At 37.0% G+C, this 125,977-nt stretch overlaps 5 protein-coding genes across 10 annotated transcripts; 4 read left to right on the forward strand and 1 right to left on the reverse strand.

The window, feature by feature from the left end:
• The first annotated feature begins 6,986 nt into the window (after positions 1-6,986).
• Positions 6,987-34,878, forward strand: LOC106092285 (glycerol-3-phosphate dehydrogenase, mitochondrial). Of its 3 annotated transcripts, none has more exons than XM_013259097.2 (10): positions 6,987-7,291; positions 26,549-26,658; positions 26,750-27,016; positions 27,160-27,272; positions 27,373-27,536; positions 28,545-29,240; positions 29,301-29,713; positions 29,797-29,985; positions 34,188-34,289; positions 34,362-34,878. In XM_013259097.2, the coding sequence occupies exons 2-10, from the start codon at positions 26,557-26,559 to the stop codon at positions 34,494-34,496; spliced, it is 2,181 nt and encodes a 726-aa protein (XP_013114551.1). In that variant the 5' UTR covers positions 6,987-7,291; positions 26,549-26,556; the 3' UTR covers positions 34,497-34,878. The 3 variants fall into 3 exon arrangements, with proteins under 3 accessions (XP_013114551.1, XP_013114553.1, XP_013114552.1); XM_013259099.2 differs by having other exon boundaries at positions 7,026-7,047; XM_013259098.2 differs by lacking the exon at positions 6,987-7,291 and adding an exon at positions 17,797-17,934.
• Positions 34,879-53,617: 18,739 nt separating this feature from the next.
• On the forward strand, positions 53,618-76,372 carry LOC106092288 (cyclic GMP-AMP synthase-like receptor). 2 transcript variants are annotated; one of them, XM_059369226.1, is made up of 4 exons: positions 53,618-53,861; positions 65,914-66,611; positions 75,313-75,511; positions 76,136-76,372. In XM_059369226.1, the coding sequence occupies exons 1-4, from the start codon at positions 53,681-53,683 to the stop codon at positions 76,228-76,230; spliced, it is 1,173 nt and encodes a 390-aa protein (XP_059225209.1). In that variant the 5' UTR covers positions 53,618-53,680; the 3' UTR covers positions 76,231-76,372. The 2 variants fall into 2 exon arrangements, with proteins under 2 accessions (XP_059225209.1, XP_059225210.1); XM_059369227.1 differs by having other exon boundaries at positions 75,566-76,205.
• An 8,496-nt stretch (positions 76,373-84,868) lies between these two features.
• LOC106094830 (cyclic GMP-AMP synthase-like receptor) lies at positions 84,869-93,490 on the forward strand. 3 transcript variants are annotated; one of them, XM_059369357.1, is made up of 5 exons: positions 84,869-86,222; positions 89,713-89,922; positions 89,983-90,431; positions 93,095-93,297; positions 93,374-93,490. In XM_059369357.1, the coding sequence occupies exons 1-5, from the start codon at positions 86,039-86,041 to the stop codon at positions 93,417-93,419; spliced, it is 1,092 nt and encodes a 363-aa protein (XP_059225340.1). In that variant the 5' UTR covers positions 84,869-86,038; the 3' UTR covers positions 93,420-93,490. The 3 variants fall into 3 exon arrangements, with proteins under 3 accessions (XP_059225340.1, XP_059225339.1, XP_059225341.1); XM_059369356.1 differs by having other exon boundaries at positions 89,713-90,431; XM_059369358.1 differs by lacking the exon at positions 93,374-93,490 and adding an exon at positions 90,545-90,590 and having other exon boundaries at positions 89,713-90,431; positions 93,095-93,165.
• Positions 93,491-99,640: 6,150 nt separating this feature from the next.
• LOC106094833 (large ribosomal subunit protein eL19) lies at positions 99,641-101,607 on the forward strand. Its single transcript, XM_013262067.2, has 3 exons — positions 99,641-99,713; positions 99,854-99,960; positions 100,999-101,607. The coding sequence occupies exons 1-3, from the start codon at positions 99,709-99,711 to the stop codon at positions 101,505-101,507; spliced, it is 621 nt and encodes a 206-aa protein (XP_013117521.1). The 5' UTR covers positions 99,641-99,708; the 3' UTR covers positions 101,508-101,607.
• A 56-nt stretch (positions 101,608-101,663) lies between these two features.
• LOC106094831 (m-AAA protease-interacting protein 1, mitochondrial) lies at positions 101,664-107,166 on the reverse strand. The gene is made up of 2 exons (XM_013262066.2): positions 106,612-107,166; positions 101,664-102,221 (listed from the first exon to the last, which is right to left on the reverse strand). Exons 1-2 carry the CDS (start codon positions 107,077-107,079, stop codon positions 101,778-101,780), a joined length of 912 nt encoding a protein of 303 aa, XP_013117520.1. The 5' UTR covers positions 107,080-107,166; the 3' UTR covers positions 101,664-101,777.
• Positions 107,167-125,977: the final 18,811 nt, after the last annotated feature.

The raw sequence follows: 125,977 nt of genomic DNA on the forward strand, positions 1-125,977 counted from the left end.
ATCCAAAAATGTACAAATTACCAAATCGAATCTTCAATAAATATGGTTAAGCACAGAAAATAAAGTATACTTTTAGGCGTTTTAATAAAATAAAAGGCTTATTAATATTACAAATCTACGCATGATTTTCTCTACGCTACTTACCATTACCATTTTTTCCTAAGACTATTTTTTTTTAAAAATTAATAATGCAAATATATCAAAAAGAAAATTCTGTTTTATTTATATTTGTTCTTATTCAAACCAGACAATTATACTTGCGGCAAAGTCTAGTCTGCAGCAGACATTGTGTTGATAATTGATTGGGCTGGAACTTTGGTCTCCGATTTGTATGGTGTTTATCGGTATCACGAGAAACTTAGCTGTGAGCTAGCGGGCGCGTCCACGGATTGCAGACAGTGGAATGTTCCATACGCAGTAGTTGTAAAAGCAGTCACGGACAATCAGCAAAATAGAGTGGAGAGTCTCAGAGAGAGGCCGGGCGCCAACGGTTCTTGCTTTATTGATGCCTTGTTATAACCAATGGCCATAACGATTCCGCGGCGATAGGTCCTGTCGACCGGAACCAGCTTGATTACCTACAGGAACTTTACGAGAATCGCTACATCCACAGGCAAATGTGGCTACAACAACAACAACCTTTTGCCTTGATTATTGCACAGAGTCGATCAAATAACAATCATTAACACCGGTATTCACAAAACTTAATGTGGCTTTGAAATAGGTTTATTTGACAGGTTTCCTTTAAAGAACTGAATACGGCTGTAAGACTTTTCAGAAGACAAAGCATTAAAAAATATTTATTAAAACTAATAAGTTGAGTAACCATTGGTTTGGTAGTTATCCTTGAGCTAACTGCCGACCAAAAACAAATGATCTCGAACGCACATAGGCCAGGAGCTGTTTATTTAAATATATTTGCCCAAAACTTCTTAGTTCTGTTTATGCAAGGAATTTTTTGTAATGTAATATTTCAATTCCCATCTGGTGTTAAAAATTTTAATTCAAGTTCACAAAATGTAGTAAATTGAAACATTTAAATAGCAATTAGAAAAACCGATATAATGTAAATTAGTGTTAATTACTTTAGAATACCTGGAATCAATATTACAAGTGTTTTTTTTTGTTTAACGTATTGTCTTTTGAACAATAAACCAAACAAAACAGAACAGAATAAATAAAATTAACAGCTTTTATTACATCATGGCGATGACTTAAGTCATTTTTGAGTGGGGTAGCGAAGACGAAGAACAACTAAGATACGAGTTGTCATCGGAAAGGGAGAATACCTCACCTCATATCATTAAGATTAACACTATAAAATAAATATTAAAATAACAATTTGAAGAGCAAAGATAATTTCCCGGCTAGTAATGAGTCTAGAGAATAGTTTTACGTTCGTCTGTTAACTAACACCTAGACGATGTTGACGAAGAAAGTGTGAGAACTATTTTATTTTGTTTACACCCGGAAAAACCCCCTCACTGAAAAATAATAAAAACCACAATAGGATTGGGGCATACTTATCTAGTCATTCCGTTTGTGTTACAAATATTAAATATTAATCTGGGACCCCATAAGGAACATACATTTTTGATCCTCTCGACAGTCTGAGTCGATCTAGTAATTACGATAGCGCTCCAACGAATGAAAATATCGTCTTGAAATTTTGCCCATATTCTTCTTATTGTTGTAAGTTATTGCGGATTGCAAATGGGTGACATCTCGCCCAAAAAATGGCATTGAATCGTGAACATTTTCGTGCGATTATTATACCCTCCACCATAGGATGGGGGGTATACTAATTTCGTCATTCTGTTTGTAACTACTCGAAATATTCGTCTGAGACCCCATAAAGTATATATATTCTTGATCGTCGCAACATTTTATGTCGATCTAGCCATGTCCGTCCGTCCGTCTGTCTGTCGAAAGCATGCTAACTTCCGAAGGAGAAAAGCTAGCCGCTTGAAATTTTGCACAAATACTTCTTATTAGTGTAGGTCGGTTGGTATTGTAAATGGGCCATATCGGTCCATGTTTTGATATAGCTGCCATATAAACCGATCTTGGGTCTTGACTTCTTGAGCCTCTAGAGTGCGCAATTCTTATCCGATTGGGATGAAATTTTGCACTACGTGTTTTGTTATGATATCCAATAACTGTGCTAAGTATGGTTCTAATCGGTCCATAACCTGATATAGCTGTCATATAAACCGATCTTGGGTCTTGACTTATTGAGCCTCTAGAGTGCGCAATTCTTATCCGATTGGAATGAAATTTGGCACGACGTGTTTTGTTATGATATCCAATAACTGTGCCAAGTGTGGTTCAAATCGGTCTATAACCTGATATAGCTGCCATATAAACCGATCTTGGGTCTTGACTTCTTGAGCCTCTAGAGGGCGCAATTCTTATCCGATTGGAATGAAATTTTGCACGACGTGTTTTCTTAGGATATCCAACAACTGTGCCAAGTATGGTTCAAATCGGTCCATAACCTGATGTAGCTGCCATATAAACCGATCTTGGGTCTTGACTTCTTGGGCCTCTAGAAAGCGCAATTCTTATCCGATTTGCCTAAAATTTTGTACGACGGATCCTCTCATGACCATCAACATACGTGTTTATTATGGTCTGAATCGGTCTATAGGCCGATACAGCTCCCATATAAATCGATCTCTCTAGTTTAGTTTTGAGCCCCCAAAGGGCGCAATTCTTATTCGAATTGGCTGACATTTTACACAGGTCGCCAACATATAATTTAATTGTGGTCTAAACCGGATCATATCTTGATATCGCTCTAATAGCAGAGCAAATCTTTTCTTATATCATTTTTTGTCTAAGAAGAGATGCCGGGAAAAGAACTCGACAAATGCGCTCCATGGTGGAGGGTATATAAGATTCGGCCCGGCCGAACTTAGCACGCTTTTTTTTACAACTTTCGACGTGGATTAACTCAACAACTGCATCGATGAACTTAATTCAATTTTTGGCGGTGAAGCTCCATCAAGGACCAGTGTTTATCGATGTTATGGTGAATTCAACCGAGGTCGTAGTTCGCTCTAAGACGAATTTCGTGAAGGTCGTCCAAAATCAGTTGTTGTACCAAAAACCTTTGATGCTGTGCGCCAACTAATATTTCAACATCGCCATGTGAGCTATCGTGAGATTGAGACAACCTTAGGCATTAGTGGGACCAGCAGACATTCAAAATTGCATGAACATTTGACCGTAAAAAAATATTGTTCGCGTTGGATCCCACACAATTTGTCAATCACTCAAAAAAAGGCTTGTGTCAAAAGATATGCTTCAAGAACTCAAAACATTTATTTGATGAGTGATCCGTCGTATAGTCCTGACTTGGCACCGAATGACTTCTTTTTATTCCCGTACGTAAAAAATAAAATGAGAGGTCAACGTTTTTCGACACTTGAAGAAGCGGTTGATGCGTTCAGAATGCATGTTTTGCAGATACCTCAGATCAGAGTGGCAAAAGTGCTTCGGCAATTGGTTCTTGATGGGGAATATTTTGAAAAACAAAAAACCTACTTTCGATGATTAATATTTGTTTTTATGTTTTCTAATCCCGAAATATAAAATGCAACCCTCGTAAGTTTTCAAATAAATCCACATGCAGTTTTTGGTTAACACAATGTTTCAGTAGATATTGAATTTTATAAATCTACTAGCTGGACCGGGCCCGCTCCCGCTGCACCTTCTTTTACTTTAAATGGAACAAAATTTTCCTTGAAATATTTATTTTCGACAATTAAAGCGCTTTTGGTGAAATACCATGCTATGAAAATAGTATATATTGGATGTAAGGTGTACTCCATTCTTAAAATACTTTATTTCAGCCCGATATTCTCATGATGTCTGATTTCGGTGTGTTTTGGGGGGTGAGGTGGTCCCCCAGACACTTGACCCTGAAAAAATATCAGCATCGTGCTCTTCTCTCAAATGCCATTTATTTAAACCCCATATTGTCATTGGTTTTGAGGGGAGTTTACAGGATGAGGCGTCCCCCAAAGAAATGGTCCCAAAATAGGTTATCGAATTCGTTTTCTATATACCTTTCATTTGAGCCACATATTGGCATGGTCGCAAAATGTTTACCCTTTGGGTGGTGTTGGTGAAGGGTGATGCCTTAAATACATGGTCATACATTTGGATATCAAATTCGTATTCTACTTCCAAATACCTTTATTTGAGCTCCATATTGCGATGTTCAGTAAAAAATTGCTCTTTGTGGGATATTTTGGGAAAGGGGTACCCTCAGAAAATTGGTCTCGAAAGTGGGTATCAATTCTTGCTCTACCCCCAATTCCTTTCATTTAAGCCCCACCTAGACATGGTGCGGTGTTTTAGGGAGTTGGGTGGTCCCCCAATCGCTAAGCCCTGAAAATATATCAGCAACGTGCTCTATTCTCATATACTTCAACCCCATATTGCTATTGGCCTCAAAATTGGATATAAAATTCGTTTTCAAATCTCAAATACCATTCAGTTTAATCTCTTATTGAAAAGGCAAGCAAATATGTCCGGTTTGGGGTATGGGCCCTAAAAACTATGAACGTCGAGCTTCACTGTCTTGAAGACCCAAATTGTCTTGGTGAGCAAAAACGTCCTACTTGGGGGTTGTTATGGTGGTGGGACGTCCCCTAGACAGTTGGTCCGGAATGTTGATGTCAGATTCATGTTCTACTCCCAAATACCCCTCATTTGAGCTCCATTTTTCCATAGTCGGTCAACATGACCAGTTTGCGGGGTGTTTTGTGGGATGGAGTGGCCAGTCAGTGACTTGACCTTGAAAATATATATCAGATTCGTGTTCTACTCTAAAATACCTCTTATTTAAGCCTCATATTGCAATAGTCAGCAAGTACTTCCTATTTGGGTGGTGTTATGGGGGTCGGGTGGCCCCATAGACAATTTTCCCGAAGATTGATATCAGATTTGTGCTTTGCTTCCAAAGACTTTCATTTGAGCCCCATATTGCTATGGTCGTAAATTTGTCTTCTTTGGGGGATGGGCGGCCCCCCCAACACTTGGTCCCACATCTGGATATCAGGGGTTCAGCGTCATAGACGGACATGCTAACCTCTGCACTACGGTGGTCTCTAAGGTAGCGCTATTATCTAAAGCAAAAGAGATGATAAGACAATGTGAAATTTTGCAAGAGTAGATGACGAAAACATTGGAGTAGTCGCACACACTCTCGCATTGCCACTTGAAGGACTCCTTCAAAGCGGAAAGGCGCTCAGCTCGACGGAGTACCAGAAGAGGTCATAAAAGTAATCGTCGAAAGACGACAAGATTTGTGACAGCTATTATCGAAGAGGTACTCAGTTCAAAGAAAAAGAGACCTTGACAAGACATTATAAGATAAGGGGCCTTCTTTTTATAGCCGAGTCCGAACGGCGTGCCGCAGTGCGACACTTCTTTGGAGAGAAGTTTTACATGGCATAGTATATCACAAATGTTGCCCGCATTCGGGGAAAAACCACCGCTGAAATTTTTTTTCTGATGGTCTCGCCAGGATTCGAAACCAGGCGTTCAACGTCATAGGCGGACATGCTAACCTCTGCGCTACGGTGGCCTTTATTCGGCAACACTGGTTTAAACAGCTCACGCACGTTTGATGTTTTGTTTCACTGTCAAACATTTTCAGTTTGGTCCACAATTTAACCGTGAATCGTCTTACAAACTAACAACTCTTGCAAATTATTGTATTTTATTATCAAAATATGTTCTCTGTTAAGAAAGTTCATCGCGCGCTTCTTCAATTTTATGGACGAAGCTCATTTTTTGCCCAATGGGTACGTTAATAAACAGAATTGTCAATTTTGGAGTGAAGATCAGCCAGAAGCATTGCAAAAACTACCAATGCATCCAGAAAAGGTCACAGTTTTGTGCGGTTTATGGCCAGGTGGCATCATTTGATCGTACTTCTTTAAATATGATGCGATTCGTAACGTAACTGTGAATGGTGGGCACTACCGTGAGATGATATCCAACTTTTTTTTGCCCAAAATGCAAGAGCTTGACTTGCATGACATGTGGTTTCAACAAGACGGTGCCACATGCCACACAGCACGCGTAACAATGGACTTATTGAGAGGCGAGTTCGGTGAACATTTTATTTCACGTTCGGAACCGGTCAATTGGCCGCATAGATCGTGCGATTTAACGCCTTTAGACTTTTTTTATGGGGCTATGTTAAAGCTCATGTTTATACCCAGATATATTCATTTACAGGCAGTGGCAGTTGCCCCACAACAAAATATTGAGTGCACTATCTGTCAAAATCAGTGATTAGTGCAAGTCTGACTTTGATATATAGATAGATTCAAATAAAGATTTCATGAATTTTTCTGAATTTTATGTGCTTTTTTTGGAAAAACTTTCCTATAAACATTAAAAAAATCATCCTTTATAAACTCAAATATAAACCATTTTTTATATAAAACGTTAATGGCAAAAACGGCCCCTCACACCTACAATTTACACCCATTTATTATTAAGAGTTTTTTACGTTGCCCAAAAAGTAATTGCGGATTTTTCATATAGTCGGCGTTGACAAATTTTTTCACAGCTTGTGACTCTGTAATTGCATTCTTTCTTTGATTAAAGTTCATTCTAAGTTTTATTAAAAATGCATTTACTTTCTTTTGAAAAATCTGCAATTACTTTTTGGGCAACCCAATATTTTTGTTAGATTTTTTGGAGTGTAGAAAAATGGAGAAAACTTTATTTCGTTAGTTCTACGACTGAGATAAATATTTTCGTTGTTAACGAATTTTTTTTATTCTATTTTGCCAATTTCCATTTGTTGCTGCTCTTGCCTCAGAAAACTCAATGTAATCGTTTACACATGTAGAACAACGACCGGTGAGAGAGAACCATCACCATTGCTTTCATGTATGTTTGTCTGTCTGTCAGCCAAATAGCACTACGGCCGGTTGTGGCAAAAATTCATGACTGCAGTTGCACAATAAATACACACCAGTTCGGTATGGTAGTGAACATCTAGTAATTAACGAAGAGGTGATTTGTATTTTTTTTCGAAAAAAATCTCAAAAACAGATTGAACACATCAACCCATGTGCAAAATCAATCTCAATTAATCGGCCACCTCAAGCAAGAGCGATTAAAGTAAGGCGGAAATAAAATCACTAAGATCTTCTCTGCTTAGTGAAAGTGTGTCGGTTGTCGTCTCCGGTGCCGGTGGAAGAAACAAATTATTAATAAAAAATACATATATATTTTATTTATTTATAAATTATAACGGGTAAGCATAGTGACAACCGGAAAACGTTGGATAAACTAAAAAATTTCATATAAAAAAATAAAAATCAAAGAAATGAAAAAATTCTAAATTTTTTAAAAAAAAAGTGTTGTGCAATCACGTTACATGATGGGAATGTTCTTTTTTGATAAACGTTTGAAACAAAGTGCATTCGCTTCTTTTTTGATTAAGACAAACCACAGGATTTCCCAACAACTATTTATAACAATAAAATTTAGAAAAATTAGTCCAGTGTCTGGCAGGTCAGGGTCTGTCTTTATGGTGTTGCTTTGCTTGCTGTGACAAAAGGTGTTGAATTTTGGAATGTGTATGTGAAGTACATGTGCATTTGAGTGTGTGTGTGTGTTAGTTTGAATGTGCATTACATATCCCATAATATGGCACACAACGGCGGCGGGGGTTCATGAGAGTGTAAAACAACGACATCTAAAAACGGAGACACTATCAAAAAGTCATTGCTGGGGCATAGTAAGTTGTTGGTGCTTTTCTGCAGTCCGTTAGCTTTCGAAAATTAAATAATTAACAGACGGATTCTATTTTTATGTCATTTTATGTGTTTTTTTAAAAGATCACTGACTGAGCGTACTAATTTACATATGTACATTTTTTTTTGAAAAGAATATAAAAGTGGTGCATACATACAAACACTGAAAAGCTAATTAAACGGTATTTGTGGTTTTTGAGGTGTCAATGATTTGTAGTTTTTGTTTTCAAGATGATTGGTTGTCAATGTTTTACTTATTGATATTACACTAACTATGTATGTGTTGAAAATTAATATTTGAATTAAAGCAAATAAAGATTTATAAAAAATAGTTTTTAATAAATTTAAAAATTTAAGTGGATAATTGGGTGTCACACTTTTTGATGTATTTTTTAGCATTAAATTAACGTATATATTTACACTCAAAGAAAAATTTAGTAGGAACTGCAACTGAAACTGCACTTTAAGTCAAATTCGGCTGAAACAAATCTTATGTATAAAAATCAATTTGTGTTTGTTCCGTATAGAACCAAAAACGGCTGAACCGATTACCATCAAAGTTTTACAGATTGTGTAGGTTGGTCTGGAAAGAAACATAGGCTATAAAGGGTGTTTTTTTTTGCTATTACCTTTTTGGCAACATTGGCTCACGCACGTTTCGTGTTTTGTTTCATTGTCAAACATCTTCAGTTTGGTCTGAAATTTAGCCATGAATCGTCTTACAAACGCACAATGCTTGCAAATCATTGAATTTTATTATCATCGCGCGCTTCTTCCATTTTATGGTCAGTTTAATCGACCCACTGAAGCGGCTATTCGAGCTATTGTGACTAAATTTCACACCAAATTTACATTGTTGGACATTAAACCACCAACACGCTAACGTAGAGTGCGAACTTAAGAAAATATCGCAGCTGTATCGGCCAGTGTTAATGATGACCACCAATTATCGATATGTCGCCGTTCGCAGCAATTGGGTCTCTTGTTACTCAACAACGTGAAAAGATTTGTGAAAAGCTTGTGCAAAATACAAAATGCAGCTGGTGCAAGAACTGAAGTCGAACGACCTACCGCAAGGCAGAATTTTTAGTGAATAGGCTCTTGGAAAGTTGACCGAAGATCTACTTTTTTTATCGAAAAATTGTTTTCAGCGACAAAGCTCATTTTTGGAGTGAAGATCAGCCAGCATACGCATACAGAAAAAGTCACAGTTTAGTGCGGTTTTTGGGCGCCCCGGTAGCCGAGTTGGTAGCGTGCTTGGATTACCAGTGCAGGGGTAGTGGGTTCGTGTGGTATCACAATGGACTTAAAATTGTCTAAGTGAGTCTGTAAAGGATCGCCACTCTTACCTAACCTTTGGTGCGGTTTATCGGCTGGTGGCATCATTGGACCGTACTTTTTCAAAGATGATGCGAATCGAAAAGTAACTGTGTATGGTGAGCGCTATCGTGAGATGATATCCAACTTTTTTTGCCCAAAATGCAAGAGCTTGACTTGCTATGTTAAAGCTCATCTCTATACAGATAAGCCCGCTTAAATGGACGCATTGGGAGACAACATTGAAGCATTCTTTCGTGAGATACCGGCCGAAATGTTGGAAAGAGTATGCCAAAATTGGACTAAGCGGATGGACCACTTGAGGCACAGTCACGGTCAACATTTGCATGAAATAATTTTCAAACATTAAATTATATGGACCGTACTATCGATTTAAATAAAGATTTCATGCATTTTTCTGAATTTTAGGAGTTTTTTTTAAGACTTTCCTATAGCTTTTTAAGAATCACCCTTTATAATTTTTCGATATCGGAAGGGAGCAGACCGTCGCCCTTATCCCAAAACACCACCCAAAATCAAAAGTGGACTGATCGGAATTATATGGGTATCAAATGAAAGGTATTGAAGAGAAGAATACGATGGTACTAAAAATTGGGTTCAAGTGCCTAGGAAGTCGTCGCAACCCCAAAAGTCCTCCAAGCAGACAAATTTAATGTTCATATCAATATGGGGCTCAAATGAAAGGTATTCGGGAGTAGATTACGAATCTGGCATACAAAATCAGGTCGTAGTACTGGGGGTCACACCTCTGACCATATTAGCCAGTCATGACCATATGGGACTCGGTTTGTTTGTTTGTTCGTTATAGAGTCAAAAACGGCAATCCGATTTTCTCAAAATGTTCACAGATTGAGTAAGTTGCTTTGGAAAGAAAATAGGTTATCATTTTTCGATATCGGAAGGGGCGTGTAGGTTAGCGTAAGCAAAAAAGTGTTGAAATAACATTTTGGCTTGGTTTTTGATTGGCTCAACATCAAATTTGTTAATGCATACAACAAACGCCAAATATTTGTGAAAATAAAAAAAAACAATACAAATACAAATACAAAAAAAAAGAGAACGTTTATTTGTATTTATTTAGTTTAAGTTTAACAACTTTTGATTTCTGGCGCTTCAAAGGCAAAAGGGCGTAACTAATAGAATTAACTAGTCTTAAAAATACATAGCGTTTTCAATTATCGGAGATTTTCTTTGCAAATTGAAAAGGAAAGCCAGAGATCGCAATACACACCAACCATTATGGGACGCGTTTCGTCATTTGATATGTTGAACTTATACCGAATTTATTGCGAAAACACCTGATATAAATACTATTGTACATTAACCACGCTCGACAACCCTATCTTTTAGCTGTACTTTTCCCAATGCATGTGTTTTTTTTTGTGTAATGGCAGAATTTTGTCTACGCAATTACACTACTCCCATGGCATACACCTGATTCTGTGCATCTGTTGAAATTGTATTGATGGCTTCGAACGCAGGACAACGGCAAAGGCCTGTGCTGTTTCCTTTTGTCATTAATGTAACTGACATCCTTTTGTACAATATATTACTTGCACATTTACAGTTGACGTTCAAAAAGACTTAAAGTTAGTAATTTTGATTACACTACACTACATTATTTTTCTTAATGACTTGGCTTAACACTAGAAAGACCAAGATTTCTATATACCTAAGTAAGGTCAAACCGGTCAAAATGGCCGGGTTTATTTTTAGCTGGAAAATTTTAAGATTGAAACAATTTCTTTTTAAAAATTATGCTCCTTTATCAAACTAAATATATTTCGGTTTAAAAAAAATATTGATATATATATTCACAGAAAAATATATAGATCATCTATCTATATATATAAAAATGAATTTGTGTTTGTGGGTTTGTAAATTTGTTTGTTCCGTATAGGCTAAAAAACGGCTGAACCGATTTATTTCAAATTTTCATAGATCGTGGGGAGTGGTCCGGATGGAGCAATAGGCTATATAATTTTTTGATATCTCAAGGGGGACGGACCTTCCCCCTTACCCCAAAAGTACCAGCCAAACATAAAAGTGGACCGATCGAATGAAAGGAATTCGGGAGTAGAATACAAATTTAGTATCAAAATCTGGATCCAATAGGGCTGCCCTAACCCCAAAACCCATTCAAATAGGCATATTGGACGATAATGACATTATGGGACTCGAATGAATATTCGGGAGTAGATTACGAATATGGTCAGGAAGGAGGAATAGGCTATATTATTTGTTGATATTAGAAGGGGGCGGACCCTCCCCCGTTACCCAAAAAATGCGCTGTATCTCTTTTTAGGCAAACAAAGAATAATGAATAAGAACTGTTATGCTATTGGAGCTATATCAAGTTATAGTCCGATTCGGACCATAAATGAATTAAGTGCTGATCATTGTAGAAGTCATTGTGTAATATTTCAGTCCATTCGGATAAGAATTGCGCCTTGTAGGGGCTCAAGAAGTAAAATCGGGAGATCGGTTTATATGGGAGTTGTATGAAGCTATAGATCGATTCAGACCATATTAGAAGTTCGGGAAGAAGACAATAAACAAAATTTCTGCCAAATCGGATGGGAATTCCGCCCTCTAGAGGCTCAAGAAGTCAAGATCCAAGATCGGTTTATATGGCAGCTATATCAGGTTATGAACCGATTTGAACCATACTTAGTACAATTGTTGGAAGTGATACCAAAATACCACGTGCAAAATTTCAGACGGACGGATATGGCTAGATCGACTTAAAATATCATGACGATCAAGAATATATATAATTTATGGGGTCTTAGATGCATATTTCGAGATTCTACAAACAGAATAACGAAATTAGTATACCCCCAACCTATGGTGGAGGGTATAAAAATTAAATATATCAAAAGAAAAGTTTAGAGTTTTTTTATTCGAAGAAATAATCTAGGTATGCCACCAGGATTCACTAATAGAAGGTTAGGTCACATGTAAAAACATAAAGTGGATAGGCCCCATAAACATCATTAAGGATGTCAAATCTGACGATTGAAAATGTCATCATATAGGAGAAAACGTAAACAAAGAATGAATGTAAAAAGAGAACAAGTTGACATTCTCAATGCCAAGTACTGTCAAATATTAAAAAAAAGTATATCGGCTGATCGCTTGGCTTAACCTTATTCAGTGAATCCTGGTATGCCACATAGTTATCTCTGAAAAAAAAGTAAATAAAAGAATACGTTAAACGTAAAGATTACACAAAAAAAATTTTTTGTCGATGAATATTTCGAATGAATTTTAAAAATCGTCTAAAATGACCAGTTGGTCTTTCTAGTGTTAATAGGTTAATTTAGAAAATTAAATGATATTTAGACATCACTTGAATTAAACCGCTTTAGTTTATTTACAAGTAAAAACGAAAAGTTCAGCCGGTCGAACTTTGAATAACTTCACCAAGGAATTATTATATATCTATATTTCATCAAAATCCGATAAAAAATTTAAATTCTTTATATCGACCTGTATACGGCTGTATCACATTGTGGTCCTATCTTGACCATATCGGGTGCGGATTATACAACTCACTGTGCCAAATTGCAGCGAAATTCACCGATAATAGAATACACTGTTAGTTGACTATTATTAGTTAATTTTGCCACAATTACAGCAGTAGTTCTGCTGTTATAGCTAAATTTTGGCAATTTCAGCAGGCTGACTGTTGTAAAGTCTGTAGTTTGCTGAAAATTGTGGTCCTATGTTGACCATATCGGGCACGGATTATACAACTCACTGTGCCAAATTGCAGCGAAATTCACCGATAATAGAATACACTGTTTGTTGACTATTATTAGTTAATTTTGCCACAATTACAGCAGTAGTTCTGCTGTTATAGCTAAATGTTGACAATTTCAGCAGGCTGACTGCTGTAAAGTCTGTTGTTTGCTGAAAATTACTGCTGCTAAAATTATGATGGGGTTGTTAGAAGGAAAGTAAACTAAAATTATATACAATGAAAGAGAAGATTTAATTTTTTTCGCAAGAAATAAGAAGAAGAAATTGCCTGGTCGCAGCCAGAAAAAATACCTAAAATAATCAAAACACATGACCGGCAATAACAGGCGAACATAAATAATAGAATAGCATTCCACACATCTGGCGTGGTTTACGACGCAAAACAACATCATGTGAAGCTGTTGTTGTTTTTCAAATAAAAATAGAAACAAACAAGTAAAGGCGAGGTAAGTTCGCCGGGCCGAATCTAATACCCTCCACCATGGACAGCATTTGTCATGGTCTTTGCCCGGCATCTCTTTATAGGCAAACAATGAATAATGGATAAAAATGGTTTTGGAGCTGTATTAGGTTATGTAGCGATTCGGGCCATAATTGGTTTTGATGATGGAGAGCATAGTAGAAGTCAATGGGCAAAATTTCAGAGATCTTTTTAGGGGCTTAAGAAGTAAAATCGCGAGATCGGTTTATATGGGAGCTGTATCAGGTTTTAGACCGATTCAGGCCACACTTGGCACGCATGTAGGAGGTCATAGAAGAAGTCAATATGAAAAATGTTAGCTAAATCGTATAAGATTTGATTCCTATAACTGGGAAATGGGTTTCCATGCAAGCCTTATAGATTTTGAACAGATAGAAAAAAATTCAGTCATTAACAATTGCGGCCTCTACAGGCTCAAAAAGTCTAGTCGGTCATAGAAGAAGTCATTGTCATCGGATAATAATTACGCCCTCTAGAGGCTCAAGAAGTCAAAATCAAAGATCGGTTTATATGGCAGCTATATCTAAACATGAACCGATTTGCCCCATTTACAATCCCAACCGACCTGCACTAATAAAAAGAATTTGTGCAAAATCCCAGGCACCTAGCTTCGAAAGATGAAGCCACCGTTGCGCCGAGGTTAGTATGTCCGCCTATTACGGTGAACGCCTAGGTTCAAATCCTATCGAAAACATCCCCTCCTAATGCTGGTGACATTTGTGAGGTACTATACTATGTAAAAACTTCTCCCCAAAAAAGTGTCGCACTGCGGCACGGCAAATCTTCATAGAATTATTGTTTTCATTGAGATTTTTGTAGTGTTTCAAAAAAGGAACCGTGAAAAATGTGTGTTTTCAACTGCGGAAAACGAATATATTGTAGTACCAGCCTTTAAGCAGAGTATTCTGTTCAGCTTTTCGAGCGGAATGCTGTTAAACTCCATATCAAAAAGAAAACGTCGGCGGAAAAGTTGTACTCTGCTAATAGTGAGGAAAATGGCAAAAAAAATTTAGTGGCAACGCTAGAAACCATTGCCGGCATAATTTTTCTTTGTTTTACTGATTTCAATGGTTCGTTTTTCTTTATTTATTTGCGGAGCAATAAATTTAATAACGAAACAATAAGTGTAGAAAAAAACGTGTTTTGGTACGGAAACAATTAAAAATGTGCGTAACTATTCCAAAAGCATAATATAATACCAAGCCTAATGCCCAAAGTTTTGATATGGTGCTGTTATATCATCGTGATAAGTAGTGTTTTCTTGAAGCAATTGAGTCAATCGAGTGGAGTATGCTGTAGCCATCTGTTGTAGCTTTTCGAAGTCTAGCTTCCGCGCAGTGCCAGCGAACGTTTCTTGCTAATCTTATTCTATTTTTTAAAGTGTCACTATATTTTAATTACATACAGAAAACTAACGGCCTTATTCACAAAACTTAATGAAGCCCTAAAATAAGTTTATTTGACAGTTATATAAGCGAAATATGTCAAATAAACCTATTTCAAATTAAGTTTTGTGAATACCGGTTTAAATAAATAAGTTTGCATTTAAAAAAATGTTTAAAATTGTAAAATTGAGTAAAATTTTTCTTTTACATTCTTTGGATTTTTTCAACTATAGTTTCGGTTCTTTGCAGTTTATTTACAATGTAGAGACCATCTCTCACTTGAATAGTTTCAAGAGAAACGAAATACACCATACATTTTCTCTTAGTGTCATTAATGAAATGAACTTAACTAAAATCACATATATTGACTGTGGTGAAATAAGTAGCTTGGCGGTGGTGGTTTGATGACTACGCATCAGCTGGTTGCGCTGCGCTGATGTGTAGTCAATTTTGTGTGGGGCGAAAACAAAAGTTGGTACAGTGTTGACATTTAATAGGGCTTGGCGTATAGAGGCCTTTAAGAAGTCGAACTGGTAGCCATTATATACTTGTTGTAACTCATCTTCCTTAAGAAATCAATGGCATTGTTCACAAAAAATACTCTCTCAAATAAAAGGTCAGAACTATTACAATGTTTCGTCATGTTTGCTTTACATGTGTAAACTTTACTGATTAAGAATGACGGGGGGAGGAAGAGAAAAAAGTATAAGCTCTGCTATTACATTCCATGTTAAGACAGTACGCACCTCTAGCGAAATGTTCGGTTGCAGCCAAGACATTTATGTGGACTACCAGATGGCGACAAATATCGATTTATTAGTTTGTCCGATTTTTAATCATTTTTGGCTAATAATTTACATATGTATGCACTGAAATTAATCGTTTTTATTTGCAAATAACTTTATTTCATGTTCCATGGAAACATATATTTTCATTTGTAGTTTGCAAGAAAAAATTCTGCAATGGCAATTATGTCACCATGTTACGCAAAGAGAATTCCATTTGAGCCGTGTGTTTTTTTTTTTTAATTTGATAGAAAAGTTTGTATTTTAAATCTATTCATAATCACCGCTCTACTTCCCGAGCGGTTTGACCACGTTAAGAAATCACAAATGCCGCCAGTATGTTTTAGTGGGGGAGAATACGAGTAATAAAGGTTGTTCATGTTCTCGCCAGGATTGGAAGTCAGAAGTTTTCTGTTAAAGGAGCACGTTCTAACCTATGCACCAGTGTTGCCATATTCATAAATTCACAAATGTTGAAACTATTTGTACGGTTTCTTACAAGGCGTATTAAATGATGTGCCCGCATCGGCGAATTATTACAACAAATCATCTTTTTTGGGAACTTGTTATGTCAAAATTATTAAACAGGACGATGAAAACTCGATTCGCCCTAACATTTAAAATTTTCAGCAAATTTGTTTCGACCAATCAGAGCAAGAAGATAGAAGTTTATTAATTTTTGAGTGGCAAGAAAACACATAATGAAAAATGTTCAAAAAAACCAATTAGCTCCAGAGGATTTATCCACAAAACTGGCTGGAACATTGAGGTTTGATCTATGCGGTGTTCATTGCTGTCACGATAAGCTTAGCTGCGAGCTAGCGGGCGCGTCCACAGGTTGCGGATAGTGGAATCCTCCATACGGAGTAGCTGCAACGGCAGTCGCGGACAATCAGCGGTATCAAGCGGAGAGTCTCAGTGAGAGCCCGGGCGGCACCGACTCTTGCTCGATATGACAAGGCGAGTTATTAACGCCTTTAATTAACCAATGGCCGCCCTATTCCCGCGGCGATCGATACTTTGGACCTTCACATGAAAATGTGACTACAAGAACCCACAAAACCACCAAGATGGCAGGTTTAGCTTACCAAGTGAATGCTAACAAATGGCTCAAATAGAAAGATTGTGAATAGCGATTAATCACCACAAGAAGGGGTTGTGTACCCTTTTTTGGCTCTTGGATATGTGTCAAATTTTCAGGTCATTTGAAAAGGACAATTAGAGTTTGTTGGCTGCGAGGACGACGTTGCCATCATGGTGTGTGACCGTTCAGAGTATGCTGCCAAAATATTAGGTAACTTGGTATGTTCAGGGGACCTCTCCCAGATGTGATGGATCTGCTATTCTCACTACTGAATGTCCTAAAAAGCCATTGCAATGCCAAGACTATGATCTTGTGCTGGTCACATGGCGGACTTAAGCTTGATTTGTGGGAATGAGGAGGAGTCATAGACGGTTGATCACCTATTGTGAGACTGCCCTGAAATTGCTAGAGTAGGTGCAGGTTTAAGGCTACACAAAATCTATTTTCCTGTTAAAATTATTCTTGACTAATATAGCTTCAAACTACATATTGGAGGGAGCTTCTCCAGACCTCCTGGCCGTTTTGTCATGCCTGTTGGCTCCCAATCTTCTTCCTTTATTGTCTGGCATTGTACTGACGTAAATTTCATCAGTGTTCTTCTACGCTTTTTGAATCTTTTGGGGGCGACACAATAGACCTAAGTTTCCTGAGTGAAACTGATAGTGAATGAGGTTGCTAGACGCGTGCCATTATATACCCTAAGTTTAAAAACAATAACAGCAGCGAACACAATTTTGAAGTTTATATTTTTGTGCGGTGAATTCAAAAATGAGTTGACATATCAAATTCCTTCAGCTGGGTTGATGCGGCCACCTGATAAATACGCGTTGCTTTCCTAATTATTTTTCAAATCTGTTAAAAACTAGTTTTTTTTTACTAGGTTTATGACATTTCTGACGTATGTATTATACGTCGGAAATGTTTATCATATACGTCGTTGTTTCCCACAGACTATCACTGGTAACGGTATTGAAACTGAACATTCCGTTTAGGTTTCAAAACATTTAATTGACCTATTGACGCCCAAAATAAGGCCTTTTAGAAGTTTTACTTACTACTGCAATTCGCCGCTGTACATGTTTGTGTATGGCGTATACAAAAGTTCAGTCGAAGTTGGATGACGGCAGTTCTAGAAGAGGATGCGTAAAATATTTCTTTAGTATCGAAAAAGGCATTCCAATGGAATGTGGATACTTTTATTAAAACGCGACACTCATGTAAAAAAATAAAGAGTGAAGTGTTACGAAGAAAATACAGTGCTTCAACTAGAAGATAGAAGTTTAGTACAATTGTCAATACAAATGTATGTATAGAAAAATGGATAAAAAAATCCAAAAATTAAGCTCTGCGTGCTTGAAATACTTAAGTTCAATATTGTCAAGTGAAAAATAAAAAAATTAAGTTAAAAATATGAATAAACCTAACAACAATTTGCCATGATTCTATACAGTTCAGTGGCTATTTTAGTTTTTTTATGTGTATGTGTGGATTTTTATACTAATTATAAACAAATTAATCATTTCAACATTAATCCATGTTTCAAACATTTGTATTTGAAATTGAAACTAAAATAAGTATCTGAACGGAGTGATGACTCAATTCGAATTGCGATGTTGTTGTTTTTTCTCCACTTTGTGTATTTTGTTCTCGTACCTACCTGCATAAATGTTGTTGTGTGTAATATATTTATACATATAGTGGGGAAGAGTTGAAGTGAATCGGTTAAAAATTAGTTTATAAATAATTTTTTTCATTGTGTCATGAACCTCACGCATTTTTACATATGGAACAAAAACAAAATAATTCTACTTTAACAATTGTCATCCGCCTTTCATCAATAATTGAGATTTTTTAAGTGGCACTGAACTAAACAGCTTTCAGTTCAAGGGCGCCGTCTTCGTTTACATCATTGTGTTAACAGCTAAATTACATAGAAATTGCGTTTACCGCAAGAGGGGTTGTAAGTGATGTTAATTACAGATACACACACATTCACACATCAAATGGGATACAGCATCTGTGTACAAAATGCATTGACCATATGGATACCATATGTAGTTCATAAAAAATTGTTTATGAGGGTTAAATTTGCAATTTTTATGAAAATCGATGGATAAAAAATAGAAAAATACCTTTATTAAGACTACAAACATATACTAAAAGCTAATATCAAAAATAATATATGTATGTATCTATATTAAAATTTATTTTTAAAAAATTAGAAATTATTTTAAATGCCTACAACAAAAATTAAATAAAACAAACAAGTAAAAGCGTGCTAAGTTCGGCCGGGCCGAATCTTATAAACCCTCCACCATGGATCGCATTTGTCGAGTTCTTTTCCCGGTATCTCTATTTAGGCAAACAAAGGATAAAAGAAAAGAATTGCTATGCTATTGGAGTTATATCATGTTAAATTAAATTGTATGTTTGAGATCATAGTATAAGTTATTGCGCCCTTTAGGGGCTCAAGAAGTAAAATAGCGAGATCGGTTTATATGGGAGCTGTATCAGGCTATAAACCGATTCAGACCATATTTGCACGTATGTTGAAGGTCATGGGAGAAGCCGTGGTACAAAATTTCAGCCAAATCGGATAATAATTGCTTCCTCTGGAGGCTCAAGAAGTCAAGATCCCAAATCGGTTTATATGGCAGCTATATCAGGTGATGGACTGATCTAAACCATATTTTAAACAGTTGTTGGAAGTCATAACAAAACACGTCATGCAAAATTTTAGCTAAATCGGATCATAATTGCGTCTTCTAGTGGTTCAAGAAGTCAAGATCGGTTTATATGGCAGCTATATTAGGTTATGTACCGATCTAAACCATACTTAGCACAGTTATTGGAAGTCGTAACGAAACACGTCGTGCAAAATTTCAAATCGGATAAAAATTGCGCCCTCTAGTGGCTCTAGAAGTGAAGATCCCAGATTGGTTTGTATGGCAGCTACATATGTCAAAACATGAACCGATATGGTCCATTTACAATCCCAACCGACCTACACTAATAAGAAGTATTCGTGCAAAATTTTAAGCTATATCTCCTTCGAAAGTTAGCCTGCACTCGACAGACGGACATAGCTAGATCGGCTTAAAATGTCATGACGATCAAGAATATATAAACCTTATGGGGTCTTAGAAGAATATTTCTAAGAATGACGAAATCAGTACACCCAATTCCTATGGTGGAGGGTATAAAAACGGTTATTAGTAGTTGAAGTATATTTCGCTCATTTTATGGACGAAGCTAATTTTTGGCTTGGTACGTTAATAAGCAGAATTGTCGATTTTGGTGTGAAGATCAGCCAGAAGCATTACAAGAGCTACCAATGCATCCAGAAAAAGTCACAGTTTGGTGCGGTTTATGGGCTGGGAGCATCATTGGACCGTACTTCTTCAAAAATGATGCGAATCGTAACGTAACTGTAAATGGTGAGCGCGATCGTGAGATGATATCCAACTTTTTTTTTGCCCAAAATGGAAGAGCTTGACTTGCATGACATATGGTCTTTCCACATGCCACACAGCACGCGTAAAAATGGTTTTATTGAGAGACGCGTTCGATGAACATATTATTTTACGTTCGGGACCAGTCAATTGGCCGCCTAAATTGTGCGATTTAGCGCCTTTACACTATGGGGGCTATGTTAAAGCCCACGTCTGTACAGACAAGTCCGCTTCAATTGACGCATAAGAAGGCAACATTGAAGCATTTATTCGTGAGATATCGGCAAAAATGTTGGTAAGAGTATGCCAAATTGGGACTAAGCGTATGGACCATTTGAGGGGCAGTAAAGGTCAACATTTGCATGAAATATTCTTCAAACATTAAACTATATAAACCGTACTATCGGTCCAAATATAGATTTCATGCATTTTTCCAAATTTTATGTTTTTTTTAGCTTTCCTATAGCTCTTAAAAAAATCACCCTTTATTTGAAGTACCATGCCCCCGGTCAGATTTGCTACCTCCCTCAAAGAACCCATTTAATTGATGGCGAGATGTGTTCATCAGTGCGTGTCTTATGGGTTCATTTCTTTTCTAAGATCAAGAATTTCGATCTGGAGGTCTTGTATATTTGTCATGGATACTAATCACAACATTCCAGTCGGCATAAGGACAATATTTCCATCAAGATATGCCGAACTCAATGACCATTTCAGTCAGCATGCCAGCCGGCTTAAGCATAATGGTCCCAACAAGATATACCAAACTCAATGTCAATTTTAGTTAAAAGCCTCCCAGTTGGCACCATCTAGATGATGAATAGTTCAGTAGCTATCTTTTAAAGCCAATTTTGTTTCTGCAGTTCCATTTCACACGAAATTCTAAGAAATTAAGTTATTTATGCATTTAGCTCTCAAATACTATTTACCGAATTAGTAACATGTACTGCTGACAGGTCGGTTTAAAACAATTATGGTGCTTCTTGCGTGCGAGAAAGAATTGGCACCACCAAAAATTCGCATGCCACTGATATTTTCGCAAACCCAGGTTCGAGTCCCCCAGACGGCAATTTTTTTTTTATTTTTTCGGCATAAGTTTTTTTGTATTTCTCATTAAAAAAATTTTTTAAAAGTGATTTCTAAATTTTTTTAATTTAATTTTATTGGGATAATTGTTACTGTGCAGTAATGCTTATTGTGTTATTCCATCATAAACAAAGTGACGTCGGTAGGCTAGAGGATGCGTGGAAGACACCAAACATAATCTCCTCGTCGGCCTCTGACAAAACTTACAAAATGGTGCAAGTAGAGATAGTGACAGAGAAAAAAACGAGATCAAACTGAAAATTAAGAAGTATTTTTCAAACTTTGACAAATGTCCCAAGAAATCAATTACGGAACTAGTTTGTTGGAATTAGCAGAAGTACTAGTTCCAGGGTGGAGGTCGCCGTAGCGCAGAGGTTAGCATGTCCGCCTATGACGTTGAACGCCTGGATTCGAATCCTGGCGAGACCATTTGAAAAAATTTTCAGCGGTGGTTTTCTTCTCCTAATGCTGGCAACATTTGTGAGGTACAATGATATGTAAAACTTCTCTCCAAAGAGGTGTCGCACTGCGGCACGCCGTTCTGACTCGGCTATAAAAAGGAGGCCCTTTATCATTGAGCTTAAACTTGAATTGGACTGCACTCATTGATATGTGAGAAGTTTGCCCCTGTTCCTTAGTGAAATGTTCATGGCCAAAATTTGCATTTTACTAGTTCCAGGGTCAACTGGTTATTCCAATGACCAACCCATGTTAAATTTAACAGTTGTTTACACTAAAAGTAAACAAAAATGGAGCTAGTCTTGATTACTTTGATACGAGTGAATAAACAGATTTGGAACTAGTGGCCTGGGCTACTGGGCTGTCATTCACTTATCACTACAATCGTATTCATTCACATTTCTTCATATTATTGTGTGTGAATAGTACATACATACATATGTATTTAGTAATTTGCATTATTTATGTACCATTATGTAAATAGTGTTTAGCTACGAATGTAAACAAACGATCAATTTATTTATTTTGATAGTTTATCAGGGAATAGTTTACATTTTATTATTGATACCACAACAAATGGAATGCAAATCGCTTTCGCCGAAGCAAAAAGTTATTAAAAGAATTATGCCTATGTTCTGTTAAAACTTAAAGTAGCGTTGAAGTAGGCTTATTTGACAGATTTCCTTCATAGAAATGTCAAATAAACCTAATATTGGGTTGCCTAAAAAGGACTGCGGATTTTTTAAAAGAAAGTAAATGCATTTTTAATAAAACTTAGAATGAACTTTAATCATATTTATTTATAGCCTCATCATTGCCGAAAGTTTTACCATTTAAGGAGTTCTGCAAAGATCGAAATAAATGGTAGTTTGATGGTGCAAGGTCAGGGCTATATGGTGGATGCATCAAAAGTTCCCAGCCAAGCTCACTCAGTTTTTGGCGAGTGACCAAAGATGTGTGCGGTCTAGCGTTGTCCTGGTGGAATATGACACCTTTACGATTGACCAATTCTGGTCGCTTCTCCTTGATGGCTGTATTCAATTTGTCCAATTGTTGACAGTAAACATCCGAATTAATCGTTTGGTTCCCTGGAAGCAGCTCAAAATATACCACACCCTTCCAATCCCACCAAACAGACAGCATAACCTTCTTTTGGTGGATACCACCTTTGAAGTGGTTTGAGCTGGTTCACGATGCTTGGACCATGATCGTTTTCGACTAACGTTGTTGTAAACAATCCATTTTTCATCTCCAGTTATGATTCGTTTTAAAAACGGATAGAATTCATTGCGTTTAAGGTGCATATCATAAGCGTTGATTCGGTTTGTTAAATGAATTTCTTTCAATACATGTGGTACCCATATTAAAATTGACGCCAAACAAACAAATGTAAACAAAATTTCGCGCACTTTTTTTCTAAAGCAAGCTAAAAGTAACAGCTGATAACTGACAGAAGAAAGAATGCAATTACAGAGTCACAAGCCGTTGAAAAAATTTGTCAACGCCGACTATATTACTACTATATTACCGACAATTACTTTTTGGGCAACCCAATATAAACCTGTTTTAAGTTTTGTGAATACACTGATAAAAAAATGACGGTACTTTGCCAATACCGCCTGGTATTATTTTGTTCGCAGTATTGGCAAAGATTTATAGTGCCACGTGGTATCAATTCAATACGGCAAATGATAGCATGTGTAGGGCATGCGGGGAAGATGATGAGACGTTGGAGCATTTCTTTTGTCATTGCCCGGCTTTCGCGTCTAACAGATACCGGCACTTAGGTGGAGACACAATACTAGACATGAACCAACATAGGGGAGTGGTATTGAAAACAATTAAGGATTTTGTAAGTAGCACGGAATTCCTAACTTAAACTAGAGGTTGCTTTCTTTCTAGAGGTTGCTTTATAGTTTTTAGAGCGCACAACAAGCCGATTACTGGCTTAGGGGTATGTAAATAGTGGCAAGGGGCGGATTAATATCTGCACCGTCTTTTCAACCTAACCTAAACATCAACTAAGTGAAGTGGCTTTATGGAATGACAACAGTCATCGCTATACGATGTTGCTTATACTGCACGTGTGCTTCGATTGTTTTTCCTATGCCCTGCGGGTGCGGATGTGTGGTAGAACCCTTTTGCGGTTTGAACTGTAGTGATGTATCAGTGAGGATTCCAGGCCACCGTGGCGCAGAGGTTAGTATGTACGCCGATGACACTGAACTCTAGGGTTCAAATTCCGGCGTGAACATCAGAAAAGTGTTCAGCGGTGGTTATCCCCTTAATAGTGCTGGATACTTGTTTGAGGTATCCTGCGATGTTAAAATTTCTCTACCAGGTGGTGTTACTATCAGTTCGGACCCATCATAAAAAAGGAGGCCTCTTTTCATTGAGCTTAACCTTTGATGGGACTGCACTCATTGATATGAGAGAAGTAACCCCTGTTCCTTAATGGAATGTTCATGGTACATTTGGTTTTTTCAGTATATGAGTGAGTAGATTTGGCAACTCTTTCATTAACGGCAAAGAATGTACCAACTGTTCTATGTTATTTCCTGTCATTTAAAATTTTTTTGTTTGTTTGTTAGTAATAGACTCGAAAACGACTGAACCAAATATCCTGAAATGATCGCAAATTGGGTAGGATGATGTGGTTAGAACGGAACAATATGGGGCTAAAAGCAAAGGTTTTAAAGAGTAGAATACGAATTTATTAAAAAATTTGGGATCAAGTCCCAAGGAAGCCACCCACTCCAAAACCCACCCCCAAACGAACATGAAGAGCGGTCGGGGTTGTACGAGACTCAAATGTAAAGTAATTTACAATACTAATATGGCACCAAATCTCATTTGGTGCCATATTTAAAACAGGCACCAATTCTCAAAAAGCCGTCCCACCTCAAAAATCACTTATCCTCGAAAACAACCAACTTTAAATGTGGACCGATTGGAGGCAATAAGGGACTTGAATGACAAGTTGTTTTGGAGTATAACAAAAAATATGTATTTCCAAATTTGGGGCCAAGTCCAAGAGGGCCCCCATACCTCCAATTGGACATCGACACCATGTTTGCGAATCTAATGAAAGAAATTTAAGAGAAAAAAACGAATATTATATAAAAATTTGGACCAAAGTTTTAAGTGGGCCACAAACAAATGCGATAAACAAATTAAATACTTAATTAAGTTTCCATACGGACTGATGGCCTGGAAGTCTTCATACTGTGGACACCGGCATCATAACATACATACATATTTATACACCCATAGAAAATTCTGTTGAAAATGGAAAACACTATCCGTTGATTGTTAGTAGTTAATTTTCCTGCTATTACTGCAGCAATTTTCCTATTACAACAGTAGTTCTGCAGAACAGCAAGCTTACTGCTCAAAAGTCTGCAGTTTGCTGAAAATGATTGCTGCTGAATTTATGATGCGTTTGTTAGAAGAAATTAAGTGAAAGAGAAGATTTTTGGAAAAAAAAAATTTGCGGTCGCACAGCCACTTCGCAAATAACCTTTTGTTGTTGTTGTTTATTGCACATTATTTGTACACGCATAAAAAAAGTTTCCAGAAAATAGCTAACATTGTCTGCTGACCATTCGTAGTTAATTTTGCTGCCAGTAGTTCTGCTATTACAGCAGTAGTTCTGCCATTTCAGAGCAGCAGGATGACTGCTGAAAAGTCTGTTGTTTGCTGAAAATAGCTGCTGCTTCATTATGAAGGAGATTTTAGAAGAAACAATTAAAAACGTGCCGGGCCGAATCTTGGGAACCCAACACCATGGATTCTGCTTAAAATTTATACAAAAAAAGTTTTTCTGAAGGGCATAATTTTATTTTACATACCAAACTTCTGTCAAACCAGCAAAAATTAAAGCTTCTAGGAACTGAACATGTATGATAGAGAGTATGGTTAACATGGGAGCAATATCAGGGTTTAGAGGGATTTGGACCGCATTTGGCACAGTTGTTGGAAGTCGTAACCGAACAGTACATGCTCAACTTCAGCAAAATCGGACAAAAATTGCGGGTTCCAGGGCTCAAGAAGTCAAATGGGGAGATCGGTTTATATGGGAGCTACATTAGGTTATAGACTGTACTTGGCACAGTTGTTGAAAGTAATAAAAAAGACTAAATGCTCAATTTCAGCCCAATCGGACAAAAATTACGGCTTGTAAAAGCTCAAGAAGTCAAATCGGGAGATCGGTTTATATGGGAGCTATATCAGGTTAAAGACTGATTAAGACCGTACTTGGCACAGTTGTTGAAAGTCATAACAAAACACTACCTGTGCAATTTCAGCCAAATCAAACAAAAAAAATTGCGGCTTGTAAAAGCTCTAGAAGTCAAATCGCGAGATCGGTTTAGATGGGAGCTATATCAGGTTATAGACCAATTTAGACCGTACTTGGCACAGTTGTTAAAAGTCATAAAAAAAACACTATATGCTCAATTTCAGCCAAATCCGACAAACAATACGACTTGTAAGGGCTCAAGAAATCAAAACGGGAGATCGGTTTATATGGGAGCTATATAAGGTTATAGACCAATTTAGACCGTCGTTGAAAGTCATAACAAAACACTACATGCTCAATTTCAGCCCAATCGCACAAAAATTGCGGCTTGTAAGAGCTCAAGAAGTCAAATCGGGAGATCGGTTTAGATGGGAGCTATATCAGGTTTATATTCAAAACATTTTCGCTGCTTTGAATAACAAATTTGGTTGAGTGTACATATCCAAGTTTTTTGGGGAAAACTGAATTGGAAGTGTCACATTCAGGGGCATACCAAGAAGGCTCACAGATGTGCTGGAATAAGCGATTTCCGAAAAAGCAAAAAAAAATCTTTAACACCTCTTAATCTAAACTATAATTTTGCAATGACACAGAGAGTATCCGTTTTTTTTTCTTTTTAGTTTAAACCATGGCATCGAGGCTATATAAAGTGGGCGTTACCGCCCTAAGTGCAACAATTGGCACAGTTTTGGCTACATGGACTGTAGATCGATGGAATACCCCACATACGGTAGGTAGATCATTAAGGGAATCAAGGCTTACATTATTATTTTATTTTTTAAATATCATTAATACTGAGGTTATGATTTGTCCTCCTATAGGCCGTGGCCGAAATGAAGAGACCACCGAAACGTAAACGTACTCTTGTTTCTCGCGCCGAACAAATGAAATCCCTTATGAGTGGTGAGGAATTCGATGTACTTATTATTGGCGGAGGTGCTACAGGTGCCGGCTGTGCCTTGGATGCTGTTACCAGAGGCCTTAAGACCGCCTTGGTGGAAGCAGATGATTTTGCCAGCGGCACCTCATCAAGGTCCACCAAACTGATTCATGGTGGTGTACGCTATTTGCAGAAAGCTATCCTAGGCGTAAGTTTCTCCTCTCCCCAAAGGCCAAAGAAGCCTTAAAAGCTCTGTGCTGTTTTATTCTTAGAAAACAAAAAAGCTATTGTCTTACTAATTAATGAAAAACCGTGTATTTGTTTTTGTATTTTTTCTGTGGCTTATTGTAGTTAGATTTTGAACAATACCGTATGGTTAAGGAAGCCTTGCAAGAGAGAGCAAACATGCTTGAATCGGCTCCTCATTTAGCTCATCCATTGCCTATTATGCTGCCAGTATATCAGTAATGTCTTGCATAAACTGTATAAAGCTTGAGCTAGTTAAGACTAATTTGCTTACCTTTCTCTCTCTCTCTCTCTCTTAAACATTTTTCCCCTGTATAGATGGTGGCAGGTACCCTACTACTGGGTGGGTATTAAATGTTACGATTTGGTGGCTGGCGATCGCAATGTGAAGAGTTCATATTATCTATCGAAACGAGATGCTTTGGAATTGTTCCCCATGTTGAAGAAAGACAAGCTGTGTGGTGCCATTGTGTACTATGATGGTAAGTGAAGGTTATTACTGAAAATTGCAAAATTTCCCCTGAACATTCCATTAAGAAACAGGGGCAAACTTCATTCGCATACTTAAAGCTAAATAATTTTTACTTATTCTAAGTAACTGTCTTTTTACTTTTTAGTTTTTAAAGCGCACAACAAGCCAATTACAGGCTTAGGTGTATGTCCATAGTGGAATAATATCCCTACCCTCTTTTCACCCTTACCTACTCTAACCTGACTTTTTGCCTTTGGGGTAGACCTGGCAAAATATCGATGGCACTATCGATATTTAATTTTTTGACTAAATAACGATTGATGTTTTTCCGATGGATACTATCGCAAAAGTTTAATTTTTTGCAAAAATAAGCTATTCAGTAGTATTCTCTAAGATACATTGCGCCTATAGAGGGCGCAGCTTTCATCCGATTAGGCTAACATTTTATACAATGACTTCTCTCATGACTTCCAACTGCCTTTATTCACTTGGGTTTTATTTGGTCTGCGCATTGATATTGCTTCTATTTAAATCGGTCTCCTGATTTTTACTTCTCATTTCAATATAGGTGTTGGGTAATTAACGATAGTATCGATATTTATTATTAAAACTATCGAATTTTGCGACTATCGATAGTTTGCCAGCTCTACATCGGAGGCCATCTTGGCGCAGATGTGAGCATAGCCGCCAATGAAGCTAATCGCCTGGTTTTGTATCCTGGCAAGTACATGAGAAATATTGTCAGCGGTGGTTATCCCCTCTTAATGCTGGCGTCATTTGTTGGGAACTGTGCCATGCATAGAAGCTATGTAAAAATTTTCGTACTCGGTTATAAAAAGGAGATTCCTTATCATTGCAATCACTCAAAAATATGGCCATTCAATAAGCCTATCGCGCAAATTGTCTTGATCCCATACCCACCTCTAGTGGTGGGCTCAAAAAATTCGACCTTTGACCCATTAATTATTTCATATATTAATAAGTTTTCGTCTAATATTTGACTTTGTTCTCATTCTAGGTCAACAGGATGATGCCCGCATGTGTTTGGCTGTTGCCCTGACAGCAGCTCGTCATGGCGCCACTGTATGCAATCATGTCGAAGTTCAGCAGCTTTTGAAAAAGGACGATGGTTCAGGCAAGAAGGTGTTGTGCGGTGCCAAAGTCAAGGATCACATGTCTGGCAAAGAGTTCACAGTCAAGGCCAAGTGTGTTATCAATGCCACAGGTCCATTTACCGATTCCATTCGCAAAATGGATGATCCCACCGTCAAGACCATATGCTGTCCCAGCTCTGGTGTTCACATTGTACTGCCCGGCTATTATAGCCCCGATCAAATGGGTCTTTTGGATCCTTCCACCTCGGATGGTCGTGTCATTTTCTTCTTGCCCTGGCAAAGACAGACCATTGCTGGTACCACAGATTTACCCTGTGACATAACACACACCCCCAAGCCCACGGAAGATGAAATTCAATTCATTTTGAATGAAATCAAAAATTATCTCAATGCTGATGTTGAGGTGCGTCGTGGTGATGTGCTTTCGGCCTGGAGTGGTATTCGTCCCCTGGTCTCGGATCCCAATAAGGATGATACCCAATCGTTGGCTCGTAACCACATTGTTCATGTTAGTGGCTCGAATTTGATTACAATTGCCGGCGGCAAATGGACAACATACAGAGCCATGGCTGAGCATACAGTGGATGCTGCAATCAAAGGTAAGTGAGTCATGGAGAAAAGAAATGAATATCCTTATTATCGTTGTGGAACTTTGGTAGCCTGCAACTTGAAACCTGAACGTGCTGAGGCTGTTACCTCCTTGTTGAAAATCGAAGGTGGTCAAGGTTGGACACCCACCATGTACATTCGTTTGGTACAAGATTTCGGTTTGGAATGTGAAGTTGCTCAACATTTGGCCAAATCCTATGGTGATCGTGCCTTTGCCGTAGCCAAAATGGCCTCGCTCACCGGCAAACGTTGGCCCATCATTGGCAATCGCATTCACCCTGACTTCCCCTATATTGATGCTGAAATTCGTTATGGCGTACGCGAATATGCCTGCAATGCTGTCGATATGGTTGCTCGCCGTTTGCGTTTGTCATTCCTTAATGTTCAAGCTGCGCAAGAGGCCTTGCCCGCAATTGTCGATATCATGGGTGAAGAATTGAAATGGTCTAAGGACGAAAAGGAGGTAAGGAGTTTATATCCAAAACATCTGGCAATAGAAATGTTTAATAATTGACTCTTTTCTTTTCCCCTTTAACATTTTCATAGAAACAACTAAAAATGGCTAACGATTTCTTGGACGGCGAAATGGGTCTGATGGTCAATCGTGCCACAAGGGAAAGAATACCCATTAAATTATCCAAGGATGAAATTCAAACTTACATTAAGCGCTTCCAAATTATTGACAAGGACAAGAAGGGTTATGTATCCATCAATGATATTCGCAGAGCTCTTAAGGTAGGCAATATAACAATGATAGGGGATATTTGTTAGGGTGTACCGAAATTATTTTTGACTTAGCCCCCATATTAGGCACCCAGGGAAACGAGCTGCTAGCTGGTAGCTCGGAGTGCCAGTGCGGGTGTTGTGGGTTCGATTGGAAGGGACTTGAAATTGTTGTGAGTCTGTAAAGAACTGTCATTCTTACCTAACCTAACTTGGCCCACATATAAAGTTATTCACAATGCCTCTGATGATGATGATCTAGCCAATTATCGGACAGCCTCTGTTCCCAGACATTTCATTTTCTTTAGCTCAGAAAAATAATCTCTTCTTTTCAATGACATAAACCTCGGGTGAACCGAACTTTGGAAACCCACCAACTCGGATATATATTACATCATAATACGTTGAAAAATTCATCACATATAAACCCATAGAAACTATACCCATATATGGTCCGACCTCCACTATATTCAGGAAGTAAATATAAGGGTCCAACGCAACTAATTGTACCTAATTCATCTGTTAAAAAATTCAGCTTTTATTGGCCTAACTTAAATCGGGAGATTGGTATGTGTATAAGACAGCTATATCCAAATTAAGACCAATCTGAAAAATGTCGAAAAGCCCAACACGGTCCAGTGTGTCAAAATTCAGCGAAAATCGAGTGCTTTTATTGACCCAAGAATTGAAATCGGTATATATGGCAGCTTTATCCAAATAAAGCCCCATCTTGGCCATAACGACGAATATCGAAGGGCCCAACAGAACTCATTGTGGTAAATCTCAACGAAATCGGTTAATAAATTCATTTTTTATGGGTTTAAACCCTTAAATCGGAAGATCAGTATATATGGCAGCTACATCCAAATCTAGACCTATCTGAGCCGTGTTGAACAGGGATGTAGGGGAGCCTAACACAACTAGTTATTTAAAATTTCAGCGAAATCTAACAATGAATACGCCTGTTATGGGCTCAAGACCCTAAATTTGGAGATCGGTCTATATGGAAGTTATATCGAAATATAGATCGATTTTAACCATACTCGGTACGAAGGTCGAGGGGTTAATAAATGCAGGCAGTTTGGAACAAAATTCCTGAGGACATAGTTTCAGAAGTGGTAAAAAGCTACTGAGTGCATGCTGTTTTTGGAGACCAATCGACGACTATAGCATCTCATGAAGTAAGCCTTTTCGACCGTCTTATTTGGAACCATCTGTCATACGCTGTCTTTGGGTCTTATCTCCCGGGAGGTGTACCCACAGATTAGTCTTGCAAGCTCAGCATGTTTCTGTGGCTATGTTAAGCGTTCTAGTTGAGGTATCTGTGACAGTTATTGTTCTTGCTGTTCTTGTAGCAGTGTGTCGGGTCGATCCGGTACATACAATCGGCTGCCATGGGGTTGATCTGTGACAGACAGGGTCGGATATTGCATTCAGAAACATTAAAAATCAATTTTTATTTGTTTGTCTTTTCCGTATAAACTCAAAAACGGCTGAAACGATTTTCTTGAAATTGTCACCGTGGTGAAAATAAAGTACAAAATTTGTTGATATCTGAAGGGGGGCGGACCCTCCCCCTAACCCTAATTTCCAGAAACTCCAGATCTCGGAGATAGGTGGGCGATTTAAGCGTAATTTTGTAGGCCCTCTTATAGTAACCTAAAAACAAATTATGGGTTGGGTGCTTAGAGGGGCGACCCACCCCCAAAACCCACCGAATATATATATAGACCAATCACGATAAATATTGTACTCAAATGAAAGGTATTTAAGGGTAGAAAACTTGACCGATATTCAATTGTGGGACCACCCCTTAATCGGACATAATAATCGACCATGACAGTATGTGGCTCAAAGAAATGGTGTTTGAGAGTAGAAAACGAATGCGATATCCAAATGTAGGACCAAGTGTTTGGGGGCCGCCCCAACACCAAAACACTCCCCAAAGAAAAAAAATTACAGACCATGGAAATGTAGGGCGCAAATAAAAGGTCTTTGGGAGTAGAGCGCGAATCTGATATCAACATTCGGCAAAATGTGCCTATGGGGCCACCCCATCCCCATAACATCACCCAAATAGACAATATGGGGCTCAAATAAAAGGTTTTTTAGAGTAGACACGAATTTGATAAATATTTTCAGGGCCAATTCAGAGATTAGAAAACGTATTTAATATTCAATTTTGGGGCCAAGTGTTTGGGGGACGCCAATCAACCAATGTCATAAATGGTATTTGAGAGTAGAGCAAAAGGCTGATATATTTTCAGGGCAAAGGGTCTGGGGGACCATCCCACTCCCCGAAACACCCCTAAAACGGGCATACATATTGACCATGCCAATATGGGGCTCAAATGAAAGGTATTTGGGAGTAGAGCACGATATTGATACCCACATTATGGACCACGTTTCTGGGGTCCAAACAACCACCTAAACCCACTGGACATCACCCTGGGGCCCTTCTCGCTCCCAAAATCCCCATGAGAATATCGGGCTGTAATAAAGTAGTTTTAACATGGAGTACATCTAACATTCAAATTTAAATGACCCTAAACCCTCCGAGCGAATTCATAGACCAATAAAGATCATATGGGATTCAGATAATGGCATTTATATGGTTATACTGTTAGTCAAGCAATATATATGTCATATATATAGCATTTTGGTAGCATGCTATTGCACTAAAAGTTCTTTAATTGTGGAAAATAAATATTCATAGTCCGGGCCCAGTTCAGCTAGTAGGTCATAACATTACATTATACATCTAATGTATCCATTGTATTTAATTTTAAAATATAAATTTTGGAAGGCTTATAGAAAACTTTAATCGACATCCAATTCACTGGCAAAAATTTAAAAGTCCTTGAAGATAAAGTTAACTTTAAGTAGCAGAGACACAAACCCATTCAACTAGCAGCACCCTGTTACGAGCTTAGCAGAGCTATGCTAAGAATTTATCTAAAAATTAAATCCAAAAAAATGAAATGAATAATGAAAAAATTCAGAAGAAACGACGACAAGAGCACTAAAAGTACCACAAACATTGCGAATTTTGTAAAAAATTATCTAACAAAGTAAAAAATGCATAAGGGACAAATCTACAAATCCAAAAAGTCCAAAGCGAAAAGTGGAAAATTAAGAGGGGTGCTGGGTACCCATTTATAGTGAAGGAAGCTCTTGATGCCTAGGATTTAAAAAGCAAAATATCCAAAAAGTCCACAGTATTTGAGATAATTGGCATTTAAAGTTAAAGTTAGAATTAACAGAATGGCCCACTGTGCAAAAACTAAGAGGGGTGCTGGGTGCTCTTGTTGTCGTTTCTTCTGAATTTTTTCATTATTTTTCTTGATTTTATTTTTACATCTTTTCTGTTAAATTGTTAGCATAGCTCTGCTTAGCTCGTAACAGGGTGCTGCTAATTGAATGGGTTTGTGTCTCTGCTAGTTAAAGTTAACTTTCTCTTCACGGACATAAAATTTAATGGGATTGTTTTTAAATTCATATTTGCACTGCACTGTAAGTGTGGCAGGCGACACTTGAACTTAGGGGGCTTTTTTCTCAATGCTTTTGATAGGATTATACCAAAAATTTTGTAAAAAATTATCTAACAAAGTAAAAAATGCATAAGGGACAAATCTACAAATCCAAAAAGTCCAAAGCGAAAAGTGGAATATTAAGAGGGGTGCTGGGTACCCATTTATAGTGAAGGAAGCTCTTGATGCTTAGGATCTAAAAAGCAAAATATCCAAAAAGTCCGCAGTATTTGAGATAATTGGCATTTAAAGTTAAAGTTAGAATTAACAGAATGGCCCACTGTGCAAAAACTAAGAGGGGTGCTGGGTGCTCTTGTTGTCGTTTCTTCTGAATTGTTTCATTATTTTTCTTGATTTTATTTTTACATCTTTTCTGTTAAATTGTTAGCATAGCTCTGCTAAGCTCGTAACAGGGTGCTGCTAATTGAATGGGTTTGTGTCTCTACTAGTTAAAGTTAACTGTAAGTGTGGCAGGCGACACTTGAACTTAGGAGGCTTTTTTTCTCAATGCTTTTGATAGGATTATACCAAAAACGCAAACTGAAATCAGAAACTTGAACTTTTTGTTTTCACAAGACTCAATACGATATTTTATGTGAGCTTGAAAATAAGCTAGCCTGCGTGCTAAATGAATCAAACTAACAGAATTTTTTATAAATTTCTTTCCCCATTTGTAAATTTTAGAGCTTTGGAGATGCTGATATTTCTGGCGAACAATTGCATGAAATCCTTAAAGAAATCGATACCAACATGAATGGCCAAGTAGAACTTGATGAATATCTTCAGGTATTTAAAATTTAGTTTGTTTTTTTTTTCAATAAATTAATTCAAAACAAAATATATTCAAAAATATTACAGATGATGTCCGCCATTAAGACCGGCGAAGTTGCCTATTCTCGCTTTGCACGCATGGCTGAAATGGAAGAGCAAAAACACGAGGCCCAACAGCTCAAACAAAAGATCAGTGTCGATCGTTCTGGTGGCGGTTTGTAAATTCGATTTGTTACTACAAATTACCGAAGCATTCAAAGTCAGTCAAAGTAGTTTTTGGCGAGCAGAAAAACGACATGGTTATTGCAAAGAATTTCTTTAAAGTTTTTTTTTTATAATAGCAGTTAGTTAATTTATTTTCCAAAAAAAAAAACACCAAATTTTTTTTTGTAGTTAGACAAAAGAAATCCAATACATTTACTTAAATTTGCATTGATCACCTGTTTTACTCTACAAAAACAACAGACTTCCCACCCTGTTTTTCATTATGCTGTTCAAAGTTATATTTAACGACAACACAGACGTATCATTAAGATAATTAAAAAGAACGAATACAGAAACGTACAATTACAAATTTTAATAAAATTTAAATAAGTGGTAAGAATTTTTTTTTGGGTTTTCTTTCTTCAGCTTATTATATGTGACAAATTTCTTTTATCCGTACAAGGACAGTAATCTCTGTCATTCGTACTCATTCGACCATAGGCAGAGTCTTGGAGAGATTGAGAACAAGAGGCGGGTTGTGGACAATACACTCTGCCAGAATTTGCTAGCTATTTCTGAGTGGAGTCGAATGAATCGAATAGACTTTAATGCACGGAAGACTCAGTGCAGTGCTATTTCTGAGTGGAGTCGAATGAATCGAATAGACTTTAATGCACGGAAGACTCAGTGCTGCTTGTTGTCACACAAACGATTCGCTGGCCCCTTACGATCATCTTTGTCTATCAACGGTTTAGTTGTTGAGCAATCAGAAGCTCTTGATGTTCTGGGCATGCAAATACAAATTGATGTCTGTTGGGCTAAATATGTATGTATTTAAAGTGTCGATAGAAGCATTCAAGTGTTTAGGCTTCATTAAACGGTGTAAGAATTACTTCACTCCGTCTGATCTGCTTAACATCTACACCACTGTCATAAGGCCGAAAATGGAGTACAACTCACATGTATGGGCTGGAGCTTCAAAATCATCCCTGTCGCTACTGGACCGTGTACAGAGGAGAGCGATGGCGTTGATTGGGGACAGTGGGTTATTCAACTCTATTGCCTCCCTTGATTTTCGTCGCAATGTGGGTTGTCTGGCGCTGTTCTATCGGTGCTTTAATGGCGTGTGTCCGTCTGATATTCGTCTGGTTATTCCTGATGTAAGGATGTATGTCAGGGATACTAGATATTTCAGGAACTCACACCCGTTTGTAACTCATTTTGGCAGATATATCCAATTATAAACCGATCTGAACCATATTAAGATCGGATATCGTGAGGCTCAGAAAAACTCACTGTTTCAAAATTCAGCGAAATCGGGTAATAAATAAAGCTTTTACGGGCTTCAGACCCCTTATCGGCAAATCGGTCTATATGGCAGCTATATCTAAATATAGTCCGATCAGAACCATGTTTAGGTCGGATGTTGGGAGGTCTTAACCTACTCACTATTTCAAATTTCAGCGAAATCGGGTAATAAATAAAGCTTTTGTTGGCTTCAGACCCTTATCGGCAGATCGGTCCGTATGGCAGCTATATCTAAATATAGTCCAATCTGAACCATATTTAGGTCGGGTATCAGGAGGCTAAAAATAACTCATTGTTCCAAATTTTAGCGAAATTGGTTAACAAATAAAGCTTTTATTGGCTTCAGACCCATTGTCGACAGATCGGTCTATATGGCAGCTATATCTAAATATAGTCCGATTTGTACCATATTTGGGTCGGATGTTGGGAGGTTTAAAACTGCGCACTTTTCCAAATTTCAGTGAAATCAGATAAAAAAAAATAAAGCTTTATCGGGAGATCGGGCTATATAGCAGTTATACCTAAATAAAGTCCGATCTGAACCATATTTAGTAGGTCAGATGTCGGGAGGCTTAAAATAACCCACTGTTTTAAATTTCAGCGAAATCTGGTAATAAATATGGGCTTCAGATCCTTTATCGGGAGATCGATATTGTCTAATGCGTCTTTTATAGGCGTATCACACAGTATCGGAAGATCGGTATATATGGCAGCTATATCCAAATATGGTCCGATCTGTACCACATTTGACGGAAATGGTTAGGGGTCTACCAGAACACACTATGCCAGATTTCATGGAATTCGGGTAATAAAAGAATCTTTTATGGCCTCAATACCTTGTATCGGGAGATCAGTCTAAGGGCAGCTATATCCAAATATAGTCCGATCTGTACCGCATTTCACTGAAATGAATAGGGTCTACCAGAACTCACTGTACCAAATTTCATCGAAATCGGATGAAAAATTAACTATTTATTGCCTCAAGACTTTAAGTTTGGAGATCGGTCTATATATCATAAAATTATATAGCCTTTTCCTCCTTCCTGACCATATTCGTAATCTACTCCCGAATACCTTTCATTCGAGTCCCATATTGTCATTTTCGTCCAATATGCCTATTTGAAGGGGTTTTTGGAGTCTGCCCCGGCCCAAGAACCCCCCTAGGTACTTGGACCCAAATTTTGATATTAAATTTGTCCTCTACTCCTCAATACCTTTCATTTGAGTCCCATATTACTCCGATCGGTCCACTTTTATTTTTGGCTGGTATTTTTGGGGTAAGGGGGAGGGTCCGCCCCCCTTGAGATATCACAATCTGTGAAAATTTTAAAGAAATCTGTTCAGTCGTTTTTGAGTCCCCCTTGAGATATCACAATCTGTGAAAATTTTAAAGAAATCGGTTCAGTCGTTTTTGATAGATATATAGTCAAACGAAAGTATTGACCAAGCGCATAGGTCTAAAGACATCCAATTAATGTCATCCAAGTATTCAGCAAGTGCAAGTAGTTCCAGACGCAACGACCATATCCATGCGGTATCGGAGCAGCCAAAACGTCCGTAGTTACGGACGCACGCTCGTATTCGCACATTTGAGTAGCCAAAGGTCGTTCAACAGACCTCAAAGTTCAAGCTGAACCAACAGCAATGGATTTGGACCTAGTATCGTCGTGTACAGAATAGAAAGCGATGAACGTACCGATTGAAATAGTGATGAACCTGCAGTTACAGGTTCAACTGTCCTACCAATGCGTTCAGTGGACACCCTTGAACCCGTAGTATATTGGCCATATCGGTCAATATTTAGATATTGCTGTCATATAAACCGATCTCCCGATTTGGCTGAAATTTTACACGAGGCATTTTGTTACGACTTTCAACAACTTTGTCAGGTATGGACCAAATTGGTGTATAGCCTCATTTTTCTCCCATATGAGCCGATCTCCCGGTTTGACTTCTTGACCCTCTATAGGGCTTAATTGTTATCCAACTGCGCCAAGCTTGGTCCAAATCGGTCAATTACCGGATATAGCTCCCATATAAGCCGATCTCCCGATGTGACTTCTTGACCCTCTAGAAAGCCGTATCCTTAACGGATTTCACTAAAATTTTGCAAGTGGTGTTTTATTTTGACTTTCAATAAGTGTGCTAAGTATAATTCAAATCGGTTCGTAACCGGATATAGCTGTCATATAAACCCATATCCTGATTTGATTTTGTGAGCCACTAGACGAAACAATTATTATCCGATTTGGCTGAAACTTTGCAGCTAGATTTTTGTTTCGTCTTCCAAGATCCACGCCCGATATAGCTGTCGTATAAACCAATCTTCCGATTTGACTTCTCGAGTATCTAGAGGGCGCAATTGCTATCCGATTTGGCTGGAATTTCGAACGTATTTTTTATATCCACCACCTCATTTAATCATTCCGTTTGAAACGCATCGAAATATCCATTTCAGAACTTACAAAGTACCCGTATTTGTGATCGCCGTAAAATTCTAAGACGATTTAACCATGTTCGTGTTTCATTCCGTCCGTCTGTTTTAATCACGCTACAACACGCTACAATAATTAAGTATAAGGCGTCTAGGCACCTGAATCCAATATCATCAAGATCAGGCCCGATTTGGATATACATATGTATATAACTATGGGTATAGTAGTGGAGTTATAATGAAATACGATGATGAATATATCCATGTGATGGGTATTGGCCGAACTTAATACGTTTTTACTTGTTACCTTTATAGAACCTTGTTTACTTTGCACATGCAAGTGAACTTTTTTTTACCCTTCACCATAGGATGGAGGTATACTTATTTCGTCATTCTCTTTGTAACACCTCGAAATATGCATCTGAGACCCCATAAAGTATATACATATATTCTTGATCGTCAGGTCCATTTAAATCGATCTAGGCATGTCTGTCAGTCAGTCCGTCTGTCTGTCGAAAGCACTCTAACTTTCGAAGGAGTAAAGCTAGCCGCTTGAAATTTTGCACAAATACTTTTTATTAGTGTAGGTCAGTTGGGATTGTAAATGGTTCAAATCGGTCCATGTTTTGATATAGCTGCCATATAAACCGATCTTGGGTTTTGACTTCTTGAGCCTCTAGAGGGCGCAATTCTCGTCCGATTTAAAAGAAATTTTGCACGTAGTGTTTTGGTACCACTTCCATCTGTGCTGAGCATGATTCGAATCGGTTTATAACCTTGGTATAGCTGTCATATAAACCGATCTTGGATCTTGACTTCTTGAGCCAATAGAGCGTGCAATTCTCATCCGATTTGGCTGAATTTTGCATGAGATGTTTTGTTATGACTTCCAATAACTGTGCTAAGTATGGCGTACATAAATCGGTATAGAACCTGATATAGCTGCCACATAAACCGATCTGGGATGTTGACTTCTTGAGCCTCTAGAGGGCGCAATTCTCATCCGATTTGGCTAAAATTTTGCACAACGGCTTCTCTCATGACCTTCAATACGTGTCTAATATGGTCTGAATCGATCAATAGCTTGCTACAGCTCCCATATAAACCGATCTCCCGATTTTCCTTCTTGAGCCCCTACAAGGCGCAATTCTTATCTGAATGAACTGAAATATCGCACAATGACTTCTACAATGTTCAGCATTCATTTATAGTCCGAATCGGACTATAACTTGATATAGCTCCAGTAGCTTAACAGTTCTTATTCAGTATTCTTTATTTGCCTAAAAAGAGATACCGCGCATAGAACTCGACAAATGCGATCCATAGTGGAGGGTATATAAGATTCGGCCCGGCCGAACTTAGCACGCTCTTACTCGTTTCCATTTGCCCTACTGCTTCTATAAATTGACCAACAAATTTGCTTCCCCTATTGAGCAATTGTTGCCTTTAATCAACGATGGCATTGCTTGATTACTCTATGGACTATAAATACTCGGCATATGTTATTGAAAAGGGTTTCCCCGTAATTTTAAGTTTTTAAACGTATTTGATACAGGGTATTCCTAGAATTTAAAATTTTTTAAACATATTGATAAAGGGTATTCCCGGAATTGCAATTTTGTACAATTGAAGAATTTAACAGTTATTTTTGTGTTTCTGCTTGGGTATTGAATGAATTGTGGCATGGTGACGTACATGACGTGACGTACAATTTTATGCGTAATTTTATAATATTCGCTTCCTCCTTTATGGCGCTTTGCTGAATAAAGCTACATAAGTATTCTCTTCAGCTTTCCATAAAAAAAATCGGCGCAACACTGGCAGAAATGTAATACTCAGCTTATAGTGAGGAAAATGGCAAAAACTATTATAGTGGCAACACTTGAAACTATTACCGGCATCATTTTTGTTTGTTTTATTGGTTTCAGTGGTTCGTTTTTCTTTATTTATCTGAGAAATAGTAAATAAAATAAAGAAAACAAAAGAAACGAGTTTTGGCATGGAAACAAAAATATTTGATTGCTGTTAAATTTCGTTCGCGAAACTATTGGGTTGCCCAAAAAGTAATTGCGGATTTTTCATATAGTCGGCGTTGACAAATTTTTTCACAGCTTGTGACTCTGTAATTGCATTCTTTCTTCTGTCAGTTATCAGCTGTTACTTTTAGCTTGCTTAGAAAAAAAGTGTAAAAAAAGTATATTTAATTAAAGTTCATTCTAAGTTTTATTAAAAATGCCGCAATTACTTTTTGGGCAACCCAATATTAGAAATTTCAGCAGCATATTTCAAAAGCACAATAGAATATAAACCCAAAACACATTTGCATTTATTTTTTTTTTTTCTATTTTATATCCTTTTTTTCAACACGTTTCTTTATCGAATCGATACCAAAATCTGTCGATTTTAGCGTTTCAAAATGTTCTAAGTATTTGAGAAAATTACTGCCGTGGGCTCATATCTTTAACACGGCGTGAGATACAGTGTGTCAAAGTTGACCACTTTTGACTTCTCCAACCTTCGTGAGTTTGGTCTATATGGGTTCTATATTAAGATATAGTACGATCTAGATTATAGTTTTTACGATTATTGTGGGTCTCTGCGCAACTCACTGTGCCAAATTTCAGCGAAATCGAGTTAAATTTGCGTCTTAACTAGGGATCGGTCCATATGGGGGCTATATTAAGATATCGACCGGTTTGGACCAAATTCGGCATGGATGTCGGAGATCGTAACACAACTCATTGCACTAAATTTCAGCGGAATCGGGTAATAAATGCAGCTTCTATGGGTCAAGGACCTTAAATCGGGAGATCGGCATATATGGCAGCTATATCCAAATATAGTCCGATCTAGATTATATTCGATACGAATATAGAGGGGCCTAAAGCCTAATGCCTAATGGGTTAAAAATGCAGCTTTTATTAGCCTAGGACCCTAAATCTGGAGATCAGTCTATATCAGGTCTATATCAAAATATAGTCCGATATAGCCCATCTTTGAATTTAACATGCCTGTGGACCAAAAAAAATCTGTGTAAAGTTTCGGCAAATTATCTCTTTTTTTAAAGATTGTAGCGTGATTTCAACAGACAGAAGGTCAGACGGACCGGCATGGCTAGATTGACTTGGATTTTTTTACGAAGACCTGGAATATACTTTGTAAGGTTCGAGAGAAATATTTCGAAGTCTTGCAAACGGAATGACAAAATGAATTTAGTCTCATTCTTCGGTTGTGGGTGTTATAATTAAAAATTCATGAAATATCAGAATTGTTGACCCATTGCGTCCGGCAATTAGCACTAAATTCTCGAGCCTTGCATTCTAGTTCAGTAAGGCCGAAGTACGTAACGGAATACACACATTCATCCACATTAACCCTGAATTTCGAATGCGTTTAAATCCTTCCCAGGATTTCATTTATTTCTAACGTAAGGGCACACACCTCTGCCCGAAAGATAGCGAGCATCTTGGAATATTTCCCCAATGCCTGTTTTCATCTTGGAGTCATCATTGAAGACCGAGATTTCGACTTGCTCATACAGCATACGTAACTTTTGGAAAAGCGATTGCTGAAGGTCTTACATATCGAACCGATGTTTGTGCCAGGTATACTAAGTCCTTCTTCAGTCTACCCTCCACATTGATATTATCCAAAATGGAGCTGTGGCCAGTCCCTTCTACCTTCTACATGCCGAGCTCAATTTAAAAACACCTACAAGTAAAAAGGCTTTAAGTTCGACCGGACTGAACTTTGGATACCCGCCACTCTCGGGTATATATGTAAACCACCTTTCGTTATAATGCGGTGAAAATGCATTATTTATGCCCCCATAACAGCTATTTTGAAATATGGTCCAATTTTGGACTAAATTCGGCACGGACATTGATTAGTATAATTAGTACAAGCCATTGTTCAATTTTGTAGAACAAAATATTGGTATTTTTGGTAGCTATATTCAAATATAGACCGATCTAAACCACATACGACAAGGATGTCAAAAAGTCAAACATAAGTCACTGTGTCGAATTTGGGTGAAATCGGATAATAAATGCGTCTTTTTTGGGCCCAAGACCTTAAATCGAGAGATCGGTCTATATGTATATTCAAATCCGGACCGATCTGGGCCAAAATGAAGAAGGATGTCGAAGACCCTAACACAACTCACTGTCCCAAATTTCGGCGACATCGGACAATTAATGCGCCTTTTATGGGCCCAAAACCTTTCATCGAGAGATCGGTCTATAAGGCAGCTATATCCAAATCACTGCACCGATCTGGGCCAAATTAAAGAAGGATGTCGAGTGACCCAACACAAATACAAATGCAAATTTTGCCAATGAACATTCCACTAAGGAACAGGGGCAAACTTCTCACATATCCATGGGTGCAGTCCGATTCAAGTAAGCTCAATAATAAGGGGCCGCGCCGCAGTGCGACACCAAAAATTAATTGCGGATTTTTGATATAGTCGGCGTTGACAAATTTTTTCACAGCTTGTGACACTGTAATTGCATTCTTTCTATATATATATATATACACATATATATATATATATATATATATATATATATATATATATATATATATATATATATATATATATATATATATATATATATATATATATATATATATATATATATATATATATATATATACTTTTCTGACTTTCAATAAGTGTGCTAAGTATAATTCAAATCGGTTCGTAACCGGATATAGCTGCCATATAAACCCATATCCTGATTTGATTTCGTGAGCCAATAGACGGAACCATTATTATCCGATTTGGCTGAAACTTTGAAGCTAGATTTTTGTTTCGACTTCCAAGATCCACGCCCGATATAGCTGTCGTATAAACCAATCTTCCGATTTGACTTCTCGAGTATCTAGAGGGCGCAATTGCTATCCGATTTGGCTGGAATTTCGAACGTATTTTTTATACCCACCACCTCATTTAATCATTCCGTTTGAAACGCATCGAAATATCCATTTCAGACCTTACAAAGTACACGTATGTATTTGTGATCGTCGTAAAATTCTAAGACGATTTATCCATGTTCGTGTTTCATTCCATCCGTCTGTTTTAATCACGCTACAGCCTACAATAATTAAGTATAAGGCGTCTAGGCACCTGAATCCAATATCATCAAGATCAGGCCCGATTTGGATATACATATATAACTATGGGTATAGTAGTGGAGTTATAATGAAATACGATGATGAATATATCCATGTGATGGGTATTGGCCGAACTTAATACGTTTTTACTTGTTACCTTTATAGAACCTTGTTTACTTTGCACATGCAAGTGAACTTTTTTTTACCCTTCACCATAGGATGGAGGTAAACTTATTTCGTCATTCTCTTTGTAACACCTCGAAATATGCATCTGAGACCCTATAAGGTATATATATTCTTGGTCGTCAGGTCCATTTAAATCGATCTAGGCATGTCTGTCAGTCAGTCCGTCTGTCTGTCGAAAGCACTCTAACTTTCGAAGGAGTAAAGCTAGCCGCTTGAAATTTTGCACAAATACTTTTTATTAGTGTAGGTCAGTTGGGATTGTAAATGGTTCAAATCGGTCCATGTTTTGATATAGCTGCCATATAAACCGATCTTTGGTTTTGACTTCTTGAGCCTCTAGAGGGCGCAATTCTCGTCCGATTTAAAAGAAATTTTGCACGTAGTGTTTTGGTACCACTTCCATCTGTGCTGAGCATGATTCGAATCGGTTTATAACCTTGGTATAGCTGTCATATAAACCGATCTTGGATCTTGACTTCTTGAGCCAATAGAGCGTGCAATTCTCATCCGATTTGGCTGAATTTTGCATGAGATGTTTTGTTATGACTTCCAATAACTGTGCTAAGTATGGCGTAAATCGGTATAGAACCTGATATAGCTGCCACATAAACCGATCTGGGATGTTGACTTCTTGAGCCTCTAGAGGGCGCAATTCTCATCCGATTTGGCTAAAATTTTGCACAACGACTTCTCTCATGACCTTCAATACGTGTCTAATATGGTCTGAATCGATCAATAGCTTGCTACAGCTCCCATATAAACCGATCTCCCGATTTTCCTTCTTGAGCCCCTACAAGGCGCAATTCTTATCTGAATGAACTGAAATATCGCACAATGACTTCTACAATTTTCAGCATTCATTTATAGTCCGAATCGGACTATAACTTGATATAGCTCCAGTAGCTTAACAGTTCTTATTCAGTATTCTTTATTTGCCTAAAAAGAGATACCGCGCATAGAACTCGACAAATGCGATCCATGGTGGAGGGTATATAAGATTCGGCCCGGCCGAACTTAGCACGCTCTTACTCGTTTCCATTTGCCCTACTGCTTCTATAAATTGACCAACAAATTTGCTTCCCCTATTGAGCAATTGTTGCCTTTAATCAACGATGGCATTGCTTGATTACTCTATGGACTATAAATACTCGGCATATGTTATTGAAAAGGGTTTCCCCGTAATTTTAAGTTTTTAAACGTATTTGATACAGGGTATTCCCAGAATTTAAAATTTTCTAAACATATTGATAAAGGGTATTCCCGGAATTGCAATTTTGTACAATTGAAGAATTTAACAGTTATTTTTGTGTTTCTGCTTGGGTATTGAATGAATTGTGGCATGGTGACGTACATGACGTGACGTACAATTTTATGCGTAATTTCATAATATTCGCTTCCTCCTTTATGGCGCTTTGCTGAATAAAGCTAAGTATTCTCTTCAGCTTTCCATAAAAAAAAATCGGCGCAACACTGGCAGAAATGTAATACTCAGCTTATAGTGAGCTTATAGTTATGTATATACAGCGGTCAAAAAAAGTATTCATCATTCAATGTTTTTTTTTTAATAAGTCTACAAAAGACAATTGGAATAAAAACATATTAAACTAATGATGCAGTAGTGCTTGTGTGATATATATGTACACAATTTCATTGTTTTTAAAGAAAAAAATAGTATTTATTGGAACAAAAAGGGCCATTTTACAGCTGAACACAAAAAATTAAACAAAAAAAGTATTCATCATTGCAAAAAAACAAAAAAATAAATAACTTAATTTAAAAAAATTAATACTTTGTTATTCGACCACCGCGTCTTATAACTTCTTTTAAACGGTTTGACATCGATTGGACTAATTTAGCGGTTATATTTTGGTCTATATTAGTCCATTCCTCCATTATCACCTGTTGCATTTGACTCTTGCTCGAAAAATTGCGCCTTCTCAATTTGCGTTCGAGATGTTCCCAAAGATGTTCAATTGGGTTCAAGTCGGGACTTTGAGGAGGAGTTTTAATGAATTTGGGGCAATTATACAGCATCCACATCTTGGTATTTAAAGCAGAACGTTTGGGGTCATTATCTTGATAATATCGAAAGTTATTACCAAGCCCAAGTTTTACAGCACTATCTTTTAAATTCCTCTTTAAAATGTCAATGTAATACTTATGATCCATTACTCCATTAATAATTTCAAGATTTCCCGCTCCTGAAGCCGCCATACACCCCCAAACCATTAAACCACCTCCACCATGTTTTACAGTAGCAACTGTGTTTCGTTCTTCAAGCTCTGTATTTGGTTTTCTGTACACTATGACCTTTCCATCGCACCCAAAAAGATTAAACTTGCTCTCGTCTGCAAAAATGACTGTTTTCCAAAATGATTCGGGCTGTTTTACATACATTTTTGCGAAGTTTAGCCTTTTCACTCGGTTTATTTTATTTATAAAGGGCTTCTTACGTGCAGTTCTTCCTCTGTAACTATGCCTTTTGAGTGTATTTCGAATTGTTTGTGTAGTAACTTCCTTCCCTAAATATTCCATAGTGTTTTTACGAAGAATGGTCGCATTTGTCTTCGGAGTTTTCTGAACTTGCCGCACTAGCCAACGCACATCTCCAACTGAAAGTGCTTTTGGTCGACCAGATCTTGGTTTATTGTCAACAGTTTTCGTTTCTGTCCACTTTCTGATGATGGATTGTATAGTAGATCGTGGTCTATTTAATATTTCACTGATAGTTTTTTGAGTTAAACCATTCCTGTGGTGTTTTATTATCAAAACTTTTACCTCATCAGAAACCTCGTTTTGCTTACGACCCATTTTGACAAAAACTATATTTTCAATGAAATTAAATATTTGCTGTCAAGGGCAAAGCCTCCTTTACTAAATAAAACAGAAAAGGGGGATTCCCAAATAATATTTGAATTTGACTTTGATGATAGCACATCAATGATGAATACTTTTTTTGTTCTGTTTTTGGTGTTATTATATAAAATTGCATTTTTACGCTAATTAAATTTATTTTTTGAATTTATTTTAAAACATATTACGAAAAATAAACTATTGCATAAAACTGCATTATTTGTTTACTTTAAATTTTCTTCAATTACCCAAAATAAGTGAATTTATTATCAATTTTGCTAATGATGAATACTTTTTTTGACCGCTGTATATATATATATATATATATATATATATATATATATATATATATATATATATATATATATATATATATATATATATATATATATATATATATATATATATATATATATATATATATATATATATATATATATATATATATATATACATATATATATATATATATATACATATATATATATATATATATATATATATACATATATATTTTTAAATATATATGATTTATTTTAACCCCGTATTGCCATTGGCCTCAAAATTAGATATCAAATTCGTTTTCTAATCTCATTTAAACTCCTAATTGCAAAAGTCAGCAAATATGACCGGTTTGGGGTATTGTCCCTAAAAACTATAAGTATTTAGTTCCACTCTCTTTAAGGCCCAAATTGTCTTGGTGAGCAAATACGTCCTATTTGGGGGTTGTTATGGTGGTAGGACGTCCCCTAGACAGTTGGTCCCTAATGTTGATATCAGATACGTGGTCTACTCCCAAATACCTTTAATTTGAGCCCCATATTTCCATAGTCGGCAAACATGACAGGCTTGGGGGGTGAGTGAATTGGCCTTAAAAATATATATCGGATTCGTGTTCTACTCTAAAAGCCCTCTTATTTGAGCCTCATATTGCAATAGTCAGCAACTACTTCCTATTTGGGAGGTGTTGTGGGGGTGGGGTGGCTCCATAGACACTTTTCCAGAATATTGTTATCAGATTCTTGCTTTACTCCCAAAGACCTTTTATTGGAGCTCCATATTGCTATGGTCGTAAATTTGTCCCCTTTGGGGGATGTTTTTGGGGAGAATTGAGTAGTTTTTTAACTTATTGAGTAGTTTTTTAACTTATGTTAGAAAAAGTACGTCTTATGCATAGTGTGATTATTTATAGGCCTGATGGCTTCGCATTGCATGAAATGAAATAAATAAATAAAAAAAAATAAATAAGTTTGGGGGTGTTTTGGGGAAGTGGTGGACCCGCAGAAACGTGGTCCCACATTTGGATATTACTACTCTACTCGCAAATAGCTTTCATTTGAGTCCCATATTGACATGGTCGGTAAATATGTCCGATTTAGGGGTGTTTTGGGGGTTGGGGTGGTCCTCCTAACACTTGGTCCGACAATTAGATATAAGATACGTTTTACACCAATTTACGTATTTACCCCAATCAGTCCCATCTTGATGTGATTGGTGTAAATATATGTTTGGTAGGTTTTAGGGTGGGGCGGCCCCCCTAGGTACCCCATCCGAAATTTTGATACCAAATTTTTATTTTTAGGGTATTATATGAGAGCATACAAAATTTCGCTTGAATTGCACCACCCATCTCCGAGATCTGGCGTTTCTGAAAATTTGGGTAAGGGGGAGGGTCCGCCCCCCTTCAGATATCTAAAAATGTAGTACCGTATTTTCACCACGGGATCATTATGCACCAGCTGTGAAAATTTTAAGAAAATCGGTTCAACCGTTTCTGAGTCTGTAAGGAACACACAAACAAACAAACAAACTTACAAACAAACACAAATTGATTTTTATATATTTAAGAAAACTACTATTAAATAATATTTGCTTCAATTGCTATGAACACTTCTGCTATACAGATTAATTAACATCTTAAAATTCAATGTAGGTAGGTTTTTGGGAAAAACTCCAATCAACACGTAACCAGACGTTGACCAGAGTAACTTCGCCCTCTTTCCTGCCCTGATAGTACGTTCCTATATACATATGTATGTTTATGTCAGTAAATAATTCGTGGGTGTTTTCAATTCCTTCAAAAAAACCCCCAAACCTCACTTCGTATTTAAGTGTTAGGGATTTTCCCAATTTAGTTTATTTAAAAGGTAACTACCTTTAATGAACTTTTTTGGAAGATAAGTGAGGGAGATATGAACAATTTTTCATGGTATGGTAATCTTTATTGCAGATATCAAAGCTCTGATAGGTATAGAACAAAGTTTTCTAGAATTTTTTAGAGGGAAAATGCATTATTTGTTTTTTTATTTTTTAAATTCTCTGCAACACACATGAAAAGGCACGTAGTAACTTGGTCTAATGTTATCGCCTGTAACTAATTGGGAATGTACAGCAGCTATTGCTGTACGAGACAACGAATAGTAAGAGAGAAGAAGAAACGTCTTCTCTTTTTTATGATTCATAAACTAGTTAGAGTTGCCATCATTTAACGGAAACAAAAGCGCTTTTTTAAAGGGTTTCTTTATGAAAATCTAATAAGACATACTAATAAAAAATTATATTCCACCAAAATAAAAAAAAAATAGATCGAAATATGACCCATGGAGGGTATATAAAGGGTTGCTGACACGAAATGTTAAATGTTAACGCAACGACATATTAATCTGAGATCCAATAAAGTATATATATTCTTGATCGTGTTGACACCCAAAGTCGATTTAGCCATATCCGTCCGTCTGTCGGAAGAACGCTACTTTCGAGCTAGGCGCTTGGAATTCTGCACAAATATTTCCTATTAATGTAGTCGGTTGGGATGGTAAATGGGCCATATCGGTCTATGTTTTGATATAGCTGCCATATTTAGATCTAAAGTGACATTGAAAAGTCGACTTTTCAACTTTTCGATCTTTTCTGATAATCAAAAGTCGACTTTTCGATTATCAAAAGGTCGACTTTTATCGATTATCAAAAAGTCGATTTTTTACAGAAAAAATATACTTGTTGCAGAAAAAATTGGCTGTGCGACTTTTTCATTATTAATATTAAATTTCTGACGCGCAAAATCGATTAAAGCAACGGATTTGATTAATCGTTTTTGCTTGGCATGCCCATATGATTTTTATACCCACCGCCGTAGTAGGGGGTATATTCATTTAGTCATTCCTTTTGCAACACATCGAAACATCAATTTCCGTTCCGTTTTCGCTGAAATTTTAAACAGTGAGTTGTTTCAAACCTTCCTTCATCCGCCCCAAATATGTCTCAAATCGAACTTTATTTAGATATAGTTGCCATATAGACCGATCTGAAGTTTAATGGTCTGGAACTGATAAAATCATCATTTATTACCCAATTTCGCTGAAATTTTAATCCGACATCTGATTTAAATATGGATTACATCGGACTATATTTAAATATAGCTGCCGATTTCTGTCACTTACCGCCACTGCCACTACCAGTGTCTCGGCTAATGCGCCTGTGATGTGGTGTTGATGTCAAGATGAGCAAAGGAACTATTTGAATAATTGTTTGGGAATTAATTACCAAATAGGTCAGAGTTGACATTATTTGCTAATTTTTGATTTAATGATGGTATTTGTTCAATTAAACGAACACTAATTGCATTGGAATCGAGGATCCCCTTGGGCAAAGAATGTGCCTTGAATGGCGTCAATGTGGTAAAATATAACACAAAGCCTATAAATATAGAATTGATTTCTTCTTCATCCGATACCAAGGCAGGGGGAGCTGTACTTTATTCATACCGTTTGCAACACATCAAATTGTAATGACACTACGAAAATGTCCCTTTTTAGCCGAGTTTGAACGTCGCTCCGCTGAGCGACGATTTATTAACAACAGACGGGCGTATGATACGATGATGATATCGAGCATAAATTTTGCACAGAATAATTTTTTGTGTGGTTAGTTCTCGAACGGGCCCTATCAAAGAGATCTTTTGATTTCGGGTCTTAAGCCTGCAAAAGCCACAGATGATCTAAATCGGACCATATTTAGATATAGCTGCCACTACAACGGGTTAGATTAGTTTGAAAAGATGGCGCAGATTCAAATCCGTCCAATAACATGATGGACATACATACACCTAGCAAGTTATCGGCTTGTGGTGCGCTCTGGCTCCGAAAAGTAACGCCAAAAAGGTCTATGCCAGAAAATCCGTTAATACCTCTATACCCCTAAGCTGGTCAATATGGTATCTCATTCGCACCCATGTGACGAAATCAGTTAGCCACGAAAGCCGATCATTTCATATCACATATCAATTAGCGCCCCTATTCTGAATAAATTCACCCACAGTCCTATTTGCTTGTAATATGCCGATACTGACCACCTTCCCTCTTTCTCTCAGTAGCACCCTCCTTTTCTCAAGGATACCCCCCCATTGAGGTTTCGTCATCATTGCCCATGCCCCTAACTCATTGCAACAAAAAATTACATTACTTGACGTCCATATCTAATTTGATCCACATCGGGGGTAGTTGCCTTAAAGGGGTCCCGATTTTCGGTCTTGAGTCCGTGGAAGACGCCTTTATGAGCGGGTAAACCGCCGTAATTTGGTTTGAGCTCCATATTGTCATGATAAGTTTTCATGCCCGTTTTTAGAATGGGGCTAGTCCGGCTTAGATTAGAGATTCGTACACTGTTCCAAAATTTCATTCATTGGAGCCCCACTTTGTTATGATTAATGTACATTTTGGTGGTAGAACGGCCCTCAAGCATTTGGCCCCGAAATTCGATTTCAGATTCGTTCTTTTCTCCCAAAATATCTTGCAATTTAGTTCAATATTGTCGAGATCGGACAATGGACCAACATTTGGATCTCAGATTCATATTCTAATCCCAATTAAGTTTCCTTTGAAACCCATTTTGTCATGACCTGAATATATCTTACTTTGGGGTGTACACCCTACACCACTAGAGTGGACCTGGGGGTTTACATTGAGAACCCAGGGACTGAGATCTGTTTTAGACTGCCTGACCATAACACGGTCCTGCAGGCGGAGTTCCAGGCGATCACGGAATGCGTGAAGTGGTGTGGTGCTAACGCGAGGGCGTCGAGTGTGAACATCTTTACTGACAGTAAAATTGCCATAAGAGCAATAACAACCAGGACCATACCACGAAGTCTTGCAGTATAAGAAGGAGATTAACTCCTTCACTGAGGATGACAAAATCCGCATCGTTTGGGTGCCGGGCCATAACGGAGAAAGGGGAAATGCATGGGCAGACGATTTGGCGGTGAAGGCCATAGGACTGCCGTCAATAAACTTGGTTAACCCGAAACCTTTCGGGTCGACGACCGATCTGCCGGTAAGGAGATTTGGCCCTATAAAAAGCGCATTTATTATCCGATTTTGTTGAAACTTGACGCAGTGACTTATGTTAGGCTTTTCGACATCCGTGTCCTATATGGTTCAGATCTGTTTAAATTTGGATATAGCTACCAAAAAGGCCAATATTTTGTTCTACAAAATTGAAAAGTGACTTATATTTATTAGACCACTCAATGTCCATGCCGAATTTGGGTGCATAAGATACCCAAGTTTCACCGGATTGTGACGAAAGGGGTCTCAATCCGGTGAAACTTGGAGACGTTCACTTGACGTCCGTGCCGAGTTTGGTCTAAATCGGACAAAATCAGATTATAGCGAAAGATGGTTAACATACATATATACCCGAGTTGCTGGGTTTCCAAAGTTTAGCCCGGCCGAACTTAATGCCTTTTTACTCTAATATCTTACATTTGAGTCTCATATTGTCGTGATTGATCTATATATCAATTTGGCGGTTTTTGGGGGGTGTGAATCCTAGGCACCCCACCGGAACAAATTTGAATACCAAATTTTTGTTTTTAGGTTAAATAAGAGTGCAAAAAAAATGTTGCTTTGCTTGGACCACCTATCTTTGAGATCGGGCGTTTTAAAATTTAGGATAATAAGGAGTTCTTTTTGTATGGGTATCAAATTCGTGCTCTACTTCCAAACACCTTTAATTTGAGCCCCGTATTGGCATTGTCGGTAAATATGTACCGTTTGGGGGTGTTAGGGACCCCCAAAAACTTGGCCACAAAATTGGATACCTGATTGACATGATGGGTCAATTACGGTTTTGATTTTAGGAGGTAAAGCGCCACCTAGATAATTGGATACCAATTTTAATGTCAGATTCGGTACCTATTCCTAACTATCTTTCATTTGAGTCCCATTTAGCCATTATCAACTAATACGCCCATTTCGAGGGATTTTTGAAGTCCAAGTTATGGACTTGATGCTTATGCCATTTTCATAATCTACTCCCTAATACCTTTCATCAGACCACCATATTGGCATGAACTTCAATATGTCTGTTTGAAGGAGTTTTGGGGTTGGAGCGGACCCATGGGTACGGGAACACAATTTTTAATATCATATTCGTATACTAGTCTTCAATACCTTTCATTTGATACCCATATTTCGGGATATTATGATTTTTTACTTTCTTTTTTTAAATGCTCTATTTCGAGTTATTTTTGGTATTTTTTCCCTATAAAGATCACGTTTGTACCAATTGCAACCATAACTAAAAAAAATAGTCGAATCAGTTGACGGCAAAAATCGAATTGAAACTAAATCCATTTCGACTTTTTTGGACTTTTCGACCTTTTTGGCATTTCGACTTTTTTTTAAACAGTAAAAGGCGACTTCAACTTTTTTTTTACACAAAAAATCGATTAATCGATTAGTCGGCTTTTAGATCCCTAGAATGGAATTCTTCAACCTATGGGAGCCGTTATGAAGCACACTTACGACCATACCCATGCAATCAATAAGAATCACTACACACAGGCAGACGTCGCCAGTTTGATTTAGAATGTTAGCGTTATTAAGAATATGTATACCTAAACCTTAGTAGAATTTTAAATACATTTTTCGAAGTGTTGCCAACGAAATGACAAAGTTATGTTAAATTTTTTTGCACATGAAACATAATTTTTTCAAATATCTCAGAAATCTCAGTATATTTTCTTTGCTTTTTATGGTAGTCCACTATTAATGCATGAAATGTGTATTTGAAGTTAAAAATGTGAAAATATAACTTGGTGCCAAATTGTAGATGTTCCCTTTCTAATTCTCTAATTACAGAGTGGCCACAAACCGTTAATTTTATTTATTTGTTTATTTTTCGATTATGGTAACCCTAAAATCCCCACAACTTTGTCGTTCATAAATAGCAGGCCTCCCGCAGCAATCGTCCACAGTTGAGAAAATACAACGCCGCCGTTAAACCACAAAATACCGCAACAATGGTTTTGGAATTACAACCAAATTTAGAGTCAGTTTTAATAAGTGTTAACAAACATATAAATATAGACAATGCTCGACAAAGATATGCTAACCATTTTGAAGTCTTAAAACATATTATTTTTAAAAAACTGCGAGAGTTTCAGCCTTTTGGTTCCCTATTTAATGGCTATCAAATGGGTGGTGAGTAAGAAATACATTTGATAAACTTGTTCGAGACAAAAGTTGCCAGATTTTTGCTCTCTGTTTTGGAGATTCTATAATCGGCCAGAGTTAAAAAAATCAAAATCAGCGAAAAAATTAATAATTGTGTGCTAACGATGAAATAGTGAAATTCGACAAAAGAAATTCAACACATCGATTTGATAGACTACCGATTGTTATAAGTATTTTCAACAGCAACTTTTCGAAAAACCTGTCGTTTCTATTAAAAAAAAAATATAATTGAGCTGCTTAAATCTCAATTTTTGATTAATATCAATATAGTCGTTAGCAGAGTGCTTTATAAAAAAAAGAAAAACATAGGGGTCAGGTACAAGAGCAAGTGTTTTACAATATATAAGCCACAAAAGCCAACATGGTTTAAAAAAAAAATTTTATGTGTAAGAGGAGATGGGCCAGGAATTGGAAGGCATTGGAGGGATTTTTGTTATTACATAGAAAATAAAAACAAAAATTCACAATATAACCAACAACTAAACAAACATCAAAGAAAAATAAAATTGCTGGCCAAAATAAAAATACTCAACTAAAGTCCGAATACTCGAACTCGTGATTTGGAGTTTAAACGTAGCGTTAACGCGTTGGAGAGATTTTCACAAATGAAGTGAATTTTGATTCTGGTCACAGTTGAAAACACATATTTTTCGCGATTGATTTTTTTTAAACCCTACCAAGATCTAAATGATAGCATAATACTTTTATTAAAATTGTCCTGAATGGAATCAGCAAGTTGACTTGCTTGATAATCTATTATCTGGAAAAGTAATCACGAGAAACGAAAAGTGAACATAGTACCAGCCTTAAGCGGAATTTAAGAATTCTAAAATAAACGTCAAGAAACCTGTGACAGAATTTTGTGTCCTTCAACATTTATAATACTCATTAACTCAATGCTCTTAAGTTGTTGGAAGATTGATATAATGCACGGTGGGACCTTCTCTCGCAAAGTCGTGCGTATTACGTGAACTGCAAAAGCAGCGTTTATAACCGATTTCGCCGAAATTTGGCACAATGAGCTGTTTTAGGCTCTTCGAAATCCGTGGTCAATATGGCCGAGATCTGTCTATATTTGACATATCAACCGATCTCCCTATTTAAGGTCTTGGGCCCATAAAAGGCACATTTATTATGGATTGGTGTACATTTGGATATAGCTGCCATATATACCGATCTCCCAAATTAAGTTCTTGGCACTTAAAAAGCGCATTTATTAACCGATTTTGCTAATGAGTTTGAGGGTTTTTTAAACCCTTTCATATCCTTCCCGATATGATGTACTGTATTTAGAAATAGTTGCCCTTTGGACCAATATTATGTTTTACCGTCTTAAACAGTGAATTGTATTAGACCTCTCGATGCCTGCCGAGTTTGGTCCAAATCGGACCATATTTTGATATAGCTGCTATGGGTTCATAAAAATTAAATTTTTCAGCGGATTATGGCGAAAGGTGTTAAATGTATAAAGCCGAGGTTTTGGGTGCCCACTTCATTTAATCACTTTGGCCTTGAACTGGTTAATTTGTTAGCGCCAAAAAAATTTACCCATGAACATTACATTAAGGGACAGCGGTCCTCCTTTTTATTGCCGAGTCCGAACGGCTTGATACGGAGCGACAGCACTTTAGTAGAGAAGTTTACACGGCCGATTACAAAAGGCAGCACTGGGAGGGGATGACCAACGCTGAACATTTTTTTCTGATATTCTCGATGTCAGAAAAATCTGCTTCCATATTTTGCCATTCTTGTCTGTTTATTTTCTTTAGTTGGTCCCAATTGGCAATTTTAAGATTTTTTTCTTTTTCCCAAAGTTAATCGATTAAGTCTGGGAATTGCGTAGGGTGCAACAAAACATGTGGGGCATTATATATAACACGTTTTCATTTTGAAAAATAGAATCCTCATCCCAAATTGAGATTTTTTACAAAATACTAGGTCAGTCCCGGTTAAAAAAATTTTATAAGTCGAATATCTCCATAACAAGTAGAGATATTTGGCACAAAATTTAATGCTTTGTATAGTTTTGAGAAACGCTCCAACAAATAAAATATTTTGGAAATCGGACCAGAAAAGGAACATTTCGCAGTGCAAGCAAAATTTGTAAGTGATGGCCTAAACGGATTGCCAGCAAATAGAGCCCAAGCCTTCTAGGGTCTCTCTTACAAATACCTTCTCTCTAATCATTTAAAATTTCATACATATATCTCCTCTGAATACTTAATTCGTCATGAACGAATGGGAATTATGTATGTATAAAATATCTTATGTTTGGAAAGTTCAGGACGTATATTATAATAAAATGCTCAAGTCGAAAGAAAAATTCTAAATTAGTTTCGGATTATTTGAGCAAAAGTTAAAACGAGCCCAAAATATCCAATTTTGTGGAAAAAAAATGCTAATTGAAATGATTATAAAATTGAAACCCATAAAGATATCGTTTTAATTTTTACATCGTTTTATGGATAAATGTCTCCTCAAAAAAATGAGTATAAATTTTACCCACATTTCTTGACGAAAATACCCAAAATCCCCATTCTGAGGAAAGATAAAGTTGGACGTTTCAGCTTTGCGTTTTGAGAACTCGAAGGCTTTTTTTCAGTTTTTTTATGTAAAAAAAATGCCAATATTGTACTTTACTTATTCTGTTGTTGTTGTTCTGCCATCGGGCAAATCCGGTACGTACAACCGGCTGGCATGGGATTGACTTCACATATCTTCTACTAGAGTCAACACAATTCATAAAAATTACACTTAAAACTCATCTACATTAAGTCTTCTTTACAGTTCAGTAAGCAAAATTGATAGTATTAGGCCAAGTTTTCTGAATAGAGACGAAACAATGAAATTACATTTTTTACGAAAAAATGCCAAAAATTTACTTTTTTCACATTTTTTGTTTTGTAACTCGCATAACTTTGGACTGAAAAATTTAAAAGCAGTTCAGTTCATGTCTTCACAAACAACAAAATGGGGGATCAGCCTCTGCAAAATTTTCAAATAAAAAATTTTAAGTCGAATTTCTTGGACACTATAAAAGATATCCCTCACATTTAAGTATGTTTTTTGTAGAATTCTTTGAGCACTTTCCAGCAAATAATAAATAAATTTAAAAAATCGGAACATAAATGCGCTTTGCCAGCCCTAAAAAATTTTGTAGGACCGATGTAACCAAATTTGAAGGACCACAAATTGGCCCTCGGGCGCTCTAGGGCCAGGTTAACACCACAGCTATAACCATGTAAAATTTCATTAAGATGTCTTTATCCGTTCGAAAATGGCAGACTTATTTCACTTATTTTTCTCATCCCACAGCGCCATGCCACACCAATACTCTTCCTTCTGATAGAAAATATTATACAGCGGTCAAAAAAAGTATTCATCATTCAATGTTTTTTTTTAATAAGTCTACAAAAGACAATTGGAATAAAACCATATTAAACTAATGATGCAGTAGTGCTTGTGTGATTTATATGTACACAATTTCATTGTTTTTAAAGAAAAAAATAGTATTTATTGGAACAAAAAGGGCCATTTTACAGCTGAACACAAAAAATTAAACAAAAAAAGTATTCATCATTGCAAAAAAACAAAAAAATAAATAACATTTAAAAAAATTAATACTTTGTTATTCGACCACCGCGTCTTATAACTTCTTTTAAACGGTTTGACATCGATTGGACTAATTTAGCGGTTATATTTTGGTCTATATTAGTCCATTCCTCCATTATCACCTGTTGCATTTGACTCTTGCTCGAAAAATTGCGCGTTCTCAATTTGCGTTCGAGATGTTCCCAAAGATGTTCAATTGGGTTCAAGTCGGGACTTTGAGGAGGAGTTTTAATGACTTTGGGGCAGTTATACAGCATCCACATCTTGGTATTTAAAGCAGAATGTTTGGGGTCATTATCTTGATAATATTGAAAGTTATTACCAAGCCCAAGTTTTACAGCACTATCTTTTAAATTCCTCTTTAAAATGGCAATGTAATACTTATGATCCATTACTCCATTAATAATTTCAAGATTTCCCGCTCCTGAAGCCGCCATACACCCCCAAACCATTAAACCACCTCCACCATGTTTTACAGTAGCAACTGTGTTTCGTTCTTCAAGCTCTGTATTTGGTTTTCTGTACACTATGACCTTTCCATCGCACCCAAAAAGATTAAACTTGCTCTCGTCTGCAAAAATGACTGTTTTCCAAAATGATTCGGGCTGTTTTACATACATTTTTGCGAAGTTTAGCCTTTTCACAGCTCGTGGTTCCTACATTGCCTATATTCTCCATTAACGCAAACTGGTCCATGTATTACGAAGAATCTTTCTCTCAAATAATCCAAGCACTGCCTCATCTGACGGTGACCCGAATACTTGGTCCCACATTCGGATATCAGATTCGTATTAAATACCTTTATTTGAGCCCCACATTGCGAAGTCAGTAAATAATTCTTGTTTGTGGGGTGTTTTAGGGAAGGGGTAGACCCCCAATACCCCACATTGCTTTCTTCAAGCTCTGTATTTGGTTTTCTGTACACTATGACCTTTCCATCGCACCCAAAAAGATTAAACTTGCTCTCGTTTGCAAAAATGACTGTTTTCCAAAATGATTCGGGCTGTTTTACATACATTTTTGCGAAGTTTAGCCTTTTCACTCGGTTTATTTTATTTATAAAGGGCTTCTTACGTGCAGTTCTTCCTCTGTAACTATGCCTTTTGAGTGTATTTCGAATTGTTTGTGTAGTAACTTCCTTCCCTAAATATTCCATAGTGTTTTTACGAAGAATGGTCGCATTTGTCTTCGGAGTTTTCTGAACTTGCCGCACTAGCCAACGCACATCTCCAACTGAAAGTGCTTTTGGTCGACCAGATCTTGGTTTATTGTCAACAGTTTTCGTTTCTGTCCACTTTCTGATGATGGATTGTATAGTAGATCGTGGTCTATTTAATATTTCACTGATAGTTTTTTGAGTTAAACCATTCCTGTGGTGTTTTATTATCAAAACTTTTACCTCATCAGAAACCTCGTTTTGCTTACGACCCATTTTGACAAAAACTATATTTTCAATGAAATTAAATATTTGCTGTCAAGGGCAAAGCCTCCTTTACTAAATAAAACAGAAAAGGGGGATTCCCAAATAATATTTGAATTTGACTTTGATGATAGCACATCAATGATGAATACTTTTTTTGTTCTGTTTTTGGTGTTATTATATAAAATTGCATTTTTTGCGCTAATTAAATTTATTTTTTGAATTTATTTTAAAACATATTACGAAAAATAAACTATTGCATAAAACTGCATTATTTGTTTACTTTAAATTTTCTTCAATTACCCAAAATAAGTGAATTTATTATCAATTTTGCTAATGATGAATACTTTTTTTGACCGCTGTATTTGCTTTCATCTGAAAACCGTACAGTACTTCAAAAGTCTTCAGTTTTATTTCTGATCTCCAGGATATAATCTAGCCGCTTCTTACAAATCACCTAACATACAGTAGTTTTGAATTACCTGCCTGAACTAATTTTGTAAAGTTTAGGTTAGGTGTGAGTGGCAGTCTGCCATCAGACTCACTTAGACGTTTCGTACATTGTGATACCACACGAACAGAAGAAGGAAGATGCCTTCTAGTTTCTACCGTTGAACCATCGAGATCGCTTTAAAAAGCCCAATAAATTGCGAATGTTTACGTCCGCTAAATCAGACAGGTTCTCAAAGAAATGAGAACCTAAAGTGGAACGCCTTCTAACTGCAAGTGCGGGACACATACACAGAAGGTGTTCTATAGTCTTTTCTTCCTCGATGTACCTACAGCTTCTGCAAAAGTCGTTGCTGGCAACCTTCAGCCTGTCATCATGTTTTCCGATTAGACAGTGACCTGTCATGACGGACACAATGACTGAGACGTCTTTTCTAGCCAATGACATCAAAGCAGTGTATATATATGTTGCCGATTTTGACTCATTTTCCCATAGATGCTCAATAATTATGCGATCTTTGCGAAATCTTGAACATGAAAGTCTCAAATTTAATTAAAAATTTTTATAGGTGGGTATTCCGTAGGTATTTTTAAAAATTATAGGTCTGACTTTTTTTCCGCAGGGGCAACATCGATTAACAGATGACCGAAACCGGCACGAGTATTATCTATTGTTACCATTTACATACATACGGCAAGAGAATGTGGGCGTCAATCTGGCAACATCGTACAAGATGAGAGAATACGAAAAAAAGAGAAAGAGATCAGTATTACCATCGTTTAAAAATAGAGGGTATAAAAGAATTAAAATACAATAAGTTGCGGCATTTGTAAAAGACGATTGGGGATAATTTTGAACGACATCTGGCATCCAAAAGGCGCAATTGAAATACTGTATCTTTACATATTGAATACCTTTGAAGGTATTATTTTAAAATCTTAATAATAAATAATAAAAAAGATAACTATGGAAGATCATACTCTGACTTCTATTTCATTTCCAAAAACTAATTCAAAGCAGGGAAGCAACTCTTTTGTGATAACTTACCCAATTTCAATCGGACTAACAAACGACTATATAATACCCTACACCACCGATGGTGTAGGGCCGACTATATAATACCCTACTCCACGGATGGCATAGCTATTGAAATATTAAATAAAACCTTGTAAGATTTTCTTACGATAGGACTTAAATTGTGTCTACTTCTGCCTTAAAGGGTCATATCGAATAAAAGATATATGTCGGAGTCATATCTAAATCTGGGCCGCTTATGCAAAATTTTGTGAAAATCTGACAACAAATGCGACCTGTACCTTGATTACAAGAATACATGGACAGACAGAAAGACGGATATAGCTAAATCGAATCAGGAAGTGATTCTAAGCCGATCCGTATACTTATCGATGGGTCTAGCTTTTCTCCTTCTTAGCGTTGCAAACAAATGCACAAATCTATCAAATCAAATACCCTGTACAACAGTGGTGGAGTAGGGTATAAAAACAGAATGAAAGAATTTTTATTAAAAAATTGTAAATTAAGTCCTGATTCATACTAAGCAATTTTACTTACCGCTATCCTTATCTTATAGGAGAGCGAGGGAGAAGTAGGGCGTATGGAAAGGCAAACCCATTCTTCAAAATTCTGTATCCCTGAGAATTTCAGCAAATATAATTGAGTGGTAACCCATTCCTTTACATTGAACCGTACATGGCGTCTTTTCTTCAATACACCAATAAAGCAACTTTGTAAAGTAATGAAAACGTCAGCCAATTTTATAATAATCAACAATCTGAAGTAAAAGACTACATGTCTTCATTTATTGAATTCCAAAAATCTGCAATGGTTTTTTTTAGGATTTTGTTTTACAGACTGGTGTGTTTAACGCTTGTGGTTTATAAGAAATAAACAAAATTATAATAAGTTTTTAAGGAAAATTTCATAGAAAATTTATTATTTATTTAAGCTGGATGTTGGCCTACTGTACACCATTAGGTAAAATCAAAGAATATAAAAGCCAAAAATTCATAAAAAAACTCAGTCATGTAAAGCATATCTTCTAAGTGATGCCGAACACTCTTGGGCAAGATATTGGTTTGACCAAAAAGTAATTGCGGATTTTTTACAAGAAAGTATGTAAATGCATTTTTAATAAAACTTAGAATGAACTTTAATCAAATATACTTTTTTTACACTTTTTTCCTAAAGCAAGCTAAAAGTCACAGCTGATAACTGACGGAAGAAAGAATGCAATTACAGAGTCACAAGCTGTGAAAAAATTTGTCAACGCCGACTATATGAAAAATCCGCAATTACTTTTTGGGCAACCCAATAATTTTTACTTTCCAAGCCAAAGGCAATAGACTCTTAAAGATGATCTTCTTCTCTACCAAAAATGGCTTCTAAGTGCAACGATTAGAAATCTTTTGTTTCTTTCGTAAGAGTCACCTCACGACTGAAGAAAAAGCAAATGAGGGAACATAAAAATCTGTAAAAAAAACAATTAAATTAACAACAAGTAAAAAGGCGTTAAGTTCGGCCGGGCCGAACTTTGGTTACCCACCACCTCGGGTATATATGTAAACCACCTTTCGTCAAAATCCGGTGAAAAATGCACTTTACTTTCTTTCTTACTTTAATTGTCTATGACAGAATATTTGTTCCACTAGCCGAACGTAGAATAGCGTTCCAAGCGCCTCGATCTTCTGCGCTCCTTCTTAAATCTCTGACACCAAGTTTCGAGGGGTCTCCCACCACTTGATCTTTCCATCGGGCTTTTGGTCTTCCCGGTTTGCGTGTACCACCGTGTTTGCCTTCAAAAGACTTCTTTGCTGGAGCTTCTTCATCCATTCTGACAACATGGCCTAGCCAACGCAGCCGTTGTATTTTGATGCGTGTAACTATGCTATCGTCGTCACATAGCTCATACAGCTCGTGGTTCCTACGTTGCCTATATTCTCCATTAACGCAAACTGGTCCATGTATTACGAAGAATCTTTCTCTCAAATAATCCAAGCACTGCCTCATCTGGCGGTGACCCAAATACTTGGTCCCACATTCGGATATCAGATTCGTATTAAATACCTTTATTTGAGCCCCACATTGCGAAGTCAGTAAATAATTCTTGTTTGTGGGGTGTTTTAGGGAAGGGGTAGACCCCTATACCCCACATTGCGAGGTCAGTAAATAATTCTTGTTTGTGGGGTGTTTTAGGGAAGGGGTAGACCCCCAATACCTTTCATTTGAGCTCCACATTGACGTGCATGGTAAATATGCCCAAACACTTGGCCCTGAAAATATATTAGCATCGTGGTCTACTCTCAAATATCATTTATTTGAACCCCATATTGCCATTGGCCTCAAAAATGGATAGCAAATTCGTTTTCTAATCTCAAATAACTTTCATTTAAACCCCTTATTGCAAAAGTCAGCAAATATGTCCGGTTTAGGGTATGGACGCTAAAAACTATCAATATCGAGATCCAGGGGACGTCCCCTAGGCAGTTAGTCCCTAATGTTGATACCTTTCATTTGAGCCCCATATTTCCATAGTCGGCCAACATGACCGGTTTCGAGGGTGTTTTGGGGGATGGGGCGGCCGTTCAGTGACTTGAAAATATATATCAGATTCGTGTTGTACTCTAAAATACTTCTTATTATAGCCCCATATTGGAATGGTCACCAAATACGTCCTATATGGGTGGTGTTATGGGGGTGGGGTGGCCCCATGCATACTTTTCCCGAATATTGATATCAGATTCGTGCTTTACTCCAAAGACCTTTCATTTGAGGCCCATATTGCTATTTTAGTAAATTTGTCCTCCTTGGGGGTTGTTTTTGGAAGGGGCGGCCCCCAATAATGTTGCCATGACCAGTAAATAGGTCCTGTTTGGGGGGTGTTTTGCGGAAGGGGTGGACCCCCAGAAACTTGTATGCCCACATTTGGATACGTATTTTCGTATTCTTCTCGCAAATACCTCTCATTTAAGTCCCATATTGCCATGGTCGGTAAATATGTCCGATTTAGGGGTATTTTGGGGGGGGGGGGGGTCCCCCAAACACTTAGTCCGACAATTGGAAAGCAGATACATTTTCTACTCTCAGATATCTTCAAATATTTGAGTCCCATATTGTCATGATTGGTCTATACATATGTATATATTGTATTTGGTAGGTTTTGGGGTGGGGCTGCCCCCCTAGGTACCCCATCCGAAATTTGGATACCAAATTTTTATTTTTAGGTTACTTTAAGAGAGCACACAAAATTTCGCTTAAATAGCACCACCCATCACCGAGATCTGGCGTTTCTGAAAATTATGGTAAGGGTCCGCCCCCCTTCAGATATCAAAATATGTAGTACCCTATTTTCACCACAGGATCATTATGCACCATCTGTGAACATTTCAAGAAAATCCGTTCAGCCGTTTTTGAGTCTATAAGGAACACACAAACAAACAAACAAGGTTAGGTTAGGTTTAAGTGGTAGTCTGCCATCAAACTCACTTAGACTTTTCGTCCATTGTGATACCACACGAACAGAAGAAGGAAGATGTCTTCTAGTTCCCACTGTTGAACCATCCAGATCGCTTTAAAAAGCCCAATAACTTGCGAATGATAACATCGGCTAAATCAGACAGGTTCTCAAAGAAATAAGAACCTAAAGTGGAACTCTTTCAAACTGCTAGTGCGGGACACACACACAGAAGGTGTTTAATAGTCTCTTCTTCTTCGATTTCCCTACAGCTTCTGCAAAAGTCGTTGCTGGCAACCTTCAGTCTGTCAGCATGTTTTCCGATTAGACAGTGACCTGTCATGACGGACACAATGACTGAGACGTCTGTTCTAGCTAATGACAGCAAAGCAGTAGACCTCTTCAAGTCTAGATGAGACCACATAGTTTTGAAATGCCCGTAGCCCCCTCTTTGTGACCATCGATCATTCGTTGCCCTTCGACCCTGGTCCCGAAAACTTAACCTTTTTATACCCTACACCACATTGGATATGCAGGCTGAGACGTCGAATTTAAAATTTGCTTAAATTTGATTTTTTGAGAAGATGGATTGAGCCGATTTCTATTAAACTCAAAAGCAATACCGGGAGTCTTAAGGGAATCCCTGTGCCAATTTTCGTGTGAATCTGTTAACAAATGACCAAACTATTGCAATACTAGTCCAAATCGGACGAACATTTACATGAGAGCTATATCTAAATCTGAACCGATTGCTATGAAATTCACCATTATTGGTCGAGACCTATATCCCTCGTTTGAAATTTCGTGAGAATCGGTTTAAAAATGACGATATAATTGCAATTTTAGTCAAATCGGACGAACATATGTATGAGATCTATATTTAAATCTGAACCGATTTCTATGAATTTCACTAATAATGTCGATATAATTGCAAGGGCATTAAAAGGAGGCCTGGGTTCGAATACTGGAGAGACCATCAGAAAAAATTTTCAGCGGTGGTTTCCCCTCCTAATGCTGGCAACATTTGTGAGGTACTATGCCATGTAAAACTTCTCTCCAAAGTGGTGTCGCAATGCGGCACGCCGTTCGGACTCGAATATAAAAAGGAGGCCCCCTATCATTGAGCTTAAACTTGAATCGGAATGCACTCATTGATATGTCAGAAGTTTGCCCCAGTTCCTTAGTGAAATGTTCATGGACAAAATTTGTATAATTGCAATTGAAGTCCAAATCGGACGAGCATATATATGGGAGCTGTATCTAAGTCTGGGCCGATTTCTATGAAATTCACCCTTTTGCAAAATTTCGTGAGAATTGGTTTACAAATGACGATATAATTGCAATTTTAGTCCAAATCGGAAGAACATACATGTGGGACCAAATCTGAACTGTTTTTTTCCAATTTCAATAAGCTTCGTCTCTAGGCTCTAGAAAATGCCTGTGCCAAATTTGAAGACAATCGGATGAAAATTGCGACCTGTGCTTTGTACAAAAATTGACATGGACAGACAGACGGACATAGCTAAATCGAATCAAAAAGTGGTTCTGAGTCGATCGGTATACTATACTCGGGTCTATTTCTCATCCTTTTGGGTGTTACAAACAAATTCACAAAGTTATAATACCATATACCACAGTAGTGGTGTAGGGTATAAAAAGAGGTACATTTCTATCAAAAGCTGAATTTGAACGTGATAATTTCGCTAAAAGCGGGAGAGTTAGTCACTTTATGTATGAGACAATGAGGTCAATTAGACAACTGAAATCTACTAGCATAGATTAAGGTGCAATGATTGTGTTGTAGTTGTAGTAGGAAGTACTGAAATCCTACATCAAAAGGTGTTCTTCGATTGTTCTTTTTTTTTTGTTTCTCACAGACAGGACATTTACAACATGTTCGAGTTTAAAACAATGGTAAAGTCTCACATAAGAGAAAGAACATATAGTTACAATATTCTATTTAATGAAATCGAAGCAACCCTAATCTCTTATAATGAAATAAACCCTAACGAAAAAACCAAATGTCTATAAAAAATTTACTAAACGTTTCTCTTCTATTTCCCAGGCAGTTACGGAGACAATTTGAAAGTAACCCTACCAGATGAATTCGACTTGGTGTTTCACATTGCCTTCCCGGAATATAAACTTATTAACGTTGTGGAGGATCACCACTTACCCGGTAATGTTCATTTGGACTTTACAAAGGTCCTTAAGAAAATACGCAATGAAAAGCAACATGCTGTCGCTTATAAACGCTTGATAGAATGGTTGAATGATCAAAACTTTTTAATTGTCGAGAAAATGCAAGCATATTTCCAAAGTTGTTTTACCAGAGTAATGATTGAAATGCAATGGTCTCTTGATTCAGTTGCGCTCAGTTATAGAAGGTGTGGCCCAGCTCATACTATCGACGTAAACGAAGAAGGTTTTTATTATTCTGTAGACTTTGTACCAGGCATCCTATTGGAGCAGTCACAAAGCATTGTTCCCCGACACGTGGGCCAATGGGAAGCCATTCCAAAACCTATATGTGGTGCGATTCGGAGTACCTCGTTTAGGTCATCTTTCTACAGACAGGAACAAGCGTTAATCAATGATAAATACAACTTAAAGAATGCCCTACGTATGATGAAAAAATTCCGCGATAAAAACAGCAATTTGAGTAATATGAAAAGTTATTTCATCAAGACCCTTTTTTTGTGGAAAGCAAAAGAAGAACATCAATCGTATTGGAGACAACCATTATCGAAAATCATAGTCGATGTAAGTACAAAAATGGTTTATAAAATAAAAACCAGTAAAGAAATTTATTTCCAAACAATTAAAAACTGTTTTGTGTTTGACCAGCTATGTATTGTAGTTGTTACAGATAAAAAACTAAGATCTTTAAGGACTCAGGTCCATTGAGTTCTGTACACAAATCGACTTTCTGGGAGCTCAAAAAGTTATATGAAGAGATGTGGGTTTATATGATGGCCGTATTAAGTTAAAGAATTTTTTACAAAATCCTTACAGACTGAATTAATTGCTAAATATTTATGTACAACAAAAATATATGTATATATTGGGTTGCCCAAAAAGTAATTGCGGATTTTTCATATAGTCGGCGTTGACAAATTTTTTCACAGTAATTGCATTCTTTCTTCCGTCAGTTATCAGCTGTTACTTTAGAAAAAAAGTGTAAAAAAAGTATATTTGATTAAAGTTGATTCTAAGTTTTATTAAAAATGCATTTACTTTCTTTTAAAAAATCCACAATTACTTTTTGGGCAACCCAATATAATTTTTTTTGAGCTTCTAAGAATATAGAGGTTTAAATACTAAATATGATTCAAGTATTAAAATAACTTCCTTTTTATCGACTCACGACTTTCTGATAGATCAATTAGATTATAAAATTTGTGGTCATTATTTGCATAATAGGTGGTATATTAATTTATTTGAAGTAGTTGGTAACGACGAGTTGGTCTGATTGGAACATTAATATAAAGTCTGTCTAAAATAAAATCTGATAATATTTTACCATGAATAATGTTCATTAGAAATGATACATTCAGCATAACGCGACGACTTTTCAGAGTTGGTAATTTATTTAGATTCAAACCGTAATTATATCTAGGCAAATCCTGCTGGTTCCAGCAACGATTCCTGAGGCAAAATAATACAAATTGTTTCTGAACCGATTCAATTGTATTGGAATGAATAAGGTAAACTGGGTTCCATACTACAGAACCGTACTCCAAGATACTACGCACAAACGAAAAATACAACTGCTTCCTAACTATTGGATCTGAGAATTCTTTACTCCAGCGTTTTATAAAGCCTAGGCTTTTATATGCCTTATTAGTTTATACAGAAATATGCTCACGGAAGTCTGGTCGGTGACCCAATAGGATCCCAAGATCGGTCATAGATGAGACAGATTCAATTAAGCGGCCATCAAAATAATAACTTGATTGTATACTACCTAGTCCAAAAAAGGTCATATGCTTACATTTTTTAATGCTTAGTTCCAGTCGATTATTTTTGCACGTCAATAAAACTGTTAAGATCAGATTGCAGCAAACTTTGCTGATTATACGACAGAAATATTTTGACATCGTCAGCATACATAAGTACTTTAGAGTGGCGTACTACATTCGGCAAGTCATGAATGAACAAAGTACAGGACCAAAATGGCTCTCTTGTGGAACCCGAGAACTCACATCAAGTTTATTAGACACTGCATTACCAAATTTCACCATTTGTGATCTGCCAATAAGGTACGACTTTATCCAATTTATTATTGTTATGCGATATGGAGTAGGAGGCCATCGTAGCGCAGAGGTTAGCATGTCCGTCTATGACACTGAACGACTGGGTTCGAAACCCGATGAGAACATTAGAAAAATGTTTTTTGCAATGGTTTTTCTCTCCTAATTTTGGCGACATTTGTGAGGTACTACGCCAGACACAGAAAGCATGCAAAAATTTCTCCTCAAAAAAGGTGTCACACTGCGACACGCTGTTCGAGCTCGGCTATAAAAAGGAGGACCCTTTTCATTAAACTTAAACATGAATCGGACAGCACTCATTGATAAATGAGAAGTTTGCCACTGTTCCTTAAGGGAAAGTTCATGGGCAAATTTGCGTTTATTCGTGATGGAGTTCAAGCGTTTATATTTGGCTGGAAAATCACAAACGACTATTGTTGGCGTACACCAACTCCTCAAGGTGAACAAAATGCTGCCAAACAACACCTAAAATGGTGAAGGTGCGAATTCAATGAAATCCATGCCGTAATACCAATTCAATGGAGCATATATTGAAAAATTAGATCAAAGTACAGCCTTACAAGTTCCAAAAGCCTCCCTAAGCAAAAAAGTTTGCCTCGAAAGAGTAAAGGAGTTGCTGCGCTTTCACTAAAGTTGTGTATTCCCGAACATCGTGTTCTCTGACGAGAAAAATTTTTCAATTAATCAATTCGTAAACTCTCAAAACGATCGTGTATACTTAAACGAGTTCTTGGACGACAAGTCATTTCGATTTCAAGTGATGGTATGAATTGTCAGCCGATGACATAGAGCCTATTAAAGTGAAAGCGACCTTTTAATGGGGGAAACATTTTGGAAGCTACTTTGGAGCCTTAGACATGCAAAAATTTCGGTGGCAGACCATGGAAGTACCAACAAGAGTTGATAGCGTCACATGAAGCATGTTTAAACCAAGAATGGCTAAAAAATCATGCTTCACACTTCATATCGTCCACACAGTGGCTCTGCAAAAATCTCCATATGCGAATACGACGGGCAAATTTAGAGAACAAGCTAAGGATTAAAAGAAATATGTCAGCAAGCATGCGCAAAAGCCATTGTATGGTACGATTACCATTGTATGGTAATCGGACAAAATACCGGCAGATTATATTCATGCATTTTGCAACTCATTATTCTACTCAGAGCAATAGTCAAGGCATATCAAGCTTACTTCCATACATTTTTGTTACATGAAAAAAAAAATTCACTCGAAAAAAAATCTTTGCTGTACATTATTTTATTGAAATGAAATAAAAACTCGGCTCAAAACAGACAACTTACTATCGTATTCAAGTAAAAGCAGATTAGGAATAAAGAAATTAAAGATTATGTAAGCTTTAGTATTTAATATATGGAATCACTGGATCATATCACCATCCTATGTTCACGGGTCACTATGGGCAAAATTACTAGCGCAGCAACTTATTCAAAATCGGCAAAATTGTACCTCAATCGATCACAAACATTCTGATATTGGAAATCGATTCTACATTGATTGATTTGCTCCAGTAGAAAGCGGTAAGCTGTCAAACTCAACATATGTTTTAGCGGGTGCATACTAAGCATTACGATTTTTTTTTCCATTATCAAACGCTTGTGACAACTAATTAAAAAATTTGTGTTTGCGATTGAGAGAGAAATACATTAACTTGAAAAGTATATTTTTATTGCATGTGCTTAAAAAATTTATGTTAAAGTAGCTTATATCAAAAATGCAAACAAAAACAAATTATGATTTCCATGGAGTGGAAATTGCGGTTTTCAATCAAGTTTCTTTTTTTCCAAACAAATATGTTGTCTTTGGATTATTTTGCGATATGAGTCATCTGCATCCACCTGCAACTTTACGAGATATGCCTTTTTTTTGGGAAAAATGTCTATGCTCAGATGCTGCAAGCCGAATTGAGAGATAAGTTTTTCCGGGAGTTATATCAGGTTATGTACCGATTCATACCATACTTGGCGCAGATATTGGAGGTCGTACGAGAAATCGTTCTGTAATCGGATAAGAATTGTGCTCTCTAGAGTCTCAATCATTACAATTGGGAGATCGGTTTATATGGGAGTTACACTAGGTTATGGACGCATTCAGACCATACTCGGCACAGATATTGGTGGTCGAAGAAGAAATCATTGTGCAAAATTAAAGCCAATAGTAATTGCCCCCTTTAGGAGCAGTTAAATCAATGGATCTGCTATATCACTCAAAAAAGTGAATGAAAGTTGGAACTAAATGAGATTGACCTTGATTCGGCGCTAAAGATTTTTTCGTCCCGTTTGGTATACACAATTCTTTATTTTAGGTACATGGGAGTGTAATAAAATCAAGTTGAAATTTTCTATAAGTTGGGATATCTGAATCAATCAAGAAGTTAAATCGATAGATCGGCTATATCACTCATAAAAATTTTATGAAGATTAAATTAAATGGGAGTGAAATTGACCATGATTTGGCGCTTAAGACTTTTTTCGTCCCGTTTGGTATACACAATTCCTTATTTTACGTACATGGGAATGTAATAATATCAGCATAATTTGAATAAGGAAAATTCTTATCCGTTTTAATACAAATTTCATACAATTTTTGTCGTATGATAACCCTTAATGAATAACATATAAATTTAGAATTATTGATGTATTTCTTAAAAAAGTATTTTATTTTTCCTGTATTATGAAAATTAATTTCAACGTATGAGGTATCACTTTATTGCCGTCAAGTAAAATAAAACATGGATACATTTTTCTTTCGAGATGAGCTTAATAATCGAAAATTGGTATGCAAAGAAAAAAATTAGAACCATGGGAGGTACAGCACATCAGCCTTAATTTGACGCACTTCGACCCCTTGATAGAGGCGATCAGCATCAGAAATTTGTAGGTGTGGAAGACTTTTAAGATCGTTCATTGGTAGGTTGTATTTATCTTGAAGAAATTGCGAAAGTTCTTTGAAATGAAATCAACACTAATCGAGATAGCTTGTTTCACCAGCTGTCTCTTTCCAAAGCATGTTCTTGTTGTAGCGATGTATGCACAAGAAATACATCTAAAATTGCTTCCAGTGTACTCCTGCTCGGAACTCTTGGTGTGTTTTTACGGGCCTGCTCAGCCGAATTTTTATTTTTTTGGCTATCATTTCTCTTTCCAGATGAGCTTTATGATTGAAATTTGCGTTGGCACTTTTGCTTATTTAATAACTTAAAATGCTTATATCTCCTCAGTTAGATATGATGAAAGATCATTGGAAAAATACCCAAGAATAGAGCTGTCTTAGAAAAAATTTAGCATGAATGGAAAGCGGTATCCTAACGAAATTTGGCTTTGCGTACAGTGGAGGAGTGAAACAATTTAAAATATTTCCAAAAATGTAAAAAAACGCACCAAAAATTTTTCATAAATCTTAGGAGTGAGATTTCTAGAAACCGTTTTAGTGTCTTGATGAATTTGGAGGTTTCTACATTAAAAATATTATGGCGATAAGCCTACTACTTTGACAGCTGTGAAATTTTATCTCAAAGTCAATAAAATCAACTTTTCTTCGCTAAATGATAATAAAATATTAAGAAACTGATTTTTTTGTTGTTGTAAAAACACCGTGGCTTAGAAATAAAAAGAACTTTTTTTTAATTTTATGTCAATAGAAATGCTCTGAATAATGAATATACAGCGGTCAAAAAAAGTATTCATCATTAGCAAAATTGATAATAAATTCACTTATTTTGGGTAATTGAAGAAAATTTAAAGTAAACAAATAATGCAGTTTTATGCAATAGTTTATTTTTCGTAATATGTTTTAAAATAAATTCAAAAAATAAATTTAATTAGCGCAAAAAATGCAATTTTATATACAGCGGTCAAAAAAAGTATTCATCATTAGCAAAATTGATAATAAATTCACTTATTTTGGGTAATTGAAGAAAATTTAAAGTAAACAAATAATGCAGTTTTATGCAATAGTTTATTTTTCGTAATATGTTTTAAAATAAATTCAAAAAATAAATTTAATTAGCGCAAAAAATGCAATTTTATATAATAACACCAAAAACAGAACAAAAAAAGTATTCATCATTGATGTGCTATCATCAAAGTCAAATTCAAATATTATTTGGGAATCCCCCTTTTCTGTTTTATTTAGTAAAGGAGGCTTTGCCCTTGACAGCAAATATTTAATTTCATTGAAAATATAGTTTTTGTCAAAATGGGTCGTAAGCAAAACGAGGTTTCTGATGAGGTAAAAGTTTTGATAATAAAACACCACAGGAATGGTTTAACTCAAAAAACTATCAGTGAAATATTAAATAGACCACGATCTACTATACAATCCATCATCAGAAAGTGGACAGAAACGAAAACTGTTGACAATAAACCAAGATCTGGTCGACCAAAAGCACTTTCAGTTGGAGATGGGCGTTGGCTAGTGCGGCAAGTTCAGAAAACTCCGAAGACAAATGCGACCATTCTTCGTAAAAACACTATGGAATATTTAGGGAAGGAAGTTACTACACAAACAATTCGAAATACACTCAAAAGGCATAGTTACAGAGGAAGAACTGCACGTAAGAAGCCCTTTATAAATAAAATAAACCGAGTGAAAAGGCTAAACTTCGCAAAAATGTATGTAAAACAGCCCGAATCATTTTGGAAAACAGTCATTTTTGCAGACGAGAGCAAGTTTAATCTTTTTGGGTGCGATGGAAAGGTCATAGTGTACAGAAAACCAAATACAGAGCTTGAAGAACGAAACACAGTTGCTACTGTAAAACATGGTGGAGGTGGTTTAATGGTTTGGGGGTGTATGGCGGCTTCAGGAGCGGGAAATCTTGAAATTATTAATGGAGTAATGGATCATAAGTATTACATTGACATTTTAAAGAGGAATTTAAAAGATAGTGCTGTAAAACTTGGGCTTGGTAATAACTTTCAATATTATCAAGATAATGACCCCAAACATTCTGCTTTAAATACCAAGATGTGGATGCTGTATAACTGCCCCAAAGTCATTAAAACTCCTCCTCAAAGTCCCGACTTGAACCCAATTGAACATCTTTGGGAACATCTCGAACGCAAATTGAGAACGCGCAATTTTTCGAGCAAGAGTCAAATGCAACAGGTGATAATGGAGGAATGGACTAATATAGACCAAAATATAACCGCTAAATTAGTCCAATCGATGTCAAACCGTTTAAAAGAAGTTATAAGACGCAGTGGTCGAATAACAAAGTATTAATTTTTTTAAATTATGTTATTTATTTTTTTGTTTTTTTGCAATGATGAATACTTTTTTTGTTTAATTTTTTGTGTTCAGCTGTAAAATGGCCCTTTTTGTTCCAATAAATACTATTTTTTTCTTTAAAAACAATGAAATTGTGTACATATATATCACACAAGCACTACTGCATCATTAGTTTAATATGTTTTTATTCCAATTGTCTTTTGTAGACTTATTAAAAAAAAAACATTGAATGATGAATACTTTTTTTGACCGCTGTAATAACACCAAAAACAGAACAAAAAAAGTATTCATCATTGATGTGCTATCATCAAAGTCAAATTCAAATATTATTTGGGAATCCCCCTTTTCTGTTTTATTTAGTAAAGGAGGCTTTGCCCTTGACAGCAAATATTTAATTTCATTGAAAATATAGTTTTTGTCAAAATGGGTCGTAAGCAAAACGAGGTGTCTGATGAGGTAAAAGTTTTGATAATAAAACACCACAGGAATGGTTTAACTCAAAAAACTATCAGTGAAATATTAAATAGACCACGATCTACTATACAATCCATCATCAGAAAGTGGACAGAAACGAAAACTGTTGACAATAAACCAAGATCTGGTCGACCAAAAGCACTTTCAGTTGGAGATGTGCGTTGGCTAGTGCGGCAAGTTCAGAAAACTCCGAAGACAAATGCGACAATTCTTCGTAAAAACACTATGGAATATTTAGGGAAGGAAGTTACTACACAAACAATTCGAAATACACTCAAAAGGCATAGTTACAGAGGAAGAACTGCACGTAAGAAGCCCTTTATAAATAAAATAAACCGAGTGAAAAGGCTAAACTTCGCAAAAATGTATGTAAAACAGCCCGAATCATTTTGGAAAACAGTCATTTTTGCAGACGAGAGCAAGTTTAATCTTTTTGGGTGCGATGGAAAGGTCATAGTGTACAGAAAACCAAATACAGAGCTTGAAGAATGAAACACAGTTGCTACTGTAAAACATGGTGGAGGTGGTTTAATGGTTTGGGGGTGTATGGCGGCTTCAGGAGCGGGAAATCTTGAAATTATTAATGGAGTAATGGATCATAAGTATTACATTGACATTTTAAAGAGGAATTTAAAAGATAGTGCTGTAAAACATGGGCTTGGTAATAACTTTCAATATTATCAAGATAATGACCCCAAACATTCTGCTTTAAATACCAAGATGTGGATGCTGTATAACTGCCCCAAAGTCATTAAAACTCCTCCTCAAAGTCCCGACTTGAACCCAATTGAACATGTTTGGGAACATCTCGAACGCAAATTGAGAAGGCGCAATTTTTCGAGCAAGAGTCAAATGCAACAGGTGATAATGGAGGAATGGACTAATATAGACCAAAATATAACCGCTAAATTAGTCCAATCGATGTCAAACCGTTTAAAAGAAGTTATAAGACGCGGTGGTCGAATAACAAAGTATTAATTTTTTTAAATTATGTTATTTATATTTTTGTTTTTTTGCAATGATGAATACTTTTTTTGTTTAATTTTTTGTGTTCAGCTGTAAAATGACCCTTTTTGTTCCAATAAATACTATTTTTTTCTTTAAAAACAATGAAATTGTGTACATATATATCACACAAGCACTACTGCATCATTAGTTTAATATGTTTTTATTCCAATTGTCTTTTGTAGACTTATTAAAAAAAAAACATTGAATGATGAATACTTTTTTTGACCGCTGTATGAAAATTCATCTAAATCGGACATGGGAATTGAGGATTAGGCATTAATGGGTTTAATGTATTTGAGAAAAGGTCGACTCTTGTCTTATGATGTAATATAAATTGACAGCGGATATTCTAATACAAAGAACAGTAGAACTGGCAAGCTGGCAAAGAAAATTAAAAAGTCATAAGCCAAACAAAAATATTTAATAACCATTATTTATATTTTTCCTCCCTTTTCAGATGTTTAGGAGCTTGGAAACTAGTTTAAAGATGAAAAAATTGCTATTTTTTTGGGACCAACGTTTGAATATGTACGACAGGTACACGCATATACAGCTGAGTGAAATGCTGGGATGTGTAGCAAATTCCAGGAAATTACTTGAACGGGCGGCATTGTCAATGGACATATTCATTCAAAAAAAAGTATATGCCCTATTCTGTAAGTATAGTTTAATTATTCTTTCATGCTATATGTTATGACGCTGTATTTTAGTTACAGTCACCCAAACAATAGTCCATAATAGCTGGAAAGTCACTTTGAGCTATAATTGAAACTTTGAACTGCCTCTATTATTTCGTAGAGAAATAATTTGATCTGCTCGTCAATGCCTTTCGAGGTATCTGTAAACCATTAGTAAACCATAAACGGACATTCCAGTTAGACTCGTTAATCATGTGATATTTAAAACGTGCGATATAATATCCATATCGAATGCTGGAGGTAGCTGTCTTAGTAAAGATCAAGAGAATGTCAGCCTTCCCATATGGGAGTAGGTATTAAAGGAGTTGTTCTGTACAAATCCACTCTTCAATAATAAAGGTTTCAACTGTGCAAACTATGCAAATTGGCTCTTAGGCATGCAAGCACGAAAATGAAGCGTAGAGAAAGAAATTAAGTAATTTTTATTCAAAATCAAAAAAAAATTATATTTTTTACATTTCGTTTTTGTTAGAAAAACTACACCTCTTTTATATATGCCCATTTATCATTTCATTCATTTCATAATACTTCCAATTATTATCAATAATTTATATGTTTTTTTTACCTTGCTTATACTTTTAGTGGACAGGAATGAACGAGGTATTCCAGGAACGGAGCCTGAAACCACTTATTGCATACCGCCCGAAAAGAATGAAGCTCGTTGTACCATCCTTTAATTCTCCAATATTAACATACAAACTCATAAAGCTTTTTGATTGTATATTTCCTCCAATGTTTCTATTTTTTTATTTACAGTAGATTCTATTTTTGGTACAAATTGTTTTTTATTAAATTTAAACCGGACATAAAATAAGAAAAGTTGTTTTTTTTTTTCTAAATACTCTGTGACTCCGACAGTGCGTTGACAAATTTAAATTTGAGTTTGGAATTCAGTAGTTCCTACCGTTGAACCATCCAGATCGCTTTAAAAAAACCCAACTTGCGAATGTTCACAACCGCTAAATCAGACAGGTTCTCAAAGAAATGAGAACCTAAAGTGGAATTACTTCTGACTGCCAGTGCGGGACACGCACAAGAGGTGTTTTATAATCTCTTCTTCTTCGATGTCCTCACACCTTCTGCAAAATTCGTTACTGACAACCTTCAGTCTGTCAGCAAGTGACTTGTCATGACTGAGACGCCAATGACAGAAAAGAGGTAGACCACTTCAAGTGTAGATTTGTGACCATCTATCATTCGTTACCCTTCGGGCCTTATCCTGAAAACTTAGCCTACATGTCGCAAGAGGCATACCCACAGATTTCAGTATCCCTGAAATGTGTAGGGTAGGTCCTAGTCCCGCAAGCTCGTCTGCTTTACAATTCCCTGGGATATCTCTGTGGCCCGGCCCCCAGAACAGGTGAATTTTGAACTGTTCAGCCATCTCGTTGAGAGATATGCGACAGTCGAGGGCGGTTTTTGTATTCAGAAATACGTTCTCCAGGGATTTAATATGGCTGACTAGCTGTCTGAGAATTTCAGCACTTCCCTAATTGCAAGGATCTCCGCTTGATACACACTGCAGTGGTCGGGTAACCTTTTCGATATAACCAGTTCTAGATCTTTAGCGTACACCCCAAATCCCCCCTGGTCGGTTAGTTTGGAACCATCCGTATAGAAGTCTATGTAACTTATGTTACCAGGGATATCGTAGTTCCATCGGTTCTATCAGGAATAGTGGTAAGATATTTTTTAACAAAAAACGGCAAAGGCAGGGTGTAATCCACACTGTGTGGAACATCGGACACTGTATCAAGGATAACACAGTGTCCGTAGCCGCCACATGACTAAAGATTAAGTTCCCTTAGCCTCACTCGCAATTTGTCTAGCCACAATGTTCAGAGGTATTAGATGTAGCATTAAATTCAGTGCATCAGATGGTGTTGTCCTCGGTGCGGCTGTGACAAACAAGTCATCCTTTGTATCCAGTTGACTATTGAACAGTAGGTGGACTTGTGAAGCGCCGTCCACCAGACCACAACACCATATATCATAATGGGTCTGACAACTGCAGTATATAGTCCATTTTTGACATACTTTTTCTAACATTTCGGCCGGCATCTCGCGAATGAATGCGTCAATTGTCTGTATAGACATGAGCTTTAACATAGTCCCACAAAAAATAGTCTAAACGCGTCAAAACGCACGATCTAGGCGACCAATTGACCGGTCCCGAACGTGAAATAATATGTTCACCGAACTCGCCTCTCAATAAGTTCATTGTTACGCGTGCTGTGGGGCCCCGTCTTGCTGAAATTACATGTCATGCAAGTCAAGCTCTTGCATTTTGGGCAAAAAAAAGTTGGATACCATCCCACGATAGCGCTCACCATTCACAGTTACGTTACGAGTCGCATCATCATTGATGATGTACGGTCCAATGATGCCACCAGCCCATAAACCGTACCAAACTGTAACTTTTTCTGGATGCATTGGTAGCTCTTGCAATGCTTCTGGTTGATCTTCACTCCAAAATCGACAATTGTGCTTATTTACGTACCCATTGAGCTAAAAATAAGCTTCGAAATGGAATAAAAAATTAGCGCGATAAACTTTCTTAACAGAGCACACATTTTGATAATAAAATTCAATAATTTGCAAGCGTTTTTCTTTTGTAAAACGATTCATGGTTAAATTTTAGGCCAAACTGAAGCTGTTTGACAGTGAAACAAAACACGAAACATGCGCAAGCTGTTGAAATCAGTGTTGGCGAAATACTGATTTCAATAGTCTATATTCCAAAGTAGAGGAGATAGTACACCACCTTGAGGTATTACTCTGCTGACCCATCGTTTTAGATCCACAGATCCTAAGCCTGCCGAAACGCATCTTTTAGCAAGTTTTTAATAAACTTTCTTATGATTGACGTCGATTTTACATTATTGAAAGTCCCTTCAATGTCAAGAAATGCTACCATTGTATAGTCCTTGACAGCGAGAGAGCCCCTTATGTAACCGACTTGGTCGTGAAGGTCTGTTTCAGTGGACTTGCCTTTAATATACAGGCATGTTGCTGTCGAGACAGGCAATCTCTAGGGATTTTTTCCCTAAAATATGTTTCTGTCAATCTCTCAAGAGTCTTCAGCATAAAAACTGACAGACTAATAGGAAGAAAATTTTTCGCCTTCGTGTGGTAATGTTTTCCTGCTGTCACAATGAAAATTGCCATTGTGTCCCTCCATCCACCAGGTATATATGACATGGTGATACAAGCACAGTATATCTCCCTAAGCCAAGGAACTAGTCCATCAGACACAACTTGTAATTCAACCGGTGATACATCATCAGGGCCTGGCGACTTAAAGGAATCGAAACTTCTTATCGCCTAAAGGAATTTGGTTCAGACACAATTTCTCCAATAACCTCCGACGAATGCATACCAGTGATAATCTCTTCTGGCGCCACGTTGTCAGTTGGAGAATTTTCTCTTATGCCACCGTAATAGGTCTTGGGGACAGAATCTTCCTTAGCCTAGACGTCTCAGATGTATCCTCTACGGAGCTGCAGAATTCCACCCAATCGGAGTCTATCTATTAGAAATTCCATCTAAACTTCGTTAAATTCGGTGCAAATATCTCAATTTGTTAAGTGAACCCTTATATGGGTGCTACTAACAAAAATTTCGTTCGATTCGTCCATGGTTTGATATACTTTACCATGCCGAGAAAACTTTACTTTTGCTAAATTTTAGACAAATTGGAACAAAACGAACGAAAATTATGGGTACATTAGTATGGGACCCATAAGGACCGCATTCGTATTTTATAAGCTTAAGATTTTTAATCTCGGGCATTAAATACTCCTTCTAGGAGCTGAAGATTTCGAATCTGGAGCCGAGTCTTTACGGTTGCAATAGATATAAAGATATAGTCCTATACAGCCTATTCTCAAACATAAGCGCTTAATGGATAAAACACACATTTGTTCCCAAATTACATAAAACTATTAAGCCGAATCTTACACTTAAAGGATGTTATTCCTAAAATTTTGCTTGGATATAAATAAATAATATAAATTTTGCCCACGAACATTCCACTAAGGAACAGGAGCAAACTTCTCACATATCAATGAGAGCAGTCCGATTCAAGTTTTAAGCTCAATGATAAGCGGCGTGCCGCAGTGCGACAACCTCTTTAGAGAGAAGCTTTAGTAGTACCTCTCAAATGTTACCAGCATTAGGAGGGGAAATCACCGCTGACGGGGTGCAAAGCAGCAAAGCAAAACTTGTATCTCTGTACAGCTTTCTTTTCGGCTATTCGACTTCAAAATCGATTTTTCGACTTTTTATTTATTGAAAGTCGAATCAAAACAGAAAAACCCGAAAATGTTGCAACCCTCAATGTGAATCCAATTGGAATACATGGAAAATGTTGTGTCTTTATCGGTATGGGGAAGACAAAGCAGAAACCCTCTCTTCTATTTCTCACCCTCTTTGATTATTATCACAGAGCGTAAGAAAGAAGATGATAATCTCCTACAACAACATTTGCTCTCTCTCTCTCCCTCTCCTTATAATTATTTGGAGCTATATCAAGTTATTGTCGAATTCGAACCATAATTGAATTGAATGTTGGAGACCATAGTAGAAGTCATTGTGTTAAATTTTAGCCAATTCGGATAAGAATTGCGACCTTTAAGGGCTCAAGAAATTCAAATCGGAACATTGGTTTATATGGGAGCTGTATCAGGCTATAGACCGATGCAGACCATATTTGACACGTAAGTTGAAGGTCATAAGAGAAGTCGTTGTACAAAATTTTAGCCAAATCGGATAAGAATTGCGCCCTCTAGAGGCCTAAGAAGTATAATCGAGACATCGGTTTATATGGGAACTTTATCGAGTTATAGACCGATTTGAACCAAATAAGCATATTAGTTGGAAGTCATTACAAAACACCTCATGCTAAATTTCAGCCAAATGGGATAAGAATTGCGCAAGATCCAAAATCAGTTTTTATGGCAGCTATATCAAAACATGGGCCGATATGGCCCATTTACAATCGCAATCGACCTACACTAATAAGAAGTATTTGTGCAAAATTTCAAGCGCCTAGCTTTACTCCTTCGAAAGTTAGCGTACTTTCGGCTTTAATTAGAGTTTGGATTGAATTGAAAAATGTTTGATATTTGGTGACGTCTCCCTTGTATGTAAAGACAGCAAAGCTACGCTTCCCAACTGAATTGACAAGAAATTTGACATCTTTCTTAGGAAAAAGAGCTCCAGATACCCGATATTACATTTGAATGGCTTTTAACTTAGTTTTTTTGTGTTGGATCTCTTGAATACTCTCCTTAGTTAATTTCTGTTCGCAAATTTTCATCATTCACTTTTTGGATTGTCCGCAAACCACATGTGTTTGCTACAAGTGCCCTGTTGTAAGACCCAAACCAGCGGCATTTCACAAGAGGAATATGATAGTACAATTTTCTCAAGAATGATGACATGTTTGGTTGCATCCATGATATATCTCATCCAATATATTGGTCCAAAACCTAGGTACGAAAACTAACCCCATACCATTATATTGAAACCTCCAGTTTTTATACCCACCACCGTAGGATAGGGGATAGATTCATTTAGTCATTCCGTTTGCAACACATCGAAATATCAATTTTCGACCCTACAAAGTATATATATACCGGATTGTAGTAAAATTCTAAGACGATTTAACGATGTCCGTGTGTGTGTCCGTCTATCCGTCTGTTGTAATCACTCTACAGCCTTCAAAAATTTAGATATTGAGCTGAAATTTGGTACAGATGCGTCTTTTTTTGATGCACGCTGGTTAAGCTCTTGAACGGGCCAAATCGGACCATACTTGGATATAGCTGCTATATAGACCGATTTTTCGATAAAGAGTCTAATGCCCATAAATGCTTTATTTTTTATCCGATTTCGTGGGTAGTTTAAGGCCTCCCGATATCTGACCCAAATATGGTTCAGATCGGACTATATTTAGATATATCTGCCGATAAAGGTTATATTTATTACTCGATTTCGCTGAAATTTCAAAGTGTTTTTTTTAAGCCTCCCGACATCTGACATAAATATGGTTCAGATCGGATTGTATTTAGATATAGCTGCCATATAGGCCGATCTCCCGATAAAGAGTCTAATGCCCATAAATGCTTTATTTTTTTATCCGATTTCGCTAAAATTTAAAACAGTGAGTTATCTGAAGCCTCCTGATACCTGACCAAAATATGGTTCAGATCTGACTATATTTAGATATAGCTGTCATGTAGACCCATCTCCCGATAAAGGGTCTGAAGCCCATAAAAGCTTTATTTTTTATCCGATTTCAATGAAATTTGAAATAATGAGTAGTTTTAGGCCACCCTACATCCGATCCAAATATGGTTTAGATCGGACTATCTTTAGATATAGCTGTCATATTGACCGATCTGCCGATAAGGGGTCTGAAGCCCATAAAAGCTTTGTTTATTACCCGATTTCGCTGAAATTTGAAACAGTGGATTTTTTAAGTCTAAAAAGCGCATTTATTATCCCATTTCGTTGAAATTTGACGCATTGACTTATGCAAGGCTTGTCGACATCCGTGTCCTTTATGGTTCAGATCCGTTTATATTTGGATATAACTGCCAAAAAATACCAATATTTTGTTCTACAACATTGAACAGTGACTTATATTTATTAGACCATTCAGTGTCCCTGCCGAATTTCGGTGCATAAGTTATCCAATATTCACTGGATTGTGACGAAAGGAGGTTTACATATATGCCCGAGATGGTGGGTATCCAAAGTTAATGACTTTTTACTTGTTACGCGCATTTTTCAGCAAATATCACAAATTTGAACTCAAAAGCGCAAATAACTTTTTCATGGAGGCACTCTACATGAGCTTTAGCAGAAGTCAATCTCCTAGCTATGCGTTAAACGGAAAGAAGGAGCAACTTTCTTGGACTATACGCATTCAAATTGGTGCGTCGGCGTAAACGGCGTATTATTTCTATAGTTTCTGGTTTACTAATGTATATTATTAGTTTTTCGGTTAGCATAATGATCCCTCTTTGGATTTTCGAATCAGATGATCCGTGTCCAGAAGAATGACATTTAGTTTTCAATGACATGATTTCATTTTAAACATGAACATGAAAGCGTTAATGGTCATTTTGTTTGCAACAGTCAATTAATTTCCATATATCCGAATAAGATTTTCCATCAGATACCAGGTTTTTTATCAAATGTTGGATTTTAATCCGTGAAGTGCTTTCCTTGTCACATTACAATGTAAAATGGTGAAAATTTTAACTGATTAATGTTTAGCGGTTACAAAGCATCATAACATTTGCCAATTTGTCTATTTGTACAATAAGAATAACGGGATTTGGTACAGAAGCGTCATGTTGTGCTATTATTTTGAATGCGGTAATATTAGCTAAAACACAAAAAAATTTATTAGAATATATAAACAATTGTCTACCTCCCTATAAAACTGAACACAACAAAAAATATTGTACACCATTATGCAGGTAACGTTACTGGTGCTATTATTTTGACCGGCACTGTATATACATTATGGGGTCTTAGACGAATATTTCGAGGTTTTACGAACGGACGCCATCGTAGCGCAGAGGTTAGCATGTCCGCCTATTACGCTGAACGCCTGGGTTCGAATCCTGGCGAGAACCTCATGAAAATGTTCAGCGGTGATTATCCTCTCCTAATGTTGGCGACATTTGGAAGGTACTACACCATTTGGTATGGTACAAAGAGGTGTTGCACTGCGGCACGCCGTTCCGACTCGGCTATAAAAAGGACGTCCCTTATCATTGAGCTTAAAATTGAATCGGACAGCAGTCATTGATTTGTGAGAAATTTGCCCCAGTTCCTTAATGGAATGTTCATGAGCAAATTTGCATTTTCCATTTCATTTCCATAGAGATGAGTGAATGCAAGAAGAAAGGCTGATTCAGATTTGAGTGAGTGCACGTGTACATTTTGCTTCAGACAAAGTATTTTTCTTGTCGTCTGCTTTCGTAGTACGAAATTCGTACGAAGGCAACGTGGTTGATTTGACAAAAGCATGGGTAAACACACATACTCACGCGGAGGTTTTTTTTTATATAAGCCAGACACAACAACGATTTGTGGGATCAGTTCATCTTTTGAAAATGACAGCGAGACACTTTCATATGACTCAGTGTGCAGCTAGTTATTTCCCATATCTCAATGTAGCGGCGATGAATTCGAGATACTACCAAGTACTGAATGGGAATTGTTTTTCAAAATTATTTACTCAACAGCAAATTGTGGGTTTTACTCTGTTTTACTCAGTGTCTCGCTCTTCAGTAGACTTGAAATACAACAATATGTGGATTCAGCGTTCACGATTTCAGTAAAAACAGTCAGCAATGAAGGGTCTGGTGCAGGCCTTTTATATGTATATACTTTATGGTGTCATATTAAGCAATATTTTGAATGAATGACTAGATTAGTATTAGTAGATTAGTAACGGAATGACTAGATTAGTATACCAACCATCCAATGGTGGTGGGTATAAAATCTGGTTTTTTATATCGTCCACCATAGTATGGTGGTATACTAACTTCGCTAATCTAAGATCTAAGATCCCATAAAGTATATATATTCTTGATCATTTTGACATTTTAAGTCGATCTAGCCATATCCGTCCGTCTGTGGAAAGCACGCTAACTTTCAAAGAAGTACAACTAGGCGCTTGAAACTTTGAACAAATACTTCATAATAGTGTAGGTCATTTAAACCGACCTGCCGATAATACCTCTTGAACTTCTAGAGTGCGCAATTATTATCCGTTTTGACTGAAATTTTGCACTACTTTTCTATGACCTCCAACAGATGTATTAAGTATGGTTCGAATCGGTCCAAAACCTAATTCAGCTCCGAATAAACCGATTTCCCCAATACACTTCTTGACCTTCTAGAGGTTGCAGTTATTAGCCGATATGGCTGAAATTTTGCATGTGGTGTTATCCCATGGCTCCCAACAACCGATTTGTCAAGTATAGTCCAAACCGGTTCATAACCTGATATAGCTCCCATATAAATCCATCTCCCGATTGCACTTCTTTAGCCCCTAAAGTTCATTCTAAGTTTTATTAAAAATGCATTTACTTTCTTTTAAAAATTCCGCAATTACTTTTTGGGCAACCCAATAACATACTGGCTTAGTAAGTAAATTTACGTCTTTCAAATTTCCAAAAATTTTAAAATTTTTTTTTTTAATTTCTTAAAAAAATTTATATTGCGGCAATATAATTGATCTAAGTAATGAGTATAAGAAATTTTATCACAACCGGACAAGGAATCGAGAACTATGATTTAATGGATCAAATGCCTTTTTGTGTGTATTTGAATCCAAAAATCGATATTTCAATCTTTTTGGATTATTCTAATCAATTAATGCCACACGCCACGCGTTTTTCGCTGGTACAAAAGATGCAAAATTATCTCAGCTCTTGTGGTAGTGGTTGTTTATCTGCTTCTTTACTCACTCAACTGGTGTTGGTTTAAATTCCTAGAAATATTCTGCTATAAAATCACTCAGAAAATGAACCGTTGCAGCATGGACTGCCTATCAACCTGAGTTGCCGTTTTGAACTTGGTCGGATGGATATACAATTTTCGAAAGTTGGTCGATTGGCCCTTCCAAAACTCAATTTTGGTAGATTCGGAAAGTTATCGTCAATTTCTTTTAATTCCATATGCATAATAACAACGTTCGACTAATACATATTGCAATTATGTGGACAATCTGCATCTTCTCAAAATTTTGCTCTTAGGGGATTTTCGCAATAATCGTTAAAGACTTCGCCAATGCGATCTTTACAATTTTCTTTTTTTTTTGCCCATGAACATTCCATTAACGAACAGGGGCAAACTTCTCACATATCAGGGAGTGCTGTCCATTGTATAACCGAGTACGAACGGAATGCCGCAGTGCGACAGCTCTCAAGGGAGAAGTTTAACATGGCATAGTCCCCCACAAATGTCGCCAGCATTTGGAGGAGATAAACACTGCTGATCATTTTTCCGATATTCTCACCAGGCGTTCAGCATTAAAGGGGGCATGCTAACCAGGGCTGCGGAGTCTAGCCCTCCACTCCGAACCCGGGTTGAGGTCTAAGTCGGAGTATTAAGCAGGAGTGGGAGAGCGGTTCGGAGTCAGGGCTAGCGTGCTCCTCTCCGACTCCGGCTCAATAGTTCGACTCAGGTCCCAAAAACTCGACTCTGATGCTAACATCTGCACTACGGTGGCCTCCTTTTGGCAAAATCTGGAACATGAATATGCCATGCTTATTTAAAAATTTTAAAATTTGTTTTTTTTTTCTTTAAAGAGAGCATAACCAGGCTTTTGAGTATATTGGAACGGAAACCCTAGACAATACATTCGGTTCGTCATAACATTTCTTTTGTTTTGCAACAAATGATTGCCTCAGTCTAGTAGTAAAAGCCGTCGTTGTCGTGAGCAATTCAAATAAGATGAGCGGAGATTTAAAACCCAATTTGGAAGCAATTCTGATTGACATCAATCATCATTTTATTAACATAGACAAATATCGGCAAGAGTATGCATTACATTTTCAAAAACTTAAAAATGTATTATTTGATAAACTCCGAAAAACAGAGCCTCTCAAATACTTGTTCAATGGCTATCTACTGGCAGGTGAGAATAACAATAACAACAACATTGAATTAACTGTAATTGCTGAGATACAAATTTCTGAGAATAAGAATATTAACCACGCTTGAACACCATTAAATTTTCAATTTTAAGGACTATGTGAAAAGTATCCAAAAAAAAACAAGTAAAAGCGTGCTAAGTTCGGCCGGACCGAATCTTATATACCCTCCACCATGGATCGCATTTGTCGAGTTGTTTTCCCGGCATCTCTTCTTAGGCTAAAAAGGATATAAGAAAAGAGTTGCTCTGCTATTAAAACCGATATCAAGATATGGTCCGGTTCGGACCACAATTAAATTATATGTTGGAGACCTGTGTAAAATTTCAGCCAATTCGTATAAGAATTGCGCCTATTGGGGCTCACAAAGTAAAATAGAGAGAACGATTTATATGGGATCTGTATCGGGCTATAGACCGATTCAGAACATAATAAACACGTTTGTTGATGGTCATGAGAGGATCCGTCGTACAAAATTTCAGGCATATCGGATAATAATTGCGACCTCTAGGGGTCAAGAAGTCAAGATCCCAGATCGGTTTATATGGCAGCTACATCAGGTTATGAACCGATTTGAACCTTATTTGACACAGTTGTTGAAAGTAAAAATAAAATACGTCATGCAAAATTTCAGCCAAATCGGATAGGAATTGCGGCCTCTAGAAGCTCAAGAAGTCAGTCTGTTTATATGACAGCTATATCAGGTTATGGACCGATTTCAACCATACTTGGCACAGTTGTTGGATATCATGACGAAATACTTCGTGCAAAAACTCATTCAAATCGGATAAGGATTGTGCCCTCTAGAGGCTCAAGAATTCAAGACCCAAGATCGGTTTATATGGCAGCTATATCAGGTTATGAACCGATTTAAACCATACTTGGCACAGTTGTTGGGTATCATAACAAAACACGTCGTGCGAAATTCCATTCCAATCGGATAAGAATTGCGCCCTCTAGAGGCTCAAGAATTCAAGACCCAAGAGCGGTTTATATGGCAGCTATATCAGGTTAGGGACCGATTTGAACCATACTTGGCACAGTTATTGGATATAATAACAAAACACGTCGTGCAAAATTTCATTTCAATCGGATAAGAATTGCGCACTCTAGAGGCTCAAGAAGTCAAGACCCAAGATCGGTTTATATGGCAGCTATATCAGGTTATGAACCGATTTCAACCATACTTGGCACAGTTCTTGGATATCATAAGAAAACACGTCGTGCAAAATTTCAATCCAATCGGATAAGAATTGCACACTCTATAGGCTCAAGAAGTCAAGACCCTAGATCGGTTTATATGGCAGCTATATTAAAACATGGACCGATATGGCCCATTTACAATACCAACCGACCTACACTAATAAGAAGTATTTGTGCAAAATTTCAAGCGGCTAGCTTTACTCCTTCGGAAGTTAGCGTGCTTTCGACAGACAGACGGACGGACATGGCTAGATCGACATAAAATGTCGCGACGATCAAGAATATATATACTTTATGGGGTCTCAGACGAATATTTCGAGTAGTTACAAACAGAATGACGAAATTAGTATACCCCCATCTTATGGTGGAGGGTATAAAAACGCAAAGTGAATAAAATATTAGTGATATTTTAGTTATTATTATACATTATATAAAAAAGAAGGAGATTAACGCCTTCTCTGAGAATGGCAAAATCCGCATCGTTTGGGTGCCGGACCATAACGGAGTAAGGGGAAATGAAAGGGCAGAGGATTTGGCGGTGAAGGCCAGAGGACTGCCGTCAATAAACTTGGTTAACCCGAAGCCTTTCGGGTCGACGCAGTCCGAGTTAAGGGAGTGGGCGACGAATGCGCATACAACATTGTGGAAAAGCGAAGCGGTCAGTAGGACGGCGAAAATCCTATGGGGGTGATCCAGATCCTGAGAAGAAGAGGCTATTACTGAAAGGAAGTAAGAAGGAGGTCAGTATAGCTACTGGTATCTTAACGGGACACATAGGACTACGAGCTCACTTATGTAAAATCGGTGCGGCAAGTGATGGCATGTGGGGAAGATGTTGAAACGTTGGAGCATTTCCTTTGTCATTGCCAGGCTTTCGCGTCTAACAGACACCGGCACTTAGGTGGAGACACAATACCAGACATGAAACAACTTAGGGGGGTGGTATTGAAAACAATTAAGGATTTTACAAGTAGCACGGAATTCCTATCTTAAAATTTTGTTTTCAGAGGTTACTTTATAGTTTTTAGAACGCACAAGCCGATTACTGTCTTAGGTGTATGTCCATAGTGACATGGGGTGGGTTAATATTTGCATCCTCTTTTCAACCTAACCATATAAAAAATCTTAAATTTCCAGGAGAAATTTTATTTTTATAATAAATGGTTTTTGTGTGATTTGGTGTTCTGAGAAGATAATCCACAAATTGTATTTTCATAGCAACTTGGTGAAAATTTTAATATTCATAGAAAATTTAATCGAAATTAGATTTTTATGACAAATTTCTATGAAATTTGATTTTTACAGAAAATTTTGTCGAAATTGAAAAATCGTCAAAATTTGATTCTCAAAATTTTTTAAAAAGGTTTTGTGAAATTTTAATTTTTAAAACTAAAAAAAAAATGACACCGAATGTAGGCAATATTGTACGCAAATTAAAGGAAATTTGCTGCAGAACTCGAATGCAAATGCAAATTTTGCCCATGAACATTCCACTAAGGAACAGGAGCAAACTTCTCACATATCAATGAGTGCAGTCCGATTCAAGTTTAAATTCAGTGATAAGGGCCCTCCTTTTTATAGCCGAGTCCGAACGGCGTGACGCAGTGCGACACCTCTTTGGAGAGAAGTTTTACATGGCATAGTACCTCACAAATGTTGCCAGCATTAGGAGGGGAAAACCACCACTGAAAAATTTTTTCTGAAGGTCTCGCCAGGATTCGAACCCAGGCGTTCAGCGTCGTAGGCGGACATGCTAAGTTGGTTTACATGGCATAGTACCTCACAAATGTTGCCAGCATTAGGAGGGGAAAACCACCACTGAAAAATTTTTTTCTGATGGTCTCGCCAGGATTCGAACCCAGGCGTTCAGCGTCGTAGGCGGACATGCTAAGTTGGTTTAACCAGACATGCGGAGATGCTGTCAGTTCAAAAGAGGTGGCATTCAGAAACTAGCGCTTGGATAAAAATGCCAGTACTGAACTGCTGCGCAAGCAGGCAAGATCTTCGTGTGCCAATGTGCTTAGGAGCGAAAATTTTCTTTACGAACAGCATCTGTGTACTAAGGTTCTTGTGTATAAATTTCTTTGATATAAGCAAGGCCACACCCCCTCCTCTTCTATCAGGGCGATCGTTTCTACAAACAAGTACTTTAAGCAACTATTAAATACTTTCGCAAAGATTCCTAAACGCGCATGCCATTTAAATATATTTAAAATTTTTTTTTTAAATTTCCTTTAATATGTGACAATTTATACTTTTCTCTTCCCATAGGAAGCTGTGGAGATAATTTGAAAATCACATTACCAAATGAATTCGATATGATTTTTCAAATTAAATTTCCCGAAAATGGGCTTATAGATGTCGTAAAAGATCCCGGCATCCCTGGAAATATTTATTTGGACTTTACCAAAGTATTGCGAAAAATTCGCAATGAAAAACAACACGCCACCATATATCGACACATGAACAATTGGCTAAATGGTAAAAATTATTTAATAATTGAAAAATTTCAATCATATTTGCAAGGCCTATTCGCAAAAGCATTGGAGGAAATTATTGGTAGTGGATATTTTTGCCAAACAAAACTATCCTACTCACGTCAAGGACCCGCCCATACCATTAAAGTCAATGTAGATGAATCGTTTTCTTACTCTGTGGACTTTGTGCCTGGCATAATTTTGGACGGACAACAAAGTGTATTGCGCACAAAGAATGAAGACCAGTGGGAATGTATTCCCAAACCCATTTTTTATTCAAAGAGTCACCAAAACGTCTCATTCCGATCGTCTTTTGTTAATCGAGAAAAAAAACTTCTAAAACGTAAGGAAAATTTAAAAAATACTCTGCGCTTTATAAAGAAGTTTCGAGATGCCCACTCAAATATGGGCAATATGAAAAGTTATTACATCAAGATGGTGTTTCTATGGAAGGCTGTGGAAGTGAAAGGAACAAATTATTGGCAGAAATCATTGACGCAAATACTACTTGATGTAAGTATGTGAAAGAAATCTAAATAACGATTACTTTTAGGTAGTACTGAATTTTAACAATTATCTTTTATATAAAAATAATATTTGTCGGTTTGTTTGTTTGTTTCGTCTAGATTCAAAAACGGCTGAACCGATTACCATGAAATTTTCACAGATTGTGTAGGTTGGTCTTGAATGAGACATATCAATATAAATTTTTGATATCGGAAAGGGGGCGGACCCTCCCCCTTACCCCATAAGTACATTAAAGTGCACCGATCAGGAGTAGAGTAAGAATGTCATATCAAAAACTGGATCCAAGTAACTGGGTGGCCGCTCTAACCCCAAAACACCCTACAATAGGTTTAATGGACGAGCATGACAGTATGGGACTCAAATGAAAGGTATTCGGGAGTAGATTACGTATATAGTCAAGAAAAAGGAATAGGCTTTATAATTTGTTGATATTGAAAGGGGGGCGGACCCTCCCCCTTTACCCCAAAAACACCACCCAAAATCAAAAGTGGCCCGGTAGGGCAATATGGATATCAAATGAAAGGTATTGAAGAGTAGAATACGAATATGGTATTAAAAACTGGGTCCAAGTACGCAGGAAGTTGCCCTAACTCCAAAACTTTTAAAAACAAATTGAACGTCCATATCAATATGGGGCTGAAATTAAAGGTATTCGGGAGTAGATTACCCAATCGCCCCCAAAACGCTCCAAATGGGCATTTGACCCATCATAACTATATGAAACTTGGACTGATTTTCTTAAAATATTTACAGATTATGTAGGTTGGTTGGTCTGGAAGGAAACATAAGTTATATAATTTTTATGTACCGGAATGTGGCGGAACCTCCCCCTTACCCAAAATCAAAAGTGTACTGACAGACACAATATGGGTATCAAGTGAAGGTTAGCGGAGACTAGAAAACGAATATCGTATTAAATTTTGCGTCCAAGAACCCAGCGAGCCGCACCAACCTCTAAACAGATATCTTCGACGTTCTTATCAATATGGGACCCAAATGAAAAGTAGTGGATTACAAATATGGATCCAAGTAATAGGTGGTCGCCCCACCCCAAATACCCTCAAATGGGCATATCAGCCGACCATGGCTATAAGGGATTCAAATGAAAGATATTTGGGAGTAGATATTTGGGTCCAAGAACCCAGCGAGCCGCACCAATCTCACAACTCCTCTAAACAGATATCTTCGACGTTCCTATCAATATGAGACCCAAATGAAAAGTAGTGGATTACAAATATGAATCCAAGTAATAGGAGGTCACCCCACTGCCCAAATACCCTCAAATGGCCATATCAGCCGACCATGGCTATAAGGGATTCAAATGAAAGATATTTGGGGACATTAAAATTTGCGTTCAAGTCTAGGTGGCGTTTTCCTTCTAAAAATACCTAAAATAGGTTAATTGACCAATTATGACAATACGGGACTCATATGAAAGGTGTTTTTGAGAGTAGAAAATAAATTTGATATCCAATTTTGGAGCCAAGTGTTTGGGGGTAAGCCCTAAGTCACCCCCTAAATTGAACTAATATAGCAATATGGAACTCAAGTCAACGGTATTCAAGAGTAAAGAACGAATTTGATATCTATTTTCAGGCCAAATGGTTCATACTTACCGACCATGGCAATATGGGACATAAACTGAAGGGATTTGGGAGTGGAGCACGAATTTGATATCCATATTTGAGTCGAAATGTCTGCCCTAAAAAGCACTTCCCATGACCCTAATATTCCAAAATACCAGATATCGGATATTGGTAATGTGATTCGTTCGAAATTTTTTTACACTCTCACTGTCACCAAAAACAAAACATTGTTGGGATCGGGTGCCGCCCAAAACCCGCCAAATGGGTATATAGACCAATCACGACAGTATAGAGCCTTGTGTTTGGGGAGCCGCCGCACCCCAGAATACCTCCTTATTATATAAAAGCTATTTGGGTATTGAAATTGATTGATTTTCGGGAAATTGATATTCATTTTCGGAACAAAGACCACTCCACCCTCAAACACAACTTATTTACCTATTTAGCCATTATGTGGCTCATAAGAAATGTTTTTGAAAGTAGAGCACGAATCTTATATTTACTGTAATAACCAAGTGACCACCCTCGAAATACCTCCTAAACCAGAAATATTTACCAATACGGTAATATAGGCTTCAAAAGAAAGGAATTTAGGTTTAGAGTAAAAATTTGCCCAGTAATCGAGCAGGGGAAAATTTCTCACACATCAATGAGTGTGAGACCTTTTTTATAGTCAAGTCCAAACGGCGTGCCGCAGTGCGACACATCTTTGGCAAACATCTTTTACATGACCATGCATGGCAATGTACCTCAAATGTCCCCTCTTAATGGATAACCACAGCTTTCAGTTTTTTCCAATGTTCTCGCCAGGATTCAGCGTCATAGGCGGATATCCATATTCAGGGCGAAGTGTCCTCACCCAAAAAAGATATTAGAGAGTTAAAGAAGGCTCAGCGGAGCGGGCCCGGTTCGGCTAGTATAAAATGCCTTTAGAGATTTAACAAAGAAAAAACAACCATTTCTAGTTATTGTGTATAAACAAAATTAAACTCATAAGCAAAGGTTGTGATACTAAAGATGTAATACAGTTGCTCCATCACATATGATCTCTTTACTTTGCAGATGTTTGCTTCCCTGGAATCATGCTTACGTGAGAAAACGCTAAAGTTCTTCTGGGATCCACAATTAAATATGTTTGACAAGTTGTCATCTGCTCAATTGCAGAATATGTTAATATGTGTAGCTAGTGGCAGAAAGCTTTTGGAAGAGGCTGCCTTGAATCTTACTATGCCACTTCAAACACGTGTGTATGAAGCATTTGGTTGGTATGTAAAATGTTGTTGAGTTAAAGTTAAACAAAAATGATTCCTATAAACTCTTATACAAATTTACTACTTTTAGTGACATCAATCAATGTACGCCATTAAAAAATACCGCTGTCAATTGAGTACTCGTATTCCAGACAATACAATGGAAACGAAACTATTTGAAAAAAATAAACAAATATTTTACAAACAATTCTTCAGTGCCCATTAATTCTTTAAAGTGTTTTATCATAAATAATAACAAATTTGAATATTCAGAGAAAACAGTTGTTGTTCAAATCTGCAAATCGACAAATATGAAATTATATTTCAAACCATTTCCAAGAACACATATTTAATTAATAAACGTTTAAATAAGGGCACAGTATACATACAGTAAATTATATGTGATAAGATTTTTTATTCAAAAACAGTAAGGAAAGGCAAAAGTCGGGCGATGCCGACTTTGAGAGCTATGTCTAATTCTGAAATAATTTTGATGGACATCGCCGGATGTATTCAGATGGGTTGTTAAACAATTCGTATCACATTTTAAGCAAATATGTTCAAACTGTAATAACTACGGTTCACAAATGACAACATTATTTGCAAATTACCCAAAATTTGACGAACATATATATGGGAGCTATATGTAATTCTTAACCAATTTCGAAAAAATTTCTCAGATAATGTGCTACTCATCGAGAAAAGCGTTGAGCAAAATTTTGGCAAGATTGGTCAAAAAATGCGATTGCAATGGCTCTAGAAGTGAAAATCGGGCGATATACATATATGACAGCTATATCAAAATCTGAACCAATTTCTATGAAATTCATCTATAATGTCGAGAGCCAAGAGAAAGTCCTTGCTGCCATATTTCGAGAGAATCGATTAACAAATGACCATTTGATTGCAATATTACTGCAAATCGGAAGAACATATATATGGGAGCTATGTTTAAATCTGAACCGATTTCGAGCAAATTTTATAGACATTGTGGAAGTCGTCGAGAAAAGCGTTGTACAAAATTTTGGAAAGATTGGTCAGTAAATGCGCTTGCAGTGGCTCTAGGAGTGAAAATCAGGCGATATATATATATGAGAGCTATATCTAAATCTGAACCAATTTCTATGAAATTCACCAGTAACGTCGAGAGTCAAGAGAAAATTCTTCCTAACAAATTTCAAGAGAATCGGTTAACAAATGACAATTTTATTGCATTATTACTGCCAAACCGACGAACATATATATGGGAGCTATATCCAAATATGAACCGATTTACATGTAATGTCAGGAGTTATAAGAATATCCTTCCTGCCAAATTTCGAGAGAATCGGTTAACAAATGACCAGTGGAATGACTTGCGAATAGTGGAATGCTCCATATGGAGTAGCTGTAACTGGGCCCTAATTCTCGCATCCGCAATCGACTTATTTCGATCTAGTTTCGCATTTTTTGGATGGCGACAATTTATCAATTTAGGATTTTGGTAATTTAATAAAACCATGGCAGCCGGTTGTACACACCGGATTGACCCGATGGAATCCTTCATCGGCAAGGGCTGCCGACTCAGTGTACGTGTTCGTCCTTTTTTCGTCATGGGAGAGGCACATCCCGGAGTTCCTTCTCCGCACCCTTCTGGTCCCTGGTTCTGTTCGGTTTGCCATAACCGCCTCCATCATCGGACGGTGTCGGTGAGGTGTAACCGGTTATATGGAGTGCGTACATTTCCGATTTTGCTCTGGCCTTAGATAACTAAGGGTGGTATAGTCATACTGAATATGTTGCAAGGTGCTGTACGAACTTAGACAGCAGAGGGTCACAAGCGTCGTAGTCATCGCCTTCAGCGTCCTCGTCGTCGGACTACGTGATCCCCCCCGACTTCTCTCGTGCGGAAATATACGCAACAGCAGGATCCCAGTCCCAATATTGCCAGGCCAATGGCGGAAATGTAACATTTTTTGCAACTGAATTGCAACGGTCTCCGTGGCAAGATCGACGAGATTGTGGATTTTATGGATCGAAAGAACACATTTGTTGCAGCGATCCAGGAGACAAAGCTAACCAACACCTGCAGCTTCCACAGTTGTCACAGATACAATGTGCTACGTAAGGATCTCTCAAGGAATGGAGGTGAGAGATTGGCCTTCGTGATACACAATTCCGTGCAGTATAGAACCATCTAGCTTGCGCCTAGCGCTAGTGACCATTACATGGATTGCATGGGGATAGCAGTCAGGTCCGGTACTGCCGAGATAGAGCTATACAAAGTGTACATACCGCCGGTTGGTAGTTGTGTCCCAATTATTGGCCAAGCTTACAAACCCGACATAAGTGGGTTATTATCTGGTCATAATCGTCTGATGGATGGACCTATCAAAGTCATTCGACACGGTCAGCCATGCCAAACTATTTGAGGACATTGCCAACACTTTCCCCTCCAGCCAGGCTTGAAACACTGGTTCGCGAATTATCTGTGTTGTCGCCAGTCATTTGTGAAATTTTGGGATAAGGAGGCGAATCACCGTAGTGTGAAAAAGGGAGTTCTTGGCACTGTTTAACTCTGTCTATCCTCCATTCCACTCCCTCCAGATGGCATAGAGATCGTATCATATGCAGACGATTGTACGATCATGGCATCAGGCCTCCCTCCATTATTGACATTTGCGATGGGTTGAACGTCTACCTCAACGAACTTGCCTCATATTTCGCTGCAAGAAATCCGAAGATATCCGCCACCAAATCTTCAGCCACATATGTTCACTACAAATACGCGTGAGATGAATGCTGAGCTGACTGTGATGGTCGATGGAGAAATGATACCGACCATCAAGTGTCCTAAAATACTTGGCGTCACATTTGACAGCTCTTATACATTCTCCGCACATGCCACAGCAATTTGCGATAAAGTCAAAAGTAGTCACTTGCCGGCAGCACTTGGAGTGCAGACTAAAAAACCTTGTTGACCACTTACAAAGCAATTGGCCGGTCTGTGGTAAGTTATGCAGCGCCAGTGTGGTCTGGTCAGCTTTGTGACACGCAGTGGTATAATATTGAGATCTATCAGAATGCCGCCCTACGAACTGCGACGGGTTGTCGCCACAGTTCTCATGTGGACCACCTCCTCCATCAGGAGACAAAGATCCTACCAGTGCGAAGACATAACTACATGCTGGCTAAACAATACCTTTTGAGCTGTTATCGCAAAGACCATCCAAATCATCATCGATAGATATCCACCGCCCAGATGCCTTAAGGTATATCTACATGATCTAGAGCGTGAAGTTCAGCGCTACAATAGAGATCCTCTTGATCAAGCGGCATATCCAGCAGGTCTAGTCAACATTCATGCAGACACGGTGGCAGATGCGGTAAATAGCTACCGGGTGAATGTAGTACTTGAAGAACGACCGTCTCCGATTGCACCTGAAGAAATTGACCTCCCTCGGCAAACCAGAGTAGTTCTGGCTCAATTACGTTCCGGCAGATGCAGCCGCCTCAACTTCTACAGAGTAAGGATGGATGCCGACGTGCAAGATGTATGTCCCGATTGTAACCAGGGACCGCACGATACATGTCACCAGTTTAAAAATTCTTTGGAAACCTATTTAATAACTTGTTGAATTTGATGGGGTCTTTATAAAAAAGGAAAATGTTTAGCGATAAACCTTTAATTTCATCAATATCGGACAAGGTAATCGAGAATCAGGCGTTAATGGGTTAGATTACTTTCTAACATTTGCGTCATATGAGGCGATAAACATATTTTCACACAAAAACATATGTGGTCAGCCCACTTGTATCTTATTGCCCAGGCTAACTTATGTCGCCCAGAGGACTTTGTTATATGGATTTCCGGTTTCACTGATGCAAAAAGAGTTTAGCAAGATTTAAATAACATAAAATTTGAATTTCAAACTTACTTAGGATTCTTCTGGTGGTCCCTTATTATACGTTTTCATGTCTTCGTATTGGTCTCTGTGGGACGTTTAGGTTATTTGGAGACATTTTGCTGAGCCTCTGTAATTATTTGTATTGGCAAACATGCCTGAACTTTAGGCAACGTTTGAAAACTACTATTCAAATCAAGAGTTGCATATTTGCTTGATTTCGTTTCATTTGATAACGGGCAGCATGGTTAACTCAATACAGAGCCCTGTATTTAGCTTAGTTTGTTTAAATAACCAGATCTATAAATTCCGCCAATCGCTTGGGCGGCGTCCAGAGGCAACATTAGTGTTAATCAAACCAATGCCGATCGAGGCTGTTGCCAAATCTACTTAAACGGTTTGTCTCTTTTTTATGCTTATTTCTGTTGCAAAAGGCTGGAAATGTTTCCCAAGAACGGTATTCACTAGGTAGTTATTTATCACCGCTGCCAGGTATCATGTTGTTTGATTCATAAACTAAACTACTTATACCCACTCACTCGATGGTAATCGCGGCTACCACAGACAATAAATGAGGGTCTGTGGTGATGAGTCACTAGTTACCCATGGAATTAGCTGGAAACTTGCAAAGGCTACCACGGAGTTCAGATGGCTGTTTCCACCAAAGAGGGTTAGAAATAGAATAGGGGGTTTCTGCTTGGTCTTCCCAATACTGCAAAAAAAAACTCACACTTTTACTTCTCACACTTTTTGGTTTCCCTCTCATTAAAAAAAACAAATAAACAATCAAAAATCCCGTTAAAATGTGATGCCAGACTTACAATACTAAATAAGTTAACATCATGGTACAATAAGAAGGTAAGTCAGTTGCCCGGTTGCGGAGTTTTAATAGCAAACACATGGTGGCAAAAAACGAATTAAACCTGCCTACTTTTTGCTGAGAAAGTACGGATTTATCAAAATGAAGCGTTGTTATATATTGTACAAATAAAACCATTAGGGCTCGAACAGAATGAATGCGTTATTCTTTTTTTTTTGAGCGTCGCGTTGGAAAATGCAACTCTACAAACTAATATTACAAAAGCGACGCGCATTAGGGTTGGTATTCTATTCTGCTTTCGGAATAGTTGCGGAAATCTTTAATTGTTTCGCGAGGGGAATTTGACAGTTAAGTTTTGTTTTTGTTTTCATGCCACAAGACGTTAATTATCTGTACCTATGTTTTATTTTTTTTTTTTCGCAATAAATAACATAACAAATAGAAAAAACGAACAATTGAAACCAATAAAACAAAAATGATTGACAACATTCCGCCTGAAAAGCTGAAAAGAATACTTTGCTTTAGTTAATAAAATTTCAACGTTGACAACGGAAATCGATCGTCATTCTGTGTTGCCGTAAGGGTTGGTATTCCATTCTGCTTTCGGAAAAGCAGCTGAAATTTTTTATTCTCTCACGAGCGCAATTTGACTGCAATCAAATGATTTTTGTTTCCATACCAAAACACGTTTCTTTATCTGAACTTATTGTTTTCTCTATTTTATATAATTTTTTCTCAAGTAAATAAAGAAAAACGAAATTTCATAACCAATAAAACAAACTAAAATGATTCCGGCTATAGTTCCAAGTATTGCCACTATAATAGCTTTTTGCCATTTGCTTCAAAATAAACAGAGCATTACTTTCCGCCGATTTTCGGCCAACGTGACTTTTTTATATGGAGTTTGACAGCATACCGCTCGAAAAACTGAACAGAATACTCAGCTCACGGGAAGTGTGTTTTAAGGCGTCAAAGTGTAAAATTGTTTTATTTTGAGCGTTGCTTCTTTGGGATTTGATTGCAGAGTTGCATTTTCCAACGAGACAACCAAAAACAATATATTGGGTTGCCCAAAAAGTAATTGCGGATTTTTCATATAGTCGGCGTTGACAAATTTTTTCACAGCTTGTGACTCTGTAATTGCATTCTTTCTTCTGTCAGTTATCAGCTGTTACTTTTAGCTTGCTTTAGCAAAAAAGTGTAAAAAAAAGTATATTTAATTAAAGTTCATTCTAAGTTTTATTAAAAATGCATTTTCTTTCTTTTAAAAAATCCGCAATTACTTTTTGGGCAACCCAATAGTTTAGAACCATAAATCACATAAACAACGAAAAATGGCGCGAACTATTTAGTAACATATTCAAGATCAGAGTTGCACTAATCACTGATTTTCACAGATATTGCACTCAATATTTTATTGTTGGGCAACTGCCACTTCCTGTAGATTAATATATCTTGATTGCACCATATGATTTGTGGGAATGAGACCATCTTCAATTGTTTCGCCATGCCGCCTAGCAATATATTGTACTTTTCGTTTCATCGATAAATCATCCAACTTTTCCTACATCACCATATAAAAATACAGCTCTGAAGGCTGGCAAGCATATTTTTGACTACGAATTCGAACATGTGCTTGATGGTGATTTTCGAAAATGGCTGCTGTTTCCGTTCAACAATTTTTCCTGTCTTTCTGAAAAGCGACGATTACAGGTCGACACCATGAGGTACGAATTTTAGTGAAAAAATGAAGAAAATAATATGAAAACAAACCATAAATGCAATGCAATACATGCAAATGCAAGTGTACGCTATGTTGCCAATGAATTCCACTGAAATATCTTCCATTTTCTTGCATTTTTTGCAGTTCGCTTAAACTTCAAAAGAGGCTGGCAGCCTCGGTAATGCGATGCGGCAAGAAGAAGGTTTGGTTGGATCCCAATGAAATTAATGAGATCGGCAATACCAATTCCCGTAAGTATAGTGTGCAAGTGCTTGTGCAGGCATTGAAAGGAAATTTTGGAGTGCAGAGGATAATTTTAATATGGTCTTGAAATACAACTACAATGTGAAATAAAGTTGCCAGAAAAGTTTAGCGAAAAACGTGTCATGCGCCTCGACAACAAAAACAAACCAGTGCAGTGTTGGTGGTATGCTCGCTAGTTGGTGAATAGTAGGAGATTTTAGTGTTTTTATCTTACATTGAGGTTAGAAGGACTAGCCTTACATTAACCGTGGAATACAAGATAAGAAACCTTGGTGTTCAATTAAAAAATAATTGACTGCATTTTTTTTTAGATTTTAGATGCATCTGAGTTAAAAGTTGAAATGCCATAAGTATAAAGAATGGATAGACCAGTGCCGCCTTTCCAGACCCTTTGATAAGTGGCTTTGTTTCAAGTTCGGTTTTCATTAGTTGCATACAAACAAAAGCGAGCAGACTTCTGTCTCAACAATGGATGTTGTCTGGGTTAAGTTTTTAGTTTAATAATAAACGAATTCTTTTTTATAGCCAAGTCCACCTTTCTTGGTAGAAAAGTGGAAACATTTTCTGGTTCTCGGCATGATCCGAACAAAGTCGACTAGTTTAGTAGACAGTCATGCTAGGCTATTACATATTTCACAAGTTGTGAAATAACTTTTAATAACAAAGGTGGATGTGTATTCGTACAAGAAATCCAAAAAAAGCTCAATTCTTTGTTTACGTTTTTTTTATTAGTATTGCAAATGCAAATTCTCAAACCGAAGTCCCATCAAAAAACAGCGGGAATGCTTCTTTGGTAGAAAGAGAGCTGCGGTACTGAAGTTTTAGCCAATGAGGAGATGAGTTGGAGAGACAGTTTTAAATGTCACCAATATTTTGTTGGTGTTTAAGGGGGAACATATTTTGATGTCTTAAAAATTTATTTCTGCTACCTTAATCCATCCTCCCTCTACGCTTCATTCCTTTAATGCCCACACGCTATCCTTTGTTTGGTTTTTAATTTTAACGATTTCCCTTCTGCTTTTCAGGCCAAAACATCCGCAAATTGATTAAGGATGGTTTGATCATCAAGAAACCCGTTGTTGTACACTCCCGCTACCGTGTCCGCAAGAACACTGAAGCTCGCCGCAAGGGACGTCACTGCGGTTTCGGTAAACGCAAGGGTACAGCCAATGCCCGTATGCCCACAAAATTCTTGTGGATGCAACGTCAACGTGTGCTGAGACGTTTGCTTAAGAAATACCGTGATAGCAAGAAAATCGATCGTCACTTGTACCATGACTTGTACATGAAGTGCAAGGGTAATGTTTTCAAGAACAAGCGTGTCCTCATGGAATACATCCACAAGAAGAAGGCTGAGAAACAACGCAGCAAAATGTTGGCCGATCAAGCCGAAGCCAGAAGACAAAAGGTGCGTGAGGCCCGCAAGCGCCGCGAAGAGCGTATTGCCAACAAAAAGCAGGAGCTCATCAACATGCATGCCAGGGAAGATGAAGCGGCCGCTGCTGCTGCCCAAGCCACCACTGGCAAGAAGTAAATTAGGCGCTAATTCTTTTTTTGTATTTTAATCATCTGATGTTGAGCATTATTAAAAAAACAAATTGGAAAATATGTTGGAACCCCACAAAACAACATAACGTGTGTTTTTATAATAAAAACTAAGGAGGATACTATAAAAAAAAAAACGTTCATCGCCTTTATTATTCTTTCAAATTAACAACTTTATTATCAAACAAAAACTTTAAATGAGAGAAAACAAAATTCAAATGACATCATTAGAAGTCCCTTGACGACCTTCTTGCTGCAATCAGTGTCGCTTCATTTCATTGACCAAATCTATGGGCTTAAAATGATTCACTATGTTAACCGTCCAGTCGGATTCATTGCCTTTGGTGAACTCCTTGACAAAGCGATAGTTGCATACGAAAACTTTGTCTTGATACTCGGGCATTGTGCCCATATTCCAAGGTATCTCTTCGCCCGATTCTCTCATCTCTCTGAGGCCACGTAATACATGGAAGACCATGGTTATTTCTACCCAACGTTTTTGAGCATCCTTATTGTCTTCGTCGAACATAATGCCAATCTGATAGGGAAAAGTGAGGTAGATATCGCTTTCTTTTACTTCCAATTGCCTTCTCTGGGACATGGACAATTTCTGGATCACAGGCTTAAGTTCATTAAGGGCATCGGATGAGACTAAATTAGTTAAATGAGCAAAGTCGCCGTTCATGAGCTTGGAGGAAACTACCTGGAGATAGAAAAAAGTTATAAGAAAATATATACGTTTTTATCAGAGAATCTGTAGTAATGATATGGGAGGCAATTGGGTAACTAAAATTCCATGCCATTGCCAAAAGATGGCTTAGTAGCGTTTTATAAGAAAATTTCTCAAAATTTTTTTCCAATGAAAATTTTGTCAAAATTTCATTTCTATAGAAAATTTTGTCAAAATTTCATTTCTATAGAAAATTTTGTTAAAAGAAGTACATTTCGGTTTTTTTATTTAAACTTTATAATTAATTTAATCACAATTTCATTTTCAATAAAAATTTTGTCCAATATTCTTTTTTACGGAATGTTTTATCAAAAAAAAAAAACCTAAGAAAACGAAATACTGTCAAGATTTCGTTTTGTATGGAATTTTTTATAAATCCGATTTTATACGAAATTTCTTTTCTATAGAAAATTCTGTCAAAACTTTGTTTTCATTTCATTTTTTTGTTGGATTGATCAGCTTCGACCAAAGCGTTTTCATAGGAAACTAGCTGGTCGGGTGTGCTTCGATACACCCTAAAGTGTTTTGTGGCCTCCTTTTGACATGATCCAAATTTTAAAAGAATTGATATTCCTATTTAACTCCCAATTATCTTTCACATTTCGGACATAATTTTATGGTGGTCAATTCCCCATGGGAATTGACCCCAATTTTTTTCACTATAGGAAAATGTTAAACAATTTTGCTGTAGACAATTGTGTGAAAATTTCATTGTTATTGGAAATTTTATCAAAATTTCTTTGCTTTACAAAAAATGCGTCAACATTTTGTTTTATAAGAAATTTTGTCAAAATTTCATTTCTATAGAAAATTTTGTTAAAAAAGAAGAGAAAAAAAAAACAAAATTTTTTAACATTTCGTTTTTATAGGAAATTTTTTTCAAAAATTTGTTTTATAGAAAATTTTGAAAAAAATTAGTTTTTTATGAAATGTCAAAATTTCGTAGGAATTTTGTCAAATTTTTTCAAAATTGTTATTTTATAGAAAATTTTGTCAACATTTAGTTTTTTTTAGGAACTTTTTTGTCCCATTACTCGGACCTGGTCTCCAATACCTTTCATTTGATACCCTTATTGTGACCATCGGACCAATTTCGGATATGGGTGGCGTTTTTGGGGTTAGGGGGAGTGTCCGCCTCCACCTGATATCTAAAAATTATATAGCCTATATTTCCTTCCAGACAAACGTACACAAGCTATGAACATTTTAAGAAAATCGGTTCAGCCAAGTATCATACTGGGTCTAATGGCGTTTTGAGGGTTGGCGTAACCTCCTATATATTTCGATCTGATTTTGTATGCCAGATTCGAAATCTACTCCCGAATGCCTTTCATTTGAGCCCCATATTGAAATGAAAAATTTGTTTTTATGGAAATTTTTGTCAAATCCGGGCGCGTCCGCAGGTTGCGGGTAGTGGAATGCTCCATACGGAGTAGCTGCAACGGCAGTTGCGAACAATCAGCGGTAGCGAGCGGAGAGTCTCAATGAGAGGCCGGGCGGCACCGGCTCTTGCACAATTACTGAGTGCCTATGATGAACGATATGACAAGGCGGGTTATTGGCGCCTTTAAATAACCAATTGTCACCCTGTTCCCGCGGCGATCGGCCCTATGAAGCGGAACGAGCTTGCTCAACTACAGGAGCTTGATGAGCATTGCAACCTCCACATGAAAATGTGGCAACAACAACAACAACATCAGAGCTATAACAACCAGGACGATAAGGTCACTAACAGTCTTGGAGTGTATGAATGAGATGGCTTCTGGCGATGCACGCGCCGGGAAATAGCGGATTAAGGGAGAACGAAATGGCATACGAATTTGTCATAAGGACCAAATACCTGCCATCAGAAAACTTGTTGAATGCAAAACTTTTCGGGGCGACGCAATCGTCGGCTGTGGGCAACGAGCGCGCATGAAGCACTGTGGAAAAGTGAAAGGGTCGGTAGGACGACAAAAACCCTATGGGGAAATCGGGATCGTGAAAAGATCAGACTTTTGCTAAAAGGAAGCAGTAAGGAGGTCAGTATGGCTTTCGGTCTCATTACGAGTCACATAGGACTATAGAACAGGTACTTCAAGTGACAGCGTGTGGGGAAGATGATTAGACATTAGAACATTTCCTATGTCAATGGCCGGCTTTCACATCTAACAGACTCCGGCACTTGGGTGAGGATATGATACCAAATTTGTAACAGCTTAGGGGCAGGAAATGGAAAACGATTAAGAATTATATGAGCAGCATGGAACTTCTGACATAGATCTCTTCGGGGATACTTTTCGGATTGAGAGCGTACAACAAGCCGATTAATGGTTATGATGGTTAGCAGTGTGTGGTACACTGAGACGGCAGCCCTTGCCGATGAAGGAATTCATCGGATCAATCCGGTACATACAACCGGCTGCCATGGGGTTGAATGGTTATGATGTTTGCTCAAAGTAGTATAAGGCGGATTAGAATACGCACCCTATTTTCAACATAACCTAGGTTAGATTCAAACGGACTCGCTTAGACAATTTAAGCCTATTTTGATACCACAGTAGCGACAAATTAGGTCTCTGGTAGTCCGAATATGCTACCAACTTGGCTATAGACCGATCTAACCCAACATCAATAGAAAATGATTGTACCCTAGGTTGGTTGGTTAGTATTTTGTTGTTGTTGTTGTAGAAGTGTGTTATACACTGAGGCGACAATGAAGAACTTCATCGGGTCAATCCGGTACTTACAACCGGCTGCCAAGAGATTGAGTTTTTGTTGTTGTTGTAGCCACATTTTCATGTGAAGGTGGCGATCCTCGTCAAGCTCCTGTAGGTGAGTAAGATCGTTCCGGTCCAAAGGACCGATCGACGCGGGAACAGGGTGGCGGGAACGTTGCCTATTCAAAGGCGCCAATAACCCGCCTTGACATATCGAGCATCATAGGCACTTAGTATTTGTACAAGAGCCGGTGCCGCCCGGCTTGTCATTCTCAGTGACTGCACTCGATACCACCAATTGTCCGCGACTGCCGTTGCAGCCACTTCGTATGGAGTGGAGTGTTTTCTGCATTGATTTTCAAACAACTCATTCATACAAATTTAATTTTAGTTAACTGATTGTTTTGGCACAATATTCTTGTGATAAATATGGTGTTTAAATATCATAGCTTCGAATAAAAATTTTAATTGTTCAATCTGTAATGAAGGATGAGAAGAGGATTTAGTTGGTATGAAATCAATAATTGTTTGTAAACTTGTCCTAGAGTTGCTTCCAAATAGATTCAAATAAGAGCATGGTAACATTTGTGGAATTGCACTAAATTTTCTGATGTAAGCGCGACTGATTGTTTGCCCAAAAGAATATTCCCCCTCAACAGCTATGGCAAATTGCTTAGTTTGTGTCAAAGGAGTTACTGAAGGTGTATCCATGCCCATTGATGTCCCAAGTGAATTATGCTTGGAAACTGATTTTGCCTTTTTTGAAGAATTTTTATCTACTTTACTAAAAGCTAGGATTATTTTCATGAGTTTTTTAAATTTGCTAAATTATTTTGATGGGTTTACCTTGGATGCTTTTCATTTTTAACAAATTATTGTTTTTGAATATCGAACAAAAAATCACAGATATGTATGTGAGTTTGAAAAAGGAAATTGCCTTATTTTGGAAAAAGAAAATGGGCTTATGTAGGCCGAAGCAAATCTTTTCACAAACGGCAGAAAATTTTTGACTGAATTTTTCTTAGATTTTCCGAGATGAAAAAACTTCTCTCATATCTTTAATGCCTTGGGGTTTCTTTTAATATAGCCTTATGAAAATGGAAACGACCAGAACGCCTAGATTTGAATGCTGGCGAGAATATCAAAAAAATCAACAGGTGGTTATTCCCTTGCTAAAGATTGTTGACCTATGGGGTTTGACGAGTATCGCTACCTCCACATAGAAATGTGACATTCATAATGAACAGAACCTTTTTTATGCTGCTTCGTTGAATGTTATACCACTTGTAGATGTTGTAGTTGCAACATCCATATTTACATGTAGAGTAAGCGATCCTCTTCAAGCTCCTATATGTGAGCAAGCTCGAATCGCTCTATAGGACCGATCGGCGCCAATAACTCGCCTTGTTATATCTAGCATCACAGACACTCAGTACTTAAGTAAAAGATGGAGCCGTCCGGCCTCACACTGAGTCTCCAATCGATACCGCTGATTGTCATCGCCTCTTGTGGTAATAGTGGTGTCTTGTTAGTACTCCTTTCAACTGGCACAATAATCATAGTATCACCTAAACCTCATATTTATGACATACAATTATTAATGAACACATCTACAAAGAATGAGAAAATCTTTTTATTCCACACTATTACTTGTTGGTGATTACCTGCATTGCCTTTTTGGCTCCCACAGCAAAATCTCGTATATTGAATTCGCGATCCATGTACGGCCGTATAATGAAATGTACCATTATCCAATTTTTCATGGAATTTAACAGTGATGGCCACATAATTTCTGGAAAATCCATTAATCGTGGTAAGGTACGTTTTCCCTTGGGCTCCGGTGTATTGTCATCCTCCCCGCCATCCTTATTAAGGCGTTCTTCCTTTTCGCGGGTTTCCTTGGATGATATATTCGAATATTTTCTATGGTTCAATGACCACCACAACTTTACATGGTCACCGACGACACTGCCACCACCATTGTTGTTTACACATTCCGGCTTTTCGTTAACTTTAGCACCACCGCCACCACAATTAATACTGGCCAAAGATAATGATCTTAACTGGGCATGTGGAATATATGCTTTGGAAAACGCATAAATTAGTTTGGAATTCCTCAATCCTATGTTCATATTACGCAAAAGGATAAAATTGTATATGAATGAAAAATGAAAACACAGAATGGAGCGCTGAACGAAGCCGAGGCCTAGACGTATGCAACGGCGTCGGCTTGGCAAAAATTGTAGCGGAGTCTTGCTGACGGCGCTGATAATTGCTGTGTTTTATTTTATTTAGTACAATAATACCGCGATTGACGTCGTGATTAAGCCCCGTTTACACTGCTCTTTAAGTCCGGATTTAATGGTTCAATCACCTTTATAAAATCAGCTGATGAGTGACTTAAATTCGGATTTAATGGCTCGATTATCTGTTTTCCCCTTATAAAATTAGCTGACGAGAGTCTTAAATCTGAATTTAATGAGCAGTGTAAACGGGGTTTTTGTGCAAAAAAATCGCAATGGGTGGCGGTCGTTCTCCAAGGACTACATTCACCCAATTACCGTATCTGCTACCGTGTCTGCATGAATGTTGCTTAGACCCGCTTAATATGCCGCTTGATCTAGAGGTTCTATCTTGGAGCGCTCAACCTCACGCTCTAGACCATGTAGATCTATCTTAAGGCTTCTGTGCGGTGGATATCTGTCCACAAGATGATGATTTGGATGGTTTCTGCGATAACAGCCCAAAAGGCATTGCTTAGACAGCATGTATATATTTATGTCTGCGCACTGGTAGGATCTTTGTCTCCTGATGGAGGTGGTCTACATAAGAACTGAGGAGACAGCCCGTCGCAGTTTGGAGGGCGGCATTCTGATAGATATGAATATTATTCCACTGCGTGTCACAAAGTTGACGAGACCACACTGGCGCTGCATAACTTACCACAGACCGGCCAATTACTTTGTACGTGGTCAACAAGGTTTCTTTGTCTGCACCCCAAGTTCTGCCAGCAAGTGACTTGAAGACCTTGTTTCTACTTTTGACTTTATCGCAGATTGCTGTGGCATGTGGGGAGAATATGTAGGAGATGTCAAATGTGACGCCAAGTATTTTGGGACAATTGGTGGTCGGTATCATTTCTCCATCGACCATCACAGTCAGCTCAGTATTCACCTCACACATATTTGTAGTGAACAATGTAGCTGAAGATTTGGTGGCGGATATTTTCAGATTTCTTGCAGCGAAATATGAGACAAGTTCGTTGAGGTAGACGTTAAACCTATCGCAGATGTCATCAATGGGTGGGAGGCCTGATGCCATGATCATACAAACGTCCGCATATGATACGATCTCTATGCCGTCTGTAGGGGGTGGAATGGAGGATAAGTAGAGGTTAAACAGTGTCGGAGATATCACCCCACCTTGGGGAACTCCCTGTTTCACTCTACGGTGTTTCGACTTTTTATCCCTAAATTCCACAAATAACTGGCGACCACCAGTTTTTCTTTTTTTATCATTGTTATTGGTCAGGATTCACTGAATAAGGTTAAGCCAAGCGATCAGCCGATATACTTTTTTTTTAATATTTGGCAGTACTTGGCATTGAGGATGTCAACTTGTTCTCTTTTTACAATCATTCTTTGTTTACGTTTTCTCCTATATGATGGCATTTTCAATCGTCAGATTTGACATCCTTAATGATGTTTATGGGGCCTATCCACTTTGTGTTTTGCATGTGACCTAACCTTCTATTAGTGAATCCTGGTTATTGGTGTAGTGTTTCAAAAAAGTAATCTCGAAAATATAGGTTTTCAACGGTGAAAAACAAACATAGTACGAGTGATGACATAATTACCAGGAAGAGTACCGTTAACAGCTGAGTGCAATTTTTTCTCGCGAAGTGCACTATCTGTCAACGAGTTTTGGTTGGGTGTATTATATATTAACGGAAGTGTACCGTTAACAGCTGAGTACAATTTTTTCTCGCGTAGTGCACTATCTTTCAAAGAGTTTTGGTTGTGTGTGTGTATTATAGTTAAGAACCATAATACACATACAACGAAAAATGGCGCGAACTTGTTACATACTCAAAATCAGAGTTGTACTTATCACTAATTTTGACAGATAGTGCACTCAATATTTTGTTGTTGGGCAACTGCCACTTCCTGTAAGTGTATATATCTTGAATTGTACCATGTTCTGTGCTGTTGTTGTTTGACTTTTGTTTGTGTTCTGGCAAAGAATAGAGTCCGACGGATTTCGCAATAATTAAGTAGGCATATTCGCTGCCAGGATTCACTAATAGGAGGTTAGGTCACATGCAAAACACAAAGTGGATAGGCCCCATAAACATCATTAAGGATGTCAAATCTGACGATTGAAAATGTCATCATATAGGAGAAAACGTAAACAAAGAATGAATGTAAAAAGAGAACAAGTTGACATCCTCAATGCCAAGTACTGCCAAATATTAAAAAAAAAGTATATCGGCTGATCGCTTGGCTTAACCTTATTCAGTGAATCCTGATTCGCTGCGAATGAAGTCAGTACTTAGCTTTATAAGCCAAAAAATGTCGCCAATCGATTGAAAACTAGCTAAAACAAATTCTATGTTTGTACATAGTACTCTTGAAATTTTTTCTTCTCTTCCATTTACACGGGAATTCGGATTTAATGAGCGGTGTAAACGGGGTTTTAATTTTCTTCGTTTAAGCCCATGGCGAAACAATTAAAGGTGGTCTCTTTTGTATAACAACCACAAATCATATGGTGCAATCCGCCATCTTGTCATCAAGCTGATTGGCGTTTTACCAACACACACAAAGAAATTTGCGTGGGTGTTTGTATATGTGTGCATCCATGAGCAGAGATTATGCGAGAAAAAATACAAGAGCAAGGAGAATGCAAACAAATATTTTTTGTTTGTGTTCCGCTAAATAATAGAGTCTGTATGATTTCGCAATAATTTAATAGGCATTTTCGCTGCGGATGAGGTAAGTACCAGGCTTTATATCTAATCTTTGCAGTTGGCGCCTCTTTAAAGAGTCGCTTGACACATCTATCTATTTGTTGTCAGTGGGACGAAGCAAAATATGGTAATCGATGCACAACCGATTTTATATTTGTTATCGATTTTTGTTGGGTATTTTTATAGGCCTTTTATATGGTATATCATGATCATGTGGATTAGAGATTAAGCTAAAAACGGTACATCGATTTTTTCTTTTCTTTGGTTTTATTTAATGTTCTAACTTGATGTCATGTTATAATTTTATTTTGGACAGAATGTGTTTTTCAATATCTGTCTAGTAATGCGTACACATTTCTGTGTAAATGGTCATCGATAGACGCATCGAAAAATTCAATTGATTTTAATTTTCAGCCATGAATGATTTTATGCGTCACATCAGTTATGGCTAAAAAATCATTTTCAAAAAAAAAAAAACATTGGTGTTGGTAAAAATAAGAAAAATAATTTTCTTATTTTCACTAATACTATTGAGTTGCCCAAAAAGTAATTGCGGATTTTTCATATAGTCGGCGTTGACAAATTTTTTCACAGCTTGTGACTCTGTAATTGCATTCTTTCTTCTGTCAGTTATCAGCTGTTACTTTTAGCTTGCTTTAGAAAAAAAGTGTAAAAAAAGAATATTTGATTAAAGTTCATTCTAAGTTTTATTAAAAATGCATTTACTTTCTTTTAAAAAATCCGTAATTACTTTTTGGGCAACCCAATATTATAATTCTTTTGGAGGCCACGGTAGCGCAGAGGTTAGCATATCCGCCTATGACGCTGAACGTCTGGTTTCAAATCCTGCTGAGAAAATCAGAAAAAATATTCAGAGGTGGGTTTCCCCTCCTAATGCTGGCAACATTTGTGAGGAACTCTGCCATGTAAAAACATCTCTCGCCGTTTGGACTCGGCTATAAAAAGGAGGTCCCTTATCAATGTGTTTAAAAAACTTGAATCGGACTGCACTCATTCACATGTGAGAAGTTTGCCCCTGTTCCTTGGTGGAATATTCATGGACAAAATTTGCATTGAATTATAATGACCATCCATCATGATGTGCCATGTAAACTGAGCATTAAGTTGATTTTAGCAAATCGACTTTAGGAATCAATCTAAGATGTGACAAGAGCCATAGCAAAATGCTGGAGTGATTGTGTAAATTTGTTCAATTAAAAACACAACTGCACTGGAAGTATGTAAGAAGTGGATAGTATCATATAAGAAGTGGGAAGTATCGCTAAAAAACTGCGCAATTAAATAAGGTAATTGTGTTGCTGAATTTGTGTAATGAAATTGAAGTGGATTGAGTTGGACGCCAATTTTTTTACACCAGCATTTTGATAATCATGTGATTGCGCAAGCCGATCGACCAGTTTGAGTACGTTAGCCCTGTTGTTTCATTTAAACACATATCCTGTTAAATTAAAATCTTTGTTAAAATACAATTTTTAGGATTATTTTTCGGAAAATGCGCAATAAAAGAAAGTCTTCAAATTAGGTTTTGTTGAAATGTTTATAAAAATAGCTGAAAATTTTATTTGGAACAAATTTTGAGGGTGTGCCAATCGGTAGCAATTTCCTATGGCGAGATGTGAAAATGACGTAAGGGGTGTTTTTACACTGGTAAAAAAAAATTTACATTGTGCTGTGCCAAACGGTAACCTTCATACTATCCTTATTTTGATATTTCTAATTTTTGCACAGATACTTCTTTTAAGTCGTTGGGGAATGTAAATGAATCATATCGGTTCAGATTTGGATATAGCCCTCATATAAACGGATCCCCAGTTTTGACTTCTTGAGTCACAAGAGACCTCAATTTTCATCTGATTTGGCTTAAATTTGCCGAGTATGATTCGCACCGTTACCGGTTTATATACTTATATAAGCCCCATATAAACCGATCCCCGGATTTGACTTCTTGAGCTCCTAGAGGCCTCAAGATTCACCAATTTTACACAAACTTCCAGCGTCCGTGCAAATTGTGATCCGAATTGGTCTGTACACTGATATACGCCCGATTCACCGATATGACTGCTTGAGACCATAGCAGCCGCAACCAATTCCCGATTTAATTGTTGTAAAATAGTTCAAATACGAACTGAGTTAATAAAGGCAAATTTTTAGCAGAATCAATGGCGGAGGGTTCCCTAGATTCGGCCCGGCCCAACTTATAACGCTTTTACTTGTTATACCCTCCACACCTCGCAAAAGAGCGTCTAAGACCCCATAAAGTTTATATATTCTTGATCGTCATGACATTTTAAGTCGATCTATCCGTCCGTCCGGATGTATGTCGAAAGCACGCAAACTTTCAAAGAAGTAAAGCTAGGCGTTTGAAATTTTGCACAAATACTTTTTTTTAGTGTAGGCCGGTTGGGATGTAAATGGACCAAATCGGTCCATGTTTTGATATGGCTACCATATAAACCGATCTTGGGTCTTGATTTCTTGAGCCTCTAGAGGGCGCAATTCTCGTCCGATTTGGCTGAAATTTTGCATGACGTGTTTTAGTATCACTTCCAAAAACTGTGCTAAGTATTGTTCATATCGGTTCATAAACTGATAAAGGTGCCATATAAGCTGACCTTGGGTCTTGACTTTTTCAGCTTTTAGAGGGCGCAATTCCTATCAGATTTGACTGTAATTTTGCACGTGTTGTTTTGGTGTCACTTCCAACGTCTGTGCTAAGAACGGTTTAAATCGGTTCATAATATGGTATAGCTGTCATATAAATCGATCTTAAATCTTGACTACTCGAGCCAATAGAGCGCGCAAATCTCATCCGATTTGGCTTGTTATGACTTCCTATAACTGTGCGAAGAATGGCGCAAATCGGTGCATAACCTGATATAGCTGTCATATAAAATCATCTGGGATCTTGACTTCTTGAGCCTCTAGAGGGTGCAATTATCATCCGATTTAGAAGAAATTTTGTACAACGGCTTCTCTCATGACCTTCAACAAACGTGTCTAATGTGGTCTAAATCGATCAACAGCTTGATACAGCTCCCATAAAACCGATTTCCCGATTTTGCTTTTTGAGCCCCTACAAGGCGCAATTCTTACCCGAATGAACTGAAATAAAGGGTGATTTTTTTGAGGTTAGGATTTTCATGCATTAGTATTTGACAGATCACGTGGGATTTCAGACATGGTGTCAAAGAGAAAGATGCTCAGTATGCTTTGACATTTCATCATGAATAGACTTACTAACGAGCAACGCTTGCAAATCATTGAATTTTATTACCAAAATCAGTGTTCGGTTCGAAATGTGTTCAAATTTTGACAAATTTTGTTCAGCGATGAGGCTCATTTCTGGTTGAATGGCTACGTAAATAAGCAAAATTGCCGCATTTGGAGTGAAGAGCAACCAGAAGCCGTTCAAGAACTGCCCATGCATCCCGAAAAATGCACTGTTTGGTGTGGTTTGTACGCTGGTGGAATCATTGGACCGTATTTTTTCAAAGATGCTGTTGGACGCAACGTTACGGTGAATGAACACATTTCGAACCGAACACTGATTTTGGTAATAAAATTCAATGATTTGCAAGCGTTGCTCGTTAGTAAGTCTATTCATGATGAAATGTCAAAGCATACTGAGCATCTTTCTCTTTGACACCATGTCTGAAATCCCACGTGATCTGTCAAATACTAATGCATGAAAATCCTAACCTCAAAAAAATCACCCTTTATTACATAATGACTTCTACAATGTTCAGAATTCATTTATGGGCCGAATCGGGCTATAACTTGATATAGCTCCAATAGCATAACAGTTTTTATTCAATATTCTTTGTTTGCCTAAAAAGTGATACCGCGCAAAGAACTCGACAAATGCTATCCATGGTGGAGGGTAGATAAGATTCGGTCCGGCCGAACTTAGCACGCTCTTACTTGTTTTATATATGTTTTGCAATGGCATCCGATGCAGTACAAATTTCCCCAAATGACAATTTGTCATATCAACCCTAAGGGTACACTGTTATGACAATAATTAGCCATTGTGTCGTTAGCCCAGAGATCATTTAAATCAAATTGACTTTTGGAAGTATGTCTCTGCCTGAACAAAACTATCCAAGTTCAGTGTAAAAATACGCACACTTGAAACCATTAAATGACCCACTGGCATTGTTACCCTGGAGATCATTCAGTATTTACACCTAACATTCAGCATTTCAACATTTGAAGCATCGCATCATTTCAAAAGCTCTTGCTATAAGCATACAGAGATGAAACACATAATGCATGTCTCCGTTTAACACTTTAAAATGACACTTCTTGACCTCTTTGCCCTATACTTTTGGTAAGGAAACAATTGTGACTGAATTTTCTTTGATAAAAATAATTCAAAAATGTGATGAACTTTTTGATTTAAAAAATAAAATTTTAAGAAGATTTTTTTTTTTAAATTTTGGTTTTAATGAACAGAAAGTTGAAACTTAACAATCATTTAAAATAAGATTAAATAATTAAATAAAAAATTAATTTCATATAAAATTAAAAAAAAATCTTTTCTGTAGAAAATTTTAAAAATTTGATTTTAATAGAAAATTGATTATCAAATTGCAAGTGTAATGATAAAGCTTTTTTTATACCCTCCACCATGGGATGAGGGTATACTAATTTCGTCATTCTGTTTGTTACTCCTCGAAATATTCTTCTAAGACCCCATAAAGTATATATATTCTTGATCGACATGACATTTTATGTCGATCTAGCCATGTCCGCCCGTCTGTCCTTCCGTCTGTCCGTCCGTCTGTCTGTCAAAAGGATGCTAACTTTCGAAGGAGTAAAGCTAGCCGCTTGAAATTTTGCAGAAATACTTCTTATCAGAGTAGGTCGGTTGGAATTGTAAATGGGCCATATCGGTCCATATTTCGATATAGCTGCCATAAAAACCGATCTTGGATCTTGACTTCTTGAGCCACTAGAGGGCGCAATTATCATCCGATTTGGCTGAAATCGCCACTAGAGGGCGCAATTATCATCCGATTTGGCTGAAACCGTCACTAGAGGGCGCAATTCTCATCCGATTTGGCTGAAACTGTGCATGAACTGTTTTCTTATGAATTCCAAAAATTGTGCCAAGTTTGGTTCAAATCGGTCCATAACCTGATATAACTGCCATATAAACCAATCTTGGATCTTGACTTTTTGAACCACTAGAGGGCGCAATTCTCATCCGATTTGGCTGAAACTGTGCATGAAGTGTTTTATTATAACTTCTAAAAACTCTGCTAAGTATGGTTCAAAGCGGTCCATAACCTGATATAGCTGCCATATAAGACGATCTGGGATCTTGACTTCTGAAGCATCTAGAAGGCGCAATTCTTATCCGCTTTGGGTGAAATTTTGTACAACGACGTGTGCAATATGGTCTGAATCGATCTACAGCCTGATACAGTTCCCATATAAATCGATCTCCTGATTATGCTTCTTGAGCTCCTAAAAGGCACAGCTCTTATCCGAATGGACTGAAATATTACCCAATGCCTTCTACTATGGTCTTCAACATTCAATTCATTTATGGTCCGAATCGGACTATAACTTCATATAGCTCCTATAGCATAACAATTCGACATTTCGATAACGAACTCTACAAATGCGATCCATGGTGCAGGGTATATAAGATTCGGTTCGGCCGAAATTAGAACGCTCTTGCTTTTTCTTAACTGAAATGCAGGGATTGACCCCTATATTGGTCATTAATAAAAACCATGCTATTTTTTTAACAGGGTTAAGAAGCCCCAAGCGACTTTGGAACTCCTCCCTATATAAAGGGTGATTTTTTAGCTCGTGATCATCTTACAAAACGAAATTATTGAATTTCATTATCAAAATGCGTGCTCTGTTAAGAAAGTTTATCGCGCGCTTCTTCCATTTTATAGATAAAACTTCAGTTTTGGCTCAATGGGTATGTAAATAAGCAGAATTATTGATTTTGGGGTGAAGATCAGCCAGTAGCATAGCAAGAGCTACTAATGCATCCAGAAAAAGTCACAGTTTGGTGAGGTTTATGGGCTGGTGGCATCATTGGACCGTACTTCTTCAAAGATGATGCGAATCGTAACGTTACTGTGAATGATGAGCGTTACCGTGAGATGATATCCAACATTTTTTTTTGTGCCAAAAATGTAAGAGCTTGACTTGCATGACATGTGGTTTCAACAAGACGGTGCCACATGCCACACAGCACGCGTAACAATGGACTTATTGAGAGGCGAGTACCGTGAACATTTTATTTCATGTTCGGGACTGGTAAATTGGACGCCTATATCGTGCGATTTAACGCTTTTAGACTATTTTATGTTAAAGCTCATGTCTATACCATGATATAATTACCAGTTAGTGTACCGTAAACAGCTGACTACAATTTCTTCCCGCGAAGTGCACTATCTGTCAACGAGTTTTGGTTGTGTGTGTGTACTATAGTTAAGAACAATATCACACACAAACAACGAAAAATGGCGCGATCTAGTAACATGAACAAAATCAGAGTTCATTAATCAGCTTAAGAAAGTCTAAGCTTTTCAGTGCCTTAACCAGCGGACCCTCCCCCTTATCCTTATTTTCAGAAATTCCAGATCTAGGAGATGGGTGGTGCGATTTAAGCGAAATTTTGTGTGCTCTCTTATAATAATCTAAAAACAAAAATTTGGTATCCAAATTTAGGATGGGGTACCCAGGGGGACACGCGCTGGGTACTTGCTCCCAAATTTTAATACAATATTCGTTTTCTGGTCTCCAACACCTTTTATGTGATACCCTTATTGTGCCAATGGAACCACTATCGGATATGGGTGGGGTTTTTTGGGTAAGGTGACATATCCACCAGACAAACGTGCACAATCTATGAACATTCTAAGAAAATCGATTCAGCCAAGTATCATATAGTCATAATGGGTCTAATGGCGTTTTTGAGGGGTGGCGTGACCCCCTATACTTCGATTTGATTTTGTATGCCAGATTCGAAATTTACTCCCGAATACCTTTCATTTGAGCCCCATATTGAAGTGAACGTCCAATATGTCTGTTTGGGGGAGTTTTCAGGTTGGGAAGGTCCGATGGGTATTTAGACTCAAATTTAAATACCATATGCGTATTCTACTCTCCAATACCTTTCATTTAATACCTATATTGTCCCGATCGGTCAACTTTAGATTTTTGGTTGTGATTTTGGCATGAGGGAGAGGGTCCGTCCCCCTTCCGATACCGTTAAATTATATAGCCTATGTTTCCTTTCAGAACAACTTACACAATATGCGAAAATTTCGAGAAAATCGGTTCTGCTGTTTTTCAGCCTATACGGAACAAACAAACCGAGTTCCATATATCCGTGATTGACTAATGTGTCCATTTTGGGCGTTTTTATGGGGGTGGGGTGACGCTCTGTATTTTGACATGAATTTGTATGTCAGATTCGTTATCTACTCCCGCATACTTTTCATTTGATACCCATATTGTCCTTATCGGTCCACTTTTTATATTGGGTGGTGTTTTTGGGGTAACGGAGGAGGGTCCGCCCCCGTCCGTTTTCAAAAAATTGTAAAGCCTATTCCTACTTCCTGACCATATTCGTAAAATACTCCCGAATACCTTTCATTTGAGTTCCATATTGTCATGATCGTCAAATAAACCTATTTTAAGGGGTTTTGGGGCTGGGCGGCCCCTACAGGTACTTGGACCTAACCTTTTTTTATGATATTCTTACTCTACTCTTAAATACCTTTAATTTGAATCCCATATTATCCTGATCGGCCCACTTTTATTTTTGGGTAGTACTTTTGGAGTAAGGGGGAGGGTCCGCCCCCCTCCCGATATCAAAAAATTTTATAGCCTATGTTTCCTTTCAAGGTAATCGGTTCAGCCGTTTTTGAGTCTATACGGAACAAACAAACAAACAAATAGACACAAATGGATTTATATTGGGTTGCACAAAAAGTAATTGCGGATTTTTTAAAAGAAAGTAAATGCATTTTTGATAAAACTTAGAATGAACTTTAATCAAATATACATTTTTTACACTTTTTTCCTAAAGCAAGCTAAAAGTAACAGCTGATAACTGACAAAAGAATGAATGCAATTACAGAGTCACAAGCTGTGAAAAAATTTGTCAACGCCGACTATATGAAAAATCCGCAATTACTTTTTGGGCAACTCAATATATCTTTTTTCTCTTATATATAAAAATCAATTTGTGTTTGTTTGTTTGTTTGTATGTTTGTGTGTTCCTTATAGACTCAGAAACGGCTGAACCTATTTTCTTGAAATTTTCACAGATGGTGCATAATGACTCCGTGGTGAAAATAAGGTACTACATTTTTTGATATCTGAAGGACCCTTGACCCTTCCCCTTACCCAAATTTTCAGAAACGCCACATCTCGGAGATGGGTGGTGCGATTTAAGCGATATTTTGTGTGCTCTCATATAGTACCCTAAAAATAAAAATTTGGTATCCAAATATCATATGGGGTACCTAGGGGGGCTGCCCCACCCTAATACCTACCAAACACATAATCAATCAATAGATCAATCACGACAATATGGTACTCAAATGAAAGGTATTTAGGATATGAAAACGCATCTGATATCCAATTGTCGGACCAATTGCTAGGGGGACCACCCCAAGCCCCAAAACACCCCTAAAGCGGACATATTTACCGACCATGGCAATATGGGACTCAAATGAAAGGTATTTGCGAGCAGAATACGAATCTGATATCCAAATGTGGGACCACGTTTCTGGTGGTCCACCCCTTCCCCAAAACATCCCCTAAACTGGACTTATTTACTGACCATTGGAATATGGGGCTTAAATAAAAGGTATTTGAATGTAGAATACGAATCTGATATCCAAATATGGGACCAAGTGCTTGGGGGCCGCCTCTCACCAAAAACATCCCCCAAAGGCGACAAATTTACGACCATAGCAATATGGGGCTCAAATGAAAGGTCTTTGGGAGTAAAGCACGAATTTTGATATCAATATTCGGGAAAAGTGTCTATGGGGCCATGCCACCCCCACAACACCACCCAAAGAGGAACTATTTGCTGACTATTGCAATATGAGGCTTAAATAAAAGGGTTTTTAAAGTGGAATACGAATCCGATATATATTGCAAATGCAAATTTTGCCCATGAACATTCCACTAAGGAACAGGGGCAAACTTCTCACATATCAATGAGTGCAGTCCGATACAAGTTTTAAGCTCAATGATAAGGGGCCTCCTTTTTATAGCCTCTTAGGAGAGAAGTTTTACATGGCATAGTTCCTCACAAATGTTGCCAGCATTAGGAGGGGAAAACCACCGTTGAAAATTTTTTTCTGATGGTCTCGCCAGGATTCGAACCCAGGCGTTCAGCGTCATAGGCGGACATGCTAACCTCTGCACTACGGTGGCCTCCACTCCGATATATATTTTCAAGGCCAACTCACTGAGTGGCCGCCTATCCCCCAAAACACCCCCAAGCCGGTCATGTTTGCCGTCTCTGGAAATATGGGACTCAAATTAAAGGTATGTGGGAATAGACCACGTAACTGATATCAATATTAGTTACCAACTGTTTAGCGGACGTCCCACCACCATAACAACCCCTAAATAGGACGTATTTGACAATCTGGGTCTTAAAGAGAGAGGAACTAAATATTCATAGTTTTTAGGGCCAATACGCCAAACCGGACATATTTGGTGACTTTTGCAATAAGGAGTTCAAATGAGATTAGAAAACGAATTTGATATCCAATTTTGAGGCCAATGGCAATATGGGGTTCACATAAATGATATATAGATGTATGAGAATAGACCAGGTTGCTGATATATTTTCCGGGCTTAGTGTTTGGGGGACCACCCCCATGCTGATATTTTTCAGGGTCAAGTATCGGGGGGACCACCTCTCCCCCGAAAACACCACTAAATCAGACATCATGAGAATATCGGGCTGAAATTAAGTATTTTAAGAATGGAGTACACCTTACATCCAAACTTAAATTCGTAGACCAATAAAGATCATAAAGGCACTTATGTTAAACTCTTAGTCAAGTTAGCATGGTATTTCACTAAAGGCACTTATGTTAAACTCTTAGTCAAGTTAGCATGGTATTTCACTAAAAGATCTTCGAAAATAAATATTCCAAAGAAAGTTTTGTTCCATATAAAGTAAAAGAAGGCGCAGCGGTCAGCTAGTATATAATAAAGTATAAGAAGGCGCAGCGGAGAGGGGCCCGGTTCAGCTAGTTGTAAATAAAGGAGGTCCCACATCACTGAGATCGAACAACACTCATTGATATGAACGATGCATAGGCAAATTTGCATATTCATATTAAAGACCCTCGCAATTTGCCTATCTGTCCCCTAAAGGAACGTTTATGGCAAAGTTTGCAGAAGAGGGTTTCCTTTTATAAACCTGTTCACTGCCATTAAAGGTGTTGGACATAATATTTTTGAACTAATTGAAATTATAGCCTTTTTTTGGGCTTTATACCAGTATTTATTTACACAAATTTTTCTGCTAATTTTTAAAGTATTTTGTATTGGGTTGCCCACAAAGTAATTGCGGATTTTTCATATAGTCGGCGTTGACAAATTTTTTCACAGCTTGTGACTCTGTAATTGCATTCTTTCTTCTGTCAGTTATCAGCTGTTACTTTAAGCTTGCTTTAGAAAAAAAGTATATTTGATTAAAGTTTATTCTAAGTTTTATTATAAATGCATTTACTTTCTTTTAAAAAATCCGCAATTACTTTTTGGGCAACCCAATATTTAGTAATTTTTTTTTTCATATTATTCCACTCAAAATATAATTCTGAGAACAATTATCACATTTCCACATTACTCCATTATATTCCCGATATGCTTACTCTACCAGCCAATTTCACATCAAAGTGTTTTGTTTAAATTATGATACATCTTTTTAAACAAACCAATAAAGAGGAGCCCATTATTTGCATTTGGTTTTTTATTTTTCAATGCAACAAAACTCTTGAGCGTTTCTTTTCTTTTTTTTTTCTTTTTATAAGCAAATACTGAGTGGACACGTTGATTTCTGGCCATGTAAAAGTAATCCCAGCAAAGTTGGAGCACATCAAAGCTCAGTGAATCAATCGGTCCGGCGAGTCGTTCGATCGTTTGTTGTTGCCAGAGCTCAATAAACAACAAGCCATGTCCAAATAAATTATAAACAAAAATCAATGGTTTCGGCGCTCTTTTCCTACTAACCAACAAAAGACCAACTACAACAGCAACGGCAACAAGCGGTAGCAACACTCTAAGCCATAATCGAATAACGATGTAGTAGTTGGTGTTGGCTGCATTGGTGCCTTTAACCGGTTTGAACAAGCTTTTCCTTCTCCCATGCTATTGGTACACAGAGAGAAATTTTATTTATTATTTAGTTTGTCAGTTAGTGGAAAAGTTTTGTGAATGAACTGGAAGAAGGATTCGTTATGTTCTGATGGAGATTTTGAGTTTGGAGGGGCAAGAGGATCTCAGAATACTCGAAGAAGATGCTAGAATTGCGTTTAATTGGGCCAGTGAAAGTGAAAAATCTATTGGGTTGCCCAAAAAGTAATTGCGGATTTTTTAAAAGAAAGTAAATGCATTTTTAATAAAACTTAGAATGAACTTTAATCAAATATACTTTTTTTTTGATGCCAGTAAGTCTAGATTGATCTTGTTTTTTACGTAGCAGTTGCAAAAATAAGGTACATTTTTTGAAACTCGAAGGGGGCGCACCCTCCCCCTTACACCAATTTCCAAAAACGCAATATCTCGGACATATACAACTTTGGGGTCGAATAAACTGGGGAGCTCTCCACCCATAAACCCCCCAAAAATGGCTGGTAACACTATAAGCATTATATGGATGTCAAATGAGAGGAATTTAAGTGTGAAGCCGAAATCGGATAGAAAAATCTGATCCCAAGTGCCTGGGCAGCCGCCTTTCCCCAAAAACCCAAATTTAAGAAAAGTGTCTGAGAGAGAAAAAACCCATACGGACATGTAGGACAACAGGGACAAATGAAAGTTGTATGGGGGACCACTACCTAGAAAGAAAACCTCCAAATATCATAGGGTCGTTAGGGACAAAGTAGGACACTTTGGTAGTACAATAAAATGTTTGACCTCAACAAGATATTGCGCCAATATAATGATATCACCCAATTTACACTTTATGGTTTTAAACTGTCGCCGCTGTCCGACTTTGGTCTTGGCTTACATGGTAAAAATTAAGTATTGAGCTAAAACAAGATTTCTCTTAGAATGCAAGTTTTGATAAAACCTTCTAAAGAGATGAAATTTTAACAAAACTTCCTAAAAGAGTTGAAATTTTGACAAAACTTTCTCTTAGAATGCGAATTTTGACAAAACTTCATAAAGAGACGAAATTTGGACACAATTACCTTAAACTGAAAATTTTGACAAAATGTCCCTCAGAATGCAAATTTTGACATAATTTCCCTTAGAATGCAAATTTTGAAAACATTCCCTTAGAATGGAATTTTTGACAAAATTTCCCTTAAAATGAGAATTTTGACAAAATTTGCATAAGAATGTAAATCTTGACAAAATTTTCCTTGAGAATGCAAATTTTGATAAATCTTCCTTAAGAGATGAAATTTTGACAAATTTTCCCTTACAATGCAAATTTCGACAAAATTTCTCTTAGAATGCAAGTTTTGACAAAATTTCCCTGAGAAATCAAATTTTGGCAAAATTTCCCTTAGAATGCAAATTTTGAAAAAGTTTCTTTTCGAGATGAAATTTTCACAAAATTTCCCTTAGAATGCAAATTTTGACAAAATATCCATTAGAATGCAAAATTTGTCTAAGAATGCAAAACTTGTCTAAGAATGCATAGTTTGACAAAATGGCCATAAGAATACAAATTTTTACAAATTTTCCTTTAAAATGCAAATTTTGATAAAATTTCCCTTAGATTACAAATGTTGACAACACTTTCTTAAGAGATGAAATTGCGACAAAATTTCCCTTAGTATGCAAATTTTGAAAAAAATTCTTTAGAAAGCAAATGTTGACAGAATTTCTCTTAGAATGCAAATTTTGACCAAATTTGTCTTAGAATAAAAATTTTGACAAAATTTCCCTTAAAATGCTAATTGTGTGCCAATTTTCCTTACAATGCAAATTTTGACAAATTTTTTTTTAGAATGCAAGTTTTGACAAAATTTCCCTTAGAATGCAAATTTTGAAAAAATTTCCCCTAAAATGCAAATTATAACAAAATATCGAATAGAATGCAAATTTTGGCAAAATATCCATTAGAATGCTAATTTTGACAAAATTTCCTTAGAAAACAAATTTTGACAATATTTGTCCAAGAATGCAAAGTTTGACAAAATGTCCATTAGAATTCCACTTTTTACAAAATTTCCTTCAAATGGCAAATTTTGATAAATTTTGCCTTAGAATACAAATTTTGACAAAACTTCATAGAGAGATGAAATTTTCACAAAATTTCCTTACAATGCAAATTTCGACAAAACTTCCCTTGGAATGCAAATTTTTACAAAGTTTCCTTAGAATGCAAATTTATAAAAAAATCCCTTAGAATGCAAGTTTTGTCAAAATTTCCCTTAGAATGCAAACTTGACAAAATTTCCTCCATAACGCAAATTTTGACAAAATTTTCTTAGAATGCAAATTCTTATACAATTTGCCTTATAATACAAATTTTAACAGAATTTACCTTAGAATGCAAATATTGACAAAATATCCCTTTAAAGCAAATTTTGACAAAATTTCTCTTAGAGATGGAATTTTGACAAAATTTCTCTTAGAGATGAAATTTTGTCAAAATTTCCCTTAGAATACAAATTTTGACAAGACTCCATTGATAGATGAAATTTTCACAAAATTTCCCTTACAATGCAAATTCCTCCAAATTTCCCTTAGAATGCAAATAACGACAAAATTTCCCTTAGCTGCAAATTTTGACAAAACTTCTATTAGAAATGTAATTTTGACAAAATTTTCTTTAAAATGCAAATTTTGACAAAATTTCTTTTAAAAGTCAAATTTTGAAAAAATTTCTCTTAGAATGCAAATTTTGACAAAATTTCCCTTAGAATGCAAACTTTGTCTTAGAATGCAAAGTTTCACAAAATGTCCTTAGAATGCAAATTTTTACAAAATTTCCTTTAAAATGCAAATTTTGATAAAATAACCCTTAGAATGAAAAAGTTGTCTTAGAATGCAATGTTTGACAAAATGTTCATTAGAATGCAAATTTTTACAAAAATTTTCTTTAAAATGTAAATTTTGATAAAATATCCCTGAGAATGCAAATTTTGACAAAACTTCCCTATGAGATGAAATTTTGAGAAACTTTCCCTTGCAATGCAAATTTCGACAAAGTTTGCTTACTAAGCTTTCACTTAGAATGCAAATTTGGAAAAAAATTTATTTAAAGATGAAATTTTGACAAAATATCCATTAGAATGCAAATTTTGACAAAATTTCCTTAGAAAGCAAATTTTGACATAATTTGTCTTAGAATGCTAAGTTTGACAAAATATCCATTAGAATGCAATTGTTTACAAAATTTCCTTAAAAATTTAAATTTTAATAAAATTTCCCTAAGAATACAAATTTTGCCAAAACATCCTTAAAAGAAAGAAATTTTTACAAAATTTCCCTTAGGTTGCAAATAGTGACAATATTACCCTTAGAATGCAAACTGTGACAAAATATTCCTTAGAATGCAAATTTTGGCAAAAATTTCCCCTTGGAATGCAAATTTTGCCAAAATTTCCCTTTCAACGCAAATTTAATAAAATTTTACTCAGAATGCGAATTTTGTTAAAACATCGCTCAGAATGCAAATTTTGACAAAATTTCCTTAGAAAGCAAATTTTTACATAATTTGTCTTAGAATGCTAAGTTTGACAAAATATCCATTAGAATGCAATTGTTAACAAAATTTCCTTAAAAATTTAAATTTTAATAAAATTTCCCTAAGAATACAAATTTTGACGAAACATCCTTAAGAGAAAGGAATTTTCACAAAATTTCCCTTAGGTTGCAAATAGTGACAATATTACCCTTAGAATTCAAACTGTGACAAAATATTCCTTAGAATGCAAATTTTACCAAAATTTCCCTTTCAACGCAAATTTAATAAAATTTTACTTAGAATGCTAATTTTGTTAAAACATCGCTTAGAATGCGAATTTTGTTAAAACATCGCTTAGAATGCAAATTTTTACAAAATTTCCCTTCAAATACTAATTTTGACAAAATTTCCCTTAAAATGCAAATGTTGGCAAAATTTCCTTACAATGCAAATTTTGACAAAATTTCCCTTAAAATGCAAATTTTGATAAAATTTCCCTTATAATACAATGCTTGAAAAAAAATCCTAAGAATGTAAGTTTTTACAAAATTTCCCTTAGAATGCCAAATTTGACAAAACTTCCTCAGGAGGTGAAATTTTGACAAAATTTCCTTAGTATGCAAATTTTGACTAATTATCAGTTAAAATTCAAGTTTTGACAAAAAATTCCCTTAGAATGTAAATTTTGAAAAAATTTCACTTAAACAAATTTTGGACAAATTTTGCCCTAAAATTGCAAACTTTGACACAATTTGCCATAGAATGCAAATTTGGAAAAAAATTCCTAAAGAGATGAGATTTAAAAAAAAAAATTCCCTTAGAATGCAAATTTTTGTATAAAATTTCCTTTGAAACGCAGAGTTCCCTTTGAATGCATTTTTGAAAAATTTCCCTTAGAATACAAATTTTGACAAAATTTCCCTTAGAATACAAATTTTGACAAAATTTCCCTTATAATGTAAATTTTTATAAAATTTCCCTTAAAATGCAAATTTCCCCTATGAATGCATTTTTGACAAAATTTCCCTTAGAATACAAATTTTGACAAAATATCCCTGCAAATTTTTATAAAATTTCCTTTAGAATGCAAATTTTGACAAAACATTTATTAGAGTGCAAATTTTAAAAAAATTGTGGAAAATTTCCCTTATAATGCAAA

The sequence above is a fragment of the Stomoxys calcitrans genome, chromosome 5 (assembly GCF_963082655.1).
Source record: "Stomoxys calcitrans chromosome 5, idStoCalc2.1, whole genome shotgun sequence".
In the NCBI taxonomy this organism is placed as follows: domain Eukaryota; kingdom Metazoa; phylum Arthropoda; class Insecta; order Diptera; family Muscidae; genus Stomoxys; species Stomoxys calcitrans.

Bases quoted from the DNA above. Each gene is read 5' to 3' on its own strand.
- LOC106092285 (XM_013259097.2), top strand. From the start codon at position 26,557: ATGGCATCGAGGCTATATAAAGTGGGCGTTACCGCCCTAAGTGCAACA. The intron at 27,017-27,159 runs GTAAGTTTCTCC...GGCTTATTGTAG, and splicing joins TGCAGAAAGCTATCCTAGGC to TTAGATTTTGAACAATACCG. The intron at 34,290-34,361 runs GTATTTAAAATT...AAAATATTACAG, and splicing joins AACTTGATGAATATCTTCAG to ATGATGTCCGCCATTAAGAC.
- LOC106092288 (XM_059369226.1), top strand. From the start codon at position 53,681: ATGGTTTTGGAATTACAACCAAATTTAGAGTCAGTTTTAATAAGTGTT. The intron at 53,862-65,913 runs GTGAGTAAGAAA...TCTATTTCCCAG, and splicing joins TAATGGCTATCAAATGGGTG to GCAGTTACGGAGACAATTTG. The intron at 66,612-75,312 runs GTAAGTACAAAA...CTCCCTTTTCAG, and splicing joins TATCGAAAATCATAGTCGAT to ATGTTTAGGAGCTTGGAAAC.
- LOC106094830 (XM_059369356.1), top strand. From the start codon at position 86,039: ATGAGCGGAGATTTAAAACCCAATTTGGAAGCAATTCTGATTGACATC. The intron at 86,223-89,712 runs GTGAGAATAACA...CTCTTCCCATAG, and splicing joins CAATGGCTATCTACTGGCAG to GAAGCTGTGGAGATAATTTG. The intron at 93,298-93,373 runs GTATGTAAAATG...TACTACTTTTAG, and splicing joins GTGTATGAAGCATTTGGTTG to TGACATCAATCAATGTACGC.
- LOC106094833 (XM_013262067.2), top strand. The intron at 99,961-100,998 runs GTAAGTATAGTG...TCTGCTTTTCAG, and splicing joins GATCGGCAATACCAATTCCC to GCCAAAACATCCGCAAATTG.
- LOC106094831 (XM_013262066.2), bottom strand. From the start codon at position 107,079: ATGAACATAGGATTGAGGAATTCCAAACTAATTTATGCGTTTTCCAAA. The intron at 102,222-106,611 runs GTAATCACCAAC...TTCTATCTCCAG, and splicing joins GAGCCAAAAAGGCAATGCAG to GTAGTTTCCTCCAAGCTCAT.